Source organism: Scyliorhinus torazame, chromosome 10, assembly GCF_047496885.1.
Source record: "Scyliorhinus torazame isolate Kashiwa2021f chromosome 10, sScyTor2.1, whole genome shotgun sequence".
Lineage (NCBI taxonomy): Eukaryota > Metazoa > Chordata > Chondrichthyes > Carcharhiniformes > Scyliorhinidae > Scyliorhinus > Scyliorhinus torazame.
This window is the reverse complement of record NC_092716.1, coordinates 202,942,867-203,087,045: the sequence shown is the minus strand read 5'-3', so window position 1 is coordinate 203,087,045 and position 144,179 is coordinate 202,942,867. Positions and strand designations below refer to the sequence as shown.

Below are 144,179 nucleotides of genomic sequence, written 5' to 3'. Positions count from 1 at the left end.
TGTCTCTGGGTTGGCAGAGGGTGTTCAAGACAGCTGTGATTGGAAGTTTGTGTCATTCTTGCACTCGGGCTCCGGGGTGTCCTCGGTCTCGTGTCTATGGCTCGTGTCCGTGTTGGTCTCATCGTTGCTGCTTGGCACTTGTGGTGCTGGCTGTGGTTGGGGGCGGGAACCCCAGAAATGCCCGCCCCATCACCAGTAGGTCCTGCAAGACAAGACGCAGGATTAGGCCATGGGCAGGGGGGGTGGATGGTTTGGGAGGGGGGAGTAGGGGTGGTGGTGGGGTTTTGGGAGGGGGGTGAGTAGGGGTGGTGATGAGTGGGGGGGGAGTGGGTTGGTATGTGGGTGAGGGTGGTGTGGGGGTGAGAATGGTGTTGGGGGGCGTTTACACATGTGCCATGGGGAACCGCAACTCAGCGGGGTCTCACTTTCTCGCCCGATGTCGACCTTCACCGCGCGACTGCCCTTTCCTCAGGTCTGCTGACCATGTCCAGGGCCTCTGCTCTGCCTTCTCCTGGGGGAGAGGTGGGGGAACGGAAAAGGCACAGTGTTAGACAGTCCGATGCATGCAGCCCAGGGGGCAGGTAGCTGGTGTCTTCAGTGGCTCGGTCATGGTGGCCGGTGTGGGTGCTGGCATGTGGTGCAGGGTGGAGGTTTGCCTGCCTTCCAGGTGGGGAGGCGGTAGGGTTACGGGTGTGTGATATAGGCGTCGGTGCCAGGGACACAGTGCTGCCTCCTCACTCTGGCCGCCCTGAGGAGGTCATGCAGTTTCTTCTGGTACTGCTGGCCGATCCGATGGCGCTTACTGCGTCTGCCACCTGCGCCCAGGCACGGCGAACTGAGACAGTTGGCAGCCTCCTTCCCAGGCCAGGTCTCCTCCATGGCATCTAGCAGGGTCTCAAGCTCGGCATCCGTAAATTTTGTTGGCTGGGGTGGTGTGTGTGGGGAGTGAAGTGTGTATATGCGGCTGCAGCTTGTCAACCTCCTGAGTGTCAATCGCGATCCTGGTGAATCCCATATCATTTTTCATTGAAATCGAGTGCGTTCCATGTGGCACCGGTGCCAGCCCCTTAACAGTCGCTAAATCGGTCCGGGTGTGGCGCCAGTTTTGCTGTTGTGGAAGTCCGCAAATCCTGCCCCAGTGGCAACAATTAGTCTCAGGAACAGAGAATTCTGCTGACGATCTTGAGGGATCTTGACAGGGTGGATGTGGATAGATTCTTGGTTATCAAGTGGGTGAAAGGTTGTCAGGGGCAGGCGGAGTGCAGATTTGAGATTACTATCAGATCAGCCACGATCTTATTTAATGGGGATACAAGCTCGAGGGGCTGAATAGCCTACTCCTGCTCCTTATTCATATCTAAAGAATGGCAGTCCTCAGCTCACTAGACACTTTGAGGTGAGTGCAACAATACCTTTCAGCTATCGTGCACTGTTGCTCCTGATGCACTGTATGCCACTGTGCTGGGGGAGACCGTTTCCTGCCTTCCATCTTCATGGCGAGGTGGCCTTCATGGGTAGCACTGTGCTGCTGGACCCATGGACCCTCCTGTGTCACCAAGTCGGATCAGCACTGCACCTGGGGTTGGGGGTACAGGGGTCTCCTTCCCGGTACTACACACCAGTGCCTATCTGGATGGGATGGGTGCTGCAGGACTCATGCAGCCATCACAACAAAGGTTCGAATTTCAACCGTGAGATGAGATCAGTCGTGGGGGAGATGACCTGATGAAGTCAAGGGAGGGCAATGTGGAAGGAAGGCTGTGCAAGGACCGAGGGCGGCAGCGGCAAGAGCTCATGATGGCAAGAATGTGGATGAATAAGTCGAACAAAGAAAGACAGAGGGAAGACTGAAGGTAGGGCAACTGGACCGTGGTAAGGCTGCATTAAGTGCTCAAGGGGGGTCAAAGGGATACTACCGCATTTACAGCAAGGGGACTCCAGATGTGGGTAGAAGTTCATCTATGGTATGGGCTCCTTGCAGGTGATGGGCTCAGTGAGAGGCTGGTTGAATCAAGGAACAACATATTCTTGAGGCAGATAGCCTTTTTTCTCTGGCTTGTTGACATGCTGCATGGTCTAATGAATACAGGGGCTGGAGAGAGTGATAACGCTGAGCTGGACTGATATTTAAATATGGCACTGGGACCTTCAAACGCGCCAGCCAATGGAGTGCAGACAAATCAGCTACCGGCCAGCCAGGTGACTTGGAGGGGAATTCTCCTGTGTATAATGAGAGGTTCCAGGCGTAGAATCTGGCGCTTGATCCTCTCATTCTGGCTAGCAGGATAGGAGCCACCGGAACCACTCGCCACCACACTTAGTCCGTAAAATGGAGAATTCTGTCCATAGAGTGGTCTTAGCCCAGGACATTAGTTTGTTACTTCCTCAAAGAAGTCAGAGTATTTGGTCACAGGATCTACTCCTTCTGAAAGCAGTGTTAGCTGTGATTTACGAGTTATTTTATTTTGGAAAATTCCCAATCCCAATTTGTTTGCAGTCACTAGTATTAGGCTAATGTTTTTATTACCTTTAGTGAAAATAGGTGCTGCATTGGCTTGATTCCAATCCAGTGGGATCTCTTTGGTATTTATTGATTCCTTCATGATGATTGTCAGCACTTAATGGGTTTCATCTCCAGTCTCAATATTCTCTGAGGTCTACAGCATCATCCCCAGGGATAGATTGGTTTTGACTTTCCTCCAAAGCTCTGACTGTCATTTGTGACACGCATGAATGTAGATACGACATGATGTCAGCAAGAACCAGCTACAGCTGGTGCCACCTTTATGTTTATTTTTTGTTATCTGATTGCACATGTTAAGCTTCATCACTATCTTAAAGAGTGTATAGGATAACACAACCCCTTGGGAAGCAGTGATCCAGTCACAACAAGCTGCTTTTAATCACTTCCCACCAGCTGCAAGAAGAACAGAATCGGATGGGAGCTGCCCTCTCAGCCAGTGACATGATATGCCTCCTGGGGGAAATTTTTTTTTTTACAAAAGTCATTCAAATACTGTTTGCGTATATGTATAAATTTGTGTGAATTGTTCTAGTAAGTTTAAGCATGCAGGACTCTACTCCATTATCTATTTTTAGTAATTAAAACTAGTAATAAAAATACTGACATATATAGAGGAGGCAAAGCTATGAAAGGATTTTAAATATAGGATGTGATTTCAAATTTGGGAATCCAGGAACCAATGTAGGTCAGTGAAAACAGAGGTACTGGGTACTAGGTACTTGTTATGAATAGGATATGGCCAACAGATTTTTGGGTGAATTGTAGTTTACAGAGGATGAGAGGCCGGTGAGTAGAGCATTGGAATAATTGAGTCAGCAAGTGATAAACATATAGTTGAGAATTTCTGCCACTAATGGGCCAAATAAGAGTGGAGGTAGGCATTTGTAAAATTTGTTGACAGAATGTGGGTCTGGGTGGCAAGGGCAGCATTTTGTTACCCGCCTCTAATTGCCCCAGAGAAGGTAGTGAATCACTGCATCAGTAATAATAGCTTTGAAACAAAGGGGTGGCTTGATAAGTTGTTTCAGATGGCAATTAAGTCTCAACTGCATTTCTGTAGGTCTGGGGTCACATGGGAGGGTGACCAGCCAGAGGTCATGGTTCACATTGGTACCAATGACACAGTTAGAAAGAGGAACGAGGTCCTGAAGGCAGATTTTAGTGAGTAAAGCAGATTTTAGTGAGTAAAGTAAGACACTGGCCCATAGCTTCCTCTCCTGTCAGCGGTTCAAGTCGCTGGTCTGCCATACATGTGCAGCGTGATGATCCGTTGCGGACATAGGGGCATGCACACTGGAAGTGTGCAGCATTCAAACACCCGGCCGTTTCTCCCCCTTGCTTGAATCCCTGCACTGTGCTGGAGCTGCTCGATGAAAATAAAGGGACAGCGCTAATTTGGTCGACTTGCCCTGATGTTAGGTGAGTTTTTACATCTTTTTATTTGCACTTTTATTTTTTGGTCTAGCTGAGGCAGGAGACATCAGGAGATATTTTTTGGGTAGGTTAATGTTTTATATTATTAACTTTTAGTGTCTATAACTATGTTTAAAATACAAATAAAGTGAAAGGAAGATATATATATGTTTTTTAAACTTTGGTTTGTCATGAGGCTGTTAATTCCATTTTCAGGTTACTTTACTGTATAAAATGAGTTTGGAGTCAGAAAAAGTGAAAGAAAGAGTTTTTAAAAACTTTGGTTTGTCATGAGAATGTTATTCCATTAAATAAACAATAGAATGCGGTGATCACTCGCGAATGAGTATGATTGTCCACCTAAGATACTCCGTGTTACTGGTCATGGGTTCTGTGGGTCCTTGCTTGGCTGATAAACCCGATCCGATAGCCGCATCTTCAATTACTCACTTGGCAGAAGTTTCCAAAAGGAGGGATTGGTCCTTGGACGCTAAGTCGTGGGAATTCTTTCCTCAGGCTCCTTCTCCAGGCCTCTTGACGTCAAGTGTTCTTGAAGAATTGTGACCCTTCAAATCAGGAGGTTCCTCCAAGTAGGTCTCTTCTTTTTTTTAAAATTTTAGAGTACCCAATTCATTTTTTCCAATTAAGAGGCAATTTAGCGTGGCCAATCCACCTACCCTGCACATCTTTGGGTTGTGGGGCAAAACACACGCAAACACGGGGAGAATGTGCAAACTCCACACGGCAGTGACCCAGAGCCGGGATCGAATCTGGGACCTCGGCGCCATGAGGCTGCAATGCTAACCACTGCGCCACCGTGGTGCCCTTAAGTAGGTCTCTTCTGAGAAAAGGTCTCCCAGGCATTGATGTCTATGTCCCATTTCTTGAGGTACGCCTTCAAGGTGTCTTTGAAGAGATTCCTTTGTCCTTGTCTTGTTTGACATCCTTCCTTGAGCTGGGTGAAGAAGATTTGCTTTGGCAGTCGGGATTCTGACATCCTAAGCATATAGACGGTACAGCGGAGTTGGTTTTGGATGATCATGGCATCAATATGTGGTAGTGGGTATTAGAGGTATTACGGTACCCTGTAATACTGTAAGACCATTGGTGTAGGATGTACTGTTTTCATTGGTTAAGCCTGCCTGCTGGTTCCGCCCAGTAAGGCGGAGTATAAGAGCCCGTGTACCCCAGCAGCTGCCTTCTGTACCTGCGCTGCTGGGGGAAACATCTAGTGTAATAAAGCCTTCAATTGTCTCCAATCTCGCTTCTGGAGTTATTGATCGAGCATCAATTTAATAAGCTAGATTTAAAGATTGGAGCTCCGAATCAAGCCGGAGTGTCTGCAACTCAGCCCCCACACGGCAAACTCAGCGGCAACCTTCACACTGGCTGGCGTGTTTCAATGGATATCTCAGGACGGCCACAATTACACCTACGGAGGACTAGAAAATGCAAGTTCTGCACTCGAGGGTGAGCCCAGAGATCTACACTCTCATCGAGGTCGCGGACGATTTCGAGGCCACAATGAATCTGCTAAAAGGACACTATATTCACCCTGTACACCAGGTCTACGCCCGACATCTACTAGCAACGAGGCGACAAATCCCTGGGGAATCGCTGGAGGAGTTCTATCGTGCGCTCCTGGTGTTGGGGAGGAACTGTAACTGCCCACAAGTTTCGGCCAGTGACCACACAGAACTTTTGATCCGGGACGCATTTGTTGCAGGTATGCTGTCCTACGAAATCCACCAGCGATTGCTGGAGAAAGAGACACTAGGCCTCAAGGAGGCACGGGCTCTTGCTAGCTCCCTGGATGTGGCCTCCCGAAACGCCCGCGCATATGTCCCCAACCGCGCGGCAGCCCCTTGGGCAGCGTGGAACACCCCGCGACCGACTCCGATGCATCCCCCATCCCCCCACAAGCTTGTGCTGCGAGACTGCCAGGCAACCCCGGGGGGCCCCGCTGCTATTTTTGCGGGCAAGCCAAGCACCCCCGACAGCACTGTCCGGCCCGCTCATCCCTCTGCAAAGGATGCGGCAAAAAGGGCCACTTTGTGGCGGTATGCCAGGCCCGGGCAGTCGCTGCGGTCTCCGGAGGCGAATCGGGACTGCCACCACAACCCTCTCCACGGGCCACGTGTGGCCAGCGGGCGCCGCCATCTTCCTCCTTCAGGGCCACGTGTGGCCTCCGGGCGCCGCCATCTTGTCTCTCGGACACCACGTGTGATGGATGGGCGCCGACATCTTGTGCACCCCCAGCCATGTGCGACCAGTGGGCTCCGCCATCATGGCTGGATTCTTAGGACCCCGACTCGGATGACCACACACTGCCCGAGGAGAACATCCAACTTCTGCCACGACTAGCCTCGGTGACCCTGGACCAGTCTCGGCCCCGAACACTCTCGACTGCAACGACGACCGTGCTCATCAATGGGCATGAAACATCCCGTCTGATTGACTCTGGGAGCACGGAGAGCTTCATACACCCCAACACGGTAAGGCGCTGTTCTTTCCCCGTTCACCCAGTTAACCAAAAAATTGCCTTGGCCTCCGGGTCTCATTCAGTGGAGATCAAGGGGTTCTGCATAGCGAACTTCACGGTCCAGGGAAGGGAGTTAAAAAATTACCGGCTCTACGTCCTTCCCCACCTCTGCGCTGCCACACTCCTAGGTTTAGACTTCCAGTGTAATCTCCAAAGTCTAACCTTTAAATTCGGCGGCCCTATACCCCCCTCACTGTCTGCAGCCTTGCGACCCTCAGGGTCGATACGCCTTCCCTGTTTGCGAACTTCACCCCGGATTGCAAACCCGTCACCAGCAGGAGCAGACGTACAGTGCCCAGAACCAGACCTTTATTAGGTCGGATGTCCAGCGATTACTGAGGGAAGGTGTCATTGAGGCTAGCATCAGTCCCTGGAGAGCTCAAGTAATGGTTGTAAAGACCAGGGAGAAGCATAGGATGGTCATCGATTATAGCCAGACCATCAACAGGTATACGCAGCTTGACGCCTACCCTCTCCCCTGCATATCCGATCTGGTCAACAGGATCGCACAATACAAGGTCTTTTCCACGGTGGATCTAAAGTCCGCCTACCACCAGCTCCCCATCCTCCCTAGCGACCGCAAATACACTGCTTTCAAAGCAAATGGGCGGCTCTACCACTTCCTAAGGGTTCCCTTCGGTGTCACTAATGGAGTCTCGGTCTTCCAACGAGAGATGGACCGAATGGTTGACCGGTACGGTTTGTGTCCACGTTTCCGTACCTCGATAATGTCACCATCTGCGGTCACGACCAGCAGGACCTCGACACCAACCTCCGAAAATTCCTCCATACCGCAAAAATCCTTAATCTCACATATAACAAGGATAAATGAGTGTTCAGCACCGACCGCCTCGCCATCCTCGGCTACGTAGTGCATGATGGAGTTATAGGCCCAGACCCTGAATGCATGCGCCCCCTCATGGAGTTCCCCCTCCCTCACTGCTCCAAGGCCCTGAAACGCTGCCTGGGATTTTTCTCTTATTATGCCCAGTGGGTCCTGAGGCACGATTAGTTTGACTTAAAGACGAAAGTTGAATCGTAACTGAGGCTTTATTGGTATCAGATGTGTGGCCTCCGACAGCAGCTGGCAAAATGGCTGTGAGCTGGAGGACACGCATATTTATACCCCGCCTCCCGGGCAGAGCCAGCAGGCAGGGGCCACAGGCGAACCTGTAGTGCAGGTTCTACCATACAACCTCTAATATAAGTACAACAGTGGTTTACCACATTCACCCCCTGTTAAAATTGAGTCCGGCGGTGGTGGTGGATGACTATATACAATCATGATTTTAATATTTACAGAGCAAAACAAATGTCTCTTGGCGTCCGGTGGACCCGTCAGAGGTTCAGCCGGTCCGGGGCCTTGATGGTCCTTTGAGAGCGACGAAGTGGTGACGGCGATGTTGGTGCTGACCTGGTCGAAGGTGACTCCGGGAGCTTGCCGAAATCCTCTTCATCGACGGGCGTGGGCAGGGGGAGGACGGATGGTCCTGGGGGTGGTGGTGTTGCGAGTGACGGGGGAGGGGTGGGTGGCGCCGGGGGCGGTGTTGGGGTGGAGCCTGCTGGTGCCAGGTCCCTGAGGGAGACAGTATCCTGGCGGCCGTCGGGGAACGCCACGTAGGCGTACTGGGGGTTTGCGTGGAGCAAGTGTACCCTCTCCACCAACGGGTCCGCCTTGTGGAGTCACACATGTTTACGGAGAAGCACGGTTCCCGGAGCTGTGAGCCAAGTCGGGAGCGACACCCCAGATGTGGACTTCCTGGGGAAGGCAAAAAGACGTTCATGTGGTGTATTGTTAGTGGCAGTGCAGAGTAACGAGCGAATGGAATGTAGTGCATCAGGGAGGACCTCTTGCCAGCGGGCAGCCGGGAGATTTCTGGACCGTAGGGCCAGCTTGGACGGCCCTCCATACCGTCCCATTTTCTCTTTCTACCTGTCCGTTTCCCCGGGGTTTGTAGCTTGTCGTTCTGCTGGAGGCGATACCCCTGCTGAGCAGGAACTGACGCAGCTCATCGTTCATGAATGAGGATCCCCTGTCACTGTGGATGGTAGGTGGGGAAACCAAACAGAGTGTGGTGAACCTCTGTATTAGGAGATGTAAGGTAGGACCTGCACTACAGGTTCGCCGGTAGCTCCTGCCGGCTGGCTCCGCCCAGGGAGAACTGTGTAAATGTGCATGACCTCCAGTGCCCTGCCATTTCGCCAACTGCAGCAGGAGGCCACGCATCTGACTGTAATAAAGCCACAGTTGTACCCAACTTTAGTCTTTGTGCAATTGATCTGCATCAATTTATTACAGTCAGATTTTCCACAGAATGGATATCCGAATTAAGCCCGATCGCCTGCAGCTGGATCCGCACTCGCCCGATGCCAAGAAAGACTTTACTCACTGGCTAGCATGTTTCGAGGCTTACATCAATGCGGTGGACCCCGCGCCAACGGAGGCTCAGAAGATAAACATCCTGTACTCCAGACTGAGCTCCAGCGTGTTCCCGTTGATCCAAGACGCCACGAATTACGCAAAAGCAATGGAACTCCTCAAAGAACACTACACACAGAAGATGAACACGCTCTTCGCCAGGCATGTACTTGCCACCCGCTCGCAGCTACCTGGTGAGTCCATCGAAGACTTCTGGCGGGCCCTAATTCCACTCATCCGGGACTGTGACTGTCAGGCTGTCACGGCCGCCGAACACTCAAATCTCCTCATGCGCGATGCCTTCATGACGGGGATTGCGTCGGACCGCATCCGAGAACGATTACTGGAAGGGTCATGCTCGACCTGGTGGAGACGAAAACCTTGGCGCTCTCCATGACGGTCGCATCCCGTAATGTACAATCGTACCCCTCCCGCCACGCTGCCCACCCTTCTACTCCCTACCCCACCTGGACCCCGCCGCCGACCTCCTCAGCCGGGGCCCTGCCTTCGCAATACGCCTGCGCCGCACGCCGATCCGCGCACCCCGGGGATCCCCGCTGCTACTTCTGCGGTCAGCAGAAGCACCCCCGCCAACACTGCCCGGCCCGCACTGCTGTTTGTAATGCCTGCAGTAAAAAGGGCCACTTCGCGGTGGTGTGCCAGGCCCGCACAGTCGTTGCGATCGCGCCCGCTATCGCCCCCCCCCTCCCCCACGCCAGACGCACAATGGGAGCCGCCATCTTCTCCTCCCCGGTCCATGTGCGACCAATGGGCGCCGCCATCTTGTCCCGACCCCGCAATGTGCGCACCATGGGTGCCGCCATCTTGTCCCGACCCCGCAATGTGCGCACCATGGGTGCCGCCATCTAGTCCACCACAGGGTCACCGGACATCCCGACATCCGGACATCCCGACATCGGAACCGCGCACGCCCGCCACTTTCGCCTCTATGTCCTTCCTAATCTCTGCGCTGCTCACCTGTTGGGCCTGGACTTCCAGTGCAACCTCCAGAGCCTCACCCTCAAATTCGGCGGGCCCTTACCCCCCCCTTACCGTTTGCGGCCTTGCGACCCTCAAGGTCGATCCCCCCTCCCTTTTTGCCAATCTAACTGTGGATTGCAAGCCCGTTGCCACTAGGAGCAGACGGTACAGCACCCAGGACAAGACCTTCATCAGGTCCGAAGTCCAGCGGCTGCTTAAGGAGGGTATTATCGAGGCCAGCAACAGCCCCTGGAGAGCCCAAGTGGTAGTGGTTAAAACTGGGGAGAAACACAGGATGGTCGTGGACTACAGCCAGACCATCAATCAGTACACGCAGCTCGACGCATACCCACTCCCACGCATATCTGATATGGTCAATCAGATTGCACAGTACCGGGTCTTCTCAACAATTGACCTGAAATCCGCCTACCACCAGCTCCCCATCCGGGAGTCGGACCGGCGATACACTGCCTTCGAGGCGGACGGCCGCCTCTACCACTTCCTTAGGTTCCCTTTCGGTGTCACAAATGGGGTCTCGGTCTTCCAAAGAGAGATGGACCGAATGGTTGACCAGTACGGTTTACGGGCCACCTTTCCGTACTTAGATAATGTCACCATCTGCGGCCATGACCAGCAGGACCACGATGCCAACCTCGATAAAATCCTCCGCACTGCCACTCTTCTCAACCTGAGCTACAACAAAGAGAAGTGTGTGTTCAGCACGACCCGGTTAGCCATTCTCGGCTATGTAGTCCAAAATGGACATCTCGGGCCTGACCCCGAGCGCATGCGCCCCCTCATGGAACTTCCCCTCCCCCACTGCCCCAAGACCCTCAAACGCTGCCTGGGGTTCTTTTCCTACTACGCTCAGTGGGTCCCAAACTATGCGGACAAGGCCCGCCCACTCATTCAGTCCACCCAATTCCCCCTTGCGGCCGAGGCACAACATGCTTTCGCCCGCATCAGAGCAGACATCGCCAAGGCCGGGATGCGCGCAGTGGACGAGTCACTGCCTTTCCAAGCAGAAAGCGACGCTTCAGACGTCGCCCTTGCCGCCACTCTAAACCAGGCAGGCAGACCCGTGGCATTCTTTTCCCGCACCCTTCATGCCTCTGAAATTCGACACTCATCCGTCGAGAAGGAAGCCCAAGCTATCGTTGAAGCTGTGCGGCATTGGAAGCATTACCTGGCCGGTAAGAGATTCACTCTCCTTACGGACTAACGGTCAGTAGCCTTCATGTTCAATAACACACAGCGGGGCAAGATCAAAAATGATAAAATCTTGCGGTGGAGAATCAAGCTCTCCACCTATAATTACGAGATCTTGTATCGCCCCGGTACACTCGACGAGCCCCCAGACGCTCTCTCCCGAGGTACATGTGCCAGTGCACAAGTGGACCAACTCCGGGCCCTACACGACAGCCTTTGTCACCCGGGGGTCACTCGATTGTACCGTCTGGTCAAGGCTCGCAATCTGCCCTGCTCCGTCGAGGAAGTAAGGAAAGTCACCAGCGACTGCCAGGTCTGTGCGGAGTGCAAGCCGCACTTCTACCGGCCGGACGGTACGCGCCTGGTGAAGGCTTCCTGCCCCTTTGAACGCCTCAGCGCGGATTTCAAAGGGCCCCTCCCCTCCACCGACCATAACACGTACATTCTCAGTGTGGTCGATAAGTACTCCAGATTCCCCTTCGCCATCCCATGCCCCGATATGACGTCTGCCACCGTCATCAAGGCCCTCAGCACCATCTTCGCTCTGTTCAGTTTCCCCGCCTACATCCACAGTGACAGGGGATCCTCACTCATGAGCGATGAGCTGCGTCAGTTCCTGCTCAGCAGGGGTATAGCCTCCAGCAGGACGACCAGCTACAACCCCCGGGGAAACGGGCAACTAGAACGGGAGAATGGGACGGTTTGGAGGGCCATCCAGCTGGCCCTATGGTCCAGGAACCTCCCAGCCTCTCGCTGGCAGGTGGTCCTCCCTGACGTTCTGCACTCCATCCGGTCACTATTGTGCACCGCCACTAATAAACACCCCATGAACGTGTTTTTACCTTCCCCAGGAAGTCCACATCCGGGGTGTCGCTCCCGACTTGGCTCGCTGCTCCAGGACCCGTCCTTCTCCGTAGGCACGTCCGACTCCACAAGGCGGACCCCTTGGTTGACAGGGTTCACCTGCTCCATGCCAACCCTCAATATGCCTACGTTGAGTTCCCCAACAGCCGCCAAGATACTGTCTCACTCAGGGACATGGCACCGTCAGGTTCCACCCCAACACACACCCCCACCATGCACCCCCCCCCCCCACCTCCCACCGCGCCGCCAATATTGATCCCACCAGCCCCCCCCTCCCCTTTTCCGCACAAGAGGACGAAGAGGACTTCGGCACGCTCCCGGAGTTCCCCGATGACTGGCCAGCATCAGCACCGCCATCGGTGCCACCTCCACCACCGCCAGCACCGACTTCACCGCCACCGTTACGCCGCTCGCAACAAAGCACCAAAGCACCGGATCGGCTGAACCTTTGACGGACTCCGGACCATCAACATGGACCTTTCTTTCCCTACCACTGTACATAATTGCACTAATTGTATATAGTTTCACGTCACCCCCGCTAGACTCATTTTTAACAGGGGGTGAATGTGGTGATCCACTGTAATAGATGTAAGATAGGACCTGCACTACAGGTTCGCCGGTAGCTCCTGCCGGCTGGCTCCGCTCAGGGAGAACTGTATAAATATGCATGACCTCCAGTGCCCTGCCATTTCGCCAGCTGCAGCAGGAGGCCACACATCTGACTGTAATAAAGCCACAGTTGTACCCAACTTTAGTCTTTGTGCAATTGATCGTGCATCACAGAGTGTAGATCGAATTGAGGGCTTTAATGACGGTGGCAGACATCATGCCAGGGCAAGGGATGGCGAAGGGGAACTGGGAGTATTCATCGATCACACTGAGGAAATATGTATGACGATTGGTGGAGGGGAGGGGGCCTTTGAAGTCCATGCTGAGGCGTTCAAAGGGGCGGGAGGCCTTCACCAGGCAGGCGCGGTCCGGCCGTAGAAGTGTGGCTTGCACTCCGCACAGACCTGGCAGTCCCTTGTGATTGTCCGTACTTCCTCGACGGAGTAGGGCAAATTTTGTGCCTTAATGAAGTGGTACAACCGTGTGACCCCTGGGTGACAAAGGCTGTCGTGCAGGGTCCGGAGTCGGTCTACCTGTGCGCTGGCACATGTACCTTGGGATAGGGCGCCTGGGGGCTCGTTGAGTTTGCCAGGGCGATACCTAATCTTGTAATTATAGGTGGAGAGCTCGATTCTCCACCGCAAGATTTTATCATTTTTGATCTTGCCCCGCTGTGTGTTGAACATAAAGGCTACCGACCGTTGGTCAGTGAGGAGAGTGAATCTCCTGCCGGCCAGGTAATGCCTCCAGTGTCGCACAGCTTCCACAATGGCTTGGGCCTCCTTTTCGACGGATGAGTGCCGAATTTCAGAGGCATGAAGGGTGCGGGAAAAGAATGCCACGGGCCTGCCTGCCTGATTGAGGGTGGCGGCAAGGGCAACGCCTGATGCATCGCTTTCTACTTGGAAGGGCAGTGTTTCATCTACAGCATGCATTGTGGCCTTGGCAATATCAGCTCTGATCCAGGCGAAGGCCTGTTGGGCCTCGGCAGGCAGGGGAAACTGGGTGGACTGTATGAGTGGGCGGGCCTTGTCCGCATAGTTTGGGACCCACTGCGCGTAACATGAGAAGAACCCGAGGCAGCGTCTGAGGGCCTTGGGGCAGTGGGGGAGGGGGAGCTCCATGAGGGGGTGCATGCGGTCGGGATCGGGCCCCAGAACTCCGTTCTGGACCACGTAGCCGAGGATGGCTAAGCGGTTTGTATGGAACACACCCTCCTTGTACGTGAGGTTGGGGAGAGTGGCGGTGCGGAGAAATTTAGCGAGGTTGGCGTCGTGGTCCTGCTGATCATGGCCACAGATGGTGACATTGTCTAGGTATGGAAACGTGGCCCACAAAACATACCGGTCGACCATTCGGTCCATCTCCCTTTGGAAGACCGAGACCCCGTAAGTGACGCCAAAGGGGACCCTAAGGAAGTGATATAGACAGCCCTCTGCCTCGAAGGCGGTATATGGACGGTCTGATTTACGGATGGGGAGCAGGTGGTAGGCGGATTTCAGGTCCACCGTTGAGAAGACCCGGTACTGTGCAATTTGATTGACCATATCAGATATGTGTGGGAGGGGTTATGCATCGAGCTGCGTGTACCTGTTGATGGTCTGGCTGTAGTCCATGACCATTCGGTGTTTCTCACCAGATTTAACCACTACCACTTGAGCTCTCCAGGGGCTGTTGCTGGCCTCGATGATGCCTTCCCGAAGCAACCGCTGGACTTTGGACCTGATGAAGGTCTTATCCTGAGTGCTATACCGTCTGCTCCTGGTGGCGACGGGTTTGCAATCTGGAGTTAGATTAGCAAAGAGGGAAGGTGGGTCGACCTTTAGGGTCGCGAGACCGCACACAGTAAGGTGTGGTAAGGGTCCGTCGAATTTAAGGGTTAGGCTCTGGAGGTTGCACTGGAAATCCAGGCCGAGGATAAGTGCAGCACAGAGGTTAGGGAGAACGTAGAGGCCGAAGCCTTGGAATTCTACGCCCTGGACCGTTAGCGTGACCGTACAGTACCCCCGGATCGCTACGCAATGGGATCCGGAGGCCAGGGCGATTTTTTGATTGGCGGGTGTATCATGAGGGAGCAGCGCCTTACCGTATCCGGGTGTATGAAGGTCTCGGTGATCCTGGAGTCCAGCAGGCAAGAGGTCACATGGCTGTTGACTTTCACGCTGGTGGATGCGTTGGTCAGGTTATGCGGGCGAGACTGGTCACGTAATAAAAAATATTTTTTTAAAAAGCAAAAGGCATTGAAGAGGATGGTCAACTATCATCATACTGAATGGTGGAACATGCTAGAATGGGCTGAATGGCCTATTCCTTCTCTTATTTTCCTATTTGGGGACATGGGTTCAAATCTCACCATGGCAGCTAGTAGAATTTAAATTCAAGTAATAAATCTGGAATTAAAAGCTCGTCTAATAATGGTGACCATGAAATGATTGTTGTAAAAACATTAATTTCCTCTCAGGAAACCTGCTGTCCTACGTGTGACTCCAGATTGACTCTTAAATGCTCTCTGAAATGGCCTAGCACGCCACTCACTTGTACCAAACTGATAAGGAACCAATATTGGCCTAGATATCAGAAATGACAATGGCACAAGCAGCCTTGCTGTTCCTGCAGTCCTTCATACTAACATCTGGGGGCGGCTTGTGCAAAAATTGGGAGAGCTGTCCCACAGAGTAGTCATTAAAAACCTGATGTAACCATACACTCACCGAATCATACCTTACAGACAATGCCCCAGACACCATTATTACCATCCCACTGTCAGGACAGACCCACCAGAAGTGGCGGCATAGTAGAATACAGTCGGGAAGCAGTTATCCTGGGAGTCCTCAACATTGACTCCGGACCCCATGAAGATTCATTGCATCAGATCAAACATGGGCAAGGAAACCTTGAAATGAATGAAAATGAAAATTGCTTATTGTCACAAGTAGGCTTCAAATGAAGTTACTGTGAAAAGCCCCTGGTCACCATATTCCAGTGCCTGTTCGGGGAGGCTGGTACGGGAATTGAACCATGCTGCTGGCCTGCCTTGGTCTGCTTTAAAAGCCAGCAATTTAGCCCAGTGTGCTAAACCAGCCCCAGGTGCTGATTACCACTTACCGCCCCACTTATCTGATGAATCAGTACTCTCCATATTGAATACCACTTGGAGAAAGCACTGAAGGTGGCAGGGGAACCATCTCCCACTCTGGGTGGGGACTTCAATGTTCATCATCAAGATGGGCTAGGTAGCACCACTACTAGCCTAGCTGGCTGAGTCCTGAAGTCTATATTACGATAGGTCGGACAGCCAGTCTGCAGCTTTAGGTGGTGTTGCTGACTGCCAGCTGAGCAGGATTCTATGGCGGGCGATCAGGGAGGCAAAGGCAAGGGTGTTTGCCCTCCTCCCCATGAAGAGATCTGGCTGATATGATACCCCAAAAACCACCACTTTCGGGCATGGCTCCACCCTCATCCCCACCGCTTTGGACATTGACTCAAAGAAGGCTGTCCAGTACCCATCAAGTCTGGGGCAAGACCAGAACATGTGGGCGGGGTTGGCTGGGCCTCCTTGGCACTGTTCACATCTGTCCTCCACCTCCGGGAAGAACCTACTCATTCGGGTTCTTGTTAAGTGGGCTCTGTCAACCACTTTTAGTTGCTTTAGGTTGAGTCTTGCGCACGTGGAGGGGAGTTGACCCTATGCAATGTTTAGTTCCAGAGACCCCACTCTATTTTGAACCCCAAGACTTCCTCCCATTTCCTCCTCGTTGCGTCCAGTTCGGTGTCAGCCCTCTCTATCAGTCGTTCATACATGTCGCTCCAGTTCCCTCTGCCTAGAATGTCTGCATCCAGTAGTTCTTCTCGTAGCGCCGTTGTGGTAGTTGCGGGTATGTCCTTGTCTCCTTCCGGGGGAAGTTTTTAAGCTGCAGGTATCTGCGTTTGTTGCCCGTTGCTAGTTGGAATCTCTCCATCAGTTTGTTCAGTGTTGTGATCCTACCATCAGTGTATCGGTCCCTGACTGTCAATGTTTCCCCCTCGTCCTGTCTCCACCTTTTAAAGGTGGTGTCAGTGAGTGCTGGCGTGAACCTACGGTTGTTACAGAAGAGGGTTTTGTGAGACGTTTCAGTCAGACCGAATTGTTGCCGCAGATGGTTCCAGGTCTGGAGGATGGCTACCACCACTGGGCTGCTGGAGTGTTTTTTGGGTGGGGATGGGAGTGCTGCCGTGGTGACGGCCCAGTGCAAGGTCCCCCTGCAGCGCGCACACTCGGCTTCTGGCTCCTTTATTCATTCTATCACTCATTCTGCTGTCGCTGCCCAGTGGTAGTGCTGTAGGTTTGGGAGGGCTAGCCCCCTCCGGACTTTGTTTTCTGTATGATCTTCTGTGGGATCCTAACATTCTCTCCCCCCCCCCCCCCCCCCCCCTACAAACGGCATGATTAATTTGGACAATTAATTGAAACAGGCCTTGAGGATATAAATCGGGATGGATCTGAATAGGAAGAGGTACCTGGGCAGTACATTCATTTTGATCATCTGGACTATCCCCGCGAGGGAGAGTGGGAGTGTGTTCCATCTCTGCAGGTCCTTTTTTACTTCCTCTGTCACACTGGTCAGGTCCATTTGTGAACCTCTGTCCAGTCATGAGCGATTTGGATCCCCAGGTAACGGAATATGTGTCGGGCTTGTTTAAACAGCAGTCCCCCCAGTGCTGCCCCTCCCCTTTGTGGGTTCACCGGGAAAATCTCACTTTTGCTCATGTTGTGTTTGTAGCCCGAGAAGGCAGCGAACACTTTTAGGAGCGCGATGAATCATTCCATGCTGCTTCCATGTAGAGGAGCAGGTCATCCGCATAGAGCGAGACTCAGAGCTCTCTGCCTCCCCTTTGTATCCCTCTCCAGTTTTTTGCTGTTCTGAGTGTGATCGCTAGTGGTTCGATCGCTAGAGCGAAGAGCAGCGGGGACAACGGGCAACGCTGCCTGGTTCCCCTGTGCAGATAGAAGTACTGGGAACTGGTGATGTTTGTCCGTACGCTTGCCATTGGAGCGTTGTACAGGAACTTCACCCAGGTGGTGAACCCTCTTTCAAGCCCGAACCGCTCCAGTACCTCTATGAGGTACTTCCACTCAACTCTGTCGAAGGCCCTTTCTGCGTCCAGGGAGACGATCACCTTTGGTGTTCGCTCCTTAGGTGGGATCATGATCACGTTTAGCAGGTGGTTGATGTTCGATGTTAGCTGTCTACCTTTGACAAAGCCTGTTTGATCCTCTGCGACCAACGCTCTCCAGCCTTTTGGTCAATATTTTGGCGTCTACGTTTAGTAGTGAGATGGGTCTGTACGAACCACACTTCGTTGGGTCTTTGTCTTTCTTCCGTATTAGCGAGATTGAGAATTGTGCTAGCGTCGGTGGCAGTGTGCCCCTCGCCAGCGAGTCTGTGAACATCTCCCGCAGGTGCGGGGCCAGTGCTGTCACAAATTCTTTGTAGAAGTCCGCCGTGAACCCATCTGATCCCGGTGCCTTCCCCGCCTGCATGGAGCTAATACTCTCCATGATCTCTCCCAATTTTAGCGGTGCTTCCAGACCCCGTTTTCTGTCCTCCCCCACGACTGGCATGTCCAGTCCATTGAGGAACTGTTTCATCCCCGAGTCCCTTGGTGGGGCTCTGAGCTGTACAATCCCCGGTAAAAGGCCCCAAAGGTTTTATTAACCTTGTCTGGGTCTGTCACCCCCCTCCCTGCCTGGCGCTGTCCCTCCTGACGGGGGTGCATTGCGGCTTTTATCTACTGAATACTCCCGGTGTGGTGACCCTCCCTCCCGGGAGTTAGTGTCCCGTTTTTCTCTCGCCCGCTCTCTATAATTCCTGCCCGTTCTTTCCCCGTCTTACCCTGAACTCCTCTCGCTTGCCACTCCGCTTTCTCTTTTCCGCTGCTCTCGTTCTCTCGAACGAGGCCACGTTCTCCCGTGCGAAGCGGTCTTTCAGTTGGAGGCTTGCTACTTGTTGCTCAGGGTGTCATTCTTCTCCCCCCCCCCCATCTTGTGTCGGCTCGTTGTGCTGTCATTCCTTGCCATGGGCTCTTTATCGCTTCCCCTGTTGTCACTGCATCAATCCACATTCCACGGCGAACTTGTCTTCTTCAGCAGGGGCTGTGAAAAAGTGTTCTTTGCCTTGGTATGTGACCCTGAACTTTGCTGGGTACAGCATACCAAAGCGTTCTCCGTTCTTGTACAGTGCTGCCTTCGCCCTGTTAAATTCCGCCCAGCGCTTGGCCAGGTCAGCCCTAATGTCCTGGTATATTCTTATTTTGTGTCCATCCCAGCTGCAGTTCTTGGACTGCCTGGCCCAGCGTAGGATTCTTTCTCGGTCCTGGTACCGGTGCAGTTTGGCTACTACTGCCCTCGGTTGTTCCACGGCTTTGGGTTTCAGACGCAGTGACCGGTGTGCCCTGTCTATTTCTGGTGGGTTGGGAAAGTCTCCCTTTCCATCAGGTTTTCCAGCATCTGGGCCATGTAGTTTGTGGGGTCCCTGCCCTTGATTCCCCCCGATAGATCCACAATTCGCAGGTTTTGCCTCCTCGAGCAGTTCTCCTGATCCTCGATTTTGCCCCTCAGGCTGCCTTGCGTCGTGACCACCCTCACTCCAACGCCATGATCCGATCACTCTGGTCGGTTGCGGCTTTCTCCAAGTCCTTGATGGTTGCCTCTAGGGCTTTCAGTCTCTTTTCCGCTCTGCTCAGGTCAAGCTGTATTTGCGCCAGAGTTTTGGCCACCGTGTCCTTCACTGCTGCTTGAATGCCTGCTTTTATCTCCAGCTGGTGCTCCCTCACTGCCTCCGAGAAGGATGCCTTCCAGCCCCCCCCCCCCCCCCCCTTGCAGGAGGGATTTGTTCGTGGCTGCTCTGCCCTTCTCGCTCCAGCAAAACCTGCGCTCCACCACCTCCTGCGCTGGTCGGCTCATCCAACTTCCTGTCCCCTTCAACTCCTGGTCTCTGTTCGGCCCCTAGACTAGCTTTTTCCGAGCATTTTTTCCCCCTCTCGTTCTTCCTTCCCTCCTCTGACTGAGGTTTGGGTAATGAATTGATTGATTGACTAATATTTATTGTCACATGTACCAAAGTACAGTGAAAAGTATTTTTCTGCGGCCAAGGGAACGTACACAGTACGTATATAGTAGACAAAAGAATAATCAACAGAGTACATTGGCAGTGATGCATCAACAAATAGTGATTAGTTACAGTGCAGAACAAGGCCAAACAAGACCAGCATAGGGCGTTGTGAATAGTGTTCTTACAGGGAACAGATCAGTCCAAGGGAGAGTCATTGAGGAGTCTGGTAATAGTGGGGAAGAAGCTGTTCCTATGTCTGGATGTGCGGGTCTGAATTGCCGAGTTGTCTGGCGAGTTTTCGTTAAAAAGTGGCTATTTTTCGGATCCACTGGAGTAGAGCCAGCTGATGTGCAACTGCTCAGCACATCATCGTCACTGGAAGTCCCATTGTGACATTCCTGAACCATTGCATTCCATGTGGTGTAGATATACTTACAGTGCTATTACAGAGGGAATGCCATGACTTTAACCAGTGACAGTGAAGGAACAGCAATGGAGTTTCAAGTCAGAATGGTGTATGACTTGGAGGAGAACTTGCAGATGTTCCCATATGTTTGCTATCCTTGTTCTTCTATGTGATAGAGGTCATGCATTTGAAAGGTGGTCAAAGAAGCCTTGGTGAGTTGCTGCCACTGCGCTGGTGGTGCAGGGAGTGCAGATCAAGTGGACTCCTTTGTGTTGGATCGTGTCAAATGTCCTGAATGCTTTTGGAGCTGCACTCATCCAGGCAAATGGAGAGTATTGTTGAACCCAATTGACATGTGCCTTGTAGATAGTGGATAGGCTTTGGTGAGTCAGGTGATTAGACCTGCTGTTGTAGCTATGGCTGGTAAACCTACGTCTCTGGGCAATCACAACCCCTCAGGAAGTTAATGGTGAGGGATTCAGCATTGGCAATGCTGTTGAATGAGAAGAGGAAGTGGTTAGATTCTCTCTCATTGGAGATGGTTATTGCCTGGCACATGTGCTTATTGTCTAGCATTTGTGTGGCACAAATGTTTCTTGCTATTTATCAGCTCAAGCCTGGATGTTGGCCAGGTCTTGCTACATGTGGGCATGGATTGCTTCAATAAATCAGTTGGGAATGGTACAGAACACAATGCAATCTTATGATAGCAGATCATTGATGAAGCAGCTGAAGATGGTTGGGGCTGAGAAGCTACCTTAAGGAGCGCTTACAATGATGTCCATGGGCTTAGATGATTAGCCTCCAACAACCACAACTATATTTCTTTGTGCTAGATATGACTCCATCCAGCATAAAATTTTTCTTCTGATTACCACTGACTTCAAATTTGTAAGTGCTCCTTGATGCCAGATTCAGTCAAGTGCTGCTTTGATGTCCAGGGCAATAATCTAACCTCACCTCTGCATTCATCTCTTTAGTGCATGTTTGTACCAAGGCTGTAATGTCTACTCCTGTTCCTATTTCAATATTCTTAATGTTTGAGATGTCTGGAGCCAAGTGGCCTGCTCTTGTTCCTATTTCTATATTCTACAATGTTTGTTTCCATAAATATACCATAGAATTAATTAGACAGCTCTTTTGATGGGGACAGACTGGTGTAGTTGGTTGGTAACATAATTGGAACCTCTGGGACTGGGATTGAATCCAACCCAGAGTGAGGGAATGAAAATCTCCTTTCTATCTGGTAGCTATGCATCCATCAAGTCGACAGCGAATGAAGAAGACTTGCAAAATTTAATGGATACAATTGTAAAGGAAAAAGTGGTAGGTACTAGCTTATATTCAACTTCAAGAAAATGTATACTTATGTAAAGACAAAATAAAAGGACATACCATTTACTGTGATGTTGTATACACGCAAGTTGCAACATGTTAATCAATTCAACGATCTAGGAAGAACAGTAACATCTGGTGTCATAATCAGTACTGTAATCTGAAAGAGGACTGGACAAGCCAAAAGTGTTTATACAAAATTAAGCAACATTCTAAGAAACAGCAGTTTAAGTTTTGAAATGAAAATCCATATATAAAAATATGTTTGGTTAGTAATGAATGATGGATGTGAAGCTTGGAGCATTGGGAAAGAGGAACAAAAGAAAATCAGCAACTTTGAAATGTGGTGCTTAAGGAGGATCCTGCTGCTTAAAAAGGATCCTAAGGGTAAGCTGGGTGAAGAAAATAACTAATGAAGCATTGAAGAGAACTCCTAAATAATATTAAAGGACAAATAGTGTTCTTCAAACATGTTATCCATGCTCAAGGGCAAAGGTGCCAAATCACTAACACAGGGATTAACAGAAGAGCAAAAGAGCAATAGTGAAACAGCTAGGTTACATTAAAGACTGGTTTAACCAGAACTCCAAGAACAAGGTCATCCACTGTTACAACCAGAAGTTTGGAAGATCATGGTCCTTTACACCACTCAGCATGGCACTTGGATGATGATCTGCTGGCTGTAAAAAGCACCTTAAATCGCTGCAGGTTTCAGTCTCATTGTCCCAGTCGATTTGAAGTACACATAAAACATCCCCAACTTGGCATTAATTAGGCACTCACACTAAAAGAAGCCATAAATGGGAAATTGGCATGTCTCAGTCATGTGGTAACACGTACTTGAGTTTGGGGCTCAGGCAGATTAAAATGGTGGAAGCTTTATTTTGCACCTGACATGCAAATTGGTTAACTGAGAGGTACTTGATGCTGATACTGTACACTTGAAACTGCCCCATTTTTGGCACTTTATACATTAACTGTTTTAAAGAAAAACATTTATTCAGATAAACAGTTTAATTTATGTCTATATATAGGGTGCAGCACGGTGGCGTAGTGGGTTAACCCTGATGCTTCACGGCGCCGAGGTCCCAGGTTCGATCCCGGCTCTGGGTCACTGTCCGTGTGGAGTTTGCACATTCTCCCTGTGTTTGCGTGGGTTTTGCCCCAAAGATGTGCAGGCTAGGTGGACTGGCCATGCTAAATTGCCCCTTAATTGGAAAACAAATGAATTGGGTACACTAAATTTTTTTTTTTTTTTAAATGAAAAAAAAAAGTTTCCTTTATGTCTCAAAGAAAATTCACTGGGTGAAATTTTAAAAGGCAATTTTACATCAATCTAAACACAGGAAAATCCCGAGGTCAAATTATCTTCAAAATGCACAGCTGAGTGTGGTTAATGGTCAACAGGGTAGGAAGCTTTCTCAAAAGTAATGAAGCTGTTCACCACTTTGGGTCAAAACTCGCAGTCATATAAAAAAAGTTCCTGGGAATTGTTTTCTTTAATTGTTCAGTTCCTGTCCTTTTGCAACATCTAGAATAGAACCAGTATTATTTAATGTAAGTGTACAAAAAAACACATATCACCCAACAGTCCCGAGTTATCATAATTACCGGTGCTGATTTGCTTCAAGTCCAGCTTATTAAGACTAACATACACAGTTTCAAAGTTGGACGACCACCTGACGTCCATTCCCGGGCTTGGCCAGGGATTGCCGTTAATGGATACAGCCAGTGTTTACCCTGACTGTATTTGCCTCTCTTTTGCAGTCTTGCCTTTGCCTGGGTGACCCTGGAGAAGGAGCAAGGGGTGTCTGGCGTATGCCTGAGACCTTCCTTGAGTGGGCACTGCAGAACATAATTGAAAGTGGAAGCAATATTATTTAATTTGAATTTTCCTTGTTTATTAGTTTTGCTCCTCTAAAATTGGAAAACTTCTGTTAGATATTATTTGTTTGACAATACTGTGGCACTCCAGTGTCTCTTGAAGGGTTCAAGTAAAAGAGGTACAGAGATTCCTTTATTTCTCAAAGAAAATGCACTGAGTGTTATAATATCTGATCATTCAAAGCATGAAGATGCTAAATTCAGTCCCTGATCTGTACAGTGGAAGGTCATCTCAAAAGCAGAGAACAATTGTTTCAATTATCCAAATTAGGGAATAAAGTGCCAGCCAGTTTTCCACCTACTGGTTGTTAGGCTAGTAACCCCATACCATAAAGTGCATGTGTAGATGCAAATCAGGATGGAACCAGGTTGCACCCAATACAGGAGCAGCAAGCACCGCAGGGATCTCTTCCAAAAGATCATTATTTATCAGTGTAGCGCACAAAGACTCCGTGAGACGAATAGAGTGAAGTCGATGAGGCTTTATTAAGCGTGTCTGTTCCCCCGCAGCTCGATAGTAAACTGGCCTGCGGGGGAAGACTCCGGCTTCTTATACTCCGCCTTCAGGGCAGAGCTAGAGGTCAACGGCCAACCAGGACCCGGGATCTGTCAGCCAATGACATTAGGGCTTCCAGTCCCACATGACCCCCAATACATACTACCACATTCACCCCTTGTCAAAAATGAACCCGGCGGGGTGACGCTTCGTATGGTGGTAAGGGTTTACAGGGCTGGTCCTGGGAGGAAAAAAAACATTCACAAGGCAATACAGTATTGTACAATTTTGTCCTGTTGCAACTATTTACAGAGGGTATGGGAAGAAAAGCAAAATGTTCTTGTGAAAAGTCCATATTTAGTTTTAGATCGACGCCACGAGTCGGTCGGGTGGTCTGGTCGTCCGTGTCGATCGCCTCGGCCCCGGTGGTGGTGGTGCTTGTACCGGTGTTGTCGCCTCCAGGAGCCTTACGGTTTCAGCTTGGGCTTTATTCTTGGTCGGTGCTGAGGGGAGGGGAACCGATCCTCCTGGGAAGGGGGCGGTCGCGGGTGCGGTGGTGGCAGGAAGGGGGGGGTTGGGTTGATGGTGTCGGGGGGGTGTGCGGGTTGCCGGCGGGCGCCAGATCCCGCAGAGAGACCGTGTCCTGTCGGCCGTCGGGGTACTCCACGTAGGCGTACTGGGGGTTCGCGTGGAGGAGGTGAACCCTTTCGACCAACGGGTCTGCCTTATGTGCCCGCACATGCTTTCGGAGCAGGATGGGTCATGGGGCCGCCAGCCAGGTCGGCAGCGACGTTCCAGAAGAGGACCTCCTAGGGAAAACAAGGAGACGCTCATGAGGCGTTTGATTAGTGCTCGTACATAATAACGACCGGATGGAGTGGAGAGCGTCCGGGAGGACCTCCTGCCACCGTGAAACTGGGAGGTCCCTGGACCGTAGGGCCAGTAGGACGGCCTTCCAGACCGTGCCGTTCTCCCTCTCTACTTGCCCGTTCCCCCGAGGGTTGTAGCTGGTCGTCCTGCTTGAGGCTATGCCCTTGCTGAGCAGGAACTGGCGCAGCTCGTCACTCATGAAAGAGGACCCCCTGTCGCTGTGGACGTAAGCGGGGTAACCGAACAGTGTGAAGATGCTGTTCAGGGCTTTAATGACTGTGGCCGCGGTCATGTCAGAACAGGGAATGGCAAAAGGGAAGCGGGAGTATTCGTCCACCACATTAAGAAAATATGCGTTGCGGTCGGTGGAGGGGAGGGGCCCTTTGAAATCGAGACTGAGGCGTTCAAAGGGGCGGGAAGCCTTAATCAGGTGCGCTCCATCTGGCCTGAAAAAATGCGGCTTGCATTCCGCGCAGATGTGGCAGTCCCTTGTGACTGTACGGACCTCCTCTAAAGAGTATGGAAGATTGCGGGACTTGATGAAGTGGTAAAACCGAGTGACCCCCGGGTGGCAGAGGTCCTCGTGGAGGGTTTGGAGGCGGTTAATTTGTGCGTTGGCACATGTGCCGCGGGATAGGGCATCGGACGGCTCGTTCAGCTTTCCGAGACGATACAAAATCTCATAGTTGAAGGTGGGGAGCTCGATCCTCCACCTTAAGATCTTGTCGTTTTTGATTTTGCCCCGCTGTGCATTATCGAACATGAAGGCTACCGACCGTTGGTCCGTGAGGAGAGTGAATCTCCTGCCGGCCAGGTAATGCCTCCAATGTCGCACAGCTTCCACTATGGCTTGGGCTTCCTTTTCTACTGAAGAGTGGCGGATTTCTGAGGCGTGGAGGGTCCGGGAGAAAAAAGCCACGGGTCTGCCCGCTAGGTTAAGGGTGGCCGCTAGAGCTACGTCGGAGGCGTCGCTCTCGACCTGGAAGGGGAGGGACTCGTCGATGGCGCGCATCGTGGCCTTTGCGATATCCGCTTTGATGCGGCTGAAGGCCTGGCAAGCCTCTGTCGACAGAGGGAAGGTCGTGGTCTGTATTAGGGGGCGGGCCTTGTCTGCGTACTGGGGGACCCACTGGGCGTAGTATGAAAAGAACCCCAGGCAGCGTTTCAGGGCTTTTGGGCAGTGCGGGAGGGGAAATTCCATGAGTGCGCGCATACGTTCGGGGTCGGGGCCTATTATCCCATTGCGCACTACGTAGCCCAGAATGGCGAGCCGGTCGGTGCTAAAAACGCACTTGTCCTCGTTGTACGTGAGGTTCAAGGCTTTGGCGGTCTGGAGGAATTTTTGGAGGTTGGCATCGTGGTCCTGCTGATCGTGGCCGCAGATGGTTACATTGTCGAGATACGGGAACGTGGCCCGCAACCCATGTTGATAAACCATTCGGTCCATCTCCCGTTGGAAGACCGAGACCCCGTTTGTGACGCCAAAAGGGACCCGTAGGAAATGGTATAATCGCCCGTCTGCCTCGAAGGCTGTGTACTTGCGGTCACTTGGGCGGATGGGGAGCTGATGGTAGGCGGAACTGAGGTCCACGGTGGAGAAGACTTTATATTGGGCAATCCGGTTGACCATGTCGGATATGCGGGGGAGAGGGTACGCGTCTAGTTGTGTGTACCTGTTGATGGTCTGGCTATAGTCAATGACCATCCTTTGTTTCTCCCCTGTCTTCACTACTACCACCTGCGCTCTCCAGGGACTATTGCTGGCCTGGATTATTCCCTCCTTTAGTAGCCGCTGGACTTCGGACCGAATGAAGGTCCGGTCCTGGGCGCTGTACCGTCTGCTCCTAGTGGCGACGGGTTTGCAATCCGGGGTGAGGTTCGTAAACAAGGACGGGGGTTGCACCTTGAGGGTTGCGAGGCCGCAGATAGTGAGTGGGGGTATTGGGCCGCCGAATTTGAACGTTTCTGAACTCCCTCCCCTGCACTGTTAGGGTAACTATGCAGAATCCCTGGATCTGTACGGAGTGGGATCCTGCAGCTAGGGAAATCTTTTGTGCGCTGGGATAGGTGGTCAAGGAACAGCGTCTTACCGTGTCGGGGTGTATAAAGCTCTCCGTGCTCCCGGAGTCGACTAGGCATGGCGTCTCGTGGCCGTTTATTAGCACCGTTGTCGTCGTCGTCTGGAGTGTCCGGGGCCGAGCTTGATCGAGCATAATTGAAGCGAGACGTGGTTGTAGTAGTGGAGTGGGGTGCGTTGTTGCCGTCCAAGATGGCGTCGGGGATGGACAAAATGGCCGCCCCCATACATCGCACGTGGCTGGGGGGTCACAAGATGGCGGCGGGGGTGGACAAAATGGCCGCCCCACGCGTCGTACAGGTCTGGGGCGGTCCAAGATGGCGGCGCCCCTCCTCCCCTCGTGGTGGCCGGGACCCAAAATGGCGGCGTCTGCGGGTCGCACATGGTGCGCTGGGGGGGCTGGGGAGCGCTAGGACTGTGAGCGCTAGGACCGTGAGCGCTAGGACCGCGCAGAGCTCCCTCACCGGGGACAGCGGTGGTCGGGGCCCAAGTAGGTGGCGCCGGCGGGTCAGGCGTGGGGCGCGGGGTGGGGGTTAGGGTGGCGTTAGGGACGCGCAAAACTCCCTCCTCTCCGTGGAGTGTGTTGGCCGGGACCCAAAGCGGTAGCGCCGGCGGCGGGTCATACATGGGCTGCGGGGAGGGGGCTTGGGGAGCGTAAGCGGCGTGCAGAGCTCCCAGTTCTCCCGGGACCGCGGTGGTCGGGACCCAGAGCGGCTGCGCCTGCGGGTCGTACATGGCGTGCTGGGGGGGTTGGGGCGCGTAAACTGCTTGCAGGGCTCCCTGTGCTCCCGGGACAGCGGCGACCTCGCGGGACCGGCACACAACCGCATAATGGCCCTATTTCCCGCAGCTTTTGCAAATAGCTGCGCGGGCCGGGGAGCGCTGTCGGGGGTGTTTCGCCTGGCCGCAGAAATAACAGCGGGCGCCCCCGGTGCGACTCGGCGTTTGGACCATGCAAGCCTGTGGGGAGTCCGGGGGGGGGGGGGGTAGGGGGTTTGCTGCGACGGGTACGTACGGGGCCCAATGGGTTGCCGCGCGGTCGGGGCCGTAGGCGCGTGTATTACGCGCGGCCACGTCTAAGGAGGCTGCTAGGGCCCGTGCCTCTGAGAGTCCTAGCGACTCTTTTTCTAGAAGTCTTTGGCGGATTTGGGAGGATTGCATACCTGCCACAAAAGCATCGCGCATTAACATGTCCGTGTGTTCGTTTGCGTTCACCGACGGGCAGCTGCAGGCTCGTCCCAAAATCAGCAGCGCGGCGTAGAATTCGTCCATCGATTCTCCGGGAGCTTGCCGTCTCGTCGCGAGCTGGTAGCGAGCGTAGATTTGGTTAACTAGGCGGACATAGAGACTTTTCAGTGCTGCGAACGCCGTCTGGAAATCCTCCGAGTCTTCGATGAGGGAGAAAATCTCCGTGCTCACCCTCGAGTGCAGGACCTGCAGTTTCTGGTCTTCTGTGACCCGACTGGTGGTCGTTCTGAGGTAGGCCTCGAAGCAAGTCTGCCAGTGCTTGAAGGCTGCTGCCGCGTTCACTGCGTGGGGGCTGATCCTCAGGCATTCCGGAATGATCCTGAGCTCCATAGTCCTTTTTTTTTAGGCACGCTTAATAAATTGTAGCGCACAAAGACTCCGTGAGACGAATAGAGTGAAGTCGATGAGGCTTTATTAAGCGTGTCTGTTCCCCCGCAGCTCGATAGTAAACTGGCCTGCGGGGGAAGACTCCGGCTTCTTATACTCCGCCTTCAGGGCGGAGCTAGAGGTCAACGGCCAACCAGGACCCGGGATCTGTCAGCCAATGACATTAGGGCTTCCAGTCCCACATGACCCCCAATAAATACTACCACAATCAGGAGTGTGGATGAGAAACTCCAACAAGGTGTACCATAACTAAGAATAATTCCTCAAAGACTTTATTTTAGGAGGGTGAATGCATTGATATCAGGGTTTGTTTGGGCAGGTAAAGTCCTGCGGGATAAGAACATGCTGCTGGAGCGGCGTTGGGGCATGGGTGGGGGTCGGGGCAGGTTGGTTCTTCCAAACTTTTGTTAAAAATATTTTTATTCTCCTCCTTTTTCACGTTTTCTTCCAAATTTACACTCACCAACGAACAATAAACAGTAACGAATACAATGTCAATCCCCTGGTCAACAACAAGCCCATCCCCCCACCAAACAACAGCTCGCATGTTAACATTAGCAAAAATAAAACAAAAAGGAATCAGGAAACACCCATAGTCACCATTAACACATGTAGTTCCCCTCCCCCCAACCCTCCCAAACCCCTCCTAACGTTCGATGTAATCCAATTCTTGAAAGTGCATAATGAATAACGCCCATGAATTGTAGAACCCTTCCAATATTCCCCTCAGTTCAAACTTAACCTTCTCAAGAGTTAAGAATTCCAGCAGGTCCCCCCACCACGACAGGGTGGAGAGGTTGATCTCCACGCTAACAGGACCCAGCTCCGCACCTTCTCCACATTTGCCGCGAAGTAATAATACATCAGGTTCGGAAGTCCCAAACCTTCTGCCTGCCTTCCCCTCTGTAGCAGCACCTTTCTAATTCTGGCCACCTTGTCTCCCCATATGACTGAGGTAATCATTCCATCAATCACTCTAAAAAATGCCTTTGGCAGGAAAATCGACAGGCATTGGAAAATAAACAGAAATCGTGGCAACGCGTTCATTTTACCCACCTGTACCCAACCCGCCAGTGACAGAGGGAGACGATCCCACCTTGCCAGATCAGTTTTTGCCCTCCCCACCAAACTAGAAATATTGTGCCTAAGGAGCCCCCCCTCCCCCCTAATCCCAAGCAACCTGCACCCCCAGGTATCTAAAGTGAGTCCCTGCCCTACAGAATGGCAGCCCCCCCACCCTTGTCCCCACCATTGGCCGAGAAACCACAAAATACTCACTCTTGTCTAGATTTAACTTGTACCCTGAGAAAGATCCAAACACCCGAAGCAGCTCCAATATTCCCTCTATTGACACACTTGGTTCCAACATGTATAAAAACAGGTCATCGGCGTATAAGGACACCCAATGCTCTACACCCCCCCCCCCCCCGCACTATCCCTTTCCATACCCCTGAACTTAACGCGATGGCCAACGGCTCAATCGCGAGTGCAAACAGCAGGGAGGGACATAGGACATCCTTGCCTAGTCCCACGGTGGAGAGAAAATTATCTCGAGCTGATGTTATTTGTGCGGACACTCGCCCTCGGCTCCTTAGACAGTAGATTTACCCAGTCCACAAATCGTGGTCCAATCCCAAACCGCTCCAGAACTGCCATCAAGTACCCTCATTCTACGCAGTCAAACGCTTTCCAAATGCCACAACCACCTCAGTTTCCTTCCCCCCCTCTGGTGCCATAACCATGTTCAATACCCTCCTAATATTCGAAAAGAGCTGCCTCCTTCTCACAGATCCTGTCTGATCCTCACCTACCATCTTCGGAAGGCACTCCTCCAGCCTACCTGCCAGTAACTTCGGCAATACCTTTGTGTCCACGTTTAAAAGTGATATGGACCGATATAATAATAATAATCTTTTGTCACAAGTAGGCATACATTAACATTGCAATGAAGTTACAGTGGAAAGCCCCTAGTCGCCACATTCCGGTGCCTGTTCGGGTACACAGAGGAGGAATTCAGAATATCCAATTCACCTGACAGCACGTCTTTCGGGACTTGTGGGAGGAAACCGGAGCACCCAGAGGAAGCCCACGCAGAAACGGAGAGAACATGTAGACTCCACACAGGCAGTGACCCAAGCCAGGAATCGAACTTGGGACCCTGGAGCTGTGAAGCTACCACAGTGCTACCCACTGTGTTACCATGCTGCCCATATGCTCCATACATGTCGGATCCTTGTCTTCTTTAAGCAACAGGGAAATCAATGCCTGCCCCAAAGTTTGTGTTAACACCCACTTCCCTATCGCCTCCTCAAACATCCCCACCATCAGCGGTGTCAGCTTATCCTTAAATTTTTTATACTATTCCACTGGAAACCCATCCGGCCCTGCTACCTTCCCCGATTGCATCCTCCCAATCGCATCTTTTATCGCCTGCTCCACTATCGCCCCTTCTAATGCAACCCTGTCCCCTTCCCCTAACTTCGGGTACTCCAGCCCATCTAGAAATTCCTGCATCTCTCGATTTCCCCCAGGTGGCTCTGACCTGTCCAACCTCTCATAGAATTCCTTAAAGACCTTGTTAATCTGATCCGGAGTCACCACAAACTTCCCTGCCCTGTCCCACACTTGGACAATTTCCCTTGCCGCCGCCTCCCTCCGAAGCTGACCCGCTAACATACGCCCCACCTTCTCTCCATGCTCGTACACTGCACCCCTTGCTCGCCTCAACTGGCACACGGCCTTCCTGGTAGATAGTCGGTCAAAGCTCGCCTGTAGTTCTTTCCTCTTTTCCAACTTCACTTGGACCCCATCTTCTGCGTATCTCCTATCTACCTCCAACAATGCATCTATTACCCTCTGCCGCTCCAATCTCTCCTCTTTGTCCACCCTGGCCTTAAACAAGATCACTTCACCCCTCACCCACTGCCTTTAGAGCCTCCCAGACCACTGCCTTCGACACCTCACCTGTGCAGTTGAAACCGACATATTCCTCAATTATTTTCTTAAATTGTGTCACAGAACCCTTGGTACCCCAACAGTCCCACATCTGATTTCCACCCCGGTCTATGTGCTACCCCCTTCTCCAGTACCATATCCACCCAATGCGGAGCATGATCTGATATTGCAATTGTCGAGTACTCCGACCCCTTAACCCCAGCCAGCAAAGCCTTCCCTACCACAAAAAAGTCAATCCACGAGTAAACCTTATGGACTGCCGAGAAAAACGAGTATTCCTGCTCCCTCGGGTGCAGAAACCTCCAAGGGTCCACCCCTCCCATTTCCACCATTACCCCAGCCAACGCCTTCGCCCCCCTGATGGGACCAGTGAGCGCGGCTGTGACCTGTCCAACCTTGGCTCCTGTAACCAGATTCCAGTCCCCCCCCACTATCAGCTCGTGTGAGCCCAAGTCGGGGATGGCCCCACACAAATTCTTCACGAATCCCACATCATCCCAATTGGGATCCTATACACTTACCATCGCCACTAACCTCCCCTCCAGTGCCTCCGTCACATTCACATACCTATCCCGCTGATCTGCAGCCACCTTCTCTATCTGGAACCATACCCTTTTTGCTGGCCATTACCGTTACCCCTCGAGCACTTCCGTCAAATCCAGAGTGAAACACCTGGCTAATCCAGCCCTTTTTAAGTTTCACCTGGTCCTTCACCCTCAAGTGCGTCTCCTGCAGCTTTGCTACATTGGCCTTCAAGCTTTTAAGATGCGCAAGCACCTTTGACCTCTTGACTGGACCTCCCAACCCCCTCACGTTCCACCTTACTATCCTAACTGAGGGTCTCTCAACCCCCCCCCCCCCCCGCCTTCTTATCCACGATCATCATCATACCACTGGGCCCTGCCCTATGAGCCCACCTCGCCCCTATCCATTGTTAACATCGAACCCCCTCCCCCTCCCAGAATTCTCCCCTGTACTTCCTTTCGAAGAAATCTCACCCAGTATCGATCCCTTCCCCCACCGCTTGTCTCGTAGGCCCATTGAAACCTGCTAACCAGGCTTCAATGTCCACAGCACTCCCCCCACCTCACCTATTCACTAGCTGACTTTGGTTAGCTAGTGTGGGGGTGCCCCCCCCCCCCCCCAAAGGCATTCCATCCCCTCCCACCCAGTCCCAGAGGAAAAGAAAAACAATCCAACTCATACAACTCAATAAAATAACATATAACCATCACAACAAAGAATGCCAATCAAACCAAACAAAAACTTAAACTCTGTGAAGTCAAGTAAGTTACAATACAGGTCAATGAAAAGAAAGTTAGAACATTTATATATTTTCCAGCTTCCCAATCACAGTCCAGCTCCACTCCTTACTACTGCCGAAGTCTTCTGCCTTCACGAACGCCTCTGCCGCCTCCACCCTTTCAATATAAAAATCCTTGGTGTTGTACGTCACCCTCAGCTTCGCCGGGTACACCATACCAAATCGCACCCTCTTGTTGTACAGTGTTGCTTTAACCCGGCTCAACGCCGCTCGTCTCTTTGCCAACTCCACCGTCAAGTCTTGGTGTATCCGAACTCCAGCACCAGCCCACTGCACTTCCCGCTTCTGCCTCTCCTTCATGTGGTATTTATGGAAGCAGATAATTACTGCTCTTGGTGACTCATTTACTTTGGGTTTCGGTCTTAACGACGATGAGCTCGGTCCAGTTCATACCGGGAGGGGTCCTCACCCTCCCCCATCAACTCTGCCAACATCTTAGCGAAGTACTCTGCTGGCCTCAGGCCCTCTGCCCCTTCGGGCAAGCCCACAATTCTGATTGTGCTGCCTCGAGCGGGTCTTCAAATCTTCGAGCTTTGCTCGAAGCCCTCTGCTGGCTTCCACCACCATCCGCAGTTCGTCTGCCATCGAGGTGAGCTGGTCGCTGTGCTGCGACACGGCTTCCTCCACTCCCTTCATCTTCTCACCTTGCTCTCTCACCTCAGGCGATGCCTTTGCCACAGCTACCCTCACCAGGGCGATTGCTTCCTCCACCAATGATTTCAGTGCGGCCGCCATCTCCTTCCTCAAGGCCTCCATGTGTCTCGCAAACTGCTTCTTCAGCTCCACAGCCATCACCTCGGTTATCTTTTCCACCGTAAGCAGTGCGGCCCCACCATACGCTCCGACATCTTGCCAGCACTTTTGCTGGCTCTCTCACTCGATGGCGAAGCCTCCTTTCCTCCCTTCTTTCCAGATGCTCCTCGCAGACCCTTCTCGCATCCTTTAGCGGTTTACTATCTTTCCTTCTTCAATTCTCCAGAAATTACCTCCGCGACCGGACTTTAAACCTCTTAAAAATACATCTCAAGCGGGAGCCACCCAACGTGCGACTTCCCCTCTACATGCCGCCACTGGAAATCCCGGCTCTTCCAAACGTGAATATAGTGGGAAGTGGGGGCGGGGTCGGTATGAGAGAAGATGGAGGGAGCCTCTTGTAAGGACAATAGTTTAGGGGCATTGTTGATGGCGCCTCTACCATTCACGCCAGCCACCTACTCCACAAGCTCGGCAATGGTGGCGGAGACAGCACCCGAGGCTGGAGAGGGCCTCGATTTGGGCTCCGATCTGCGGGAACCATAGGTTTGCTCCGGAGGGGGCTGGACGGGGGATTTTGCCGTGGCAACAGACAGGGATTGAGAGGTTTGGGGACAGCTTCTTGAGCTTGGAGGGGTTGCTGGAGGAATTTAAGTTGCCCGCCGGGAATGGGTTCCGGTATTTACATGCGAGGGATTTTGTCAGGAAGCAGCCGCCTGCCTCACCTGCGGCCTTAGGGACTTCAGGACAAGATGGTGTCAAAAACAAGGGTAGGTGAGGGTAGAGTGTCGGAAATTTATAAAGAGTTAATGAGCTGGGAGGGGCCTTGATTGGGGTAGTGATGCGTAAGTGGGAGGAAGAGTTAAGGAGTGAGGTGGAGACTGGGCTGTGGGAGGAAGCTATGAGGAGGAAGCTATGAGGAGATGAATGCATCCTTTTTGTGTGCTAGGCTTAGCCTTATTTAGTTTAAAGTGGTTCACAGGGCACATGACTAGGATGAGCAGGTTTTTTGAGGGAGTGGAGGATAGGTGTGGGCGGTGCGCAGGTGGGCCTGTGAATCACGTCCTCATGTTTTGGGCCTGTGCGAAGCTGGGGGGATTCTGGCAGGGGTCTGCCAATGTTATGTCGAAGGTCTTGGGGGTGAAGATGGTCCCAAGTCCAGAAGTGGTGATCTTTGGATTGTCAGCAGACCCGGGAGGCCAAGGGGTGAAAGAGGCCAATGTCTTGGCCTTTGCCTCCCTGGTAGCCCAGAGATGGATCTTATTCGAGCGGCAGGACTCGGGGCCACAGAAACCGGGAGTTGGGATGAGCGACCTGACAGAGTTCCTCAGGCTGGAGAAGATAAAGTTCGCCCGTGGAGGGGTTTGCCCGGAGATGGCAGCCATTCATTGACTTCTTCGAAAATAGTTAAAATGTCAGCAGTGGGGGGAGGTGGGTGGTTTAAAAAAGGAGGTAGGGGAGTTGGGGAATGGAGGTGGGACGGTGGGGTGTTAGATATTTATTTGTTTTGATTATTTGCATTCCTGGTTGCTTGCTATTTATTAGATATAAATGCCCCAATAAAATATTTTAAAAAAAAACTAATTCCTGTCCTCAGCTGACATTCATGCTTATGTACTTCCAGTAAAAGGGTCCGGCAGCCCTCCTTTTCCCCTCTGTAATCCGAAAGCAACTTTTGTGATTGACCATCATCACACCTGAGATCAGAGAACTCTGTACACACCAAAAAGCTGGGATTTTCCTGTCATTTCTCTTCTACAACTACCTTGATTTTGTACCAAGTAAGCACTGTATAAGCCTGACTATAACATTTCAAATTTTTCTACTTTTTGTTCCACAATGCCATACAATTATATAAGCATCTGAAAAATAGACATAAGGGTTGCAATTAAAAGGCTGCGATGTGCTTGGGCTCAAGTGTGATGCGGCTCACGAGAGGTGCCAAAATTGGGAAATGCGTGGGCGGTGATCAATTTGCTAGCTAACCGGCCCGTCCCCTTGGGCAAGGACCAAATTCCGCCATGGCACGGCGAGAAACCAATAATCACCAATTAAAGCCAATCTCCATTCCATGTCCTATCTAGTGGGCAGCACGGTAGCATTGTGGATAGCACAATTGCTTCACAGCTCCAGGGTCCCAGGTTTGATTCCGGCTTGGGTCACTGTCTGTGCAGAGTCTGCATCCTCCCCGTGTGTGCGTGGGTTTCCTCCGGGTGCTCCGGTTTCCTCCCACAGTCCAAAGATGTGCAGGTTAGGTGGATTAGCCATGATAAATTGCCCTTGGTGTTGGGTGGGGTTACTGGGTTGTGGGGAAGGGGTGGAGGTGTTGACCTTGGGTGGGGTGCTCTTTCCAGGAGCTGGGGCAGACTCGATGGGCTGAATGGCCTCCTTCTGCACTGTAAATTCTATGATCTATGATAATGGCCTCACATGAACTAACCACCTCCCCATCAAGCTGTGGGCGCTGATTAGTTCACCTTTGTAAAAATGTGAAGCTGGCGGATTGGCTGCTGTGGGGATCCGAGGAGGTGAGTAGCCATCTTTGAAATTGGGCAGTGAGCCCAGGGGCCCTGGGTTTTCTGCCCCAGTGCTCAGGGGGTCGTGGGGGTGGGCCACCATTGGTGGGCGGGGCACCCATGAATCTGCCATGCCAGCCCCTGGACCCATAACATAGAACATAGAAAATACAGCACAGAACAGGCCCTTCGGCCCACGATGTTGTGCCGAACCTTTGTCCCAGATTAATCATAGATTATTATTGAATTTACAGTGCAGAAGGTTAACTCCAGCTCCTGCCTTTCTGTCCCACCAACCACCCATAACCTCCACTGACCGTGGTGGCCTCTGTCCGCCTGAAGGCTATTGCTACTTGGCAATCGTACTAAAGTGAGCACTTCAACCTTCCACCTGCATTCCTGTGGGGTAGGCGTGCCATGTCGCAGGTGGGAGTTATTGCCTAGCATCCCAATCAGACCATGAGGCCTGGACACTGTGACTGAACACTGGACACAGCAGCCAACATTCAAACATCTAGGGGCTGGGCCTCAGCACCGGGGACATTTCCGCCAGCAGAAGGTGGGTGTGTGCACCGGGGAGGGAACCAGCACACGGTCCAGGTAACACTACCAGCGAGTGTATGAGGTACAGGGTGAGGGACCGGTGCCCAAGGGCCCCTGCTGCGGCCTGGGGTCCATGACACCCTGAGAGATACAGGGGTGTATTGGATTTACTAATTATTTTGTGGATCCTTTAAGAAACAACGAAACCTATATTGGACAATAAAATGATTATTAAAACATAGTCCAACTTGTGTGCGACCAACTCATGAAGATCATGCACTTCTGTGCACGCTTCCCAGGGAGAGTCTGCAGAAGTATGATCGACTTATAAAAAAAGTGAGTGAACTATTAAAGCGTGACCATGACTATCTATAGATACTGACAATGTTTCAAAATATATGCTGTATAAGTACACTTAAAAGCGATACAAAGGCACATTCAGCAGATTTGCAACAATCTAGTAACAATAGTACAGCCAGGCCAGGCATGACGTAAAGATTTTAACCGCGGGATAGAATACATTGGAACGGTGCTGTGTCAGGGAAATAATAATTAATTTTGAGTAAGTAATTAATGTCTAATTATCCAATCATCTGTTAAGTGATTGACACTTTTCTGAACGAATCAGGAGGTCTCAGCTGAGAATTAGAACCAATAAGAGTAAATAAGGGGTTAAACCATAGATAAGGATTTCCTTAAGAATATGATCTTATGATTGATTATTAAGAGAATTCGAGCCTTCTGGAATTCTTGGACCATCTGTAGAAATTATTTCTTCAAGGTATTTTGTTTGAACTTTTCCTTATGTTAAAATTTCAAAGACTTTTCGCTGTAGTCTGACAAGTTTATCTATTATTTTGATCCAAGTTTTGATTGTTTTTTACTTGCATAAAAACAAAGAGTGCTTTGCACACCTCTTAAACAGGACGGAGTACCTTATTTTTGGAAGAAAAATAAAAAGATCTTACTGGATGTGAGGGGGGTGCGGAGGAGCCATGAGGGGCTGGAGGGTCCCGGGTGGAAGACACACTGGTTGTCAGTCTCTTATCCTCTCCAATTCCTTAGAGATATTACACAAGATGGATGATACCTCGGACCCCGTGGAAGCTCCCTCTTGGTGTTGCTGGCAGGTCAGAAGGCCAGACGCCGGAGAATGCAGCGGTAGCAGCGGCTTGAGACGCTGGCCCATGTGCAGGACTCCGCCCCACATTCGGAGGACTCGGCTACCCATCAGGCCAGGGAGGGACCCACAGAGAGAGGCCAGCGACGGCCCAGAATGTACAGGCATCGCTAGTCCTTTGAACAATGAGACGGTGCGACACCTGCACCATGTCCTTGTGGACTTGGCACCACGTGGAGGAGGAGGGTACCCGCTCCAGGTGGCCGTCAAGGTCACTGAAAGCCTGAACTTTTACGCCTCAGAATAATTCCAGGGGTTGAGCAGGACTTGAGTGACATTTCGCAAGCTACAGCCACAAGTGTATCTGTGAAGTCACGGATGTCCTGTTTGCTCGGGCAGCTAACTATATAAACTTTGATCTGGACCAGGCCCAACAAGATGCCTGGGCAGCAGGATTCTCCACCATCGCCAGAACCCCCAGGTCCAGGGGGTAATAGGCGTCACGCCTGTCGCCTTGCGTGCACCATGGTGTCAGGGAGTGTCCTGTATCAACAGGATTGGGTTCCACTCCCTGAATGTCCAACGTGTGTGCAACCAACACATGAAGATCATGCATGTGTGTGCACGCTTCCCAGGGAGAGTGCACGACAGCTACATCCTGGGCCAGTCAGAGATCCCTGCCTCTTCGAGGACCATCCCAAGATAGCCAATTGACTCCTGGGGGATGAGAGGTACCCGCTAAGGACCTGGCTAATGCCGCCAGTATGGAGGCCGGTGACCAATGCAGAGACCCGATATAATGAGGCCCATGCGGTCACCCGGGCTGTCATTGAGCAGTGCACTGGTCTACTCAAAATGTGGTTCCATTGCCTGAACCGCTCTGATGGTGCCCTCCAGAGCATCGCCCATTTTGTGGTGATCTGCTGTGCCCTCCACAAGCTGGCACAGCAACGGGACGACGTGCTGGAGGTGGATGGGGAGGAACATGTGGCCACCGAAGAGGATGAGGAGGCAGCGCCAGACCCGGAGAGGCTGGAGGACGAGCCAGAGGAGGATCTGCAGGACCATCCGGAGGATGGAGGACAGGCAGTAGCGGCGAGGGTCCGGCATGCTCGGAGGGTCAGGGAGGCACTCATCCTCGCCCGCTTCTCATAGGATATGGCTTTGTCTGTCATCTCATCCCCCAACACCCCAACCACCGCCGCCTCCCCCCCCCCACCCCACCCCGGTTAGTGGGACCTTAACTGATGAAAACTGACTCCTACATTTCCTATGTTATAACAATGCCAAGACTTCAAAGCACTTTAAGATGTCGTGAAAGCCACTAATTAAAAGTGCAAGTCTTTTTAAAAGGAAACTTCTATTAAACTGAGCAAATCAGAATATGGATTCTCTGGGTTTAATGATGGTTATTTACTGCAAAGACCACTGAGCTTAAGCTGTAATGGGTAGTTTTTGCAGCCTGCCAAATGGAGCTATCATCAGTGGACAGTATGTAGTTATATATTGTGCAGAACACTTCAGTTCCAGGATTAACGAGGCTGATTTTGTTTTTTGAAGAAAGTAGGTTTTATTTAGAATCAAAACATTTGAGTTATTGATCCATTGACAAAGATACAATGCATGAATGAAAAGTAAGATAAATCTACAGAGAGAAATTATTTAACTAGTGTATAGAATCCAGAATGTTAATCTCTAACACGCAAAATTTTAATGAGTGACTGGCTGAAAAGAGCGTCAAAGGAGAGGACAAAGAACAGGAGAACAAGAAACTAAATCTTCTGGGAAAAATATCTCTTCTCAAGGAAATGTTTATTCTGTGGGGTAGGAGTTGGGGGGCTGGTAAGATTTGGGGGGAAAGCACCGAGACACCAGTTTCATAAGGAGACCAAATTGCAACAAAACTTCATCAGAAGCCTTTAGCTGCATTGAAACCATTACTGCTTCTGATGGCAGAATTCAAAATAAATTTAGCAAATTCAGCTAAAAAAAAAAGTAGCTTTAGTCATAGTTAGCTAGATATCTGGCAACTTAAGCCTTTCACATTCCACAATAATTAGAGACTTAAAAACACAAAAGAATGGTTCACTTAGAGACTACCACCTGGACTTCATTCCCAGGGTTTTACTTTTTCACAAGATAATTAGTCATAGTCCACAAGGAGAATAGGCATTTTTCTCCATTCGAGAGGGAGAGAGAGAGAGAGAGAGAGATTAGCTTTTCAACTGAAATAGCTTCTCTGATTCCTCTTTGACTTACTGACTTGAAACCTTTACAAAATTTGCCAGGCTCTGCTCTCTTGAGGGAACACACTAGCCTTTCCACTTCTCCTCAGTTTAAAAAAAAATAACTTGCTAACTTCAGCAGGGATTAATCAGCCAGGAGAGGCACAGTTCTTCTGATCAATACCCAAAATATGGCAAGTGACAAGGCTAATTTGGAAGTTTTATACTTCAGTTTTCTCATCTCCTGAAGGCACCATCTCAGGGCAACAGCTTAATGAACTCAAGTCTGTTATATTATCCTCATCCAAGCAGCATTATTCATGCATGAGACTTGTGCAATAGAGTTGACAGGCTATCTAATTGCGACAGCATTACTTTAGCTTCGCAGAACTTCCAGGAGCAGTCTCTGACGAGTGATTGGAAGCACAAATTCTAACTAATTTTGTTTCTCTATCACAGAGACAGTGGGCGAGATTCTCCACTCCCGCGCCGTTTGGGAGAATCGCCTGGGCCGCCAAAATTTCCCGGGACACCGGTCCGACGCCCTCCCGCGATTCTCCCAAGCGGTGGGAACGGCCCGATCAAGTTCCGCGGGCCGGAGAATCGCCAGAGACACCCAAAATGGCGATTCTCCGGCACCCCCGCTATTCTCAGGCCCGGATGGGCCGAGCGGCCAGGCCAAAACGGCGGGTTCCCCCCGGCGCCGTCCACACCTAGTCACTGCCGTCGTGAACAGTGCGTGAACGCTGGGGGGGGGGGGGAATCCTGCACCGGGGGGTACCTCAAATGTGGGGTGGCCCGCAATCAGTGCCCACCGATCGTCGGGCCATCCTCTCTGAAGGAGGACCTCCTTCCTTCTGCGGCCCCGCAAGATCCGTCCCCCATCTACTTGCGGGGCGGACGTAGAGAGGACGGCAACCACGCATGCGCGGATGACGCCAGTTATGCGGCGCCGGCCGCATCATCTATGCGGCGCCGCCTTTACGCGGGCGACAAGGCCTAGCGCATGTAGATGACGCGGCCCCGATCCTAGCCCATTGTCAGGGTCTGAATCGTTCGGGATAGAGGCCGTTTCGCGCCGTCGTGAACCTCGATGGCGTTCACAACGGCGCGGCCACTTCGGCGTGGGAGTGGAGAATCCCGCCCAGTGACTTTACACCAGCCTAACAGATTAATTCAGCACAGACTTGGATTAAATCTGGAATATTTCCTGTTCATATAGTTCAGCTACTGAATGGTTACATCTGTTGAACAACTGGGCAACTTATTTCTCAAATAGGTGAAGAGAAACATTCTAAAGTACAGTTGAGTTGCTTTCATAGCAAGGTAACACTGGATCTCTACAGAGAGAAAATAAAAGAGGTTGGATATGATATGGAGTTATCACTCAAATTCAAATGCAGGTATATCCATAGCAGTACCATTGAATAAATGTTGGTTTTAAATAGCGACTAGAAATCTAATACACACCCTTTTCCTTATTCCTAACATTCCATGTGTCACAGGTAACTCTTTGCTTATTAGTTCATAGGAAGTTAGTCTAAGTATAAGACACAAGTTGCCAGTTGAAATATACTGATGATGGACACTACTAATCAAAAATCATTCTAAATTCAACCACCATCTGCTTAACCACTTCCTTACCTTGCAGGTCAGCTGTTCGGGAGAGAGAGGGAGCCGGGACCTTGGAAACAGCGCGGGAGCTGCGAGGCAGAGGGGACAGTTTAAAAGGTCGCGCCGTGGGTGAGGTAAGTACTGCTTAACCACTTCCTTACCTTGCAGGTCAGCTGTTCGGGAGAGAGAGGGAGCCGGGACCTTGGAAACAGCGCGGGAGTTTCAAAAAGCGCGGGAGCTGCGAGGCAGAGGGGACAGTTTAAAAGGTCGCGCCGTGGGTGAGGTAAGTACTGCTTAACCACTTCCTTACCTTGCAGGTCAGCTGTTCGGGAGAGAGAGGCAGCCGGGACCTTGGAAACAGCGCGGGAGTTTCAAAAAGCGCGGGAGCTGCGAAGCAGAGGGGACAGTTTAAAAGGTCGCGCCGTGGGTGAGGTAAGTACTGCTTAACCACTTCCTTACCTTGCAGGTCAGCTGTTCGGGAGAAAGATCAGTTTCAGGAGCAGGCCTATTGGCTGACTGTAAATCAGGAAGGATACAAAGGGTGTGGCTGAAGTGCCTATAGAAACAGAGTGCTGGAGGCAAACAGAGTGTATCTGAGTTTGGGTAAGGCTGAGTTCGGGTAAGAGGGGAGTGACAAAAAAATAAAAATCTAATTAAGTAAATTAATTAACTAGTTAAGGGAATTTGGTGCTCACCTTAAGGAGGTGCAGAGAAGCAGACCTGTGAGGGAGTCTCTGGAGCAATTACGTCACAGCCAGCAGGTAAGTGATTGGCTTGTAACTGGTAAGTGATTTCTCTCTCTGACTTTCTCTTAGCTGTGTAGTGTAGTTCAAATTTAACTTCAGGTTTAAGTCATGGCAGGAGAGCTCAGACCCGTGTCATGCTCCTCTTGTGAGATGTGGCAAGTCAGGGACCCTTCTGGTGTCCCTGACTCCTTCATCTGCAAGAAGTGTGTCCAACTGCAGCTCCTGTTAGACCGCTTGACGGCTCTGGAGCTGCGGATGGACTCACTTTGGAGCATCCGCGTTGCTGAGGAGGTTGTGGATAGCACATTCAGTGAGTTGGTCACACCGCAGATTAAAATTACTGAGGCAGATAGGGTGACCAACAGACAGAGGAAGAGTAGGAAGGCAGTGCAGGGATCCCCTGCGGTCATCTCCCTCCAAAACAGATTTACCGTTTTGGAAACTGTTGGGGGAGATGGCTCACCAGGGGAAGGTGGCAGCAGCCAGGTTCATGGCACCGTGGCTGGTTCTGCTGCACAGAAGGGCGGGAAAAAGAGTGGCAGAGCTATAGTGATAGGGGATTCAATTGTAAGGGGAATAGACAGGCGTTTCTGCGGACGCAAACGAGAATCCAGGTTGGTATGTTGCCTCCCTGGTGCAAGGGTCAAGGATGTCTCGGAGTGGCTGCAGGGCATTCTGGAGGGAGAGGGTGAACGGCCAGCTGTCGTGGTGCATATAGGCACCAACGATATAGGTAAAAAACGGGATGAGGTCCTACAAGCTGAATTTAGGGAGTTAGGAGTTAAACTAAAAAGTAGGACCTCAAAGGTAGTAATCTCAGGATTGCTACCAGTGCCACGTGATAGTCAGAGTAGGAATGACAGGATAGCTAGGATGAATACATGGCTTGAGAGATGGTGCAAGAGGGAGGGTTTCAAATTCCTGGGACATTGGGACCGGTTCTGGGGGAGGTGGGACCTGTACAAATCGGACGGTCTGCATCTGGGTGGGACCGGAACCAATGTTCTTGGGGGTGTGTTTGCTAGTGCAGTTGGGGAGGGTTTAAACTAATGTGCCAGGGGGATGGGAACCGATGTAGGAAGTCAGTGGGGACAGAAACAAAAGGCAGGAAGGGAGAGTGTGTAAAGCATGACCAGAGAAAGCAGGGCAGAGAGCAAGGAAGGTCTACATTAAACTGCATTTATTTCAATGCAAGGGGCCTGACGGGCAAAGCGGATGAACTCAGGGATGGACGGGCACATGGGACTGGGATATTATAGCTATGACTGAAACATGGCTAAGGGAGGGGCAGGACTGGCAGCTCAATGTTCCAGGGTACAGATGCTATAGAAAGGATAGAACAGGAGGTAAGAGAGGAGGGGGAGTGGCGTTTTTGATTAGGGAGAACATCACGGCAGTACTTAGAGGGGATATATCCGAGGGTTCGCCCACTGAGTCTATATGGGTGGAACTGAAAAATAAGAAGGGAGAGATCACCTTGGTAGGACTGTACTACAGGCCCCCAAATAGTCAGCGGGAAATTGAGGAGCAACTATGTAAGGAGATTAGATAGCTGCAAGAATAATAGGGTGGTAGTAGTAGGGGACTTTAACTTTCCCAACATTGACTGGGACAGCCATAGCATTAGGGGCTTGGATGGAGGGAAATTTGTTGTGTATTCAGGAGGAATTTCTCATTCAGTATGTGGATGGACCGACTAGAGAGGGGGCAAAACTTGACCTCGTCTTGGGAAATAAGGAAGGGCAAGTGACAGAAGTGCTAGTGAGGGATCACTTTGGGACAAGTGACCATAATTCCATTAGTTTTAAGATAGCTATGGAGAATGATAGGTCTGGCCCAAGAGTTAAAATTCTTAATTGGGGCAAGGCCAATTTTGATGGTATCAGACAGGAACTTGCAGAGGTAGATTGGGGGAGACTGTTGGCAGGCAAAGGGACGGCTGGTAAATGGGAGGCTTTTAAAAATATGTTAACCAGGGTGCAGGGTAAGGACATTCCCTTTAGAGTGAAGGGCAAGGCTGGTAGAAGTAGGGAACCCTGGATGACTCGAGATATTGAGACTCTGGTCAAAAAGAAGGAGGCATATGACGTACATAAGCAACTGGGATCAAGTGGATCCCTTGAAGAGTATAAAGATTGTCGAAATAGAGTTAAGAGGGAAATCAGGAGGGCAAAAAGGGGACATGGAATTGCTTTGGCAAATAATGCAAGGGAGAATCCAAAGAGATTCTACAGATACATAAAGGGGAAAAGACTAACTAGGGACAGAGTAGGGCCTCTTAAGGATCAACAAGGACATCTATGTGCAGAGCCACAAGAGTTGGGTGAGATCCTGAATGAATATTTCTCATCGGTATTCACGGTGGAGAAAGGCATGGATGTTAGGAAACTAAGGGAAATAAATAGTGATAGAACATAGAACAATACAGCGCAGTACAGGCCCTTCGGCCCACGATGTTGCACCGAAACAAAAGCCATCTAACCTACACTATACCATTATCATCCATATGTTTATCCAATAAACTTTTAAATGCCCTCAATGTTGGCGAGTTCACTACTGTAGCAGGTAGGGCATTCCACGGCCTCACTACTCTTTGCGTAAAGAACCTACCTCTGACCTCTGTCCTATATCTATTACCCCTCAGTTTAAGGCTATGTCCCCTCGTGCTAGCCATTTCCATCCGCGGGAGAAGGCTCTCACTGTCCACCCTATCTAACCCTCTGATCATTTTGTATGCCTCTATTAAGTCTCCTCTTAACCTTCTTCTCTCTAACGAAAACAACCTCAAGTCCATCAGCCTTTCCTCATAAGATTTTCCCTCCATACCAGGCAACATCCTGGTAAATCTCCTCTGCACCCGTTCCAAAGCCTCCACGTCCTTCCTATAATGCGGTGACCAGAACTGTACGCAATACTCCAAATGCGGCCGTACCAGAGTTCTGTACAGCTGCAACATGACCTCCTGACTCCAGAACTCAATCCCTCTACCAATAAAGGCCAACACTCCATAGGCCTTCTTCACCACCCTATCAACCTGGGTGGCAACTTTCAGGGATCTATGTACATGGACACCTAGATCCCTCTGCTCATCCACACTTCCAAGAACTTTACCATTAGCCAAATATTCCACATTCCTGTTATTCCTTCCAAAGTGAATCACCTCACACTTCTCTACATTAAACTCCATTTGCCACCTCTCAGCCCAGCTCTGCAGCTTATCTATATTCCTCTGTAACCTGCTACTTCCTTCCACACTATCGACAACACCACCGACTTTAGTATCGTCTGCAAATTTACTCACCCACCCTTCTGCGCCTTCCTCTAGGTCATTGATAAAAATGACAAACAGCAACGGCCCCAGAACAAATCCTTGTGGTACTCCACTTGTGACTGAACTCCATTCTGAAAATTTCCCATCAACCACCACCCTCTGTCTTCTTTCAGCTAGCCAATTTCTGATCCACATCTCTAAATCACCCTCAATCCCCAGCCTCCGTATTTTCTGCAATAGCCTACCGTGGGGAACCTTATCAAACGCTTTGCTGAAATCCATATACACCACATCAACTGCTCTACCCTCGTCTACCTGTTCAGTCACCTTCTCAAAGAACTCGATAAGGTTTGTGAGGCATGACCTACCCTTCACAAAGCCATGCTGACTATCCCTGATCATATTATTCCTATCTAGATGATTATAAATCTTGTCTCTTATAATCCCCTCCAAGACTTTACCCACTACAGACGTGAGGCTCACCGGTCTATAGTTGCCGGGGTTGTCTCTGCTCCCCTTTTTGAACAAAGGGACCACATTTGCTATCCTCCAGTCCTCTGGCACTATTCCTGTTGCCAATGATGACATAAAAATCAAAGCCAATGGTCCAGCAATCTCTTCCCTGGCCTCCCAGAGAATCCTAGGATAAATCCCATCAGGTCCCGGGGACTTATCTATTTTCAGCCTGTCCAGAATTGCCAACACCTCTTCCCTACGTACCTCAATGCCATCTAATCTATTTACCTGGAGCTCAGCATTCTCCTCCACAACATTATCTTTTTCCTGAGTGAATACTGACGAAAAATATTCATTTAGTATCTCGCCTATCTCTTCAGACTCTACACACAACTTCCCATCCCTGTCCTTGACTGGTCCTACTCTTTCCCTAGTCATTTGCTTATTCCTGACATACCTATAGAAAGCTTTTGGGTTTTCCTTGATCCTTCCTGCCAAATACTTCTCATGTCCCCTCCTTGCTCGTCTTAGCTCTCTCTTTAGATCCTTCCTCGCTACCTTGTAACTATCCATCGCCCCAACTGAAACTTCACACCTCATCTTCACATAGGCCTCCTTCTTCCTCTTAACAAGAGATTCCACTTCTTTGGTAAACCACGGTTCCCTCGCTCGGCACCTTCCTCCCTGCCTGACCGGTACATACTTATCAAGAACACGCAGTAGCTGATCCTTGAACAAGCTCCACTTATCCAGTGTGTCCAACACTTGCAGCCTACTTCTCCACCTTATCCCCCCCAAGTCACGTCTAATGGCATCATAATTTCCCTTCCCCCAGCTATAACTCTTGCCCTGCGGTGTATACTTATCCCTTTCCATCCTTAACGTAAACGTCACCGAATTGTGGTCACTGTCCCCAAAGTGCTCACCTACCTCCAAATCCAACACCTGGCCTGGTTCATTACCCAAAACCAAATCCAATGTGGCCTCGCCTCTTGTTGGCCTGTCAACAAACTGTGTCAGGAAACCCTCCTGCACACACTGTACAAAAAACAACCCATCTAATGTACTCGAACTATATCTTTTCCAGTCAATATTTGGAAAGTTAAAGTCTCCCATAATAACTACCCGGTTACTTTTGCTCTTATCCAGGATCATCCTCGCCATCCTTTCCTCTACATCCCTAGAACTATTTGGAGGCCTATAGAAGACTCCCAACAGTGTGACCTCTCCTTTCATGTTTCTAACTTCAGCCCATACTACCTCGGAAGAGGAGTCCCCATCTAGCATCCTCTCCGCCACCGTAATACTGCTCTTGACTAGCAGCGCCACACCTCCCCCTCTTTTGCCTCCTTCTCTGAGCTTACTAAAACACCTAAACCCCGGAACCTGCAACATCCATTCCTGTCCCTGCTCTATCCATGTCTCCGAAATGGCCACAACATCGAAGTCCCAGGTACCAACCCATGCTGCCAGTTCCCCTACCTTATTTCATATACTCCTGGCATTGAAGTAGACACACTTCAAACCACCTACCTGAACACTGGCCCCCTCCTGCGACGTCAAATCTGAGCTCCTGACCTCTATACTCTCATTCTCCCTTACCCTAAAACTACAATCCAGGTTCCCATGCTCCTGCTGCATTAGTTTAAACCCCCCCAAAGAGCACTAACAAATCTCCCCCCCCCAGGATGTCTTGAGAAGTGTGCATATTACAGAGGAGGAGGTGCTGGAAGTCTTAAAGCGCATCAAGGTAGATAAATCCCCGGGACCTGATGAAATGTATCCCAGGATGTTGTGGGAGGCTAGGGAGGAAATTGCGGGTCCCCTAACCGAGATATTTGAATCATCGGCAGCCACAGGTGAGGTGCCTGAAGATTGGAGAGTGGCGAATGTTGTGCCCTTGTTTAAGAAGGGCAGCAGGGAAAAGCCTGGGAACTACAGACCGGTGAGCCTAACGTCTGTAGTAGGTAAGTTGCTAGAAGGTATTCTGAGAGACAGGATCTACAAGCATTTAGAGAGGCAAGGACTGATTCGGGGCAGTCAGCATAGCTTTGTGCGTGGAAAATCATGTCTCACAAATTTGATTGAGTTTTTTGAGGGGGTGACCAAGAAGGTAGATGAGGGCAGTGCAGTAGACGTTGTCTACATGGACTTTAGCAAAGCCTTTGACAAGGTACCGCATGGTAGGTTGTTGCAGAAGGTTAAAGCTCACGGGATCCAGGGTGAGGTTGCCAATTGGATTCAAAATTGGCTGGACGACAGAAGGCAGAGGGTGGTTATAGAGGGTTGTTTTTCAAACTGGAGGCCTGTGACCAGTGGTGTGCCTCAGGGATTGGTGCTGGGTCCACTGTTATTTGTGATTTATATTAATGATTTGGATGAGAATTTAGGAGGCATGGTTAGTAAGTTTGCAGATGACACCAAGATTGGTGGCACAGTGGATAGTGAAGAAGGTTATCTAGGATTGCAACGGGATCTTGATCAATTAGGCCAGTGGGCCGACGAATGGCAGATGGAGTTTAATTTAGATAAATGTGAGGTGATGCATTTTGGCAGATCGAATCAGGCCAGGACCTACTCAGTAAATGGTATGGCGTTGGGGAGAGTTATAGAACAAAGAGATCTAGGAGTACAGGTTCATAGCTCCTTGAAGGTGGAGTCGCAGGTGGACAGGGTGGTGAAGAAGGCATTCGGCATGCTTGGTTTCATTGGTCAGAACATTGAATACAGGAGTTGGGACGTCTTGTTGAAGTTGTACAAGACATTGGTACGGCCACACTTGGAATACTGTGTGCAGTTCTGGTCACCCTATTATAGAAAGGATATTATTAAACTAGAAAGAGTGCAGAAAAGATTTACTAGGATGTTGCCAGGACTTGATGGTTTGAGTTATAAGGAGAGGCTGGATAGACTGGGACTTTTTTCCCTGGAGCGTAGGAGGCTTAGGGGTGATCTTATAGAGGTCTATAAAATAATGAGGGGCATAGATAAGGTAGATAGTCAACATCTTTTCCCAAAGGTAGGGGAGTCTAAAACTAGAGGGCATAGGTTTAAGGTGAGAGGGGAGAGTTTCAGAAGGGCCCAGAGGGGCAATTTCTTCACTCAGAGGGTAGTGAGTGTCTGGAATGGGCTGCCAGAGGTAGTAGTAGAGGCGAGTACAATTGTGTCTTTTAAAAAGCATTTAGATAGTTACATGGGTAAGATGGGTATAGAGGGTTATGGGCCAAGTGCGGGCAACTGGGACTAGCTTAATGGTAAAAACTGGGCGGCATGGACTGGTTGGGCCGAAGGGCCTGTTTCCATGCTGTAAACTTCTATGATTCTATGATCTCCCATGCCTAGATTCCTCACTATCCCAATAACCCATTGTCAAACTCCTTAATTCATCTTCTGGTATTCATCCATAAAATTTTCTAGATCGGATTTATGCAGAATGTCTATATATATTATTCCATCATCTATGCATTAAAGGGAAAGCTCTTGCATTCCATATTGGTACTTCCTACATTCAAAGCCACAAAGCTGAAGACTTTCTTAAGTTTACCTCAATCTCAACGAAAAAAACCTCCCATCACTGGAACATAAAGTGTTGAATAAATGGCATAAAGTGTGCATATACTATAAATAAACCACCTGATAGCACAATTTGAATGTTCTCATGTATTGAAAGTAATATATTCAGAACAGTTACTAACCGGACATTCCAGCTTCTCAATATGGTCATGAATTTCATAGATGTTGAGATAGTGATTGAACTCGAAACTGGACATAGACAGAATTATTCAAGTTATGTTCTTTTGATGGAAATACCAAGTTGTGAGCAGAGAAAGACAAAAAGCATCAATGAATTTATGGCTCACGGTTGTTGTAGGTGAAGAGCTTCTCAACTGCAATAGCAACTGGAAACATTGATGACTGGCATGAGGCACAGATTTACTATTTATCTAGGATGAGTGTCTGAGTCATGTATGCTTCGTTCCAACTGAATGGAGGATCTGCACTCAATGAAAAGGACATTTGATACAGATGACCAGACAATTCACTGATTAGAGCTATGAAATCCCTGGTGGCAGTGGTTCTTATTAAACAAGAAGTTTTAAAAGTGATGCTTTTGTATCTGGTGTCTGATACTGAATTGAGTTATTGAATTGCTCGACAGAATTTCAGATGACTTTGAGTAAACCTGACAATTATATAATTTCACCGTACTCATAATTGTTATTTAATAAACATCATGCTGGATTACTCCGTGATACTGAAGCCAAGCCCGATTTCGCAATATTTAACAATCTTTCAATCATTCTTGGAGTTGGAGAGTCCTGCAACTTGAAGTCAATCGCAGTCAATTGTACTTCCACCAAAAAAAGCATAAGAATCAATGGTTTGCAAGATTTAAATTTACATCATTTAAAATGCTGCACAAGTGTACCATGATTAAGAAAGTGTTAGAAAAAGATTAAACTATGAAAAAACAACAACATTTTTGTATAATTTCCTGATAATTTTACATCTCTATTAGTTATGTACAAATATCACATTTAAATACAAAGAATACTTAATTGAATATCATTTGTATAGTGCAGATTTCATTATTAAAAATACATTAAAATGTTTACTGTTAGTGCGAATATTTTATCAAACTAATTTGTTCGTTCATTATCGAGAGCGATGGGATTTCCAGGAACCAGAAGACGACCTGCGCAAACAATACAATTGTGAAAAAATGTTTTACAAAGTCTGCTATAAAATGTAAAATCTTCATGTCTGAATAGCTTCAGAAGGTTATCTTGTTGAAATTTAATCTCTAATTCTAATCAACCTTTTACTTAAAAAAAATATTCTGCATATCCTAAGTTGCAGTGACGACATGAAAGATGTGCAGTGGTTCAGTTGCAAGCATTCGGGGAGGCAGTGGCATAGTGGTATTGTCACTGGACTAGTAATCCAGAGGCCCAGGGTAATGCCCTGGTGACCTGGGTTCAAATCCCCAGTTGGTGGAATTTGAATTCAATAAAAATCTGGAAATTAAAAGTCTAATGATGACCATGACACCATTGTGTCAGGCACTGGACGGCCCTCCAGTTTCCGAGCACATTTTTGGGGTACCTTGCAGGTACACTGCCCTGGAGCATGGACACTACAGGCCAACGTAACTACCAGAGTCATAATTTCAATACACATTAAGTAGTTTTAAGTCATAACCTTGCTTTTAAATATTAAAAATATTTAAATTTAAAAATGATAATGGAGAATTAATCACACCAAATACTAGCAAATTTCTTTTAACAATAATAATAATCTTTCTTGTCACAAGTAGGCTCACATGAAATGAAATGAATGAAAATCGCTTATTGTCACAAGTAGGCTTCAAATGACACTGCAATGAAGTTACTGTGAAAAGCCCCCAGTCGCCACACTCCAGCACCTGTTCAGAGGGAGAATTCAGAATGTCCCAATTACCTAACAGCACATCTTTCGGGATTTGTGGGTGGAAACCGGAGCACCCGGAGGAAATCCACGCAGACACAGGGAGAACGTGCAAACTCCGAACAGATAGTGACCCAAGCAGGGAATCGCACCTGGGACCCTGGCACTGTGAAGCAACAGTGCTAACCACTGTGCTGCCCATAACATGCCATTTATTTACCATTTCTTTTTTTCTTTTTCTTTTTCATTAAAAAGACAATTTAGCATGGCCAAACCACATATCCTGCACATCTTTGTGTTATGGGGGTGAGAGCCATGCAGACAAGGGGAGAATGTGCAAACTCCACAAGACAGCAATCCGGGGCCAGGATCGAACCCGGGTCCTTGGCGCAGGGAGGCAGCAGTGCTAACCACTGCGCCACATGGCACCCTTATTTACAATTTCTTGGCATCTTGGTAACAAACCGCAGAGTCGTTGGCAATCACAAAGAGAAATCACACTTTTGAATCCTACCTAAGATAGAATATGATTGCCTGGGAAATCATTTTCCAGCCCAACCCCTGGCCAACCAGATTGAAAGATCTTTGGAAAGCAAAGATTTCATTCTCCATCCATCTTTTGTAAGTTTACTGCGAGAATGAACCTGAAAGGATTTCTAGTGGTGGCCATGGAGTGAGCCGTCGCACATTTGGATGTTTTTAAAAAAACTTTCCCTCTTCGTAGGGTGGAAGTTTGGATGGAAAAAAGTGTAGGAGTGCCAGGAGAAAGTGAGACTCCACTGGTATGGCTGGTGGATGGATCCAAAGGGCCAGAGGTGGGTTGAGAAGAAGGTAACTGTTGGAGCAGGAGAATCTTTGTGCATAATAGGTCAAGATGGTAGAGGGTAAAGGGCCTGTCCTGCCCTCCCAGGGGTCAATGGAGCAGCTGTTGGACTTCTTAAATGAGAAGTTCAACCAGCAGAGAAGGGAGCCCAGGAGGACCTAGCCAGGGTGGTAGAGCCACTTAAAGTGGGGATTGACCATGTGGAGCAGAGACTGGAGTTCCAGGGCCAGGTGATCCAGAAAGTGGAGGAGACAATGGGGGAGACAAGGAGCAGCTTGCCTCGTTGGTGCCCGAGATGGGAGTGATGAAGGAGACCCAAAAGCAGCTGAAGGAGAAGGTGAAGGATCTGGAGAACCGCTCCAGAAGACAAAACGTGGGAATGCCCGAAGGCATTGAAGGAGCAGATGCCGGCACATATGTGGACAAGATGTTGGAAACATTGAATGGGAAGGGGCCTTCGACCGGCCACTGTAGGTCGTCTGAACACACAGGGCGCTGATGACGGGGGTCACAGATAGGTAAGCTGCCGAGGGCAATGGTGGTGCGGTTGCACCGTTTCCTGGACAAGAAGGAGATTCTGCGATGGTGAAGCAGATGAGGAGGTGTACCTGGGAAGGGAATGCGCTGCGATGCAGAACTGGCGAAGGGGAGGGCCAGGTTTAACTGGGTCAAGGCTGCCTTCTTCAAGGGGGTGAAGTTTGGGGTCTTGTACCCAGCCTCCTTCTGGGTGACTTCCAGAATCAGGAACAGTATTTTGGTACGCCAGAATTTGAGGGACAATGGACTGGCAGGAGAAGGAGGACAATGAACTTTTGAGGAGGTGATTTCTTTTGATGGTTGTTGGAGAGCTTTTCTCCTTGAAATGCTTTGTTGGGCTTGGTGGCAGGGTGCTTGGGGAGCATCAAGGGTGAGTGCATGAGTGTACCTTTTTTCTGTTTCTTTGTTTCTTGAGGGAGTGCTGACAAGGGTGAGATTGTTTGGTGACGCGGGAAAAGGAGTGATGACGGTGGACATCAGAGGGTGGGCCTGGAGGGGTCGCGTGACACGGGCCGGGAGCTGGCCCAAAAAGGGATATGGTTGATCGGCATGGGAGGGAGAGAGAGAGAGAGAGAGAGAGAGAGAGAGAGAGAGAGAGAGAGAGAGAGAGAGAGAGAGAGAGAGAGAGAGAGAGAGAGAGAGAGAGAGAGAGAGAGAGAGAGAGAGAGAGAGAGAGAGAGAGAGAGAGAGAGAGAGAGAGAGAGAGAGAGAGAGAGAGAGAGAGAGGGGGGGGGAGGGGGGGTAGTCCCCCAACCAGGCTAGTCACGAGGAACCTGAGGGGGCTGAACGGGCCGGTCAAACAGTCACGTGTGTTCGTGTACCTGAGGAGTCTGAAGGGGATGTGGCCTTTTTTTTTTAAACAAGAGATGCATTTAAATATATAGAGGATCAGACAAGGCTGAGGAAAGGTTGGGAATTGCAGGTATTTCACTCGGGACTGGAAATGAAGACAAGGAGTGGAGTCCGGTGGTGGCCATGAAGTGGGAGTGGTCGCACATTTGGCAGCTCCCGCTCAAGGCATTTATTTTGGTCCTTTTCACCGTTTGCTGGGTGGATGTTTTGGTGGAAAAAGGTGTAGAAGTGGTTGAGGAAAGTTAAACTCCACTGGCGGTACTGGGGAATGGATCCACGGACCAAAAGTGGGTCGAGAAGAAGGGAGCTGTTGGAGAAGAAATTCTTTGTGCGCCACAAGTGAACGTGGCGGAGGGTAAAGGGTCAGCCCTGTCTGCACAATATTCAACAGAGCAGCTGATGGACTTCTTAAATGAGAAGTTCAGCCGGCAGAGGTGGGAAACCCAGGAAGACCCGGCCAAGGCGGTGGAACCACTAAAAGCTGGAACTGATCAGGTGAAACAGAAGCTGGAGTCCCAGGGCCAGGCTATTCGGAAGGTGAAGGAGACAGTGGGGGAACACGAGGAACAGCTGACCTCTTTCCAGCCGAGATTGGAATGATGTGGGAGACCCAGAAGCAGCTAATGGGGAAGGTGGAGGATCTGGAGTACCGCTCCCGGAGGCAAAACTTAAGAATTGAGGGATGCCCAAGGGCATCAAGGGAGCGGATGCTGGCTGATATGTAGCCAAGATGTTGGAGAAGCTGATGGGGAAGAGATCCTTCAACCGGCCCCTGGAGGTCAACTGGGCACAGATAAGGAAGCCACAGGCGAACGAGCCGCCGAGGGCGGTGGTGGTGCGACTCCACCGATTCCTTGACATGGAGAATATATTTCAGTGGGCAAGACAGACAAGGAGTTGCACCTGGGAAGGTAATGAACTCTGGGTGTACCAGGACTTTGGCGCGGAACTGGCGAATAAGAGAGCTGGGTTCAATCGAGTGAAAGCTGCCCTTTTTAAGAAGGGGGTGAAGTTTGCGACGCTGTACCCAGCCCGCCTCTGGGTGACTGACAACGGCCAAGAACATTATTTTGGGTCACCAGAGGAGACGATGGAGTTTTTAAAGAGACAATGGACTGACAGGAGAAGGTGGACATTGAACTGTGGAGCTTTTTGCCTGCCTTTTTAGTTTTTGTTGCCTTTTGTTTGTTGGTTATGGGAGAACCTCTCCTCTTTGAGAGGTTTTGTTGGGTTCCATGGCGGGATGTTGGGGAACATGGAGGGTGCGTGCAAGAAAAGCACTTGAAGATCGTGGATCAGACTAGGCCAAAGCAAGGGTGGGTAGGGCAAGTCTTTCATTCGGGATTAGATATGAAAATGCGGTGGGGGGGCTGTGCTGATAAATGAAAGGGTGATTGAGGTGGGGAATATTGTGGCAGATTCAGGAGGGAGGTTCGTGATGGTAAGTGGGAAGCTGGAGAGGATGCCAGTGATCTTGGTGAATGTCTATGTCCCAAACATGGGACAATGTGGAGTTCATGAGGCAGGTGCTGGGGAAGATCCCGGACCTGGACTCGCACTGGTTGAGCACGGGAGCGAATTTTATCACAGTCATTGAATCAAGTTTGGACTGGTCTAGCCCGAAGTCGGGAAGGGTGTCGGCAGTGGCGATGGAGCTGAGGGGGTTCATGGAGAGCATGGGTGGTGGGTGGAGTGGATCCGTGGAGGTTTGGGAAGCCAAGGACGTAGGAGTTCTCGTACTTCTCCCAGGGTGTACTCGCGGATTGATTATTTTGTGTTGGATAAGGCGCTGTTGGCGGGGGCTGTCAACTCGGGGTACTCGGCGATCATGGTTTCAGACCATGCGCCGCATTGGGTGGATTTACGAGTGGACCGGGTGTTTGTGGGGGGCACCCGTAGTGGAGGCTGGATTTGGGGTTGTTGCCGGATGTGGAGGTGTGCGAGCGGATGAGGGCTGCCACCCGGGGGTATGTGGAACTCAACGATATGGGGGTGGTTATGGCTGCCATGCTGCAGGAGGCACTCAAGGCGATGGTTAGGGGGGAGTTTATTTAGATTCGAGGGCACAGGAAAAAGGTGGAACGGGTAGAGATGACAAGGTTAGTGGAAGAGATTCTGAAGGTCGATAGAAGATACTCGGAGGCCCTGGGGGCAGGGTTGTTGAATGAGAGGCAGAGGCTCCAGATGGAGTTTGGGTTGGTGTCCACGGGGATGGCAGTGAGGCATTTGCAGAGGGCCAGAGGGGCAGTGTACGAGTATGGGGAGAAGGGGAGCAGGATACTGGCCCACCAACTTAGGAAGCTGGACACGGCGAGGGAGATTGGAAGAGTGAAAGACGGGACGGAAAGGGTGGTACTGGACCTGGTGGGGGTAAATGGGGTGTTCAAGGGGTTTTATAAAGAAGGTATTCCAGTCGGAGCCCCCGGCCCAGGGGGAGGGGGGAAATGCGGTGGTTTCTGGATGGGCTGGAGATTCCCCAAGGTGGACGAGGACTTGGTGAAGGGCCTGGGGGTCCCCATCAGGTTGAGGGAGGCGATGGTGTATTGGGGCGATGCAGGCAGGGAAGGTCCTGGGCTCGGATGGGTTCCCGGTGGAGTTTTATAAAAAAAGCTTTTGGGGGGGGGGTGTATCTTGGGCCGCTGCTGCTGAGGGAATATAACGAGGCTAGGGAGAAAGGGAAGCTCACCCTACACTATCGCAGGCATCCATCTCCCTGATACTGAAGGAAGATAAGGATCCGGAGCAGTGCGGATCCTACCTCCTATATCATTGTTAAATGAGGACACCAAGTTGCTGGTGAAGGTGTTGGCTTCACAAATAGAGGACTGTGTCCATGGAGTGATAGGTGAGGACCAAACGGGGTTTGTGAAGGAGAGGCAGTTGTCGGCAAATGTAAGGAGGTTACTTAACATGATTATGATGCGCGCAGAGGGGCAGGAAGTGGAGGTGGCAGTGGCAATGGATGCAGGGAAGGCTTCTGACTGGGTGGAGTTCTGTGGGAGGTGTTGGGATGGTTTGGGTTTGGGCAGGGGTTTGTGGATTGGGTCCGGTATAAGGTACAGGTTTGCAAGTGTGTGGACGAATCGGGCGAGCTCGGGATATTTCAGGTTGCATCGTGGGGCAAGGCAGGGGATCCGCTCTCCCCGTTGCTTTTTGCCCCGACGATAGAGCCATTGGAAATGGAGCTTAGAGCTTTGAGGGGTTGGAAAGTGATTGTGGGGGGAGTTGGGGAGCTGCCGGTCAAGGTGGTGGGGGCGAGTTTCAGGTACTTGGGTATTCAGATGGCGCAGGACTGGGCGAAGCTGCATAAGTCGAATTTGACCAGGTTGGTGGAGCAGATGAAGGACACTTTTAAGAGGTGGGGTGTGCAGCCATTGTCGATGGCGGGACGGGAATGGGTTAACATACTTCCAGGTCCAGGGTTTCGCGAGGAGGCAGGTGCCATAATTTTCCGGGTCGCCACCCATGGGGCTGCAGGATAAGGTGCTGTTGAGGGAGGGGGTAGGGGAGGGAGACATGTGGGGGACACGTGGGAAAAGGCCCTGCAAAGGGTAAATGCGTCCTCGTCGTGTGCAAGGCTCAACCGTATTCAGTTTAAAGTAGTTCACAGGGCGCATATGACAGTGGCCAGGATGAGTAGGTTCTTTGAGAGAGTAGAGGACAGGCGTGGTAGGTGCGCGGGGAAGTGTGTGAACCATGTCCACATGGTTTGAGCAAACCTGAATGGGTTCTGACAGGGGTTTGCGGATGCAATGTCCGAAATGCTGGGGGCAAAGTTTTGGTTGATGGGTTCGCCCGAAGGTGAAGCCGTTCATTGACTTCTTTAAGGGGGATTGAGGTGTCAGCAGAGGGGAATGGTGGACGGGGATTAAAATGGGGAAGGATAGGGGAGGGTGCTGGTTATTTATTATGCTGTACAATTGTTGTATTTGTAATTTATATAAATGCCTTAATAAAATATTTTTCTAAAAATAAGAGAATGAACCTGAAATGTATTTGGTGCCTTTCACAAACTCCCAAAGCAATTCACAGCTAATGAATCATGCTCGAGATATACTTAAGACATGGGATTTTTTGCCTTGTCCTGCCCCCCCAAGGCGGTTTTGCTACGGTGGAGGCGGCGTGTCATTGACCGGTGGCGGAATCTTCTGATCCTGCCTCGGTCAATGGGGATTCCCATTGTTTCACCCCCGCCGCTGGGGAACTCAGGGCAGGGCTTTGCAATCAGCAGGAATGGAAGATCCCGTTGGCAAAAGGCCAGAAAGGTCCAGCAATTGTATACAAGAAAGCCAAGAAATCATCTACTTCTATAACTAATACAATAACTACTGCATTAGTCTCGTCTTCCAAAAGACCATAGGTATTACCTACCCTGGGTAGGGGGGTGGCGGGGCATCATATTGTCCAGTTGCCACAAGCGCCTGTTCATAGGAAGGTAGTGCTGACTCCGGATCTGTAGTAAAGGGCACAGGATTCATGGAGGTTTCCTCAGTCCTCCTAACAAGACAAAGGGATTAATAAGCATTCTTAAGCAGACATAGTGGCTTCTCAGTTCACTGGTCCTGGTCCTATTTTCTACAAGAATGGAATTGTCACCGGATATACAGGAATGCGCAGTTTCAGACAAAAATTTAGGATGGAAAATACTGTAAAGACAGGAGGTATCAAGACCAAAAACATGGTTAAGACAATGAAAAATAATTAAATTCTGTACCTAACCCATGACCAACCAGACAGAAGCAAAGTAGGAAAGACTGAGCCTAAATTATTTCTGACTTTTAACTTACCACAGCGAATTAGGATTTGTTTTTATACAAAAAAATTGAACGGACATTTATAAAGGTGTAATATCAGTACACTGCACAACATTCAAGAAAACATTCAGGGGGTAGAGACAACCCCGGCAACTATAGACCGGTGAGCCTCACGTCTGTTGTGGGTAAAGTCTTGGAGGGGATTATAAGAGACAAGATTTATAATCATCTAGATAGGAATAATATGATTAGGGATAGTCAGCATGGCTTTGTGAAGGGTAAGGTCATGCCTCAAAAACCTTATCGAGTTCTTTGAGAAGGTGACTGAACAGGTAGACGAGGGTAGAGCAGTTGATGTGGTGTATATGGATTTCAGTAAAGCATTTGATAAGGTTCCCCACGGTAGCTATTGTAGAAAATACGGAGGCTGGGGATTGAGGGTGATTTAGAGATGTGGATCAGAAATTGGCTAGCTGAAAGAAGACAGAGGGTGGTGGTTGATGGGAAATGTTCAGAATGGAGTTCAGTTACAAGTGGCGTACCACAAGGATCTGTTCTGGGGCCGTTGCTGTTTGTCATTTTTATCAATGACCTAGAGGAGGGTGCAGAAGGGTGGGTGAGTAAATTTGCAGACGACACGAAAGTCGGTGGTGTTGTCGACAGTGCGGAAGGATGTAGCAGGTTACAGAGGGACATAGATAAGCTGCAGAGCTGGGCTGAGAGGTGGCAAATGGAGTTTAATGTAGAGAAGTGTGAGGTGATTCACTTTGGAAGGAATAACAGGAATGCGGAATATTTGGCTAATGGTAAAGTTCTTGGAAGTGTGGATGAGCAGAGGGATTTAGGTGTCCATGTACATAGATCCCTGAAAGTTGCCACCCAGGTTGATAAGGTTGTGAAGAAGGCCTATGGAGTGTTGGCCTTTATTGGTAGAGGGATTGAGTTCCGGAGTCACGAGGTCATGTTGCAGCTGTACAAAACTCTGGTACGGCCGCATTTGGAGCATTGCGTACAGTTCTGGTCACCGCATTATAGGAAGGACGTGGAAGCTTTGGAGCGGGTGCAGAGGAGATTTACCAGGATGTTGCCTGGTATGGAGGGAAAATCTTATGAGGAAAGGCTGATGGACTTGAGGTTGTTTTCGTTAGAGAGAAGAAGGTTAAGAGGAGACTTAATAGAGGCATACAAAATGATCAGGGGGTTAGATAGGGTGGACAGAGAGAGCCTTCTCCCGCGGATGGAAATGGCTAGCATGAGGGGACATAGCCTTAAACAGAGGGGTAATAGATATAGGACAGAGGTCAGAGGTAGGTTCTTTACGCAAAGAGTGGTGAGGCCGTGGAATGCCCTACCTGCAACAGTAGTGAACTTGCCAACATTGAGGGCATTTAAAAGTTTATTGGATAAGCATATGGATGATAATGGCATAGTGTAGGTTAGATGGCTTTTGTTTTTTGACTTCCCATGTCGGTGCAACATCGTGGGCCGAAGGGCCTGTACTGCGCTGTATCGTTCTATGTTCTATGTTCTAAAACAATCATGTGTACCATTGGACAATACACCACTAACATAATTCTAAACAAACAGCTTGACTAAACGTTGGCCTGGATTTTTACCATCAGCAGTGAAGCAGCAGCGTTCTCCTCGGACTGTCCAAAAAAAAAAAAAACCTGACTCCGGCGCTTCTGCAAAAAACGTCCCCCTCATGCTGCAACAGTGAATTACTGAAGGATAAAAAAGCAAGGTGTGGCACACTGGTTTTACAATTTTACCCAAATAATTGATTACAATCTTATTTGCCAGTTATTTTTCAAGCTTATGAATCTTTCCATTCAGCGGAGCACCTATTCTGGTCAGTTCAGTTATCTTTGTTTCAGAGTTCGCTGCAGAACCCTTCTATAAGTTTAACAGTTTCCGTTGGGCAATTTCTTTTGGAATCTTTCTTTCCTGGTGCAGAAGGAGGCCATTCGGCCCATCGAGTCTGCACAGGCCCTTGGAAAGAGCACCCTACTGAAGCCCATGTCTCCACCCTATCCCCGTAACCCAATAACCCCTCCTAACCTTTTTTGGTCACTAAGGGCAATTTATCATGGCCAATCCACCTAACCCGCACATCTTTGGACCGTGGGAGGAAACCAGAGCACCCGGAGGAAACCCACGCAGACACAGGGAGGACGTGCAGATTCCGCACAGACAGTGACCCAAGCTGGGAATCGAACCTGGGACCCTGGAGCTGTGAAGTATGTGCTAACCAATGTGCTACCGTGCTGCCCAGATCGTCAATCTGTTAAGATAATTTTCCTATCTATTTCAAAGTCTGGATTTGCTCTTCCATACTGTGCACATCCTGCATGTTGTTCAGATTGGATTGAGGTTCAAGAATTTTAGTTGTTAATTCTGCTTTCAAACAACTGTACAGATGCATCAGCAATTATTTCACCTGCTCCAGGCATTTTTCAATCCTCTCTAGAGACTTCTTTTGTTCATCAGGTTTTAACTGAAGATGTTGAATTTGTTCCAAGTCCTTTTGCAAGTCTTCTGCGCCCTGTGAGCGACAATCCAATGTTCTCATCAGTTCTTGTTTTTCCCTTATTAAACTCAGCATATGAAAGTTGGTTTTCTACACTGATCATTTTTTCTTAGCAGGATCTCCCAGTTCAACTATGCACCAGAAAAAAGGTTGCACTCTTTCAGTGACTCTCCCCTCATTACCAGTTAAAACTGGTTGGGAGAACCCAACCTTTGGTCATATCAAGACTAATCCTGAAACAAATTGCGTTTAATTAATTAGGAGGCAGCTAGTATAATGGCTGTCTCCAGCATAGATTTTCAAATTCAATGCACAGAATATTTCTGTGATCATTATTGGCTGTCCCACGATTCAAGGATGACGTCTACTCAGGGTTGCAAGTTGTGACTATGGATCTTCATGTGACTGAACAGGCTGATTCTCAACCCACAGATCGTTGAGCTGGCGCTGGGTAGGGTGTTACTGAGGTAGTTGAATCCGGATTGCTGGATTTGCTTCCTGTTCTTCTCTGCGGCTGCTCTGCTTCATGCTTTGGGACACATGATGCAACTTGATGGACAGGTTGTCACCATGCTGTATGTCATGCGTCAAGGAGAGCTTCTGAGCTCAGCTTAAAGCATTTTATTTACCCTCCCCAGAACGTTGGCCATTTGAGAGTTGGGAAAACAGTACCAGGTGGCGGAGGCTATTTTCAGCCATCAGGATCCAGTGCCCATCAAAGTCGATTTTACAAGTTTTTCCTGAATGCTTGTGGAATGGACTTGAAGAAAGGCAATAGCATTTGTTCAATGATCCTATCATTGAATCCAGTGGATGCAGTCGAAGACCATAAGAGAAGTGGGCCACTTGGCCCACCGAATCTGCTCCACCACTCAATGAGATCATGGCTGATCTGATAAAATCCTCAACTCCACTTACCTGCCTTATCCCCATAACCTTTAATTCCTTTACTGATTAAAAATCTGCCTATCTCAGCCTTGAACATACTTAACAACCCAATCTCTACAGCTCTCTGCGGTATAGGATTCCACAGGTTCACTACCCTCTGAAAGAAGACATTTCTCCTCACCTCTGTCTTAAATGGGTGACCCCCTTACTCTTTGATTATGACCTCTGGTCCTAGACTCTCCCACAAGAGGAAACATCCTCTCAGCATCTACCCTGAGAATCTTGTATGTCTCAATGAGGTCATCTCTCATTCTTCTAAACTCCAATGAGTACAGGCCCAATCTGCTCAACCTCTCCTCATAAGAAAATAATTGCATACCCAGGAACAACAACTGCTCTATACACGAGGCCTTCTGTTGACTTGGAGTTCTTTGTTGTTGAACACTCGCTGCCATAATTTGAGAAGGCGGAGCTGCTGCAGCTGATCTGGTGTTAAATCTCCTCATCAATGGTGGCTTTTGGGAAGACGTCGCTGCCAAGGTTGGGAATTCCAGAGTCTCTCCTTTAACATATAAGGGCGGTGGAATATTTGGTTGACCAGGTGTAGGTTGATACGAGTTTTGTTTTGGCAACATTCAAGGACAGGCCAAGTGAAAGAGATTGAGAGCGGTTTGTAATTCTGGTGCAGAGTGGGTAACGACACTAGTCATCCACAAACTATATAACATCGTAAGATCATATATATCTATAGTGTTCAGTTTTGGCACAGAGGAAACAGAGGTCAAACTATTTTCCACCTAGATGATATTTGGTAATGACACGAAAGGGCAATCGATCTTTGTGGAGGTGAACAGCCACAATCAAGTAGAGTGTAAATAGTATGGGAATTATCAGACGGCCTTGCTTCATTCCAGCGTCGATTCTCAAGGCATGGCTTTTCTCTGTGGATTGCCATCTTGAGGTGATGGAGAGGCTTGTCCATTCCAACAATCCTTTGAGTAGGGCAATCAGAAGCTCCTTGCCCTTGGTAGGCAAGGTCAGGGCGTGGGAGTGAGGTGCAATCTGTCGTCCAAAAGTTCTCAACAGCATAATAGATGAAGGAAGGAAGGAAGGCTCTGTTCTCACTGGCTGCAAAGGCAGAATCTCTCAGCAGTGTTAGATTACTGAACAAAAATTAATTTATTCTTTCAGGAGATGTGGGGGTAACTGGCAAGGTCAGCATTTGTTGCCTAGCCCTAATTTCCCCTCGAACTGAGTGGCTTGCTTGGCCATTTCAGAAGGCACTTTGCTGTGGGTCTGGACTCGCATGTAGGAATGGTAGATTTCCTTCTCTACAGAGCATCAATGATAGATTCATGGTCATCATTACTGAGACTACCTTTATATTCTATATATTTTTTTAATATCAAATTTAAATTCCATCAGTTGCCATGATGGAATTTGAACCCATGTTCTCCAGAGTACGAGCCTGGGCCTCTGGATTTGTATTCTAGTGATATTACCAATATCATAGAATTAATACAGCACAGAAAGAGGCCATTTGGCCAATCCTATCTGCACTGGCTGTCTGAATGAGCATTTTGCCTTGTGCCATTCTCCTGCCTTCTCTCCATACACTTGCACATTATTGGAAAAGAAAAAAATCACCTCATTCCCTCTTGAAAGCCTCAATTGAACCTACCTCCACCACATGCTCAGGAAATGCAGTCCAGACCCTAAGCAATTGCTGTGTGAATATTTTTTTTCCCTATATAGCTTTTTCTTCTTTTACCAATTGCCTTAACTCTGTGCCCTCTGGTTCTCAATCCTTCCACCAGTGGGAACAGTTTCTCCCCATCTACCCTGTCCTGGCCCCTCATGATTTTAAATATTTCTATCAAATCTCTTCTCAGCCTTCTTTTCCCAAGCAAATGAGTCCCAACTTCACCAATCTATCTTCATAACTGCAGTTTCTCATCCCTGGAATCATTCTCGTAAACCTCTTCTGCACTCTCTCCAATGTCTTCACAGCCTTCTGAAAATAAGGTCCCCTGAACTGAATGCAGTACTCCAGGCTGAGGTCTAACTAGTGTCTTATACAAACTCAACAGGACGTCCTTACTCTTTGTTTCTATTAATAAAGCCCAGAATACTATGCTTTATTTATGCTCTCTCAATTTGCCCTGTCTATATAATGAGTTATGCACGTATAACACACAGGTCCCTCTGCTCCTTCACCCTCTTTAGAATGATACCCTTTATTTCATACTGTCTCTTCATATCAAAATATATCACAGAATGTTCCTCTGCGTTAGAACTCCTATCTGTCCATTCCACCAATTTGTCTATGTCCTATTGAAGCCTCCTCAGTTTACAATGTTTCAAAGTTTTCCATCATCTGCAAATTTTGGAATTGTTCCCTGCACACCAAGGTCAAGGTCATTAATATACACCAGGAAGAGCAACGGTCCCAGTGCCGATCCCTGGGAAACTCCACTACAAACCTTCCTCCAGCCTGAAAAATATCCATTAACGATTACTCTGTTCCCGTCACAGAGCCAATTCCATATCCATGTTGCTACTGTCCTTTTTAATTTCATAAGCTAGAACTTTTCTCACAAGCCTGTTGTGTGAAACTGTATCAAATGTCTTTTAGAAGTCCATGTACACATTAACAGCATAGCCTTCCTCAACTCTGTGTTACCTCTTTGAAAAACTTCAGAAAGTTTGTGAAAGATTATTTTCCCATAAGAAATCCATGCTGGAAGTAATTTTTTTTATCCATTCAAGGGATGTGGGCATCGTCGGCTGGGCCTGTATTTATTGCCCATCTCTAATTGCCCTATGTTTCAATGCCGGTGTAAATTCAGACAATATATTACAGGTAATGTGCATTTGAATAATTTTTAGTTGCTGAATCATGATTGAAGATGTTATTATCAGTCCTCCTCCTGTTATCCCAAGGCACCATCTAGTGGTCACAGAGGGGTGTAATCATGAGCCTCAGTGAATTCATGTTGCTTTTAGGGGCTGATTTAGCACAGTGGGCTAAACAGCTGGCTTGTAATGCAGAACAATGCCAGCAGCGCGAGTTCAATTCCCGTACCGGCCTCTCCAAACAGGCACCGGAATGTGGCGACTAGGGGCTTTTCACAGTAACTTCATTGAAGCCTACTTGTGACAATAAGCGATTATTATCTTTGCTCGTCCTTCTTTCTCTATCTTTTGTTTAAAATTCTCCTTTACCAGTTCAGGTGAGCCTCGTCAGAATTAACATGCCTTTTCTTCTTTACTGATGTTGCCCACCTTGCCACGTATTTCTAGTATTTTCTGTTTACAACCTCATAAGAACGTTAGTAAGAGCAGAAGTGGGCCAGTTGGGCCCTCAAGTCTACTCTGCCGTTCAGTAAAATCATGGTCGATATGATTTTGGCCTCACTGTTACTTTCCTACCTGTTCCCCAATGACCCTCGACTCCCCAGTTTTTCCCGAATCAATTTATCTCCGCCTTGAATACATTCAGTGCCTCAGGATTTCATAGCTCTCTAGGGTAGAGAATTTCAAAGATTTACAACCCTCAGAAGAAACTCCTCCTCATTTGTCTTAAATAGGTGACCCCTTATTCTGAAGCAGTACCCCCACTAGATTCCCCCATGAGGGGAAACACTCTCCATTTAGATTTTGAATCAGTTACTCCTTCTTTGTAGCCTAGTTTCTTTTTATTAATTTACGAGTTGTGGGCCTCGCTGGCTAAGCCAGCATTTATTACCCACCCTAGTTGCCCTTGAGAAGGTGGTGGTGAGCTGCCTGCTTGAACCATTGCAGTCCCCGAGGTAGACCCATAGTGCTATTAGGGAGGGAGTTCCAGGATTTTTACCCAGTGACTGAAGTAATGGTGATATATTACCAAGTCAGGATGTTGAGTGACTTGGAGGAGAGCCTCCAGGTGGTGATGTTCCCAGGTATCTGCTGTCCTTGTCCTTCTGGATGTAGCGGTCATGGGCTTGGAAAGTGCTACCTCAGGAACCATCTTGTAGATGGTACACACTGCTGCCACTGTTCATCAGTGGTGGCAGGATTGAATGTTTGTGGAAGGGATAACAATCAAGCTGGCTGCTTTGTCCTGAATGGTGTTGATCCTCGAGTGTTGTTGGAGATGCACCCATCCAGGCAAGTGGAGAGCATTCCATTACACTGCTGACTTGCACCTTGTAGATGATGGGCAGGCTTTGTAGTTAGGAGGCGAATTGCTCACCACAGGATTCCTAGCCTTTGACCTGTTCTTGTAGCCACAGTATTTATATGACCAGTTCAATTTCTGGTCAATGATAATCTCCAGGAAGTTGATAGTGGGGGATTCAGCCACTGAATGTCAAGGGGCGAAAGCTAGATCCTTTCTTGTTAGAGATCGTCATTGCCTGGCACTTGTGTGCCATGAACGTTACTTATCACATGTCAATTCAAGCATAAATATTGTCCAGGTTTTGCTGCATTTGCACGTGGACTGCTCCAGTGTCTGAGGAGTTGCGAATGGTGCAGTCATCTATGAACATCCTCACTTCTGACCTTATGATGGAAGGGAGATCACTGATGAAGCAGCTGAAGATGGTTGGGCCTCCAACACTGTCGTGAGGAACTCCTGCAATGATGTCCTGGAACTGAGATGATTAACCTCCAACCACCACAACCATCTTCCTTTGTGCCACATGACTCTAATCAGCGCAGGGTTTGTGGAGGTGCTTATGCTGTGTGTAGTTACGACATCCAGACTTGGGCTGATAGATGAAAAGTAACATTCATGCCCCACATGGCAAGCAATGACCATTGCCAAAAAATAAAACCTAATCGCTTCCCCTGGATACTCAGTGGCATTACTGCAATAATGTGACTTACGGGTGGGAGATCTCTCTTAACCACTGTATAAAAGGTTGGCCAGTAAGGCACTGACCAGTGACGGAATCCGGTAGGGATCTACCAGGTAGTGTTCATTTTGTTATTGTAAACAAACCTAGTTTGTGTGGACTTCCCTTGTCCTTATTAAACTGGCAACGAGGAGTAAACTGGTTTTCTGTCGACATTGCAACCTAGTCGGCTGAACCACCTTCCTGATTATCTGGATGCAGGTTGGTGCCAATTATTTTGCCATGCCTCTGTTTGGGCGATTCGATGCATTTGACGCCAGTGATGAAGACTGTAACCAGTAAGCAGAAAGGATGTGTTACTTCTTCCAGGCCAACAACATCACAGAGAACGAACATCAGACGGTCATACTGTTGACGGTCTGCATGTTCGGGTGATACGGAGTTTCACACATCCGACTGCGCCAGATATGCATTCATTCAACCAACACATAACACTTGTTGTGCAACATTTTAACCTGATCCCATCAGTAATTGTTCTAAGGTATCGTTTTAATATGGCGGAGAGGTTGCCCGGTGAGTTGGTCACAGAGTTCATATCACGGCTACGGAAGATAGCTGAGTTTTGAGTTTAGAACTGCTTTATTGGATATGCTACACGATCGTTTGGTCTGCGGTATAATAATATGGAAACTCAGAAAAAAAATTGGAGCGAAATCTCCCTGGCCCTTCAACAGGCACTGCAGATCTCTTTTATGCCGAGGGAGTGTGGAACGTGGTGTCCAGAATATACAAGGGATGGAGATGAATGTTTTAGGACGTCACCCCATACGTGGTATCCCCTCGGCCTGGACCGACCGCCGCAACGACTCCGGCATCTGGGCGAAGAGCCAACTGTTGAGACATGGGACTCCCCTGGACTTGGCTGAAGGCGATTCTGACCTGTGTGCGACTTCTGGGCGTCAGTACAGGCGTAACCGCAGGCGGGAGGACTAGCGGTCAATGTGCGGTACTGAGCAAGTTCCAGGGTTTTCCAGCCTGGCTTGGGTACAATTAAAGGGGCTGTGGTCAAGATCCAGGTGGACTCACTAATTGCTTCTGCAAGGAATGAGCACTGGGCCTGGTAAGTGGCTGCTTACAAATACTCTTTCAATACGTTGAGCCGTCTTCATCTGCAGACTAAATCAGAAACCCCCCTACGGAAGACCAAGTGTTTGCTGTCCTGAATTTTATGGACTCTTTGCCCATCACTGCATCATGTATTTGTGGCTGGGCACAAACAGACCCCGTCCTTGCCAAGGTGTTGCATCTGGTGCTGTACAGCGGCCAGCATCGACAGTGCCAGGGGAGTTGAAGGCTTTTTCTTCAAAGTTCTCGGAGCTGACCGTGGAAGATGGTTTCTTCTTGTCAGGCACGAGGGCTGGAGATCCGGCAAAGGGCCAGGCAACCATGTTGATGGACCTTCACAACAGGCACCCTGGAATGTCCAAAATGAAGATGCTGGTGGGAAAATATGTCTGGTGGCCAGTTTGGACACATAGAGAAGTTGGTCCAACAATGCTCCATCTGTCAAGAGCACCAGAAGCTCCCTGCACCCTTTAGATTGGCCGGGGCGTCCGTGGGAACACAAATTTCGTCAGTCCAATTCAGGGTTTGATATTTCTCGTCTTGGTGGAGGCCCACTCCAAATTGCTGCAGGTGCACAAGGTGGCAAAAATCACCTCCCGAGCAACCGTTGAGCAATTGCACATTTATTTTTCCACGCATGGGATCCCCGAGGTGCTCGTAACGGATAACGGGGCCTCTTTTAAGGGGAAAGAATTTGGCGTTTTTGCGAAAAGTAACAGCATTCGTCATGTCTGCAGTGCCCCATACCATCCGACATCAAATGACTTGGCGGAGGGGGTCGTGCAGACGATTAAATGGGGGCTAACGAAACAAGGCTTGGAGTTCGATGGACACCAGGTTAGCACGTCGCATGCAGTAATTCAGGTGACCCCAGCTGAGATGTTAACGGGCCGTAGACTTATTACCTGACCGAGTCGGGGACTTCCGGGTGCGGCTATGCAGAGCTAGGTCGCATGTTCGGTAGCTCCCGCTTGGAACGGACTTTTGGGCTCTTTACAGGGCCCCCACGGCATTTGTTTGACATTTCCCGGTGTGGGAAGAAGACTGCAACATTCCCCCGACAGTGTCCCCCAGGAATGGTATGTCTCTTGGTTTCCAGACCCGGCAGAAACAGTAAAAGATTTGGCTGTACCTGCAGGATAAACAGAGCCTCTTCCAGCATGAGGGGCGGGGGAAGGGCAAGCTTAAAGCTGCAAGCTGACTTGAGGGCCTTTATTAAAGGTAAATTCTAGCAGCAGAGGGAACAACTGTGAAAAGATCTACCAAGGCCACTGAAGAAGCGGGGCCGAGGCTTCTGGTGGCGGCCATGGAGGAGTAGGTCGCGCATTCGGCAGCTCCCGTCTGGAACGGACTCTCAGACCTTTTTCAGGAGTTTCCAGACTTTTTGGGGCAGATTGGTGAAGTGAACCCTGCCAAAAGGATCCCCTCTCGAGACTTCCGGTTGCGGCTATGCGGAGCTAAGTCGCACATTCGGCGGCTCCCGCAAAAACTGACTTTTGGGCTCTTTTCAGTGCCCCCAACGGCACTTTTTCGACGTTTCCCGGTGTGGGAAGGAGTTAATAATAGCTCCCCGTCAGTATATGGCTTTAACTAGGAGCGGGGCGACAAAAAAGGTGGTGGTGGGCCAGAAGAAGGGTGGAGGCAGTGGGCGGAGGAGCAACAGGAGGGTATCCAGCGCTGCCTCAGAGAGATTAAAACGGACCTGCTAAAGCCGATAAGGGCTTCTATTGATAAGCTGCTGGAGACACAGACGGCCCAGGGGGTGGCGATCCGAGAGGCTCGACAAAAGATCTCTGACAATGAGGACGAGATCTTAGGCCTGGCGGTAAAGGTGGAGGCGCAGGGGGCGCTCCACAAGAAATGGCAGGAGCGGTTCGAGGAGATGGAGAATCGGTCGAGGCGGAAGAATCTGCGGATTCTGGGCCTCCCGGAGGGTTGGAGGGGCCGGACGTGGGGGCCTATGTGGTCACCATGTTGAACTCGCTGAAGGGAGCGGGGTCCTTCCAGGGGCCCCTGGAGCTGGAAGGGGCCCATAGAGTGTTGGCGAGGAGGTCCAAGGCTAACGAGCCTCCGCGGGCGGTGCCATTGGTTCGTCGATCGGGAGTGTGTGCTCAGGTGGGCCAAGAAGGAGAGGAGCAGCAGGTGGGAGAACGCGGAGGTTCGGATATATCAGAACTGGAGTGCGGAGGTGGCGAAGAGGAGGGCCGGGTACAATCGAGCGAAGGCGGTGCTGCACAGGAAGGGGGTGAAGCTTGGCATGTTGCAGCCGGCCGGACTGTGGGTTACCTACAAGGACCGGCACCATCATTTTGAGTCTCCGGAGGAGGCGTGGGCCTTTGTTCCGGCTCAGAAGCTGGACACAGACCGAGGGTCGGATTGGCGATTGGGGACTGCGGTGGATATGTTATGCGCCTTTGCATTGGTTTGGGTTTCTTTTTCTGTGTTTTTCTCTTTCGGGTTGGTGAGGGTGGATGGGGCGGGTTGGGCACTGTTTTGGTTGGTGGCGGGGCCTGGTAGGTGGAGAGCGCGGGCTTTTTTCCTGCGCCGAAGACTGGGGGGGGGGGGCGGGGAAGCGAGGATTGTTTCCCGCACTTAGAACGGAGGGGGAGAGGGAGAGCTTGTGGATGGGGAGCGGGAAAGGAGGGTGTGCCACACAATGGGAGGAGTCGAAGGGGAGGTGGGAGTGGCCAGGGTCAGCAGGGGGGGAGTGCAATGGGGGGAGTAAACCAGCTAGGATGGGTCCTAGCCGGGGGGGGGGGGGGGGGGGGGGTTTCATTCGGGGCTAGATGCCAAAAATCGAGGGGTGGCGATCTTGGTGGGAAAGGTGTCATTCGAGGCGTCGAGCATTGTGGCAGATAATGGCGGTAGGTACATAATGGTAAGTTGCAGGGAGAGAGGGTGGTACTGGTCAATGTGTATGCTCCGAACTGGGACGATGTGGGTTTTATGCGGCATATGTTGGGTCGGATCCCAGACTTGGAAGTGGGGGGCCTGATAATGGGGGGAGACTTTAACACGGTGTTGGATCCGGCACTGGATCGCTCCAGGTCTAGGACGGGTAGGAAGCCGGCGGCGGCGGCTGGTGTTGAGGGGATATATGGACCAAATGTGAGGGGTGGACTTTTGGAGATTTGCAAGGCCGGGGGCAAGGGAATTTTCATTCTTCTCACATGTCCATAAGGCTTATTCATGAATCGACTTTTTCATTTTGAGTAGGGCGCTGATAGCGAGAGTCGAGGATACCAAGTATTCAGCAATAGCCATTTCGGACCACGCCCCGCATTGGGTGGACTTGGAGATGGGGGAGGAGAGGGACCAGCGCTCGCTGTGGCGCTTGGAGGTGAGCGAGCGGGTCCAAGGAAGTATAGAGAGGTACTTGGAGACCAACGACAATGAGGGAGGTCCAAGTGGGGATGGTATGGGAGGCACTGAAGGCGGTGGTGAGGGGAGAGCTGATCTCCATTAGGGCCCACAAGGAGCGGAGGGAGCAGGGGGAGAGGGAGAGGCTGGTGGGGGAGATGGTGAGGGTAGACAGGAGGTATGCGGAAGAGCCTGAGGAAGGATTGTTGAGGAAGAGGCACAGCCCCCAGGCCGAATTCGACCTGGTGACCACCAGGAAGGCGGAGGTGTAGTGGAGGAAGGCCCATGGGGCGGTCTACGAGTATAGGGAAAGGCAAGCCGGATGCTGGCGCATCAGCTTCGGAAGTGGGACGCAGCTCAGGAGATCGGGGGAGTTAAGGACAGGGGAGGGAGCGTGGTGCGGAGTGGGGTTGGCATCAATGGGGTCTTCATGGACTTCTACGAGGAATTGTACCGATCCGAGCCTCCACGGGAAGAGGGAGGGATGGGCCGTTTCCTGGACCAATTGAGGTTTCCAAAGGTGGAAGAGGGACTGGTGGCGGGACTGGGGGCCCCGCTTGGGCTGGAGGAGCTGATCAAAGGGATAGGAAGCATGCAGGCGGGGAAGGCACCGGGGCCGGACGGTTTCCCGGTCGAGTTCTATAAAAAATATATGGACCTGTTGGGCCCGCTGTTAGTTAGTACCTTTAATGAGGCAAGGGAGGGGGGGGCTTTACCCCCGATGATGTCCGGGGCACTGATCGCCTTGATCCTGAAACGGGACAAGGATCCCCTGCAACGTGGGTCTTACAGACCGATTTCCTTGCTAAATGTAGATGCCATGGTGCTGGTGAAGGTCTTAGCCACGAGGATTGAGGATTGTGTGCCACAGATCATCCATGAAGACCAGACGGGGTTTGTGAAGGGGAGACAGTTGAACGCGAATGTGCGGAGGCTTTTGAACGTTATCATGATGCAAGTGAGGGAGGGGGAGGCGGAGATAGTGGTGGCGATGGACGCTGAGAAAGCCTTCGATAGGGTAGAGTGGGGGGACCTGTGGGAGGTGCTTTAGAGGTTCGGGTTTGGGGAGGGGTTTGTCAGGTGGATTAGGCTGTTGTACAAGGTCCCGATGGAGCGTGTGGCCACAAATAGGACGAGGTCAGAGTACTTTCGGTTGCACCGTGGGACGAGACAGGGGTGTCCCCTGTACCCCCTGCTCTTCGCACTGGCGATTGAACCCCTGGCTATGGCACTGAGAGAGTTGAGGAACTGGAGGGGGTTGGTGCGGGGTGGGGAGGAGCATAGGGTGTCGCTTTATGCAGACGACCTGCTGCTGTATGTGGCGGACCCGGTGGGAGGAATGCCAGAGGTAATGAGGATCCTTAGGGAATTCGGGGACTTTTCAGGGTACAAGCTCAATATGGGGAAGAGCGAGCTGTTCGTAGTTCAGCTAGGGGACCAGGAGAGGGGGATTGGTGAGCTCCCACTAAAAAGGGCGGAGAGGAGCTTCAGATATTTGGGGGTACAGGTGGCCAGGAGCTGGGGGGCCCTGCATAGGCTTAACTTTACAAGGCTGATGGAGCAAATGGAGGAGGAGTTCAAGAGGTGGGACGCGTTGCCGCTGTCCTTGGCGGGTAGGGCGCAGTCAATCAAAATGACGGTGCTCCCAAGGTTTTTGTTCCTGTTCCTCCCAGTGTTTATCCCGAAGGCTTTTTTCAGGCGGGTTAACAGGAGTATAATGGGGTTTGTGTGGGCGCGAGGGACTCAGAGGGTGAGAAGGGTGTTCCTGGAGCAGAGTAGAGATAGGGGGGGGCTGGCGCTGCCCAACCTCTGTGGGTACTACTGGGCCGCCAATGCGACAATGGTGCGCAAGTGGGTGATGGAGGGGGCTGCATGGAAGAGGCTGGAGACGGCGTCCTGTATGGGTACGAGTCTGGGGGCGCTGGTAACAGCACCGCTGCCGCTCCCTCCAAGGAGGTATACCACGAGCCCGGTGGTGGTGGCGGCCCTTAAAATTTGGGGGCAGTGGAGGCGGCATAGGGGGGAAGTTGGGGCCTCGGCGTGGACCCCATTACGGGGGAACCACCGGTTCGCCCCAGGAAGAACAGGTGGAGGGTTTTCGGGGTGGCACAGGGCAGGGATACGAAAGCTGGGGGGCCTGTTTGTGGATGGGAAGTTCGCGAGCTTGGGTGAGCTCGAGGAGAAGTACGGGCTCCCCCTGGGGAACACCTTCAGGTACTTACAGGTAAGGGCGTTTGCCAGACGGCAGGTGGTGGAATTCCTGCGGCTACTGCCACACACAGTACAGGACAGGGTGCCCTTGGGGGTGGGTGGGTGGGAGTGGGGAAGATCTCGGAAACTTACCAGGTGATCCAGGAGGAGGAGGAGGCCTCGGTGGTGGAGTTGAACGGTAAGTGGGAGGAGGAGTTGGGAGAGGAGATCGAAGAGGGGACGTGGGCAGATGCCCTAGGGAGGGTGAATTCTTCCTCTTCGTGCGAGGCTCAGCCTCATACAGTTTAAGGTGCTGCAGGGGCTGTTTAGCACAGGGCTAAATCGCTGGCTTTGAAAGCAGACCAAGGCAGGCCAGCAGCACGGTTCAATTCCCGTACCAGCCTCCCCGAACAGTTGCCGGAATGTGGTGACCAGGGGCTTTTCACAGTAACTTCATTTGAAGCCTACTTGTGACAATAAGCGATTTTCATTTCATTTCACAGGGCACACATGACCGGGACAAGGATGAACCGGTTCTTTGGGGGGTGAGGACAGGTGTGTTAGGTGCTCAGGGAGTCCAGCAAATCACACCCATATGTTCTGGGCATGCCCAGCGCTGGAGGAATTTTGGAAGGGCGTAGCGAGGACGGTGTCGAGGGTGGTAGGATCCAGGGTCAGACCGGGCTGGGGGCTCGCAATATTTGGGGTGGCAGAGGAGCCGGGAGTGCAGGAGGCGAAAGAGGCCGGAATTCTGGCCTTTGCGTCCCTGGTAGCCCGGCGAAGGATTCTCCTTCAGTGGAAAGATACGAGGCCCCCAAGCGTAGAATCCTGGATCAACAATATGGCAGGGTTCATTAAATTGGAGAGGGTGAAATTCGCCTTGAGAGGGTCGGTACAAGGGTTCTTTAGGCAGTGGCAACCGTTCTTAGACTTCCTGGCAGAACGATAGACATTAGTCAACGGCAGCAGCAGCTCGGGGGGGGTTACTTTATTTTTGTTTACGTTATTTACACTGGAGGGTCTGAGGGGGTGTATACACCTGTTATGTTAAGTCGGGGTATTAATGTTAATTTATTATTTATGTACAGGGGGGAGGGGTTTGGGGGGGGTTGCTTTTTTAGATTGTGTTTTGTACTTAACCCTGTTGGGTTCTTTTTTCTTTCTCATTTTGTTATTGATATTTTATGAAAACCTTTAATAAAAATTATTATTTTTTAAAAAATCTGACCGAGTCTGATTCTCCCGAACATCGGCGCGACATAACCAAGATTTGCATGGTCGTTGTCCAGTTCGACATCGTTGAAGTTATGAATGAACACTGTGACTCCAGGTGCGAAGTCTCGGAGAGGCCGACGTCGAACCACTTGGACACTTCGCACCTGACGACGTAGTGTTCATTCATAACTTCAACAAACCGGTATTCGCCGACTCTCTGGGATTGTCGTCCGTCAAACAGAATCGATCTCTTATCAAGTTAGAGGGCAACTCATGAGATGCCATTCGCTGATGGCGGTTGCTCTCTCTCTCTCTCTCTCTCTCTCTCTCTCGAGTCCTCGGAAGAAACCGGTCCTGGATACTGACTCCATTGCTGAACCAGCCTTTTATAATGCCCCAGTGTATCTCGACGCTGACCTGCCCAACGTTGTATCTCAGATTCTGAAATGGAGACGCAGATGTCCGAGGTCTCGGATGCCGATTCAACAGTCCAGCCTATCTCCTATCAATCATCCACCATGACGTTCCTGCCATAGGCAACGTTCACCAGCGAGGTATATGCCGACTGATCCAGCTGATCAGGTAGACGATGATTTTCTGGAACCAAGGAGAGTCAGATGTTCTCCACCTGCCCTCCTCCTCATCATGATGAGTCGTCAAGGGCATCTTCGGAATTTAGGGGGATGAATGTAATATCTCACATGGGACTTACAGGGTGGAAATGATTATCTTCCCCGTGGTCCTCATGGAATATAAGATCCCCGCTAAGGGGTGGGGAACTCTAGTAACCATTGTCTAAAAGGTCGGCCAATAAGGCACCGACCAGAGAAGGAACCCGGGAAGGATCTACCGGGTAGTGTATCTGGTGGAACACTTCAGAGGTTCAATATTCTTATCATAAAATGATGACCACAGAAAATAGGCACTTTATCATGATGGTTGTGTGTAGATTATGGTGCACTCCTAGATTTTGCTTCAACATACTAATATTTTGTTTTGAGAAGGAAGAATGGAGAAGCTGGATAGTTGAGAATTAGAGGCAGTCTTGGCCACCATTCATTTATCTGAGCATTAACATTTCACATTTCATACTGGGTTCACCCATTAGAACACTTCAATGTTCTGAAACATGTATGGGTATCGCATCTACACCAAGATAGTCATAAAATCTAAAATTTTTCCCCTTTTTTGGTTTTCAAATAGACATTGCACATCCACACAAAAGTTAAAGAACAATGTAGTGTGGAAACTTACCTGGTGTTACTTCGATCTTTGTATCTCCGCTGCTTGCAGTAATACCAGATAAAGAACACCAACAGAATTAAAAATAACACAGTGCCAAAGAATGCTGTCAGAATTGTAGTTATATCGGTTGTAATGCCTGAAAAGAAAGGAGGGGTAGATGGACAATATTAGCAATATCACGTCTTATTTCATCTTTTCTCTCTATTTTTCAAAACTACTGTACAAGATCACCATTGTGTCACTTGAGCTCCTCTCTTGGTGTTCTCCAGTGGCCAATACAAATTGTGATTCCTTTATCCTTACAATAACAATCCCAGGTTCCCGAAAGCCCTCATCCCTGGTAACATTTTAGTAAATATCCTCCACACTCTCTCCAAGACTTTGATATCATTCCAATATACGGTGCTCATAACTGGTCACTATACTCGACCTGAAGCCTAATGGGTGAAATATAAAGCTTTTAGCAGACTTCCTTGCTTTTCTACCCTCTTTCTGAAGCCAAGGATTCCACAGGTGTTTTTCAACAGCCTTCTCAACTTGCCCTGCCATCTTCAAAAAATTGTTAAGTTTCTCTTTTCCTGTACCTCCTCTAAAATTGTACAAGCTAGTTTATATTGCCTCTTCTCATTCTTAACAAAAAGATATAATTTCACACTTCCCCATATATACATTACTCATTCCACATATATATATGTTAATCACACTGCCCTCATCAAATCTGTTACTTCAAAGAATTTGACTGTTAACAAATACTAACTTTCATTCAAGAGCCTATACTTTTCCAAATGCCAGTTGATTTTATCCTGGATTATTGTCTCAAAGTTTCTCCATCACTAACATTCAGCTTACTGGTCTGTAGTTTCCAGGTATATCCCTCTCTACTTTGTTGAAAAGGGGGTGCTACATTTACAATCCTCTGGCACCACCCCCATACCCAGTGGCGATTGCAAGATTATAGCCAGAGCCTCTGAAATTTCTGTCCTTACTTCCTTCAGCAACCTAGGATGAATCGGATCTAGACCAGACAAATTGTAAATTAGGAAGACTGACAAGCTTTGAAGTACCCCCTCTTTTTCACTAGTTTTATCCTATTCGATATTGCTTCTGCCTCCTCCTTTACTGCTATATTGGCACCCTTCTTTAGTGAAGATGGAGGCAAACTGGGAGAAAATGTTTCCACTGACAGAGGATTGATAACCAGAGGACAGATTTAAGTAATTTGATGATCTAGAATACATTGTATGAAGCCAGTGAAACCATGAGGCAATATTTTGGGAGCCGAGGTGAAGGGGGCAGGGTAGAAATTAAATTGAGCTATTCATGAAACAATATCAGGGATGAGAAATTTCCACCAAATGGCAGATTTCTGATCCTGCGATTTCAGTACTCTGTCACTGGTATCTTCCTCTCTTACTTTCAGATTCAAAAGACCAACTTCAGCCTGATGCAGTGGGCCACTAGGTACTTGGAGCAGCCCCTCTTGTTAATATTGCAGCAACTCTCCAGGGGGATCAAGTTTTTAAAAATTAATTTACAGCATGTTGGCGACACTGGTTAGGCCAGCATTTATTGCCTATTCCTAGTTGCCCTTCAGAAGGTTATGGTGAGTTGACTTCTTGAACTGTTGCAGTTCTTGAAGTGGTACGTATATCCACTGTGCTGTTAGGAAGGAAGTTTCAGGATTTTACCCCAGCAACAGTGAAGGAGCGGCGATATATTCCCAAGTCCAGGTGGTGGGGTTCCCAGATATCTGCTGCTCTTGTCCTTCTAGATGGTAGTGGTTGTGGGTTTGGAAGGTGCTGTCTAAGGAACCTTGGTGAGTTACTGCAATGCATTTTTAGATGGTACACACGGCTGCCACTGTTTGTCGGTGCTGGAGGGTTTGAATGTTTGTGGGAGGAGGAGCAATCAAGCGGGCTGCTTTGTCCTGGATGGTGTTGAGTTTGAGTGTTGTTGGAGCTGCACTCATCCAGGCAAGTGGGCAGTGTTCCATTACCCATTACACCCCTGACTTGTGCCTTGTAGATGCTGGACAGGCTTTTGGGGTGGGGGGGGGGGGGGGGGGGGGAGTCAGTGCTTGAGGGTGCCTTTGTGCCTCCATTTGTAACTTTGGTCATGATTCTCATTAATATTTAGATTTCAGTTTCCTCTCTGTTCTGTTAATAGTGGTAAGAAATCTGGTTTACAAGTGAGAGTAAAACTGAAGGCATTATCCACATAAGGTGTGTTTAAACCACTTTTACAATCTGCCAATACCACCACCCCAGAGGATCTGCATGTTGGGAGTTGGCAGCACTAACAATGGCCTCAAAATATGAATCTATAAACATGCTCCACTTAGTTTCAAGTGACGTTTTTAAAAAAAATATTTTTATTCTCCTCCTTTTTTGCTTTTTCTAAATGACGTTTAATAGCTTATTGAATCAATATTCCTTGTGCTTTGCAATGATAGTCAGTGATTGCAATGATGGTCAGTGATTACCTTTATTGTGTGGATTTGTTTCATAAAATCATTCTGAAGGAAATTATAGTTCCTAATTGCAGATGCAGCATGAAAATGAAATGAAAATCGCTTATTGTCACAAGTAGGCTTCAATGAAGTTACTGTGAAAAGCCCCTAATCGCCACATTCCGGCGCCTGTTCGGGGAGGCTGTTACGGGAATTGAACCGTGCTGCTGGCACGGTCATGATCGGTGTTTTTGTTATTAAAGGGAACCCCGGAGGACTTCCGGGTGCGGCGATGACCAGCTGAGTCGCACGTTTCGGCAGCTCCCTGTGAAACGGACTTTTGGGCTCTTGATAGGAGCCCCAACGGCAATTTTGACGGCTAAAAACACTGTGCGGTAAACCAGAAGGGAATCCCCCCTGGATACGGATGGAAAAAGGAGGAGAGAGTGGCCAGATTGCAGTGGATCCTTTAGAACAGCGGCAAGGAAGGCAAGCAAAAACCAAGATGGCGTCGGAAGGTGGCAGTTTAACATGGGGCCCTGAACAACAAGAGTTCTTGAAATGCTGTGTGGAAGAGATCAAAAAGGAAATGAAGAAAGAGCTGTTGGCCCCGATACTACAGGCGATCGAAGGGCTAAAGGAGGAACAAAAGACCCAGGAGCGGGAGCTTCGGGTCGTGAAGGCAAAGGCAGCCGAGAATGAGGACGATATACAGGGCCTGGTGGTGAAGACGGAGACGCAGGAGGCACATCAGAAACGATGTGTGGAAAGGTTGGAGGCACTGGAAAACAACGCAAGGAGGAACAACCTGAGGATTCTTGGTCTTCCTGAAGGTGTGGAGGGAGCGGACGTCGGGGCATATGTGAGCACGATGCTGCACTCGTTAATGGGAGCGGAGGCCCCGGCGGGTCCGTTGGAGGTGGAGGGAGCATACCGAGTGATGGCGCGAGGACCGAGAGCAGGAGAAATTCCCAGAGCCATAGTGGTGAGATTCCTCCGTTTTAAGGATAGAGAAATGGTCCTTAGATGGGCGAAGAAAACTCGGAGCAGTAAATGGGAGAACGCGGTGATCCGCGTTTATCAAGACTGGAGTGCGGAGGTGGCGAGAAGGAGGGCGAGCTTTAATCGGGCCAAGGCGGTGCTTCATAAAAAGAAGATAAAATTTGGAATGCTGCAACCGGCAAGACTGTGGGTCACATATCGAGGGAGGCACCACTACTTTGAGACAGCGGATGAAGCGTGACTTTTATTGTGGAAGAAAAACTGGAATGAGCGGGTTATTAAAAAGAACGTTCGAACAAAGTGGTGGGGCGAATGTGGGGGGCAAAGAGGGGTTTTATGTACTAATCCTGCGATGTGGTAACTTTTCTCTCTCCCACAGGTGGTGATGGGGGGAGGAGGGGAGGTGGAGGAGATGGGGCGTTGGCCATTGGGGGCGGGGCCAAGGGAGAAGCGCGGGCTTGGTTCCCGCGCTATGATAATCATGGCGGGAATAGAGAAGCAGGAAGGAGGGGGCGTCGCACGGTGCGAGCCGAGGTCACGGGGGGAAGCTGAGGTCAGCCAGAGTTTGCTGACTTCTGGGAGCAACATGGGGGGAGTAATTACGCTAGCGGGGGATCTAGCAGGGGGGGGGGTGGGAGGGGGGAATTACTGGGTTGCTGCTGCTGGGGAGAGGGGGGAGCTGGTATGAGAGAGGATGGGCGGGGGGGCACCGCCTGGGGGAGATACAGCTGCGTGGGAACCGGGTGAGGAGCTGGAAAAAGGTGATGGCTAATCGACAAGGGGGGGGGGGGTAGGAAGCCCCCCAACTCGGCTGATCACATGGAACGTGAGAGGGCTGAACGGGCCGATAAAGAGGGCACGGGTACTCGCACACCTTAAGAAACTTAAGGCAGATGTGGTTATGTTGCAGGAAACGCACCTGAAACTGATAAACCAGGTTAGGCTACGCAAAGGATGGGTGGGGCAGGTGTTCCATTCGGGGCTAGATGCGAAAAACAGGGGGGTGGCTATATTAGTGGGGAAGCGGGTAATGTTCGAGGCAAAGACTATAGTGGCGGATAACGGGGGCAGATACGTGATGGTGAGTGGCAAACTACAGGGGGAGACGGTGGTTTTGGTAAACGTATATGCCCCGAACTGGGATGATGCCAATTTTATGAGGCGGATGCTAGGACGCATTCCGGACCTAGAGATGGGAAAGCTGATAATGGGGGGAGATTTTAATACGGTGTTGGAACCAGGGCTGGATAGGTCGAAGTCCAGGACTGGAAGGAGGCCGGCAGCAGCCAAGGTACTTAAAGATTTTATGGAGCAGATGGGAGGTGTAGACCCGTGGAGATTTAGCAGACCTAGGAGTAAGGAGTTCTCGTTTTTCTCCTATGTCCATAAAGTCTACTCGCGAATAGACTTTTTTGTGCTGGGTAGGGCATTGATCCCGAAGGTGAGGGGAACGGAGTATACGGCTATAGCCATTTCGGATCACGCTCCACACTGGGTGGACTTGGAGATAGGGGAGGAAACAGGAGGGCGCCCACCCTGGAGAATGGACATGGGACTAATGGCAGATGAGGGGGTGTGTCTAAGGGTGAGGGGGTGCATTGAAAAGTACTTGGAACTCAATGATAATGGGGAGGTCCAGGTGGGAGTGATCTGGGAGGCGTTGAAGGCGGTGGTTAGAGTGGAGCTGATATCAATAAGGGCACATAAAGGGAAGCAGGAGAGTAAGGAACGGGAGCGGTTGCTGCAAGAACTTTTGAGGGTGGACAGACAATATGCGGAAGCACCGGAGGAGGGACTGTACAGGGAAAGGCAAAGGCTACATGTAGAATTTGACTTGCTGACTACAGGCACTGCAGAGGCACAATGGAGGAAGGCACAGGGTGTACAGTACGAATATGGGGAGAAGGCGAGCAGGTTGCTGGCACACCAATTGAGGAAAAGGGGAGCAGCGAGGGAAATAGGGGGAGTGAGGGATGAGGAAGGAGAGATGGAGCGGGGAGCGGAGAGAGTGAATGGAGTGTTCAAGACATTTTATAAAAAATTATATCAAGCTCAACCCCCGGATGGGAGGGAGAGAATGATGGGCTTCTTGGATCGGCTGGAATTTCCCAAGGTGGAAGAGCAGGAAAGGGTGGGACTGGGAGCACAGATCGAGGTTGAAGAAGTGGTGAAAGGAATTAGGAGCATGCAGGCGGGAAAGGCCCCGGGACCGGATGGATTCCCAGTCGAATTCTATAGAAAATATGTGGACTTGCTCGCCCCGGTACTGACGAGGACCTTTAATGAGGCAAAGGAAAGGGGACAACTGCCCCCGACTATGTCTGAAGCAACGATATCGCTTCTCTTAAAGAAGGAAAAGGACCCGCTACAATGCGGGTCCTATAGACCTATTTCCCTCCTAAATGTAGATGCCAAGGTCCTGGCCAAGGTAATGGCAATGAGAATAGAGGAATGTGTCCCGGGGGTGCCACGAGGACCAAACTGGGTTTGTGAAGGGGAGACAGCTGAACACGAATATACGGAGGTTGTTAGGGGTAATGATGATGGCCCCACCAGAGGGAGAAACGGAGAAAGTAGTGGCGATGGATGCCGAGAAAGCATTTGATAGAGTGGAGTGGGATTATTTGTGGGAGGTGTTGAGGAGATTTGGTTTTGGAGAGGGGTATGTTAGATGGGTGCAGCTGTTGTATAGGGCCCCAGTGGCGAGCGTGGTCACGAATGGACGGGGATCTGCATATTTTCGGCTCCATAGAGGGACAAGGCAGGGATGCCCTCTGTCCCCATTATTGTTTGCACTGGCGATTGAGCCCCTGGCGATAGCATTGAGGGGTTCCAAGAAGTGGAGGGGAGCACTTAGGGGAGGAGAAGAGCACTGGGTATCTTTGTATGCGGACGATTTGCTACTATACGTGGCGGACCCGGCGGAGGGGATGCCAGAAATAATGCGGATACTTGGGGAGTTTGGGGATTTTTCAGGGTATAAATTGAACATGGGGAAAAGTGAGTTGTTTGTGGTGCATCCAGGGGAGCAGAGTAGAGAAATAGAGGACCTACCGTTGAGGAAGGTAACAAGGGACTTTCGTTACCTGGGGATCCAGATAGCTAAGAATTGGGGCACATTGCATAGGTTAAATTTAACGCGGTTGGTGGAACAGATGGAGGAGGATTTCAAGAGATGGGATATGGTATCCCTGTCAATGGCAGGGAGGGTGCAGGCGGTTAAGATGGTGGTCCTCCCGAGATTCCTCTTTGTGTTTCAGTGCCTCCCGGTGGTGATCACGAAGGCTTTTTTTAAAAAGGATTGAAAAGAGCATCATGGGTTTTGTGTGGGCCGGGAAGACCCCGAGAGTGAGGAAGGGATTCTTACAGCGTAGCAGGGATAGGGGGGGGCTGGCACTACCGAGCCTAAGTGAGTATTATTGGGCCGCTAATATTTCAATGGTGAGTAAGTGGATGGGAGAGGAGGAGGGAGCGGCGTGGAAGAGATTAGAGAGGGCGTCCTGTAGGGGGACTAGCCTACAGGCTATGGTGACAGCCCCATTGCCGTTCTCACCGAGGAACTACACCACAAGCCCGGTGGTGGTGGCTACACTGAAGATTTGGGGACAGTGGAGACGGCATAGGGGAAAGACTGGAGCCTTGGGGGGGGTCCCCGATAAGAAACAACCATAGGTTTGCCCCGGGGGGAATGGATGGGGGATATGGAACGTGGCAAAGAGCAGGAATAACGCAACTGAAAGATCTGTTTGTGGATGGGAAGTTCGCGAGTCTGGGAGCGCTGACCGAGAAATATGGGTTGCCCCAAGGGAATGCATTCAGGTATATGCAACTGAGGGCTTTTGCGAGGCAACAGGTGAGGGAATTCCCACAGCTCCCGACACAAGAGGTGCAGGACAGAGTGATCTCAAAGACATGGGTGGGGGATGGTAAGGTGTCAGATATATATAGGGAAATGAGGGACGAAGGGGAGACTATGGTAGATGAACTAAAAGGGAAATGGGAAGAAGAGCTGGGGGAGGAGATCGAGGAGGGGCTGTGGGCAGATGCCCTAAGCAGGGTAAACTCGTCGTCCTCGTGTGCCAGGCTAAGCCTGATTCAGTTTAAGGTATTACACAGGGCACATATGACTGGAGCACGGCTCAGTAAATTTTTTGGGGTGGAGGATAGGTGTGCGAGGTGCTCGAGAAGCCCAGCGAATCATACCCATATGTTTTGGTCATGCCCGGCACTACAGGGGTTTTGGATGGGGGTGACAAAGGTGCTTTCAAAAGTAGTAGGAGTCCGGGTCGAACCAAGCTGGGGGTTGGCTATATTTGGGGTTGCACAAGAGCCGGGAGTGCAGGAGGCGAGAGAGGCCGATGTTTTGGCCTTTGCGTCCCTAGTAGCCCGGCGCAGGATATTGCTAATGTGGAAAGAAGCCAAGCCCCCGGGGGTGGAGACCTGGATAAATGACATGGCGGGGTTTATAAAGCTAGAGCGGATTAAGTTCGTCCTAAGGGGGTCGGCTCAAGGGTTCACCAGGCAGTGGCAACCGTTCGTCGAATACCTCGCAGAAAGATAGACGGAATGGGAAAAAGAAGGCAGCAGCAGCAGCCCAGGATCGGGGGGGGGGGGGGGGGGGGGGGAGAAGGAGGAACCAGAAGGACTCTCAGGGTTGTTAATATATACTGTATAGTATGTATAGGTCGTTGCTACAGATAATTATATATTGGACTGTTAAATTATATTTTTGGAGAGTGTTACTTGTGACAAGGCAGTTGCCAATTAGGGCTAGTTTTCATTTTTGTTATTTATTATTTATTCATTTTTTGTTTATAAAATAGGTCATTGTTATTTGTGTTGTTATAATATTGTGTAAAGGATGCACAATGTACTGTGTTGGTTGACCAAAAATTTTCAATAAAATATTTAATAAAAAAAAAAATTAAAGGGAACCCCATACATGTGTGTGCATGCTTTATTCTGGTTTGTTAATGAAAAGTTGCTAACATCGATTTAGTCAAATTTTCACCTGACATCTTCAAAAATATAATTTTGCTTCGTCAGCAAAATGTTTTTGATCAGAAAAATCTCTGTAAAAATAATTTCTATCCACTAATATTGTTGGTTGGAAACCAAGTATGCTGTTTAATAGGCATAATTGTATTTCTAAAATTATCTGAATTAATTGAGGACATAACTTTAATTTGAAGGAGGTGTTTTAATTTAAGGCATGGTGACTGCATGCAACAGTTCTCTTTGTGTGATTGTATTGGATCCTCACAGTAGTTATCTCTTTTTCTCTCTTTATCTTTCCCTCCAGCTCTCCCCCACACCCCCACTTTCATAATTTCCAAGTGTGGATTAAGCTTTTCTCCACGATGACATTTGCACATGGTGAAGTCGAGACATCCTGAGTGAGAGGCAGCCAGAGTAGGGATTGGAACTTGGTAATTTGGTGCAGTGAGGTAATTCGGTGCAGAGTGGGAGGAGGTGCTTTTTCCCCTATCGTTTTTTTTTCCTTCTGGCTTGTGACTGTTAATCTGCAGGGAGAGATCCAGAGAGCATCCCAGGAAGGTAAGTGATTTTATTACCTTTTCAAATTGTGTGGAGGGGGGAAAGCTGAAGTGACATCACAGTAAAGCTGTGACCTGATTGGCTGGTTGGGAATCTGTTAAATTGAGGAAAAAAATGATCTTGCAAAACAAATCTAATTGATTAACTAGATAGTGGAGTAACTAAACCGGAGGGCAGAGATCGGTATTTAGCATTTAATTTTACAGTAAAAACCTAGCGTCAGGGCCATATAGTTAATTGTAACTCAATCTAATAATAATTTAAGTGTTTATTTCAAATTAATTAACTAGTGCTTAAATGTCACTCAGCGGGGTGCAGTGCTCCAACTGTGAGATGTGGCAGATCTGGAACGCTTCCAGCGTTCCGGTCGACTACATCTGCAGCAAGTGTAACCAATGGCAGCTACTCCCAGACCGCGTGGTTCGGTTGGAGCAGCAATTGGATGCACTTAGGTGCATGCAGGTGGCGGAAAGTGTCATAGATAGGAGTTATAGAGATGTGGTCACACCCAAGGTGCAGGCAGAGAGATGGGTGACCACCAGAAGGGGCAGGCAGTCAGTGCAGGAATCCCCTGTGGTTTTCTCCCTCCAAACAGATATACCGCTTTGGATACTGTTGGGGGGAATAGCCTATCAGGGGAAAACAGCAGCAGCCAGAGCAGTAGCACCACGGCTGGCTCTGATGTTCAGCAGGGAGGGTCAAAGTGCAGAAGAGCAATAGTCATAGGGGACTCTATAGTCAGGGGCACAGATAGGCGTTTCAGTGGACGTGAAAGAGACTCCAGGATGGTATGTTGCCTCCCTGGTGCCAGGATCCAGGATGTCTCAGAACGGTAGCGGGCATCCAGAAGGGGGAGGGCACACAGGCAGAGGTCGTTGTACATATTGGTACTAACAACATAGGCAGGAAGGGGGATGAGGTCCTGCAGCAGGAGTTCAGGGAGCTAGGCAGAAAGTTAAAAGACAGGACCTCTGGGGTTGTAATCTCGAGATTACTCCCTGTACCATGTGCCAGTGAGGCCAGAAATAGGAAGATAGAGCAGCTAAACACGTGGCTAAACAGCTGGTGTAGGAGGGAGGGTTTCAGTTATCTGGACCACTGGGAGCTCTTCCGGGGCAGGTGTGACCTGTATAAGAAGGACGGGTTGCATCTAAACTGGAGAGGCAAAAATATCCTGGCCGCGAGGTATGCAAGGGTCACACGGGAGGGTTTAAACTAATATGGCGGGGGGTGGGTACCGGATTATAGGTCAGAAGGTGAAAAAATTGAGGAAGAACGAGGGAATAGGGCCAGTATGGCTCTGAGGAAGAGCAGACAGGGAGATGTTGCTGAAAATAGCGAGTCTGGTGGCCTGAAGTGCATATGTTTTAATGCAAGAAGTATGACAGGTAAGGCAGATGAACTTAGAGCTTGGATTCGTACATGGAACTATGATGTTGTTGCCATTACAGAGACCTGGTTGAAGGAAGGACAGGATTGGCAGCTAAATATTTCAGGATTTAGATGTTTCAGGCGGGATAGAGGGAGATGTAAACGGGGTGGAGGAGTTGCGCTACTGGTAAGGGAGAATATCACAGCTGTACTGTGGGAGGACACCTCAGGGGGCAGCGAGGCTATATGGGTAGAGATCAGGAATAAGAAGGGTGCAGTCACAATGTTGAGGGTTTACTATAGGCCACCGATCAGCCAGCGGGAGATAGAGGAGCAGATAGGTAAACAGATTTTGGAAAGGAGTAAAAGCAACAGGGTTGTTGTGATGGGAGACTTTAACTTCCACAATATTGACTGGGACTCACTTAGTGCTAGGAGCATGGATGGGGCAGAGTTTGTAAGGAGCATCCAGGAGGGCTTCTTAAAACAATATGTAGATAGTCCAACTAGGGAAGGGGCTGTTCTGGACCTGGTATTGGGGAATGAGCCCGGCCAGGTGGTAGAAGTTTCAGTAGGGGAGCATTTTGGGAATAATGACCACAATTCAGTAAATATTAAAGTGCTGGTGGACAAGGATAAGAGTGGTCCTAGGGTAAATGTGCTAAATTAGGGGGAAGGCTAATTATAACAATATTAGGCGGGAACTGAAGAACATAGATTGGGGGCGGGTGTTTGAGGGTAAATCAACATCTGACATGCGAGAGGCTTTCAAATGTCAGTTGAAAGGAATTCAGGACTGGCATGTTCCGGTGAGGAAGAAGGATAAATACGGCAAATTTCAGGAACCTTGGATAACGAGAGATATTGTAGGCCTCGTCAAAAAGAAAAAGGAGGCATTTGTCAGGGCTCGAAGGCTGGGAACAGACAAAGCCTGTGCGGAATAGAAGGAAAGTAGGAAGGAACTTCAGCAAGGAGTCAGGAGGGCTAGAAAGGGGTCACAAAAAGTCATTGGCAAATAGGGTGAAGGAAAATCCCACGGCTTTTTACGTGTACATAAAAAGCAAGACTGTAGCCAGGGAAAGGGTTGGCCCACTGAAGACAGGGGAGAGAATCTATGTGTGGAGCCAGGGGAAATGGGCATGGTACTAAATTAATACTTTGCATCAGTATTCATCAAAGAGAAGGAATTGGTGGATGTTGAGTCTGGAGAAGGGTGTGTAGATAGCCTGAGTCACATTGAGATCCAAAAAGACAAGGTGTTGGGTGTCTTGAAAAATATGAAGGTGATAAGTCCCCAGACCTGATGGGATCTACCCCAGAATACTGAAGGAAGCAAGAGAGGAAATTGCTGAGACCTTGACAGAAATCTTTGGATCCTCACTGTCTTCAGCTAATGTCCCGGAGGACTGGAGAATAGCCAATGTTGTTCCTTTGTTTAAGAAGGGTAGCAAGGATAATCCAGGGAACTACAGGCCGATGAGCCTTACGTCAGTGGTAGGGAAATTACTGGAGAGAATTCTTCGAGACAGGATCTACTCCCATTTGGAAGAAAGTGGACGTATTAGCGAGAGGCAGCACGGTTTTGTGAAGGGGAGGTCATGTCTCACTAACTTGATAGAGTTTTTTGAGGACGTCACAAAAATGATTGATGCAGGTAGAGCAGTGGATGTTGGCTATATGGACTTCAGTAAGGACTTTGACAAGGTCCCTCATGGTAGACTGGTACAAAAGGTGAAGTCACACGGGATCAGAGGTGAGCTGGCAAGATAGATACAGAACTGGCTAGGTCATAGAAGTCAGAGAGTAGCAATGGAAGGGTGCTTTTCTGATTGGAGGGCTGTGACTAGTGGTGTTCTGCAGGGATCAGTGGTGGGACCTTTGCTGTTTGTAGTATATATAAATGATTTGGAGGAAAATGTAACTGGTCTGATTAGTAAGTTTGCGGACAACACAAAGGTTGGTGGAATTGCGGATAGCGATGAGGACGATCAGAGGATACAGCAGGATTTAGATCGTTTGGAGACTTGGATGGAGAGATGGCAGATGGGGTTTAATTTGGACGAATGTGAGGTAATGCATTTTGGAAGGTCTAATACAGGTAGGGAATATACAGTGAATGGTAGAACCCTCAAGAGTATTGACAGTCAGAGAGATCTAAGTGTACAGGTCCACAGGTCACTGAAAGGGGCAACACAGGTGGAGAAGGTAGTCAAGAAGGCATACAGCATGCTTGCCTTCATTGGCCGGGGCATTGAGTATAAAAATTGGCAAGTCATGTTGCTGCTGTATAGAACCTTAGTTAGGCCACACTTGGAGTATAGTGTTCAATTCTGGTCGCCACACTACCAGAAGGATGTGGAGGCTTTAGAGAGGGTGCAGAAGAAATTAACCAGGATGTTGCCTGGTATGGAGGGCATTAGCTATGAGGAGAGGTTGAATAAACTCAGTTTGTTCTCACTGGAACAACGGAGGTTGAGGGGCGACATGATAGAGGTCTACAAAAATATGAGGGGCATAGACAGGGTGATAGTCAGAGACTTTTTCCCAGAGTGGAGGGGTCAATTACTAGGGGGCATAGGTTTAAGGTGCGAGGAGAAAAGTTTAGAGGAGATGAACGAAGCAAGTTTTTTTTACACAGAGGGTAGTGGGTGCCTGGAACTCGCTGCCAGAGAAGGTGGTGGAAGCAGGGACGATAGTGACGTTTAAGGTGCATCTTGACAAATACATGAATAGGATGGGAATAGAGGGATACGGACCCGGAAGTGTAGAAGATTTTAGTTCAGACGGGCAGCATGGTCGGCGCAGGCTTGGAGGGCCGAAGGGCCTGTTCCTGTGCTGTACTTTTCTTTGTTCTTTGTTCCAGTTAAGGAGATCATCCTCCCAGATTTGGGTGTGGAGCTGGCCAAACAAAGGATCAGGTTTGACAGGGTTAAAGCAGCTCTGTACCAGGAAAATGTGAAATTTGGGGTATTGTACTCGGCTCGTCTGTGGGTCACGTACCAAAACCAGGAGTTCTATATGGACACGCCGGAAGAGGCGAGCAAGTTTTTATGGGACCGCAAGATTGGAGACTTTGGACTGAGTTGATGCCAATATGGTTGATATTCCTTCTCTACTTTCTAATGTTGGGAGACGTATGTTTTGTTTTTGGATTTGCACGGGAGGAGAGGTGTGGGAGGGGAGGTGGGGATATGACGCTTCAGGTACGAGGGTCTCAAGGTGAGACAGGGAACGTGAGGACATGGGTGGGGGCCACTATACTAGCGGAGAGGCTAATTAACGGAAAAGAAGTGGGGGTAAAATGGCAATGGGGCGGGAAGGGGGTGTGGCTGCAGTTCTGTTTTATCTATGGCTTGATTGGGTGGGAAAATTGGGGAGGGGGGATGATTGGGAGGGAAGGGGGCTGACGAGGAGGAAGCTGGTGTGGCGCAAATGCACGAAGAGTGATGGAGATGGATACCTTGTGGGGGCCTGGGTGGTGCGAAACGACCTCAGTGAGTTGGTTAAAAAATAAGTATGGCTAATTCGGGGGGGGGGGGGGGGAGGGGGGGGCCAACCCGGTTGATGACCTGGAAAGTTTGGGGACTAAATAGGCCTGTTAAGTGTTCGCACGTATTCCCACGTTTAAAGGAGTCTAAGGTGGATGTAGTATTTCTGCAAGAGACCCATCTGGTGAATCAAACGAGGCTGCGGAAAGGCTGGGTGGGCCAGGTCTTCCTCTCAGGGCTAGACATGAAAACAAGAGTGGCAGTGCTGATCCATAAGAGAGTTGCCTTTGCGGTGGGGAAGATTGTGGTGGACCCGGGGGGGGGGATACATTTGTGATAAGCGGAAGGCTAGAGAGTGACCCAGTGTTGTTGGACAATATTTATGTCCAAACTGGGACGAAGTGGAGTTCATGAGGCAGGTTCTGGCTAAGATCCTGGAGCCGGACAAGCACTGGTTGATCCTGGAATGGAACTACAATATGGAGCTGGATCCCAAGGTGAACCGGTCATGTCCCAGACCCAGGAGGGTATCAGCAATGGCTAGGGAGCTGTTGGGAATATGGAGAAAATGGGTGGGGCGGACCCATGGTGGTTCAGAAGGCCTAGGGCGAGAGACTTCTCATTTCTCTCACGTACATAAGGGGTATTATCGGATTGACCATTCTTGTCATGGACAAGGTGCTATTGATGGGACTGATCAGGTCATAATATTCAGCGATCATGGTCAGGCCACATGCCGCACTGAGTGGATTTGCGGATGGAGAAGGTGGACCCCCAGAGACCCCAGTGGAGGACGGACGAGGGGCTATTGGCTGATAAAGGAGTCTGCGAGAGGATAGAGAGGGCCATTCGGAGCTATGTGGACCAGAACAATATGGGGGAGGCCTCCACTGGCATGTATGGGAGGCACTGAAGCCTGTCATCGGGGGGTGGGGGGGGGGGGGGGGGTGTTAAAATTTTGATCCGGGCGCACAAGGAGAAGGGCTGAGGGGTGGATGCTGATGGAGGCCATTTTGGTGGTAGATCAGAAGTACTCAGCGGCGCCCAAGGAGGTGCTGCTTAAGGTGTGACAGAGGCTCCAAATGGAGTTTGGACTTATGTCAACAGCGACGGTGGTGAGGCAACTGCACATAGCTAGGGCAGCAATATACGAATAGGAGAGAAATGCTAGTAGGATGCTTGCGCTCCTGCTGAGGAAGCAGGCAGCGGTGAGGGAGATTAGACAAATGAGGGGGACAAAGCGGTAACGGAGCTGAAGGAATTAAACAAGGTACTTGAGGCCTTCTACCGGAAACTATACCGGTCGGAACCTCCTGCAGGGGACGAGAGTAGAAGGTGTTCTTTTGAGAAACCAGAGTTCCTGAAGGTGAAGCAGAGGAGAGTGGAAGGGCTGCGGGCCCCATTGGGGTTACAAGAGGTGATGGATTGTGTGGTGTTGATGCAGTCCGGGAAGGCTCCGGGTCCAGATGGGTTCCCAGCTGATGGGGATGCATAGCGAGGCGCTAGAGAAGGGAGAGTCCCACCCACCCCCGTTATCACAGGCATCTATCTCACCTAAAGAAGGATAAAGACCCTGAGCAATGTGGGTCATATCGGCCGATGTTGTTACTGAATGTCAACACAAAACTTTTGGCAAAGGTGCTGGTGATGCGGTTAGAGGGCTGTATGCCAGGGGATGATTGGGGGAAGACCAGACGGGGTTTGTAAAGGGCAGACAGCTGTCGGCGAATGTACAGAGGCAATTGGATATGATCATGATGTCTGCAGGGGGACGTGAGGTTGAAGTGGTGGTGTCCATGGATCCAGAGAAGGCGTAGAGTGTACGTACTTGTTCGATGTGATGGAGCGGTTCGGGTTTGGGCAGGGGTTTGTAGACTGGGTCAGATTACTGTATAAATCCCGAAGGCGAGTGTCTGAACCAATGGTGTCAGTTCGGAGTACTTTGGGTTGCAGCGTGGGAGAAGCCAGAGGTGCCCGCTCTCCCCATTGCTCTTTGCACTGGCAAACAAGTCATTGGTGATGGCCCTTGGGGCTGCAAGGGAATGGAGGGGTGTTGAGCCGGGGAGGGGGTAGGAGCACTAGGTCTCCCTATATGCGAACGTCCTCCTATTATACATAGCGAATGCAGTGGAATGCTTCGGATCCTGAGGGAATTGAGGGACTTCAGTACCTTCTCGGATATAAACTTATACTCAACATGGGGAAAAGTGAGGTGTTCCCAATAAACACTCGGGGCCAGGAGAGAAGTCTGAGGAAGCTACCGTTTTGGTTACTGGGGACGAGTTACTGCTACCTGGGGATACACGTGGCACGAAACTGGGTTCAGCTGCACAAACTAAACTTGATGGGATTTATGGATGGAACGAGGGAGGACTTTAAGAGATGGGATATGCTGCCATTGTCATTGGTGGGAAGGGCTCAGACAGTGAAAATGTCGGTCTTGCCTATTCATGTTTCAAACCCAATTTTCTTGCCCAAGTCGCTTTTTAGGAAAGTGAACAAGATGATTCTGAGCTTTGTATGGGAGGACTACCCGGACCAGGAGGGTCTTGCCAGAGAGAGGTAGACGGGGAGAGGTCTGGCGCTACCAAACCTGCAAAACTACTGTTGGGCGGCAAACATGGTTCGAAAGTGGGTGGTGGAACAGGAGACTGGGGACAGGTGGAGGAGGCCTCGTGTAAGGGAACCACCTTTGAGGGCATTAGTGTTGGTGCCTCTGACTAGATACTCGAGTCCGGTGGTAATTGTGGTGTTGAGGGTATGGAACCAATGCCGGCAGCATGGGGGCACCAATTTGTAGCAACCACAGATTTGCCCCAACGGGGCTGGATGCGAGGTTCCAGGGAGAGTGAGGGAGTGAGAGTTTGCGGATTACTGAGGTACCTACTGAGCTCAGTAAAAGAGAGGCAGCCCCAGTTGAGGAAATTCGGCAAAAGTGGGAAGAGGAGTTGGGAAGGGTGATGCATGGTGGGGTTTGGAGTGCAGCCGTGCGCAGGATCAATGCATCCTCTTCATGTGCAAGATTAAACCTATTACAGACACTTCCAGTGACGGCCATGATGTGAGCGGTTGCACATTTGTTTGTTTTTTCAGATCTTCTCCTCGTTTTGGAGGGTGGATGTGTGGCTGATAAGGATGTGGAGCTAGCCAGTGGGAAGTCTGATTCCGCTGGTGGGTCAATCCACGGACCGGAAATGGGTCAAGAAGAAGGGAGCAGCTGGAGCAGGAGAATCTTCATGTGGCACAGCTTAAGACGGCGGAGGGTACAGGGCCTGTGCTGCCTACCCAATGGTCGATGGACCAACTGGGGGACGACTTAAATGAAACATTCAGCCAGCAGAGGAGAGTGCCCCATGAGGACCTAGCCAAGGCTATAGACCTGTTGAAGTCGGAAATCAACCGAGTGGAGCAGAGGCTGGAGTCCCAAGGCCAGGCTAACCGGAAAATGGAGGTGGTGGGGAGCAGTTGGCTTCGCTGATGGCCGAGGTGAGAGTAATGCGAGAGACCCAGAAGTGGCTCCAGGAGAAGATAGAGAACCTTGAGAATCGCTCCAGGAGGCAGAGCTTGAGAATTGTAGGGATGCCTGAAGGCATCGAGCGGACCCTGCCATGTTTGTGGCCAGAATGCTGGAAACGCTGATGGGATAGGGGGCCTTTGGCAGGCCCCTGGAGGTTGACCGAGCGCACAGGGTGCTAATGAGGAGGCCGCAGGTGAACGAGCCACCGAGGGCAATGGTGGTACGTCTTCACCAGTTCCTAGATAAGGAAAAGATCTTGAGATGGGCGAGGCAGACGAGGAAATGCACCTGGGAGGGGAGCGAGCTGCGTGTGTATCAGAACCTGGGCCGATATTCTGGCCTTTGCCTCCCTGGTAGCCCGGAGACGGATCCCGTTGGGGTGAAAGGACTCAGGGCCACCAAAACCGGGGGTGTGGGTGAGCAACCTCGCGGATTTCCTCAGGCTGGAGAAAATGAAGTTCACCTTAAGAGGGTCGGTGGAGGGATTCGCCCAGAGATGGAAGCCGTTCATTGACTTCTTCCAGGACAGCTAAGTCAACAGGGAGTTGGTGTGTGTGTGTGTGTGTGTGTGTGGGGGGGGGGGGGGGGGGGGGGGGGGGGGGGAGGATAAGAAAAGGTGGGGCATGGTAGGGAGGGCGGGCTGTGGTTGGTGGTTACTTATTTAGTTACGATGTGATCTCCTGTTTATCTTTTTGTTATCGTTTTGATCATGGTTGTGGTTGATGTTTATTGAAATGCCTTAATAAAAATATTTTTTTAAAAGCCCATTACAGATTAAGGTAGTACACAGGGCACACATGGCAATGTCCAGAGTGAGTCGGTTTTTCCGACCTCCAGGATGAGTCGTTTTTCCCAGGGGCGGACAATAGATGTGGACAGTGTGCCGGCGGACTGGCGAACCATACCCACATGTTTTGGGCGTGCCCAAGGTTGGAGGGGTTCTGGAAAGGGGTTGCGGAAATACTGTCAAAGATTCTGGGAGCTGAGGTAGCACTGAGCCCACATGTGGCAATATTTGGGGTGTCGGAAACCCCGGGAATACAGGTGGGGAGAGAGGCTGAGGTAGTGGTCTTTGCCTCCCTGTTAGCCCAGAGGAGGATCTTGTTGAGCTGGCAGAATTCGGAGCCACCAAAGGTGGGGACATGGGTAGGTGACCTGGCAGACTTTTAGAGAAGATGAAGTTCGCCATTAGGAGGATGGACGAGGGGTTTTCCACGAGGCGGAAGCTGTTCATCAACTTTTTTTTTATTTTATAAAAGGTGTACTAAATCGTCAGCAGGGGAAGGGGTCAGGGGGAGGTTCTTCTCTTTTCCTTTCTTCTCTTTGCTTGGGGCGGGGGGGGGGGCTGGGAAAAAAAGAGGGAGGTAGGAGGTTCTGGGTAAAAAGTGCGTTGGATATGTTACTATACGGTTGATGGTTTGTTATGGTTCTGTGTGTGTCTTGTTCTGTACACATTTGAAAATACCTTCACTAAAAAATTTTTTTTAAATGCGATCATCCTTGAATATGACATTTATTGCTGAAATTTCCAAATTTCTAATGATTCTAAACTTGTCAAAATATGGCATTAGTAACTGTCATATCACTGTATTTTTTACAATACCACCTGTTTGCAGCATTTGGATTTCACCATAGGTGATAAAAGGTGCTATAGTCTTCCAACCCTGCACACTGTAGTGATTTTGTGCTAATGTGCAGGATTCCTTTTCACAAGAACATTTCAGAACTTTGCCATCATCAGCCACTCCCAATCCTGATGAGTAAACAAAATCATGTGGCGTCATTGGTTGGGGGAGGTGAAGGTGGGTCAAGTGGCCTATGGCCTTCTTTTGTGCTGCATGATTACATTACAAGCCCCTTAAAGTGAAAGTGAGTGGGGGCGGGGTTGGTGGAGGATATTTTTGGGAGCTTGCAGTGTGCAAATGGGTTTTGGTGTTTCCCAAATTTTAAGTGACTACACTTGAAATTATGATGTAGAATGCAATTTGAAGTGGAAAAGCAAACAATCTAAGAGTATATCAGATGCAAAGCAAAGTGCAACCTGAGGACAACTGGGCGATCTCCACCCGCTCCCTCAAAGGGCTGATGTTGAAAAAGTTAAAATAGTTTGGAATTCACGGAGACTATAGTATAGTAGAAATCCAGCAGCTCCTTGTATCCCTGTTCTATACAGAAAAGTAGAATCATAACTTTAATACATGAATAGAAAACCTTTGATTCTTTGTTAATAAACTTAAGCAATTGAAATTCAAGTGAATACCACCTTTTTAAAGTACTATTTTGCATGCATTCCTCAAACAGTCTTTAAAGTTTTCATACAAATGTAGTAGTCTAAATGCACTAAATCTAGGGCCATCAGTACAAAATAGTCGCTAATAAATCCAATAGGGAATTCGGGAGAAACTTCTTTATCCAGCGAATACTTAGAAAGTGGAACACAGTACCACAAGGAATAGCTGAGGCAAATGGCATAGATGCATTTAGGGAGAAACAAAATAGGTATATGGGGAGAGAAGAGAAGAAACATAAAACTATGTAATCCTATGATTAAAATGAAACAGAACAGATTTAGGGCACTTCACCGTGATCCAATTAGGCCAGGACTTTTAAGTTCAACACCAAAATAGCTTCATATCAGCTCATCAAAAATATCTTTATTGTAGTGACAAACTTGGGACTTCACTGTACAGCTCCTTCTTTTTCACAACTACTTGGATCACCACACCTGTACCAAATCATATTTGTAACAAAAAAAAAAATCAAGTCTTACCTGGCTTGGCATAAGGGCCCTTTGTTGTGTAACTTTTCCAAAAGATATTCTGAAAGAAAAATATTTTAGAAAATAAAGTGCTTCTTTTCTCTGTGTAACAGGAGATGCAATCATAATTACCATTAACAACTTTCCAGCTGGCTCAGTAAAATGTATCTTACTCAACCCTATCGACCAAGAAAGATCCAAGTGTAAACCCTTTTTGGTGTTGAGTTTGACAACCAGATCAATGCTGCAGTTTCCAAATGATTCATTTTGTCCTTTGACAGAAATTGCAATATGTGGATGATGAATGAGAGCTTCATTGGATGTAAGTTGTTATTCACATAGTTAAATGCTCTGTTGACATTGCTATGTTGACACTCTTACTAATATTTAGGCAGAGTGTTGGAGAGCAGCCAACAACTTAGTGCTGTATCCTGGCACAAGTTCTGTTCAGTTGGTGGGCAGGGAGAAAATGTTTTAAAAAGTAATGAGTTGTGTTAAATCAGTCATTCTTTTACCAAGTTTTGAAATGATCAATTAAATGCTATTCCTTTTGTATGATGGTAAATAATTTATACTGCTGTGATACATGTAGAAGAGTGAAATACTCAACTGTCTTTCTATCATCTTCAAAAACTTCTCGTGCCTCTTCAAAGCTACATATTTCTTCAAAACACTCTCGTTCAAGATTTCCTTGAGTAAATATTTCAAAATCCCATCGATTGTACAGAAGTCGTCGTCCCAGGAAACTGCGAGCTTCGTTTCCCTGAATAAACGCTGTCAGTCATAAAGTAAAACCATCAGTATAAACAGAGACAAGCTAGTACAAACACAGCAACGATAGATACTTACAGCACAGTAGGCAGTAATTTGGCCCATCATACCGTGCCAGCCCCTTGTTAAGAATAATCCGAAACAAATGCAAATGCCCTGCCCTCTGGCATTGCAGGTTCCTCTGCTTAACTATTTATCTAATTTTCCCTGAATAAAACACGATGCACTCTCCTTCAACCAGTCCCTGTCTGAAAGTATTCATGTTTCAACAACTCTCAATTTGAGTATTGTAGAAAAAAGACAGGTTGTCAGAACTTTTCACCTTGCACTCAACGGAACAAGCACAAGAATGACAATGCCCTTGTTTTTTGGATAAATACACAACGAAAAGGTTCAACAAAATATATTGTTTCAAAGCGATACTCCAGTTCTGTACTACCAAACAACTATTTGGAACTCTCAATTTTTCCTGCCCTCTCAGTCATGGTCTTAAATGGATGACTTCTCAGTCTTAACTTCCCAAACAGATTATTTCCTCTTCTCTCGGTTCATCTCAACATTATTGTGCCAACCTTTCTGAGGAAGGGACGTTGAATGACCCAATTAAAACATTTTCAAGATTATAGAAAGAAACTGAGAAAGCCAATCCAAGCAAATTGTTCACTCCGCCTAGGAATTCAAATATCAGGCAGCACTTTTGAAATTAGGAAGCTAGGAATCAGAAGGGGGTGCACAAAACATTCACCCAAAAAAATAATAGGCCATTGCAGCATTAACAAGGCAATTCTAAAAACAGGAGGAACTGAAACGTAAATTACAAATGGCTTATTTCTGTTCCTAAAAATACATGTTGTATCTGTTCAGGGTCTCAAGTCTCCACTCTATTTCTTCACTACAAAAATGGAGCATCTGAATATACGGTGTACTATGGTTTATACCTCCAAATCCCGATATCTTAATTTCCAAATTTCAGCTGTTCGAGAGCAACAAACATGTGCAATGCTGCAACTACAGGAAGTAATCAATAGCAACAGAAGTGGACGCCTGCAATGGTGACACAGTAAACATAGAACATAGAACAATACAGCGCAGTACAGGCCCTTCGGCCCACGATGTTGCACCGAAACAAAAGCCATCTAACCTACACTATGCCATTATCATCCATATGTTTATCCAATAAACTTTTAAATGCCCTCAATGTTGGCGAGTTCACTACTGTAGCAGGTAGGGCATTCCATGGCCTCACTACTCTTTGCGTAAAAAACCTACCTCTGACCTCTGTCCTATATCTATTACCCCTCAGTTTAAAGCTATGTCCCCTCGTGCCAGCCATTTCCATCCGCGGGAGAAGGCTCTCACTGTCCACCCTATCTAACCCCCTGATCATTTTGTATGCCTCTATTAAGTCTCCTCTTAACCTTCTTCTCTCCAACGAAAACAACCTCAAGTCCATCAGCCTTTCCTCATAAGATTTTCCCTCCATACCAGGCAACATCCTGGTAAATCTCCTCTGCACCCGCTCCAAAGCCTCCACGTCCTTCCTATAATGCGGTGACCAGAACTGTACGCAATACTCCAAATGCGGCCGAACCAGAGTTCTGTACAGCTGCAACATGACCTCCCGATTCCGGAACTCAATCCCTCTACCAATAAAGGCCAACACTCCATAGGCCTTCTTCACAACCCTATCAACCTGGGTGGCAACTTTCAGGGATCTATGTACATGGACACCTAGATCCCTCTGCTCATCCACACTTTCAAGAACTTTACCATTAGCCAAATATTCCGCATTCCTGTTATTCCTTCCAAAGTGAATCACCTCACACTTCTCTACATTAAACTCCATTTGCCACCTCTCAGCCCAGCTCTGCAGCTTATCTATATCCCTCTGTAACCTGCTACATCCTTCCACACTATTGACAACACCACCGACTTTAGTATCGTCTGCAAATTTACTCACCCACCCTTCTGCACCCTCCTCTAGGTCATTGATAAAAATGACAAACAGCAACGGCCCCAGAACAGATCCTTGTGGTACTCCACTTGTGACTGTACTCCATTCTGAACATTTCCCATCAACCACCACCCTCTGTCTTCTTTCAGCTAGCCAATTTCTGATCCACATCTCTAAATCACCCTCAATCCCCAGCCTCCGTATTTTCTGCAATAGCCTACCGTGGGGAACCTTATCAAACGCTTTGCTGAAGTCCATATACACCACATCAACTGCTCTACCCTCATCTACCTGTTCAGTCACCTTCTCAAAGAACTCAATAAGGTTTGTGAGGCATGACCTACCCTTCACAAAGCCATGCTGACTATCCCTGATCATATTATTCCTATCTAGATGATTATAAATCTTGTCTCTTATAATCCCCTCCAAGACTTTACCCACTACAGACGTGAGGCTCACCGGTCTATAGTTGCCGGGGTTGTCTCTGCTCCCCTTTTTGAACAAAGGGACCACATTCGCTGTCCTCCAGTCCTCTGGCACTATTCCTGTAGCCAATGATGACATAAAAATCAAAGCCAAAGGTCCAGCAATCTCTTCCCTGGCCTCCCAGAGAATCCTAGGATAAATCCCATCAGGTCCCGGGGACTTATCTATTTTCAGCCTGTCCAGAATTGCCAACACCTCTTCCCTACGCACCTCAATGCCATCTATTCTATTAGCCTGCGGCTCAGCATTCTCCTCCACAACATTATCTTTTTCCTGAGTGAATACTGACGAAAAATATTCATTTAGTATCTCGCCTATCTCTTCAGACTCCACACACAATTTCCCATCCCTGTCCTTGACTGGTCCTACTCTTTCCCTAGTCATTCGCTTATTCCTGACATACCTATAGAAAGCTTTTGGGTTTTCCTTGATCCTTCCTGCCAAATACTTCTCATGTCCCCTCCTTGCTCGTCTTAGCTCTCTCTTTAGATCCTTCCTCGCTACCTTGTAACTATCCATCGCCCCAACTGAAACTTCACACCTCATCTTCACATAGGCCTCCTTCTTCCTCTTAACAAGAGATTCCACGACTTCCGGGTGCGGCGATGACCAGCTGAGTCGCACGTTTCGGCAGCTCCCTGTGAAACGGACTTTTGGGCTCTTGATAGGAGCCCCAACGGCAATTTTGACGGCTAAAAACACTGTGCGGTAAACCAGAAGGGAATCCCCCCTGGATACGGATGGAAAAAGGAGAGAGTGGCCAGATTGCAGTGGATCCTTTAGAACAGCGGCAAGGAAGGCAAGCAAAAACCAAGATGGCGTCGGAAGGTGGCAGTTTAACATGGGGCCCTGAACAACAAGAGTTCTTGAAATGCTGTGTGGAAGAGATCAAAAAGGAAATGAAGAAAGAGCTGTTGGCCCCGATACTACAGGCGATCGAAGGGCTAAAGGAGGAACAAAAGACCCAGGAGCGGGAGCTTCGGGTCGTGAAGGCAAAGGCAGCCGAGAATGAGGACGATATACAGGGCCTGGTGGTGAAGACGGAGACGCAGGAGGCACATCAGAAACGATGTGTGGAAAGGTTGGAGGCACTGGAAAACAACGCAAGGAGGAACAACCTGAGGATTCTTGGTCTTCCTGAAGGTGTGGAGGGAGCGGACGTCGGGGCATATGTGAGCACGATGCTGCACTCGTTAATGGGAGCGGAGGCCCCGGCGGGTCCGTTGGAGGTGGAGGGAGCATACCGAGTGATGGCGCGAGGACCGAGAGCAGGAGAAATTCCCAGAGCCATAGTGGTGAGATTCCTCCGTTTTAAGGATAGAGAAATGGTCCTTAGATGGGCGAAGAAAACTCGAAGCAGTAAATGGGAGAACGCGGTGATCCGCGTTTATCAAGACTGGAGTGCGGAGGTGGCGAGAAGGAGGGCGAGCTTTAATCGGGCCAAGGCGGTGCTTCATAAAAAGATGATAAAATTTGGAATGCTGCAACCGGCAAGACTGTGGGTCACATATCGAGGGAGGCACCACTACTTTGAGACGGCGGATGAAGCGTGGACTTTTATTGTGGAAGAAAAACTGGAATGAGCGGGTTATTAAAAAGAACGTTCGAACAAAGTGGTGGGGCGAATGTGGGGGGCAAAGAGGGGTTTTATGTACTAATCCTGCGATGTGGTAACTTTTCTCTCTCCCACAGGTGGTGATGGGGGGAGGAGGGGAGGTGGAGGAGATGGGGCATTGGCCATTGGGGGCGGGGCCAAGGGAGAAGCGCGGGCTTGGTTCCCACGCTATGATAATCATGGCGGGAATAGAGAAGCAGGAAGGAGGGGGCGTCGCACGGTGCGAGCCGAGGTCACGGGGGGAAGCCGAGGTCAGCCAGAGTTTGCTGACTTCTGGGAGCAACATGGGGGGAGTAATTACGCTAGCGGGGGATCTAGCGGGGGGGGTATTACTGGGTTGCTGCTGCTGGGGAGAGGGGGGAGCTGGTATGGGAGAGGATGGGCGGGGGGGCACCGCCTGGGGGAGATACAGCTGCGTGGGAACCGGGTGAGGGGCTGGAAAAAGGTGATGGCTAATCGACAAGGGGGGGGGGGGGGGGGGGGGGGGGGGGGGGGTAGGAAGCCCCCCAACTCGGCTGATCACGTGGAACGTGAGAGGGCTGAACGGGCCGATAAAGAGGGCACGGGTACTCGCACACCTTAAGAAACTTAAGGCAGATGTGGTTATGTTACAGGAAACGCACCTGAAACTGATAAACCAGGTTAGGCTACGCAAAGGATGGGTGGGGCAGGTGTTCCATTCGGGGCTAGATGCGAAAAACAGGGGGGTGGCTATATTAGTGGGGAAGCGGGTAATGTTCGAGGCAAAGACTATAGTGGCGGATAACGGGGGCAGATACGTGATGGTGAGTGGCAAACTACAGGGGGAGACGGTGGTTTTGGTAAACGTATATGCCCCGAACTGGGATGATGCCAATTTTATGAGGCGGATGCTAGGACGCATTCCGGACCTAGAGATGGGAAAGCTGATAATGGGGGGAGATTTTAATACGGTGTTGGAACCAGGGCTGGATAGGTCGAAGTCCAGGACTGGAAGGAGGCCGGCAGCAGCCAAGGTACTTAAAGATTTTATGGAGCAGATGGGAGGTGTAGACCCGTGGAGATTTAGCAGACCTAGGAGTAAGGAGTTCTCGTTTTTCTCCTATGTCCATAAAGTCTACTCGCGAATAGACTTTTTTGTGCTGGGAAGGGCGTTGATCCCGAAGGTGAGGGGAACGGAGTATACGGCTATAGCCATTTCGGATCACGCTCCACACTGGGTGGACTTGGAGATAGGGGAGGAAACAGGAGGGCGCCCACCCTGGAGAATGGACATGGGACTAATGGCAGATGAGGGGGTGTGTCTAAGGGTGAGGGGGTGCATTGAAAAGTACTTGGAACTCAATGATAATGGGGAGGTCCAGGTGGGAGTGGTCTGGGAGGCGTTGAAGGCGGTGGTTAGAGGGGAGCTGATATCAATAAGGGCACATAAAGGGAAGCAGGAGAGTAAGGAACGGGAGCGGTTGCTGCAAGAACTTTTGAGGGTGGACAGACAATATGCGGAAGCGCCGGAGGAGGGACTGTACAGGGAAAGGCAAAGGCTACATGTAGAATTTGACTTGCTGACTACAGGCACTGCAGAGGCACAATGGAGGAAGGCACAGGGTGTACAGTACGAATATGGGGAGAAGGCGAGCAGGTTGCTGGCACACCAATTGAGGAAAAGGAGAGCAGCGAGGGAAATAGGGGGAGTGAGGGATGAGGAAGGAGAGATGGAGCGGGGAGCGGAGAGAGTGAATGGAGTGTTCAAGACATTTTATAAAAAATTATATCAAGCTCAACCCCCGGATGGGAGGGAGAGAATGATGGGCTTCTTGGATCGGCTGGAATTTCCCACGGTGGAAGAGCAGGAAAGGGTGGGACTGGGAGCACAGATCGAGGTAGAAGAAGTGGTGAAAGGAATTAGGAGCATGCAGGCGGGAAAGGCCCCGGGACCGGATGGATTCCCAGTCGAATTCTATAGAAAATATGTGGACTTGCTCGCCCCGGTACTGACGAGGACCTTTAATGAGGCAAAGGAAAGGGGACAACTGCCCCCGACTATGTCTGAAGCAACGATATCGCTTCTCTTAAAGAAGGAAAAGGACCCGCTACAATGCGGGTCCTATAGACCTATTTCCCTCCTAAATGTAGATGCCAAGGTCCTGGCCAAGGTAATGGCAATGAGAATAGAGGAATGTGTCCCGGGGGTGGTCCACGAGGACCAAACTGGGTTTGTGAAGGGGAGACAGCTGAACACGAATATACGGAGGTTGTTAGGGGTAATGATGATGGCCCCACCAGAGGGAGAAACGGAGATAGTAGTGGCGATGGATGCCGAGAAAGCATTTGATAGAGTGGAGTGGGATTATTTGTGGGAGGTGTTGAGGAGATTTGGTTTTGGAGAGGGGTATGTTAGATGGGTGCAGCTGTTGTATAGGGCCCCAGTGGCGAGCGTGGTCACGAATGGACGGGGATCTGCATATTTTCAGCTCCATAGAGGGACAAGGCAGGGATGCCCTCTGTCCCCATTATTGTTTGCACTGGCGATTGAGCCCCTGGCGATAGCGTTGAGGGGTTCCAAGAAGTGGAGGGGAGTACTTAGGGGAGGAGAAGAGCACCGGGTATCTTTGTATGCGGACGATTTGCTACTATACGTGGCGGACCCGGCGGAGGGGATGCCAGAAATAATGCGGATACTTGGGGAGTTTGGGGATTTTTCAGGGTATAAATTGAACATGGGGAAAAGTGAGTTGTTTGTGGTGCATCCAGGGGAGCAGAGTAGAGAAATAGAGGACCTACCGTTGAGGAAGGTAACAAGGGACTTTCGTTACCTGGGGATCCAGATAGCTAAGAATTGGGGCACATTGCATAGGTTAAATTTAACGCGGTTGGTGGAACAGATGGAGGAGGATTTCAAGAGATGGGATTATGGTATCCCTGTCAATGGCAGGGAGGGTGCAGGCGGTTAAGATGGTGGTCCTCCCGAGATTCCTCTTTGTGTTTCAGTGCCTCCCGGTGGTGATCACGAAGGCTTTTTTTAAAAGGATTGAAAAGAGCATCATGGGTTTTGTGTGGGCCGGGAAGACCCCGAGAGTGAGGAAGGGATTCTTACAGCGTAGCAGGGATAGGGGGGTGCTGGCACTACCGAGCCTAAGTGAGTATTATTGGGCCGCTAATATTTCAATGGTGAGTAAGTGATGGGAGAGGAGGAGGGAGCGGCGTGGAAGAGATTAGAGAGGGCGTCCTGTAGGGGGACTAGCCTACAGGCTATGGTGACAGCCCCATTGCCGTTCTCACCGAGGAACTACACCACAAGCCCGGTGATGGTGGCTACACTGAAGATTTGGGGACAGTGGAGACGGCATAGGGGAAAGACTGGAGCCTTGGGGGGGTCCCCGATAAGAAACAACCATAGGTTTGCCCCGAGGGGAATGGATGGGGGATATGGAATGTGGCAAAGAGCAGGAATAACGCAACTGAAAGATCTGTTTGTGGATGGGAAGTTCGCGAGTCTGGGAGCGCTGACCGAGAAATATGGGTTGCCCCAAGGGAATGCATTCAGGTATATGCAACTGAGGGCTTTTGCGAGGCAACAGGTGAGGGAATTCCCGCAGCTCCCGACACAAGAGGTGCAGGACAGAGTGATCTCAAAGACATGGGTGGGGGATGGTAAGGTGTCAAATATATATAGGGAAATGAGGGACGAAGGGGAGACTATGGTAGATGAACTAAAAGGGAAATGGGAAGAAGAGCTGGGGGAGGAGATCGAGGAGGGGCTGTGGGCAGATGCCCTAAGCAGGGTAAACTCGTCGTCCTCGTGTGCCAGGCTAAGCCTGATTCAGTTTAAGGTATTACACAGGGCACATATGACTGGAGCACGGCTCAGTAAATTTTTTGGGGTGGAGGATAGGTGTGCGAGGTGCTCGAGAAGCCCAGCGAATCATACCCATATGTTTTGGTCATGCCCGGCACTACAGGGGTTTTGGATGGGGGTGACAAAGGTGCTTTCAAAAGTAGTAGGAGTCCGGGTCGAACCAAGCTGGGGGTTGGCTATATTTGGGGTTGCACAAGAGCCGGGAGTGCAGGAGGCGAGAGAGGCCGATGTTTTGGCCTTTGCGTCCCTAGTAGCCCGGCGCAGGATATTGCTAATGTGGAAAGAAGCCAAGCCCCCGGGGGTGGAGACCTGGATAAATGACATGGCGGGGTTTATAAAGCTAGAGCGGATTAAGTTCGTCCTAAGGGGGTCGGCTCAAGGGTTCACCAGGCGGTGGCAACCGTTCGTCGAATACCTCGCAGAAAGATACTCTCAGGGTTGTTAATATATACTGTATAGTATGTATAGGTCGTTGCTACAGATAATTATATATTGGACTGTTAAATTATATTTTTGGAGAGTGTTACTTGTGACAAGGCAGTTGTCAATTAGGGCTAGTTTTCATTTTTGTTATTTATTATTTATTCATTTTTTGTTTATAAAATAGGTCATTGTTATTTGTGTTGTTATAATATTGTGTAAAGGATGCACAATGTACTGTGTTGGTTGACCAAAAATTTTCAATAAAATATTTAATAAAAAAAAAACAAGAGATTCCACTTCCTTGGTAAACCACGGTTCCCTCGCTCGACGCCTTCCTCCCTGCCTGACCGGTACATACTTATCAAGAACACGCAAGTAAACAAGGAGCAATGGTATAAAGTAGAAGTGGAGAGGTGGGGAGAGAGGCAAGAGGAAGGAAAGAAAAACATGTGGGTGTAAGTGGAGGAAGGGAAGGTAGGAAAAGGTGAGGGGAAGAAGTGGAGAAGATGGAGCAAGGAGGTGGGTCTCTCTGACAATGCAGCTCCTGCAGTTGCAGACCTCAGGTCAGTGGTGCAGAGCCAGTTCCAGCTGCACAGTAGATGCATGGTTGGCCAAAATGCCAATTTTTTAACCCGGGGAAGTTCCTACATATGCATCAAACTCTGTCCCATACCCGTTAAATAATTGAGGTATTGGTAATGCAGCTGGCAGTATATGTATTGTCCAACTGCAGGTAGATCTCTGAATTCAAGGACGTTTGGAAGAATTTGTTTCCCTTGGCTTTTTCCAAATGGCAGGTGGTGAGAAGTGGGGTATGGAAGGGATCTGTGCTAGGACCCCAGCTATTCACAATATACATTAATGATTTAGATAAGGGAACTAAATATATCTCCACATTTTCAGATGACATAAAGCTGGGTGGGAGGGTGAGCTGTGAGTAGGATGCAGAGATGCTTCAGTGTGTGATTTGGACAAGCTGGGTGAGTGGAAAATGCATGGCAGATGCAATATAATGTGGATAAATGGGAGATTATCCACTTGGTAGCAAAAACAGAAAGGCAGGTGATCTGAATGGTTATAGATTAGAGAGTGGAATGTGCAATGAGGCCTGGATGTCCTTGTATATGCAGGAAGGATATTCCCGATCCAGAACCAGGGGTCACAGTGAAACGATATGGGATAAACTGTTTAGGACGGAGATGAGCAGAGATTTCTTCAGCCAGAGAGTGGTGAGCCAGTGGAATTCACTACTACAGAAAGCAGTTGAGGCCAAAACATTGTCAGCGGGATTCTCCGTCTGTGGGATGCTCCGCTTCGCCGGCAGCGCACTCAAGTCCATGGATTTCCTGATGGCGTGAGGGTGCCCATAATGGAAAACCCCATTGGCTGGCTGCCAGGATGGAGGAGCCCGCTGCCGGCGGGGGCACCAGGAAACGGGTGTGGCAGGTTGGAGAATACCATCTTGTATGTTTTCAAGGAGCTAGATACAGCTCTTTGGGCCAAAGGGATCAAAGATAATGGGGGGGAAAGCGGGAACAGGCTATTGAGTTGGATGATCAGCCATGATCATAATGAATGGCGGAGCAGGCTAGAAGGGTCGAATAGCCTACTTCTGTTCCTATTTTCTACATTGGTCTAATAGTTCATAGTGCTGGTCACATCTGCTTTGACACCAATTATGTTCCACACAAAGTGGTGTGAGATCCTCCTGCATGGGAGCTTCCCACCAATGTATACAGATTTTGACTGCAACTAAAGTGCCCAGTTCGCACAAACACTGAAGTTCAGTAAAGTGCCTGGAGCTGCTCTACCACAGGTCTTGGATGTCAGGCATGGCTCAGTTGGTAGCATTCTCATTTCCGAAGGGCTTGGGATTGCTCCCCAGGGCCCTGATTATTAATAAATTTTTTGCTTGAGATAAATTAATTTTAAAAATCTGGTCATCAGCTCAACAGTGTTTGAGAGATCTTGCTGTGTATAAATTATCTGCCACAATTCCTGTACATACAACAGTAACTACACTTGAAAAGCATTGTATTGGCTGTGAAGAATGATGGTATGTCCTGAAGCTGTGAAAGGCATTGTATAAATGTATCTAGAAGAGTCTTCCCAAATATCTGTCCAAAACCTCGACCAGGAATTAGAGGGCCAGAGATCTTAATTTAATCTCTAGAATTACAAACAAGGAATGAAGATAACCGTGCAAGAGTCTGGCGTACCAGTTACCGATGCTATTCAGTACTTTGATAACCAACTTGTGATGCAACAGTCATAAAAAGTGATGGAACTGAAAAGCTTCCTTGGAACTAGAATTATTAGTGCCCTACTGCACAGGAATAAAAATGGACAAAAACAGCTGCCTTTAAAAAAAAAAAAATTTTTTTAAATTAAATTTAGAGTACCCAAGTCTTTTGTTTTTCTAATTAAGGGGCAATTTAGCATGGCCAATTTCTCAGGGGAGAGGGTCAGCGATAACCCCCCGTTTCTTAGGTTCTTAGTCTGGAAGACCCTCCGTCCCAACCGCTGTCTTCGGGCACCTCTGCCACCATCCCAAACCTGTTTCCGGAGTTATTTTCGGGACCTTCCGGTGACCAGGCGGAAGGGGTGGAGCGGGCATCTGCACCACCACCTCCCACTGGCACGGGGCTCCCTGGAGGAGCCTGAGGAGATGCTGCCTGTCAATGATCCTGGTGGCAGGATCAAGGCAGCCCCTGGGTTGGTTGGTGGGCCCGGCGCCCCACTCAGTGCGGTGGAGGATTTGGGCCCGGAGGGCGACAGTCCGAAGGCTGTCAGCCGCCCAGTGTCGGGAGCGCAGGGTGCACGAGGCGCTCTGTAGCGGGGTGCAGAGTTCACTCGTGCCTGACACTTGTGTTGCCCCTCACCCCCTCTGGGAGAATCCCGGAATCTGGCACACCATAATTGAAGGTTCTTTTAATTTTCTGCCTCCGTAGATAGTTCAGGCAGTGCCCTATTAGGCCCCCCTCCACCAACACCGCAACTCCATCCCTCCCCACCACCCTCCTTTCCCGGGCGAGGGAGACAGAGCGGGCGAGGGAGACAGAGCGGGCGAGGGAGACAGAGCGGGCGAGGGAGACAGAGAGCGCGAGGGAGACAGAGAGCGCGAGGGAGACAGAGAGCGCGAGGGAGACACACACACACACATAATGAAAGTTTCATGTCAATGACCTTTCATTAGAATCTTAAAAAGAAAATTACAGATATAACCGGTTTTATACAGGATCGTGGGGATCAACAAAAATGGACCATCTGGTGATAGGATGGAAGGCAAGAGAGCTTAATTAACAAAATGGAATGGTGGTGCAAGGCAAAAGTAAATAGTAAGGGAACAAGTAAAGAAACAAAAGATGGGTCTAGAGGAAGTGAAATAAGAGAATGGCTGAATCATTACCATTGACTGCCATCCACAGAGTTCATGACCTCGAATCTCCTTCCCTTCCCCTTTCAACATTCCAGAGACTGTTCTCTCCACAACACTTTTAAAAAAAAACTCATTTTATTCAACCTTGTATCAAAGTAGGTTACAGCAAATAAACACACCGGGTCATTAAACATCCCCAACAGATGTGGTGCCAGGTCCGGCGCAAATTCCTCATAAAATATTGCTGGGTACCGATCCGGGGAAATTCCAGCTCGTCCAGAAACCACCCAATGTCCCCCTCCTCTCCTCCTGGGTCTGCCTCATAAAGTCCCTGGTAATACTCTCTAAATGCCTCATTTATCTTCCCTGGCTCTGACACCACTTCCCCAGCCCGGATCTTCAATATGTCCCTGGACGCAGCCTGCCTCCGCAGCTGGTGCGCCAGCATGCGGCTCGCCTTCTCCCCATACTCGTATTGCACCCCTCTTGCCCTACGCAGTTGCCCTACCGCCCTCCCCGTTGTCAGCCTGTCAAATTGCCCCTGCAACTTTTTCCTCCTAGTCAATCCCTCCACGGTGGGCACCCTCGAATATTCCCTGTCCACCTCCACTATCTCGCTCACTAGACGGTCATGTTCCACCCTCCTTTCCTTATTCGCACGAACCGTAAATGAGATAATTTCTCCCCGGACCACTGCCTTCAGTGCTTCCCCAAAAATGCCTGCCGACACCTCCCCATTCTGATTGAACTCCACATAATCCCTAATCGCCAACCACACCTTATCACAAAAACCTCCACCCGCCAACAACCCCGAGTCAAACCTCCACCCCGGCCTCTGCTCTCGTCCCGTACTGAACCGAATATCCAGCCAGTGGGGTGCATGGTCCGAGATAACTATCCCCGCATCCTCTGCCCCCTTCACCCCAACCAAAATCTCCCGACTCACTACAAAGTAATCAATCCTCGAATACACCTTATAGACGTGTGAAAAGAAGGAATACTCCCTACCCCCTGGGTTCTGGAAGCGCCATGGATCCACCAAATCCATCCTCTCCATAAACCCCCCCCAGCTCCCTTGCCATTCGTACCCGACCCATCGACCTGGGAATCGATCTGTCCACCCTCGGCTCCAGGACACAGTCAAAATCTCCTCCCATGATCACCTGGTATGTGGCCAAATCCGGGATTGCTGCCAGCAATCCCCTCATAAAACCCACATCATCCCAATTTGGGGCATACACATTTACCAAAACTACCGGTGCCCTTCCAATACCCCACTCACAATCACATATCTCCCACCTGGATCCCTCACTTCCTTCGCCCTCACGAATCCCATTTTTTTGCTCATTAAAATCGCCACACCCCTCGATTTCGAATCAAACCCGGAGTAAAAAAACCTGCCCAACCCACCCCTTCCTTAACCTAACCTGGTCCTTGATGCACGATCAATGACCACTAAAACGAGGTTGTAGTCCAACTGAAGGCTTTAATAAGCTAGATGTTTCCCCCAGCAGCTCAGGTACAGAAAGAAGGCTGCTGGGACGGCACGGTCTCTTATACCCCGCCTTGCAGGGCGGAGCTACCATACAGCTTGACCAATAGGAAACATACAATATCTACCAATGGTGTTCCAGCATAACCAGGTACTGTAATACCTCTACACAGACTACCACATTCACCTCCTGTTAAAAAAAAAAAAAGAGTCCGGCGGGGGTGGTGGCTTGATATTACAAAATGGTAACGTGGTAGAAATGATAGTTACGGAGGTACCATAATACCTCCGTACAGTGTTTTTGTCTTATTGTCGTACTATTTACAGATTCACAATTAACTATATAAACTTTTAAATGAAGCAATCAGTCGATCGGGGGCCTTTGTCGTCCTCTGTGATCGTCGAACCTCTGGTGGCGACGCCGGTGGAGGCTCAGGCGTCTGTGGCTCCGGGAGCGTGGCCTCGATCTCTGTGGCAGCTTCGACACCCCTAGATGGGGCTGGTGGGGAAAACGGTTGACCTGGGAAGAGAGCGTCTGCGGGGTGCGTCGGTGGGCCTAGACTGGGCCGGCGGAAGGACCGATCCTCCTGGGAAGGAGGCGGCTGTAAGGTGCACCAGTGGGAGGGAGGGTGGGACTGATGGCTGGGGTGTGCGTGGGGATCCGGCGGGCGCGAGGTCTCGTAGGGAGACCGTATCTTGCCGGCCGTCGGGGTATGCCACGTAGGCGTACTGGGGGTTAGCGTGGAGAAGATGGACCCTCTCGACCAACGGGTCTGACTTGTGCGCCCGCACGTGTTTTCGGAGCATGATGGGTCCGGGAGCTGCCAGCCAGGTTGGGAACGAGGTCCCAGAGGAGGACTTCCTGGGGAAGACAAGGAGACGTTTGTGAGGTGTTTGGTTGGTCGTGGTACACAGCAGTGACCGGATGGAGTGGAGGGCATCCAGGAGGACTTCCTGCCAGCGGGAGACTGGGAGATTCCTGGACCGTAGAGCCAGTAGGACGGTCTTCCAGACCGTTCCGTTCTCCCTCTCTACCTGTCCGTTACCCCAGGGGTTGTAACTGGTCGTCCTGCTCGAGGCGATGCCCTTGCTGAGCAGGAATTGACGCAGTTCGTCGCTCATAAAAGAGGACCCCCTGTCACTACGTATGTAAGCGGGGACCCCGAACAGCGTAAAGATGCTATGGATGGCCTTGATGTCGGTGGTTGCGGTCATGTCGGGGCATGAATGGGAACCGGGAGTATTCGTCAATCACGTTCAGGAAGTAAGTGTTGTGTCGGTGAAGGGGAGAGGGCCTATGAAGTCCATACTGAGGCGTTCAAAGGGACGGGAAGCCTTTATCAGGTGCGCATTCTCTGGCCTGTAGAAGTGCGGTTTGCACTCCGCGCAGATTTGGCAATTCCTGGTGGCTGTCCTGACCTCCTCGATGGAGTAGGGCAGGTTGCAGGTCTTGATAAAGTGGAAGAAGCGAGTGACCCCCGCGTGGCAGAGGTCCTCGTGGAGGGCTCGGAGGTGGTCCACTTGTGCGTTGGCACATGTGCCGCGGGACAGGGCATCAGGAGGCTCGTTTAGCTTCCCGGGACGATACAAGATCTCGTAGTTATAGGTGGAGAGTTCGATCCTCCACCGCAAGATCTTGCCCTGCTGTGCATTATCGAACATGAAAGCTACCGACCGTTGGTCAGTGAGGAGAGTGAATCTCCTGCCGGCCAGGTAATGCCTCCAATGTCGCACAGCTTCTACTATGGCCTGGGCCTCCTTTTCGACTGAGTAGTGGCGGATTTCGGAAGCATGGAGGGTACTGAGAAGAAGGCCACGGGTCTGCCCGCTTGGTTGAGGGTGGCCGCCAGAGCTACGTCAGACTCGTCGCTCTCGACCTGGAAGGTGAGGGACTCGTCGATGGCATGCATCGTGGCCTTTGTAATGTCTGCTTTGATGCAGCTGAAGGCCTGGCGGACCTCTATCGACAGGGGAAAAATTGTGGATTGGATCAGGGGACGGGCCTTGTCCGCATAGTTGGGGATCCACTGGGCATAGTAAGAGAAAAACCCTAAGCAACGCTTCACGGCCTTGGAGCAGTGAGGGAGGGGGAACTCCATAAGGGGGCGCATGCGTTCAACCCCATTTCGCACTACGTAGCCGAGGATGGCTAGGCGGTCGGTGCGAAACACACATTTATCCTTGTTATACGCAAGGTTAAGAATATTTGCGGTCTGGAGGAATTTTCGGAGGTTGGTGTCGTGGTGCTGCTGGTTGTGGCCGCAGATGGTGACATTATCGAGATACGGGAACGTTGCCCGTAAACCGTACCGGTCAATCATTTGGTCCATCTCGCGCTGGAAGACCGAGACCCCGTTAGAGACACCGAAGGGAACCCTTAAGAAGTGATAGAGCCGCCCATCTGCCTCGAAGGCAGTGTACTTGCGGTCACTAGTGCGGATGGGGAGCTGGTAGTAGGCGGACTTAAGAGCGATGGAGAAGACCTTGTAATGCGCGATCCGGTTTACCAGGTCGGATATGCGGGGGAGAGGGTACGCGTCCAGCTGCATAAACCTGTTGCTGGTCTGACTGTAGTCGATGACCATCCTATGCTTCTCCCCAGTCTTTACCACCACTACTTGAGCTCTCCAGGGACTGTTGCTAGCTTCAATGACTCCTTCCCTCAGTAGCCTTTGGACCTCGGACCTAATAAAGATCTGATCCTGGACACTGTACCGTCTGCTCCTGGTGGCGACGGGTTTGCAATCCGGGGTGAGGTTCGCAAACAAGGGAGGCGGATCGACCTTGAGGGTCGCGAGGCTGCAGACAGTGAGAGGGGGTATAGGGCCGCCGAATTTGAAAGTTAGGCTTTGGAGATTGCACTGGAAGTCTAAACCTAGGAGTGTGGCCGCGCAGAGGTGGGGAAGGACGTAGAGCCGGTAATTTTTAAACTCCCTTCCCTGGACCGTGAGGTTCGCTACACAAAACCCCTTTATCTCTACTAAGTGGGAACCGGAGGCCAGGGAGATTTTTTGATTAACGGTGTGGACGAGGAGAGAACAGCGCCTTACCATGTCGGGGTGTATGAAGCTCTCCGTGCTCCCAGAGTCGATTAAGCAGGACGTCTCGTGCCCGTTGATTAGTACCGTTGTTGCAGCAGTTGAGAGTATTCGAGGCCGGGACTGGTCCAGGGTCACCGAGGCTAATCGCAGCAGTTGAGTCTTCTCTTCGGGCGGTGTGCGGTCAGTCGAGCTGGGGTCCTGGGAGTCCATCCAAGATGGCAGCTCCCATTGGTCGCACATGGCTGGGGGTGCACAAATGGAGGCGCCCATCCATCGCATGTGGCGTCCGCGGGACAAGATGGCGGCGCCCGGGGGCCGCAAGTGGCCCTGGTGGAGGAAGATTCGCCCGCTGGCCACACGGGGACCGTGGAGAGGGTTGTGGTGGTGGTCCGCATTCACCACTGGAGACCGCACGGGCCTGGCATACCACCACGAAATGGCCCTTTATACCGCATCCCTTGCAGGTGGATGCGCGGGCCGGGCAGCGCTGGCGGGGGTGCTTGGCCTGCCCACAAAAGTAGCAGCGGGGCCCCCCGTGGTTGCCAGGCCGCCTTGCAGCACAAGCTTGTGGGGGGATGGGAGATGTCTCGGGTCGGCTGCGGAGGGGTTCCTCGCTGCCCAGGGGGCGGCCGCGCGGTCGGGAACGTAAGCGTGGGCGTTTCGGGAGGCCACATCCAGGGAGCCTGCAAGGGCCCGTGCCTCTTTGAGGCCTAGGGTGTCTTTTTCCAGCAATCGCTGGTGGATTTGGGAGGACAGCATACCTGCCACGAAAGCGTCCCGGATCAAAAGTTCTGTGTGGTCGCTCGCGAAACTTGCGGGCATCTGCAGTTTCTCCCCAACACCAGGAGCGCACGGTAGAATTCTTCCAGCGATTCCCCAGGGATTTGTTGCCTCGTTGCTAGCAGATGTCGTGCGTAGACCTGGTTTACCGGGCGAATATAATGTCCTTTTAGCAGCTCCATTGCTGCATCGAAGTCGTCCGCGTCCTCGATGAGGGTGTAAATTTCCGGGCTCACCCTCGAGTGCAGGACATGCAATTTCTGTTCTCCCGTGGGTGTGTTTTCGGCCGTTCAGAGATATCCTTTAAAACATGCCAGCCAGTGCGTGAAGGTTGCCGCTGAGTTCGCCGCGTGGGGCGACACTCAGCTTGATTTGGAGCTCCATCCTTTTAAATCTAGCTTATTAAATTGATGCACGATCAATGACCACTAAAGCGAGGTTGTAGTCCGTCTGAAGGCTTTAATAAGATAGATGGTTCCCCCAGCAGCTCAGAAAGGCGGCTGCTGGGGCAGCACGGGCTCTTATACCCTGCCTTGCAGGGCGGAGCAACCATACAGCTTGACCAACAGGAAACATACAATATCTACCAATGGTGTTCCAGCATTACCAGGTACCGTAATACCTCTACACAGACTACCACAGTCCTTCACACGGAGGCGTGTCTCCTGCAAAAAGACCACCCCCACTTTCAAGCTCCTGAGATGCGCAAACACCCACAACCTTTTAACCGACCCATTCAGTCCCCGGACGTTCCACGTTACCACCCTTATCGGAGGCTTGCACCTCCAATCCCCTCTACCGTCCGTCATCTTCCCTTTAATTCCACTCTGTACCTAGCCCATCCCAGATGGCCCCTTTCTTCGCCCTTGACCATGTCATCTCTCACCCCCTGCCGCGTCGCAAACCACCACCCCCTGCTTTTCCTCTTCCCCTTCTTCCCCCCCCCCCACTTCCTCTTTCCCCCCTCTTTCTTGTTGAAACCGGCCCGCCGTTTTGCCAACTCGGCTCCGATGTCCTGATAAATCTGGACGTTATTTCCCTCCCAGTCGCAGCTACGCTTCTCCCTGGCTCACCGTAGAATTTTCTCTTTCTCTACAAACTCCACGACTCTGGAGCCTCACGATCACCCCCCGCGGCGGCTCCCCAGCTCTAGACTTCTGGCTGAGACCTATGCGCTCGGTCCACTTCAGGTGCCTTATCCAGCACCTCTTCTGCCACCAGCTCCGCCAGCATCCTCGAGACATACCTCATGGCACTCATACCTTCCACTCCTTCAGGCAGGCCCACTATTCGCAGGTTCTGTCTTCTCGATGTATTTTCCTGCTCCTCCACCTTTGCCCTCAACGTTTTACAAAGGTCTCCTAGGAGCCCCACCTCTGCCTCCAGAGCCACCACACGATCACTGTGGTCCGAGATCACTCCTTTGATCTTCTGAATCTGTGACCCCTGCACCTCCAAACACCTCTCCATCCGCTCCAAAGTACTCTTCAGGGGTGCCACAGCTTCTGCAATGACCTTTGCATGATACTCACGCATTTCTTTCCTTTGCTTATGGAATTCCTCCTTGATAAAAGTCATCAGTTCCTGTATCTGGGGCCTTACAGCTTGCCCCTCCCCCACCTGCATGCTGGAAGAGACTGTTGCTGCAGCACCAGACTGTTTCAACTTTCCAGCCAAATCTCTCATTGCTTTCTGCCGGATCTGGCGATCAGGAGACATACCATTCCAGGGGTAAACTACTCCTCTAACATTCACCTACGCCTTTCCATCAAAATTCCACCCGGATCTGTGTGAAAAGAGCCCTTTTCTGTGACTTTAAGCAGGAACAGCCCTGTATGTGACCACTCACTCCATGGTCACAACCGGAGGTCCTCTCCACAACACTTGTCCATCCGTCAGTCAGCCACATCACACCCTTCTCATCTCACACAAACACAGGTAAGGTTCCCTTTTATTTCCTCTTTTCCCACTATCGAGGGCTCCAAACACTCCATCCAGGAGAAAAAGCAATTTACTTGTAACTTATTTCCATTTAGTTTTCTCACGGTTCATGACACGCTCCCTCTACACTGGGGAGACCAAACACATATTTAGTGACCACTTTTGAAGAACTCCATCAGTCCACAAGCATGACCGTAAGCTTTCAGTCACCTATCATTTTAATTCTCTGCCCCAATCTCACTCTGGCCTCGGCCAATTACATTATTTCAATGGACTCAATCTAAGCTCAAAGGGCAGCATCTTATCTTTTGATTAGGCACTTTACAGCCTACCAGACTCTACATTCCAGTCAACTATTTCAGGTCATAACCACTGTCTCCACTTTTCAGATGGCGGTTGATGGTTCTGCTTTTAGCCCCATTTTGGAAGCCGATGGACCCATATTTTATACTTATTTGTTAGTTCTTGGGATTTAATCATCACTGCATTTATTGTCCTGCCCTTGTGCAAATGTTGGTGAGCTACCTTCTTGAACCACTGTAGTCCACAGTGCTGGTAGGAAGGATTTTAACCCAGCCACAGAGAAGTAATGGAGCTATAGTTCAAAGGTAGGATGGCATGTGACTTGGAGGTGGTGGTGTTCGCATATATCTGGTGTCCTTGTTCCTCTAGGTGGTAGAGGTCTAGGGTTTGGAAGGTGCTGTCAAAAGAGCCTTGACAAGTTACTGCAGTGCATCTTGTAGCCACTGTGGAGGAAGTGAATGCATAAGATGGTGGATGGGGTGCCAATCAAGCAGGCACCTTTGTCCTGGATGGTGTCAGCCTTTCTGAGTGTTGGTGAACCTACAATCATCCAGGCCAGTGGGAATTATTCAATCACACTCCTGACTTATATCTTGTTGATAGTGGATAAGCTTTGGGTGGTCAGGAGTAGAGCTACTTGACACAGAATTCCCAGTCTCTGACCTGCTCTTGCAGCCACAGTATTTATATGGCCATTCTAATCAATAATAGCTCACAGAATGTGGCCCCATTAACATCTCCTTTTTCCCTTGTACCATCATCCCTTTCGTCAATGAATCTCTCCTGCCTTCCACCCTATTACAGACCTTCCCATTTGTTCTTGCACAAACCACCCCTAACCTTTCGGTGTCTCTCAACCTGCTAAAAAAGTGATATTCCTAATTACTCTGCTTCTCACTCCACAGACACTGCCTGGACTGCTGAGCATTTCAAGCACATTTTGTTTATGTAGTCCTGGCATGGGACATCAAATTAGAAAATGTCAGAATACACAGCAGGTCCACAAGGTTCATGCATTGTTAAGATTTACCTCAATACCAGGGCAAGAACATTAATCACAGTAGGTCTGACAGCATCTGTGGAGAGAGAAGGGAGCTAACATTGAGTCTGGATGACTCTTTGTCAAAGCTGGAGAGAAATCGAAATAGGGTCAGATTCACACTGTCATGGGGGAGCGTGGAGCGGTGAGGCTGGTTAGGGGGTCAGTGATAGGTGGATATTGACAAAGATGTTGAGGACAGGAAAGACAAAAGGAATGTAAATGACGGTGATTAATACTAAGAAAGGTGCTGATAGTGGAACATAAAGAGGGTTGAATGTGTGAGTGGCAGAACAAAGATGAGCAGTGTGTCAAAGGGCAACTGGGAGAGTTGGCCAGAGAGGGAACAACAGTGAGAGAAAAACAGATTAATGGAAGAAGTGAAAATAAATTGAAGGAAATAAAAAAAGGGGTGAAGGTGAAGGAGAGCATTCACAGGGTGAAGTTGTTGAACTCAAATGTTAAGTCCAGAAGGCTGTAGGGTGCCTAATCAGGAGATGAGGTGCTGTTCCTCCAGTTTGTGCTGGGCTTCACTGGAACATTGCAGCAGGCCAAGGATGGACATGAGGATGAGAGAGCAGGACAGCGAGTTGCAATGGCAAGCGACAAGGAGGTGTGGGTCCTGCTTGCGGATGGACCGGAGGTGTTCTGCAAAGCAGTCACCCAGTCTGTGTTTAGTCTCTCCAATGTAGATAGACTGCATTGGGAGCAGAAAATGCAATAGATCAGATTGAAGGTACTGCCCTCACTGGAAAGGGTGTTTAGGCCCTGGGATGGTGAGCAGGGGGGAGGTAAATGGCCAGGTGTTACATCGTCTGCAATTGCATGGGAAGGTGCCATGGGAAGAGGGCGAGGTGTTGGGGGCGATGGAAGAATGGACACAGGTATCCTGGAGGGAACAGTCCCTGCAGAATGCTGACAGGGGGACTGAGGGGAAGATGTGTTTAGTGGTGGAATCATGCTGGAGTTGGCAGAACTGGTGGACGATAATTCATTGCATGCGGTGGCTGGTGGGGTGAAAAGTGAGGACAAGTGGGACCCTATCCTGGTTCTGGGACGGAGGGGGTGAGAGCAGAGGTGCGGGAGATGGGTCGGACATGGTTGAGAGCTCTGTTGATCATTGTGGGTTGGAAACCACAATTGAGGAAGAATGAAGTTCATTTCGATAACTGTTTCATGACTGACTGTAGAAAGAAAAGGAAAAGAGACATAAAGAACTTGCATTTATGTAGCAAAGAACAACAAAGAACAATACAGCACAGGAACAGGTCCTTCAGCCCTCCAAGCCTGTACCGGCTATGTTAGCAACCTTGGCCAAAACCCTCAGCACTTCCTGGTGCCGTACCCCTCTATACCCATCCTATCCATGTATTTGTCAAGATGCGTTTTGAATGCCGTTGATGTACCTGCTTCCACAACCTCCCCTGGCAACGTATTCCAGGCACCCACCGCGAAAGATCACAAAGCACTTTACAGCCAATGATGTACTTTTGCAGTCTCTGTTCTGATGTGGGAAATGTGGCACACAGCAAGATCCCACAAACAGTGTGACATTAATCAGATAATCGGTTTACTGTGAAGTTGCGGGATACCGGGAGTAAATTCCCTGCTCTGCTTTGAAATTGTACTGTTGAACTTTTATATTCACACGAGGGGGAGGTCAGAGCTTCCACTTAAAAGCTTAATCCAAAGGGGGCACCTCCAGCAGAATAGCTTCACTTGAGTACTTCACTGGCGTGTCAGCCTTGATCTTTCTGCTGAAGTTGCGGAGTTGGACTTGAACACACAAACTTCTGACTCGAGAAGCGAGTGTTACCAACTGAGCCACAACTGAAACAGTAATCAGTGGAGCCAACGCAGGTAAATGAAGTTTAAATGCAGGGTGATGGCATGGAAATTCACCAATTTATAGTGTGTGGTAATTTCACCGGATGAGTAATCCACAGGTCTAGGCTAATCCTCCTGGGGACATAGATTCAAATCTCAGCTTCGCAATTGGTGGAACTGAAATTCAAATATTGGCTAGTCTCAGTAATCATGACCATGAAGCGATCATGGATTGTTGTAAAGACCCATCTGCCATCCTTACCCGGTCTGGCCTACATGTGACTTTAGACTCACATTTTGCTCGAGTACTTCGCTGGAGTGTCAGCCTTGATTGTGCTGAAGTTGTGGAGTGGGATTTATTCACACAAACTGGCCTGCAACCCACTCAGTTCAAGGGGCAATTAGGGATGGACAACAAATGCTGGCCTTCCCAGCAACTCCCACAGTGTGAAAGAATAAGAAAAAGCAGTCATAGATGGATTATCGGTGGTTAACATTTTTACATTGGCTGAGAGTCTGCATCAGTTGAATGATTTGTGCTGGATGAGGGAGAATGGTCATTACAATCATATTAGTAATAAAAATTTACCTTTTCTTTGTGCTTTTGGAGTATAACTGGTTTGTGCTTCTGGTATGTCAGGACACCGTGATAATCCACCAGTAAGAATAGGCAGCTGAACGATGAGCAGAAGTAGATGGAACATGACTGTAGTTCTGCTAACAGAAGGAACAGTATTAACATAAAAACCTGATTTTATATAAACAATTCCATAGCTACATTTCAGTGTCACTACCCCATTGTTCTCAGGATAATACTAGCCAGATTTTTAAAAACTCCACAGGAACGCAAGTAGATCATGGGGGGGCTCCGTAGCTATAATATTACTAGTTTAGTGGGGAGGGTGAAAGCGGATTTGGCAAGGTGGGATGGTCTTCCTCTGTCGCTAGCAGGTCGGGTACAGGCAATTAAGATGAATGTGTTGCTGCGGTTTCTGTTCATCTTTCAGTGCCTGCCGATCTTTTTGCCAAAGGCGTTTTTTAAGGAAATAGAAAATATGATTACTGTGTTTATTTGGGGGCGCGGGGGCTAGGATTAGGAAGGTGCTGTTGCAGAGGGGATGGCAGTCAGGGAGGTTGGGTCTCCCGATTTTACTGTATTGTTACTGGGCAACGAATGCTGAGAAGGTGAGGATCTGGGTTGTGGGGGGGCGTGGAGAGAGAGAGAGAGAGACAGAGAGAGAGAGAGACAGAGAGAGAGTCAGAGAGACAGAGAGAGAGAGACAGAGAGAGAGAGAGAGTGACAGAGAGAGTGACAGAGAGAGTGACAGAGAGAGTGACAGAGAGAGTGACAGAGAGAGTGACAGAGAGTGTGACAGAGAGAGTGACAGAGAGAGTGACAGAGAGAGTGACAGAGAGTGTGACAGAGAGTGTGACAGAGAGTGTGACAGAGAGTGTGACAGAGAGTGTGACAGAGAGAGTGACAGAGAGAGTGACAGAGAGAGAGAGACACAGAGAGAGACACAGAGAGAGACACAGAGAGAGAGAGAGAGAGAGAGAGACAGAGAGAGACAGAGAGAGAGAGAGACAGACAGAGAGAGAGAGAGAGAGAGACAGAGAGAGAGAGAGAGAGAGAGACAGAGAGAGAGACAGAGAAAGAGAAAAAGAGAAATAGAGACTCCCAGCGAGTCAGAATGGAGTAAAGACTACTCAAGGGGTTGGGGTTGAGGGCGTTGGTAACAGCGTCGCTCTCGAAGGCCCCGGGGAAATATTCGGGGAGTCCGGTGGTGATTGTGACGTTGAAGATCTGGAGGCAGTTGCGTCAGCACTTTAGGTTGTGGGCGGGGTGAAGGGAAATGCCGATTCGGGGGAATCATAGATTTGAGCCAGAGAAGTGGGATGGGAGTTTTCGGAGATGGGAGGAGAGGGGAGTTAGGGTATTAAAGGACTTGTTTCTGGGGGCCGGTTTGCGAAGCTGGGGGAGAAATATGGGTTGGGGCAGTGCGAGATGTTTAGATATATGCAGGTCCGAGATTTCGCTAGGAAGGAGATACAGAGCTTTCCGGTGGCAACAGCCCTCACACTGTTGGAAGAGGTACTGACGACATGGGGAATGGAGAAAGTGGTGGTGTCGGCGATTTATGGGGTGATTCTGGGGAAGATAAGGTATCGCCGGAGGGAATTTAGATGGAGTGGGAGGAAGAGTTGAGGGAGGGTATGGAGAACGGGTTGTGGTGTGAGGTGCTCCGGAAGGCGAATGTCTCATCTTTGTGCGCGAGGTTGGGGTTGATACAGTTGAAGGTGGGGTATAGGGTGCACCTCACAAGGGCGAGCCGACTCTTTGAGGGGGTAGAGGATATTTGTGAACGCTGCGGGGGGGGGCCCCGCAAATCATGTTCATATGTTTTTTTTAAGATGAAGTTGTTTCATTCATGATTCCCTCCATGGAGGGGTATTGGAGGGAGGTCTTCAGGGTAATCCCGAAGATGGTGCACATGAGATTCGAACCAGGTCCCCCAGAAGCCATATTCGGGGTGTTGGGTCAGCCAGGGCTGGAAACGGGTTCTGAGGCAGATGTCTTAGCATTCGCCTCGCTGATCGCCCAAAGGTCAATCCTGTTGGGATGGAGGTCAGCTTCTCCGCCCCGTGCCTCGGCGCGGCAGGGGGGCCTGCTGGAGTTCCTGACGCTCGAGAAAGTGAAGTTCGAGTTGAGGGGAAGGTGGAAGGGCTCTACAACTCATGGGCTTAGTTTAGCATGCATTTTCAAGAATTGGATGACATAGAACATGAGGGAGGGGGGTTGGAATGTATAAATTATTGGTGATTATGGATGGGTTGATGGTGGATTCCTGATTCTTTTCCTTGGGTGTTTTGCATTTAAAATGTTGGGGGCTGTTTGGGGGTGGGTGGGATAAAGGGATTGTTGGCCAGGGGATTGCCATTTTATTTGTTATTGTTGATTATTTGTTGGTGGGTATGAATTTGATGAAAATGTGAAAAAGGAGAATAAAAATATTTTTAAAAAGGAACACAAGTAGGACATTCAGTCCCTCTGCCACCAACCATTTAGATTCTGATCACGGTTAAAAGGATTTGATTTTGTATATACAGAGAACATGAATGATGGACGGGGATCATGAATGAAACAACTTAATCTTAAAAAAAACATTTGAGTGAAATCAGACACGCGCACATGCACACCCAGTGGAAATCTGGTATTCACTCCATTAGGAGGTAGTGAAAGCTAGATTAATTGATACTTTCAAGACTGAGATTGATAGATTTTTTTTGGTAAGTGAAGATAGAATCATAGAATCCCTACAGTGCAGAAGGAAGCCATTCAGCTCATTGGGTCTGCACCTTCGAATGTGCACTCTACCCATGTCCAGCCTGCCCTATCCTCATAACCCCGTAACCTAATCTGCACATCCCTGGACACTAAGGGTCAATTTAGCAGCCCCAATCCACCTAACCTACACATCTTTGGACTGTGGGAGGAAACCGGAACACCCGGAGGAAATCCATACAGACACAGGGAGAATGTACAAACTCCACACAGATACTGGCCAAAGGCCGGAATTGAACCCAGGTCCCTAGCGTTGTGAGGCAGCAATGCTAACCACTCTGCCTCCGTGCCACTCCGGCAAGATACTAAGGAATAGTGAGCTAAGGCAGGTAAATGGAGTTCAGATACAGATTTACCATGAGTAATGGGAATGCACCAATTAGACATGAATATATAGTCATGAATATATTGGTGTGTAGAGTGGGAATGTTTCTAATAAAATATTTTGCCAATTTTTCAATAAAATATTGGGAAGCAGAACTAGAAACATGTATAGATGTTTTTAATGGAAAGCTCAGGTTAAATTTTAGAGCTCAAATTATTTTAAAACTCTTCTGTGACAGTGTGTGCTTGCTAGACACGTCAACATATTAAAGACAACTTGTACAACTCAATGTACAAAATCGATTAGAAACCTGTTCCCGACAACCTTTCATCTCACCAATTCCATCACCTAGACCGTTCCCTCAAGATGTATCCAATTGACCACGCCATTTGTGAAGATAGTATTATATTTAATATTTTGGGCGTTATGGTGTTATTCTGTGAAGCAGGCATGTAAGTGTGTGAGAATATAATTCAATTAAGCTAGGGACCCAAGTCTACAAGGTTTAGGACAACAAAGGAATGTATATGTTAACGGCATACATTTGAAGTAAGGGTGGCAAGTTAATTTTCCACAAGTAAATAAGCAGGGAGTAGAAATTCGCATTCGGACACGAGAGAGTTTGGATTTTTAGCTGTAAAATTTCAACAGTGCGTAAAAGGGATTACAACTTGGAAAAGATCCTAAATAATTTATTTTTTAAATTTAAAGTACCCAATTTATTTTTTTGCCAATTAAGGAGCAATTTAGCGGGGCCAATTCATCTACCTGGCACATCTTTAGGTAGAATTTGGGGAGAATGTGAAAATTCTACACAGACAGTGACCTGGGGCTGGAATCGGACCCAGATCCTTGGCGCCGTGGGACAGCAGTTCTAACCACAACTCCACCGCACCACCTGATCATAAAAAAATATGGTACGGTTATTAAATTTTATTTGACCCAAAAGTGGGGTTAATAGGGAGAACATGGAAGATCTATATATCCTGGGAAGGTTAAGTTTCAAATAGGTGCCAAGGAAAATGGAAAAAGAAAGAGAAAAGAGATACTTAAGGACAGATGTTGAGAGCTGCACTTGGGGAGTGGCCATGTGAGACCACCTGGGGTTGGCAGCGTGACAGCAGAGTGGAAGTAAGGAGTGAGAGCTCATGTGGCCTGCCTTTGCGGATATATTACAGGGTTTTTATAATTAAATACCTATAACGGATTGGTGCCCAGAAGGGTATTTATTTGTGAGCCTGACCAAATAGGAAGTCTTGGGGGGGGGGGGGGGGAACGGGACGGGGGGGGGGGGGGGGGGGACACACTTTGTTTGACTGATTTTAACTATGCAAGTGTAGTCTTGTGTAAGTTTTCTTTTGTTAATGTGGGGGTTGCACTGTAGTTAGCACTGTTGCTTCACAGCGCAGGTCCCGGGTTTGATTCCCACTTGGGTCACTATATGTGCGGAGTCTGCACGTTCTCCCTGTGTCTGCATGGGTTTCCTCCGGGTGCTCCGGTTTCCTCCCACCTGTCCCGAAAGACATGCTGTTAGGTTAATTGGATATACTGAATTCTCCCTCAGTGTACCTGAATAGTGTTAATGTAAGCCTACTTGTGACAATAGTAAAGATTATTTGTTTAAAAATCCCAAAATGTTACTGGAATTTATAGCTTCAGAATTCAGTAAACTTATCTTCTCATGGTCAGAAAACCAAAAAAAGAGTTGTGATAATTGGGTCAAGTTTCCCTTTGGGATTTGGTTCACAAGCAGTTAACATCAGTCGGATCATAACATAGATCTCCCTACTACCCAGAAACCATTCAATGGGACATTTTAGTAAATTAAAGGCATTATAATCATAGAATAATATAGCACAGATGGAGACCATTCAGTCCATTGTGTATGTGTCAACTCTTTGAAAGTGATCCAGTTAGCTCCACTTCCCTGCTCTCTGTATAACCCTACATTTTTCCCTTTTATTTTTTAAAATAAATTTAGAGTACCCAATTAGTTTTTCCCAATTAAGGGCAATTTAGCGTGGCCAATCCACCTAACCACATCTTTGGGTTGTGGGGGTGAAACCCACGCAGACACAGGGAGAATTTGCAAACTCTACACGGACAGTGACATGGGGCCGGGATCAAATGCGGGTCCTCAGCGCCGTGGGCAGCAGTGCTAACCACTGCACCACCATGCTAACCACTGCACCACCGTGCCGCCACATTTTTCCCTTGTAAGTGTATTTCCACTACCCAGATACAAAATTAAAGCTTTTTAACCCATTTGTAGTTTTACACTGTGAAAAAAATGGTTAAATCTTGTGATAAAGTAAATGGTTATGATGTTGCAAGAAAGTATAACTATACCCAACTACACTAGCTCACAGCAGAGTTTTTATAAAAAGCTGCCCCTGATACGGACTCTGAAAGCTCCCTGATACAGTGGTTACACTGTTCTGGAGACAATACCAATTTATTATTTAATTTGAACCACTGTGTGTTGTTTTGGCAACTCCTTTCCAGTTCCAGTAATTCAACATATCCAGATGTTACTCAACTCAGTACTGTATTCATGCACAAGGGTATTTACTCTTTGATAGCCTGGTCAACATTTATCCCTTAAACAGCACCTAAAAACAAATGTCTTGAACATGTATCTGTTTACGGGAGCTTTATGGGTATTGCTGCATTCTATCAATGACTACATTTCAAAAAGTACTAAATTTAATTATTTTTCAACCCTACCATGCAATGACTTCCAGACTAAGTGCTATTGTACCCATAACCACTGCCATCTAGAAGGACAAGGGTACCAGATACACTGGAACATGACCACCTGAAGTTCCCCTCCAGGAGCCACTCATTGAGAAACAGAGAAAATATTGGTGAATTCAGAATTATAAATGTTTTCAGTATTGAATGTAAGCCCTGATGTGCTTCTGTTTAAAGGTTTGTTAAGTCTTTTGGGTGTTAAAAGGACAGCATACAGATTACTTAGTGTTGTATTCTTTGGGGGGTGCATTTGAATTGATGGTTGCTAAGATGTTCACGGTTTGCTTTAGAAAGGATAACTTGAGTTCATAGAATAAACATTGTTTTGTTTTTAAAAATACTGGTCCATTTCTGCTGTACCACACCTGTAGAGTGAGCCGTGTGCTCCCCATACCACAATCTATTAAAAGTTGTGGGTCAGGTGAACTCCATGATACACTTTGGGATTCTCTAAACACTGACCCATAACAATTGTGGGCTCGAGGGGGATAAAAGTCTATTGGATTGGCTTAGTGAACGTAAAGACACTTTACGTGAGGGGTGAGCATATTGTGGTTGCTTTTCAGGTGTGGTATTTTAGTTTAAGTGGGGAGTGTGTTGTGGACAATGGCTCTTTCAGAGGCTCAGAAGTTTTTGGGGGTGGAGACGGTCACACACAGTACCTTACGGACAGAGACTAAAAGCAGACTGTTAGATTTGGAAAAAACATTGCAGTTAACATTACCTGATAAAATGCGAAAAGATGAGGTAATTATGACGGTGGTTAAGCATTTAAAGTTGCCTGAGATACATTTTGACTCATTGGAAATGGCAAAAATTCAGTTACAAATTAAACAAATGGAACATGAGAAAGAATTAAAGCAGCTTGAATACGAAAAAGAGGAAAAAGAAAAAGAGAGAGAGACAGAGAGGACAAAGAAAAGGAGAGAGAAGAAAGGAGGAAAGAAAGAATAGCCCTAGCAGAACAAAAAGAAAAAGAAAGGGAGATACAGATCAGGGAAACAGATAAAGAGAGAGTTTGAACTTCAGAAAATGGCCATGAAACACGACAGTCAGTTAAAATTGGCAGACGTTCCGGGTCGAGCCAGGCTGGGGGTTGGCGATATTTGGGGTTGCGGACGAGCCGGGAGTGCAGGAGGCGAGAGAGGCTGATGTTCTAGCCTTTGCGTCCCTAGTAGCCCAGCAAAGGATATTACTTACGTGGAAAGAAGCTAAACCCCCAGGCGTGGAGGCCTGGATAAACGACATGGCGGGGTTTATAAAATTGGAGCGGATAAAATACGCACTAAGAGGTTTGGCTCAAGGTTTCACCAGGCGGTGGCAACCGTTCCTCGACTATCTCGCAGAACGATAAGGGAAATGGGAAAGGTAGCAGCAGCAACCCGGGGGGGGGGGGGGCATCCGGGCCCTCAGGGGTTTTGTACAGGTGTTTGTATGAGTTATTTATATTGGTTTTTGTGACTTTATTATTTTGGATATTGGCTAGTTTTTATTTTTGTTGCTGGCAGTTGCCATCTAGTTAATATATTATTTATTCTTTTAAAAAAAAACGGTCATCATTATTATTTATATTGTTTTAAAGTTGCAAAAGGGGAAAATTTTGTACTGTTTTTGTTTGACCGAAAAATTTGAATAAAATATATAATTTTTTTTTTAAAAATTGGCAGACGTAAAGGGAAACGTACAGTTGGATGATAGTGATGAGGATAGGGAGAAGGAGCGTCATAGTCGAAGGCGTGGTGGGGATCTCTTTAAATATGTCCAAGCATTGCCAAGGTTTGACGAGAAGGAGGTAGAAGCCTTTTTCATTTCATTTGAGAACATAGCTAAACAAATGAAATGGCCACAGGATATGTGGGTATTACTGATTCAAACAAAGCTGGTAGGTAGGGCTAGTGAAGTGTTTGCATCACTACCGGAGGAGGTATCTGGGACGTATGAGGAGGTGAAAAAATCCATCTTAGGTGCATATGAACTACTGCCTGAAGCTTATGGACAAAGGTTTAGAAATTTAAGGAAATAATTTGGTCAAACATACTTGGAGTTTGGAAGGCTCAAACAGAGTAATTTTGATAGGTGGATAAGGGCTTTGAAAATAGACCAAACGTATGAAGTTCTCAGAGCAATTATACTTTTGGAGGAGTTTAAAAATTCAATTCCTGATGTAGTGAGAACTCATATGGAAGAGCAGAGGGTTAAAACTGCGAGATTAGCAGCAGAAATGGCAGATGATTATGAATTAGTTCATAATTCAAAGCTTGGTTTCTGACATCAGTTTCAGCCTATGAGGGATAGAAACTGGGGATATGAGAAATACTCAAGTGGTAAAGGTAAAGGTGATCTGATGGGAGATAATGAGAGTGTACCTCAGATTTTTTTTTAAATCCAGGAGGGTGGAAAAGAAATGAAAAGTTTCAAATGTTTTCACTGTAATAAACTAGGCCATGTAAAGTCACAGTATTGGTGGCTGAAGAAAAGCATTGGGAAGGCTGATGTGGTAAAACAGGATAAGACAGTGGGGTTTGTTAGAGTGGTAAAGGAAAGCCCAAGGGAAGCGAAGGAGATGCAAACAATTGTACAGCCTGTTCAAGAAGTAATTGTTAAGAAGGTGCCAGATGTCTTTAAAGAATTTACTTGTGTGGGTAAAGTTTACTCATGCGTATCAGGAGGAGCAGGTCAAGAAGTCACAATTTTAAGAGATACAGGGGCTAGTCAATCTTTAATGGTAAGAGATGAGGAATTATGTAGTTTGGGAAGAATGTTGCCAGAAAAGGTGGTAATATGTGGAATTCAGGGTGAGGGGAGTAGTGTTCCATTATATAAGGTAAGGTTGGAAAATCCAGTGAAGAGTGGTGAAGTGGTAGTAGGAGTAATAGAGAAACTATCTTGTCCAGGAATACAGTTTATCTTGGGTAATGATATAGCTGGATCGCAAGTGGGAGTGATGCCTATTGTGGTTGATAAGCCAATGGAAAATTAGACAACTGAAGTGTTGAAGGACGAATTTCCTGGGATTTTTCCAGATTGTGCAGTAACAAGGTCGCAAAGTCACAGGTTAAGACAAGAGGAGAAATCAAAGAGTGAAGATGAAGTTGAAGTGCAATTATCAGAAACGATTTTTGATCAGATGGTTGAAAAAGAACAAGAACCGGTGGAGGATGAGGCGGATATTTTTAGTTCAGGAAAATTGGCGGAGTTACAACAGAAAGATATAAAAATAAAACGGATGTATCCGAAAGCATATACGGAAGAGGAATCTGCGTGTATACCAGTGTTATTACCGTAAAAGTGATGTCTTGATGAGAAAATTGAGATCTTTACATATGCAGACGGATGAAAAGTGGGCAGATGTTCATCAAGTAGTACTGCCGGTAGGGTATAGAAAGGAGGTGTTGCGAGTTCCACACGAAGTACCAGTAGGAGGTCATTTGGGGACAAGGAAAACTCAAGCTAAAATCCAGAAACATTTTTATTGGCCTGGACTACATAAAGATGTAGTTACATTTTGTCAATCATGTCACACATGTCAAGTGATAGGGAAACCTCAAGCAGTGATAAAACCAGCACCCTTAATACCAATTCCAGCATTTGAGGAACCTTTTACAAGGGTCCTAATTGATTGCATAGGACCACTTCCTAAAACAAAAAGTGGGAATCAATATCTTTTGACTGTAATGGATGTGTCTACTAGGTTTCCAGAGGCTATTCCAGTACGTACTATTACAGCTAAAAAGATTAATACAATCGGATCAAGGATCAAATTTTACCTCAAAGTTATTCAAAGAAGTTATGGATAGCTTAGGAATAAAACAATTTAAATCAAATGCGTACCATCCAGAATTGCAGGGAGCGTTAGAAAGGTGGCATCAGACATTAAAGACAATGTTGAGGGCTTATTGTCAAGATTATCCAGAGGATTGGGATAAAGGAATTCCATTCGTACTGTTTGCAATTAGGGATGCACCTAATGAGTCAACCAAATTTAGTCCTTTTGAACTAATTTTTGGTCATGAAGTAAGAGGACCACTTAAATTGATTAAGGAAAAATTGGTGGGTGAGAAATCGGAAATTACATTATTGGATTACGTGTGAAATTTCTCCTCTCGTCTTAACCTGCATTGGATTACATGTCAAATTTTAGGGAACGATTAAATAGAGCAGGTGAATTGGCTAGACAACATTTGAAAGTTGCACAAAATGTGATGAAACGGGTCGAGGGCAAGAAATCCAAAGTTCGTAGTTTTGCCAGTGGAGATAAAGTTTTAGTGTTGTTACCAGTGGTAGGTGAATCTTTAAAAGCTAGGTTTTGTGGAGCTTATCAGATTGAAAGGAAATTAAGTGAGGTGAATTATATGATAAAAACACCAGATAGAAGGAAGACTCACCGAGTGTGTCATGTGAATATGCTTAAAAGGTACTTTGAAAGGGAAGGAGAGAAAAAGGTTTTAATGATTCTAACTCAAAGTGACGAACCAAATCCAGATGACTGTGAATTTGACATACCTCAAATTAAATTGGAAAACGAGGATGTTCTTAAAAATTGGGATAAATTGTTGAGTTCTCTTTCAGAGGCAAAATGAACTGAACTGAGAGTTATTGATATCACATGGGCAAGTTTGTGGAGATAAATTGGGAAGTACTAAAATGGCTATACATGATGTAGATGTGGGAAATGCTGTTCCAATAAAATAACATCCATATAGACTTAATCCTTTAAAATTGGCACAGGTTAACAAAGAGATTGAAAGTATGCTTAAAAATGGCATAATTGAAGTGGGTTGCAGCCAATGGAGCTCACCCATAGTGATGGCACCAAAACCAGACGGTACCCGACAGTTGTGTGTGGACTATAGAAAGTTTAATGCAGTTACAAGAATGGACTCTTATCCTATCCCACGTTTGGAGGATTGCATTGAGAAAGTGGGACAGTCCACTTTTATTTCCAAATTGGATTTACTTAAAAAGGTTATTGGCAGGTACCTTTATCCAAAAGGATGAAGGAGACTTCAGCTTGTGTGACTCCAGATGGTATATACCAATTCAAAGTTATGCCATTTGGCATGAAAAACGCCCCAGCCACATTCCAACAATTACCTAACAACGTTGTTTCAGGATTACCCAATTGTATACATTGACGATCTGGTGATTTTCAGCCAGACATGGATAGAACATTTAAAACATCTGATGGAGTTATTCGATCAATATCAGGAGGCGGGTTTGGTGATAAACCTAGCCAAAAGTGAATTTGGAAAAGCCAAGTCACTTTCCTTGAGGAGTTTTCGATACCCTCGAGACAAAGGGGAAAATGCGATTTCTTGGCATGAGTGGATTTGATCGAACATTTGTGCAAAAGTTTTGTGGCGTGATTGCTCCACTGATGGACTTGCTGAAGAAGCGTCGAAAATTTCAATGGACATGTGTTGGAGAATTACAAGGGACTCTGTGATCAGATTGAACTAAAGTATCTGACTTTAAAGAGCAATGCCGAGGCGTAGAGAAATGGACGGATCGTGCAGAACCTTGTTCAAAGAGACTGTCAATCATGAAGGATTTCAGTTGGAGGAAGAAAAACAGGGGGGAAAAAAATGGACTATATTATTATACCTGTTTATGTGTTGTTTTTTGAAACGATAAAGCATATTTACTGTGTGCATTTCTTAAAGGATGGTGAAAAGGTGAAAAATGAAACCATCTTGAAGTTGATGATTTATTTATTTTTTCTTGGGGGGGGGGGGGAGGTGTCATGAGAATGTTGGTTTAAGAAATGTTTGGCTGCTCATGTTACTGCAGTGATGTCAGAGTGTGGGTGGAGCTGAGCTCTGGTTCTGCTTTTTAGTTTCACTTTGAGAAAAAGCTTGGGTGTGGCTGGGTTTTCAGTGTGTTGCAGCTGAAGTCAGACAAAGCAGCTGTACTGGTGATCTCTCTGCCATGAAGGACTATCTCTTAAGCATTTGGTGAATTCAGAATTATAAATGTTTTCAGTATTGAATGTAAACCCTGATGTGCTTCTGTTTAAAGGTTAACGGGTGTTAAAAGGACAGCATACAGATTATTTAGTGTTGTATTCTTTGGGGGTGTATTTTAATTGATGGTTGCTAAGATGTTCACTGTTTGTTTTAGAAAGATTAACTTGAGTTCATAGGATAAACATTGTTTTGTTTTTAAAAATACTGGTCCATTTCTGCTGTACCACACCTGTAGAGTGAGCCGTGTGCTCCCCATACCACAATCTATTAAAAGTCGTGGGTCAGGTGAACTCCATGATACACTTTGGAATTCTCTAAACCCTGACCCATAACATTAAATACATCCAGTAATTTGGTCTCCACAGCCTTATGTGGTAGAGAATTCCACAGGTTCACCACCCTTTGAGTGAAGACATTTCTCCTCATCTTGGTCCGAAATGGCCGAACCCATATCCTGACACCGTGACCCTTGTTCGAAACTCCCAGCCAAGGATAAATATCATTTCTGCATCGAATCTGTCCAGACCTGTCAGTAGTTTATGAATTTCAATGAGATCACCACTCATTCCTCTATGTGAATACAGGCCAATTGATCCAATCTCTCTTCTTACGACAATCCCAGAAACCAGTCTATTGAGCCTTTGCTGCATTCCCTCTGGGGCAAGTTCATATTTTCTGCGATATGGAGACCAAAACTGCACACAATACTCAAAATGTGGTCTCACCAAGGCTCTGTACAGGTACAGAAACATCCTTCTTCCTGTACTCAAGTCCTCTTGCAATGTAAGCCAACATACCATTTGCCTTCCTAACAGTTTGCTGCACCTGCATCTTTCCTTTCAGTGACTAGTGTACAAGGACAACTTTGTACATCAACATTTACCGTAAAACTCTGCCATTCTGGGATCCTACTAAAGTGGATAACTTCATACTTATCCACGTTATACTGCATCTACCGTGTATTTGTCCACTCACAACTTGTCTAAATCACCTTGAAGCCTCTTTACTTCCTCCTCATCACTCACAATTCAACCTAGTTTGGTGCCATGAGCAAACTTGGAAATATTACATTTCATTCCCTCATCCGAATCATTGATATATATATTGTGAATACACTGATCCCTGTAGTACCTAATTAGTCACCGCGTTCCACACTAAAAAAGATCCATTTATTCTTTACTTTCTGTTTCCTGCCTGTTAACCAATTCTCAATCTATAAGCAACATATTACCCTCAATCCCATGCGCTTTAATTTTGAACACTAACCTCTTCTGTGAGATGCTATCAAATGCTTTCTGAAATCCAAATACACCACATCCACTGGTCAGCCTCATCTATTCTACTAGTTACATTCTCAAAAAAAATCCCAATAGGTTTGCCAAACATGATTTCCCTTTCATAAACCCATGTTGATTTTTTCTAATCCAACTGATTTTTGTTTTACGAGTCCTGTTATCACATCCTTTATAATAGACTCTAGCATTTTACCTACTACTGATGTTCGGCTAACCGATCTGTAATTCTCTCTTTTCGCCCTCTCCTTTTTTAACTAGTGGGGTTACATTTATCTCTCCAATCTGCTGGAACTGTTCCAGAAGCTACAGAATTTTGGAAGATAACAACCAATGTATCCACAAATTTCACGGCTACTTCATGTAGTACCCTGAGCTGTAGATTATCAGCCTTGGGTATTTATCAGCTTTCATCCTGACTTGGGAAAGTATCACTGTTCCTTCACTATTATGGAGTCAAAATCCAGGGGCTGGTTTAGCACCAGGCTAAATCGCTGGCTTTAAATGCAGACCAAGGCAGGCCAACAGCACGGTTCAATTCCTGTACCAGCCTTCCCGAACAGGCGCCGGAATGTGGCGACTTAGGGGCTTTTCACAGTAACTTCATTTGAAGCCTACTTGTGACAATAAGTCATTTTCAAATCCTGGAAATCCCTCCCCAAGAGCACTGTGGATGTACTTACACCATCGGGACTGCAGCAGTTCAAGAAAGCAGCTCACAACCATCTTCTCAAGGGCAATTAGGGATACGTAATGCTGGTCTAACCAGAGACCCCCACATTCCATGAATACATTTTAAAAATAGATTCAGTTAAGAAGGGACCTCCTTATTTTCATATTGTGATGATGAGGGGGTGCAGGGTTGAGAAGGTACCTGCTGCCATTTAGCATTACAAAGGGAATCTCCAGGACAAACCTCTGCCGATAATGTTGTGGATTGGGATCAAAAAGCAGAGTTATTCTTAGAAATGCCACTAACGCTCACAATGTGTGAACAGGTTTCACTTGTGTGAATACGGTGACTGGAAGTGAAAGTATAGTCTGAACTGGAGTCAGACAGCGGAACAAACAAGTGTGTGACTCGCAGAACAGTCTAATCGCACTTGGACGTGATTTCGGGCCTGAGAGACGGATTTAACATGATTTTAACATTCAAGTGAAATCGCTTTACATCAGATGCCAAGTTCCGAACTGGAAATGCATTCCCAAATCCCCATCCGGAGTTTTACTAAATAATCCCGACCTTGTACCTCACTTAGGCGCTCAGCACTTTCTAAAAATACCAGCTTTCTCTTTCACTACATTTACACGGCGTTGTTAAGGAAACCAATCAAATTACAGCCTAGATGTTCGCCATTGCCCCTGTACATTACATGGCTGAGGTGAGTGAGGGGGATCCAAGGAGGTCCCACTGATTTTCGAACCTCTTTGAAGTGTTTATTTGCACCACCTGGGCATAGAACAAACCAGTTGTTAATTTTTTTTTTAAATGAGCTGAAGGGCGGTTGCGAGCCCGCTTCCGGAATTCCCCCGACTCTTTGTTCCCTTGAATGAGGAGTTAGTAAATGCGACACACCCGCCTGGGTTGGGTACCGCTCCTCCCGCCGGTGCAAATCTCCACACTCACCTGATCTATTAACCCCCAGGCGGAGAGGATGCGCGAGCGCTGACGGCAACTGGTTAATTAGTCTGTCGTCCCTGTTTTTGCAGCTGGGCGGATTCCGGTTTCATTGGATGGCGGAACCAACGGGCTCGCACAGCCTTCAAAACGCTGGCGCTGGGCGGGGAAGGCTTCGGACACAACGGCTGAGCCGCTGACCAGTGAGCGGGGCGCGCAGCACGAGCGGCCGCTGCTCGATGTCACGCGCTCCGTCCTCGCGCGCCTTCCCTTTGTTTCAATTCCGTCTGGGTCGGAGACAATGTATCGAGCGGCGATTGGTTTCGCCTTCGGATTCACTGCGCATGTGCGGGAGTGGGGCTTCATCAGTAACCATGGGACGCTTTTGGAGAGAAGCAGACGCCCTTGTAGCGTCCACAATGGGAAAATATAACTGGGGCAAGCTGCCGTCGTCACCCTTCCTCCTTAAATTCCAGCCTTAACCCCTCGTGTCCCTGCAAGCGACCGTCCCACCTGCAACCGCCCTCTTTCCTCTCCAAGGTTCTGAAACGTGTGTTTTGCACCCTGTCGAAGTGCAAGTTGTTGTGACTGGAAGCTGCAGGAAATGCGAATAAATTAGGTGCGCGACCCTTCATGTTCCTTGATCCTGGATGAGAATTATTTGAGAAAGATTGATAGGTCCTTTAACATGATGTGGAAACGTTGAACTAAATTAACGTGTATCTATCTCACTTACATTTTTGGACATCGTACTGAAGTGGAAACACCAGTGTTGCAGGTCTAAGTTATGAGGAAAGAATAGATCCACGTTAACTTCTCAGCTTTGAACCCATATATCTGAAAGGTGAGCGTATAAAGTTAGATTTATCTGTCACGTGCTCCTTCTTGGGGACCATCAGTATGTCATATGTGTAGGTGGTCTTGGGATAGGATTTTTAATTCTAAAACTGCGTGCGCTTGCAGCTGCACTCTGAGTGTTGTGGTGGAAATCTCGGGGTCGATTCTCCGAGCCCCGGGCCGGAGAATCGCCGCAACCGCGCCACGACACCGGTGCGCGATTCTCCAAGGTGCGGAGAATCGGCGCCATTTGCACCGGCGTGTTTGACGCGCCGCGGGCCGTGAGCCGCTGTAATCGGCGGGGCCACCGATTCTCTGGCCCGGATGGGCCGAGCGGCCACGACAGAGTCCCGCCGGCACCGTTCACCCCTGGTTGCTGTCGGCGGGAATTCTGCGCGAAGGGTTGGGGGCGGCCTGTGGGGCGGGGAAAAGCGCGCCTTCAGTGGGGGGTGGGGGGCCTCCGATGGGGTCTGGCCCGCGATCGGTGCCCACCAATCGGCGGGCTGGCCTCTTTCCTCCCCCCCATACTTTGTTGCGCGGCCAGCTCCTGAATCTCCACGCCAAGTTGCGTCGGGGCCGTCGCGCCGAAGGTCCCCCGCGCATGCGCAGGATGGCGCAGGGGTGCCGGGAAGGGAGGCTGGAGCGGCGTGAACCGCTCCAGCGCCGTGCTGGCCCCCTGTGGGGGACAGAATCGGTCGTCCCCGTGCCCGTTTTGCGCCGTCCACTTCGTCTTCATTTTGCAGAATCGCCCCCCTTATCTCTGAGTTAGAATACTTTTGTGAGGGCCACGAAGAATCCAGCACGAGGTTCAAGGATACAAAGAAATAACATTTATTTACAATAACATATATACACACAACAGCAGCAACATCGCTTGCTGCTTACTCCTTCCTGCTGGTTCCAAACTGGCCAGCTTTATTTATACAGGGAGTCTGCTAATGATTTCTCCGCCCCCCTCATTGGGGAAGCTCATACTCCCACAGGATTGTGGGATTGTCATTAGTCCCCAGCCAATGGTAAGCAGGCAGGTTATAACAAATACTGTAGGTTAAATTCCCTCCAGAGACTTCGAAAGGGACAGGCATAATAGATCTTGTGTAACTGTTAAAAGGAGGGCAGTCAGTGCTCCAGAGACCAGTCCCAAGAATGCATGCTGAGATGAACATTAACTACTGATGGAGAACTGTCAACTTGATGAAAGATGCTCTTTAGTTTGCCCGAAACATGCTGGTCTTCTGAAGCAAAGAGATGTTGACAATAAAGCATTGCATGTAGGCATATTCTAATGTGCTGAGGGATGAGCTAAAGCTTGAGGGAGCTGCCACAGAGATTCAATGGGGAAAGGTCACTGTATAATGCCCTCAAAATATAATACATTGAGGGGCTGGAACCTGTGTGAAAATCCCTCGGGCCATATGCACCAGGGAGCATTTGACATGAAATGTAAATGTACACTGCAAACATAATTTTTAACGTCAAGTGTATTGAAGTACCTCATGTACTGTTTTGAAATAAATTGATCTGGATTGCACTTTACATAATGTCAAATTTGGATTGGATTGGATTTGTTTATTGTCACATGTATCGAGGTATAGTGAAAAGTATTGCTCTGCGTAGAGTCCAGACAGATCATTCCATACATGGAAAAAAAACATAGGGCATACATAAATACGCAATGTAAATACATAGACATCAGGTGAAGCATACAGGAATGCATTACTACTCAGTAGAGAAGATGTGTGCAGAGATCAGATCAGTCCATGAGAGGATCATTTAGGAGTCTGGTAACAGTGGGGCAGAAGCTGTTTTTGAATCTGTTAGTGCGTGTTCTCAGACTTTTGTATCTCCTGCCTGATGGAAGAAGTTGGGAGAGTGGATAAGCCGAGTGGGAGGGGTCTTTGATTATGCTGTCTGCTTTTCCAAGGCAGCGGGAGGTGTAGACAGTGTCAATGGATGGGAGGCGGGTTCGCGTGATGGACGACTGTGTTCACGACTCTCTGTAGTTTCTTACGGTCTTGTGCCGAGAGGTTGCCATACCAGGCTGTGATGCAGCCAGAGAGGATGCTTTCTATGGTGCATTTGTAAAAGTTGGTAAGAGTCAATGTGGATATGCTGAATTTCCTTAGTTTCCTGAGAAAGTATAGGCGCAGTTGTGCTTTCTTGGTTGTAGCATCAACGTGGGTGGACCAGGACAGATTTGAACTGATATGTAATGTACTTTGACAAATTTTATGAAAAAAGTATATTTTGGGGAAAAAGTAATGTTCTCCCAAGTTAATACAAATGTCCAATCGCAAATTCACATCTAATGTTGGACACTATGTTTTGAGTTTTGTAAGCATGGGGTAGTTGGGTATGGTCAGTACTTTGCCTGTTGCAAATAGCTGAAGGTATGCACTGTTTGATAGGATCTGCCAGTTGTTGGGATGTATGGCATACATTTCTGGCATCACACCAGTACTGAAATTAATATATCACATTACTTATCTGTATGATAAATAGAATATCTTTTTTGCTTGAAAGCAGCATCCTGTTACCCTCGTATTGCTACTGCATAGTAACAGCATGAAACAGCTATCTCACCTGTTAATATTTTTGAGACACCTAACCCTTCCAAGCTAATCTAAAGTAAACTGTGCACTTTTCAGCACTGAAAATGGCAGCTTTAGGCCCATTCTAAAGTTTGCATGATATGCAACAAGCACTGATCTTATCAGGGTAGCCATTATCCTGCAGGATTGCCCTGATGCATTCTATTTCAGCATCATACATGGTGAGCAAATGGCTCGGGCCTGTTTACAAGGTCACCAATAAGACCAATCTTATACCAAATGGAACTGTAGGAATCCCAACATGTATATTGACCAGAGAAGATAAGTTTGCATAGACAGTAGCAGAGAAACCATTGGCAGATTTCCCAAGCAACACATTGAGGAACGGGAGCTTTTTTGGCTTCTCTATTTCAAAGGTGAATTTGAGCGTAGGATAAAGCCCATTAAGGTGTGTGAGGAGGTTCTTACGTTGAACTGCAAATCCAAATATAGCAAAAGTATCATCTACATCTCAAGAATATGCAAGAAGTAGGAAGTTAGGTGTCATTCCATTTTTCTCGTAGAAACTGACAAAGATATTTGCGGGAGCTAGACCTAGAGGGGTTCCCATGGCAACAACATGTATTTCGGCATACATGGTATCATTAAAACTGAACTCAACCTCACAAGCTCATAAGCTCAAAGAATACAGATTCAGACAATGGCAGTGCATCTAGATCACCATGATGCAATCACATGGTTTTCTTGAGTAGTACATTGGTGAATAGGCTGGCAATGTTGAACAAGCAAAGGGACAATGAATTGAAATCAATACGTAAGTCCTGTGTGGTCTTCGCAAAGGTGAAGGATTCCTTCACTCTGTATGTGCAAACTCTGATCAGAGTTTATTGCAACTCGCCCAACCATTTGACCAATTCATCTTGTGCAGAACCAGTCATAGATAAGATAGGACGTAAAAGGGCATTACTTTTGTTTTTCTTGGGCAGCCCATACAGACATGGATGCAGTGAGACGTGAGGATGAATCCTCTCATATATACCATTGGCAGCTCATTAATGTTAGACAGGCCCAACAAGCATTTTTGTAATTTGCTCTTGAGCAGAGGTGATGCTCAGCAGCAGGTCCAATGGATATGAATATAGATCTGTCATTAAGAATGGCATGCATTTTGTTGATATAAATGCAGTAGCAACATGAATGGTATTGTCTGCAAATAGGATTCTGCCGTCAAACGAAAAAGACATTCTGCCAATCACACAAATGAGTAATGCCAATATGAATATCAGTGCTGGTGGAATGTCAGGTAAGATGCCAAGGACATGGTGATCGTATCAAACAACACGTACCTTTGGTTGTTCGCACAGGAAAAGTGCTGACTGTAGTCAACCAGCCCATGCTTGCAAAACTCAAGCGTCTTAACGTTAGATGTCATTTTGCAACTGAATAACGCTTGCTAAACATTCCTGATTAGCTAAGAATCACACTGAAAACCTATTTAAGATTATGAGTTGGGCTCATAGCGTGACTCATTTATGCATGCTAGAAGCCACATCTATTCACAATACAGGGTTCTGTTCTTTGTAGACAGAAGCAGCATGTCCAAGCATTACACCTTTTTCAACTAACAACAGCTTGGAAGCAGCCATTCCCTGGTTCATTTAACAGGGTAATGCCTTTATCAATCCGAGTTGACCTGTCTGGTTTGAATTTGAAAAAAAGCTTGGCAGTTAACTATTCCCTGCTGCACTCTTTGTGGCAACACCTCTACCAGTCAGAGTTCACCTGCCAACCAAAAGCACTCTCTTCGCATGCGGACAGGCGCTGGAATGTGGCGACTAGGGGCTTTTCACAGTAACTTCATTGCAGTGTTAATATAAGCCTACTTGTGACAATCATAAAGATTATTATTATAAATTATTGTTCCTTTTACTGTTTTGATTTTGTGATTTTTCCTTATGAGTGCAAGATGAAAAGCTTAGACAGCATGTCTCTTTTTTCAGCAAATTAAAACTACATAATTAGTCTAATTACTTGTTGTGTCCTGTGTGAAATACAGTATTAAAATTGAAGGTTTTTTAAACTAGTAAATAGAGCTTTAATGACTTCCGATGACGGGGATGTGCTGATCAGTGGCACATCTGGTGGCTCTCCTCCAGAACACAGTAAAATAATTACTTTTGGATGAATTTAGCCTGAAAATTCGGACTCATTTTACCCGTAAACAGAAAAGGAAGAGGAAATGAGCAACATGCCAGTAAGTGGGAGCTCAAGGGGCCGCAGGGAAGGCAGAAGCGGTGGAAAAGGACAGGAACAGCAAATTAACAAGTTGGCGGACCCACGAGGCGAGGGGTCCCCGGCCACCCCAGACCCACACCAGAGTGCAGGAGTGCATCCACCAGGTAAGTATGGTTGATCCCATAGAAAGGGGGGAACAGAAACCCCCCACTAGGATAGTCATCTGGAATGTTAGGGGACTTAACGGCCCAGTGAAAAGATCCAGAGCCTTCGCCCATCTGAGATGTTTCAAAGCTGACATAGTCTTCCTCCAAGAGACACACCTGAAGGAGAAGGGCCGACTGCGGTTAAGGAAGGGCTGGGTGGGACAGACCTACCATTCCTGCTATGGGACGAGGGCATAAACAAGTGGATGGTTTTTGGCGGTGACAAAGTGGTTACGGACCAAGGGGGTATGGTACGTCATGGTCAGCAGTGTCCTAGACAGGGCACCGGTAGTCCTGGTAAACGTGTACGCACCCAAATGGGACAACACGGATTTTATAAAGAAGACCATGGTGGAAATCCCGACATAGCTATGCATTGACTGATCATTGTGGGTGCTTTAACTGCGTACAGGACCCATGGGTGGACTGATCAAACCCCAGAACGGAGAAAACTACAGGCATGGCTAGGGAACTGGGAACATTTATGGAACAGATCAGGGCAATGATCCATTGGCGGTTCCTTCACCTGGGTGAGAAGGAATTTTCGTTCTTCTCACCAGTACACAAGATCTACACCCACATCGATTTCTTTGTAGTGAGGAAATCGGTGCTTCCAGAAATAGTCAGAGAGGACTTCCGGAGGCATTTGCAAGCAGAGTGGCCGCGTAAGGAGAGGCTCCCGCCAGTCCGCGATATCGCGGTCTTTTTCTTGGGGTTCCCCGTTTTAAAAAAAAATTAGATCCCTTTGAAGTCGGTTCTGCCTCCCTCGCCCTGTTCAAGTGTCAAAGCTCCGTTCCACGGAGCTGGAGATTTAAAAGGGCGAGAGGTGAGAAACTGGTCCCGGTGAGTTCAGCGGAGCGGTTGCACATGGAGGAGGACTGGGGATCGCAACTTTGTTCCCTAAGAAACAAATTTAAAGTCGGAGGGCTCAAAGAGCACGGAGAGGATAATTTTTTTTTCTCTTTCCTGAAAGTTTAAAATAAATTTTTGGTTTAAAAAAAAATGTTTTCCCCACCAAAACCCAGCAAAAGGTGAAAGGCATATAAAAAGAATATGCCTGCAAATAATAAATTGGGGGGACAGCGAGATGTAAGGAGCAACAGTAAAGGCAAAGGAAAAGGGCAGGTGATGTGAGCGGGCAGGCAGACGACCCCACGAGGCGGGAAGGAGGTTCAGGCGAACCAGGAAGGGGAAAAGCTGGCGAACCGAACAGCGGAGCAGGAACAGGACAGGGCGACCATCCCCCACAGGGGGAAGAATGGATAAGCATGCTGAAAAAGGAGCTAAACGCCATAAAGGAGGCGATCAGGATGGAGCTCTACATGATGATGAAGGAGGTGCTGTCGGAGACGACAGACAAAATGCAGCGAACCATCGAAGGCCTGGGAAGAAGGGTGCAGGCGCAGGAGAAAACAATCCTGGAGTTGGAAAAGGCCGCCTCGGACCAGAGCGACAGGATTGTAGCTCTGGAAACCGAGATGAGAAGGTTGGTAACGACCCAGGGTAGCCCAAGAGGGAAAGTCGAGGACCAGGAAAACAGGTCCAGACGGCAGAACGGCAGAATAGTGGGTCTGCCAGAGGGGATGGAGGGCAGAGACCTAACGGGCTACATCGCCTGAATGCTGGGCAAGCTATTGGGGAGGCAGAGCTTTCCAAATCCCCCAGAAATAGACAGGGCCCACAGGTCGCTTTGACCCAGGCCCAAAGCCGGGGAGCAGCCCAGAGCGATTATCGTGAAGCTGCACCGGTTCCAGGATCGGGAAAAAAATCCTAAAGTGGGCCCGGCAGACAAAATCGTGCACATGGGAAGGGAATAATATAAGGGTGTATCAGGACATTGGAGTGGAGCTGGTAAAAAAGAGGGCCAAGTAAAACAGATCAAAATCAGCACTCTACAAAAGTGGGGTGCGATTTGGGATGTGATTCCCGGCAGACTCTGGGTAACGTTCAAGGGAAAGGAACTGTGGGGGCGATTCTCCCAAATGGAGCCCAAGTGTTCGCGCCATCGTGAGCGCCGTCGCGTTTCACAACGGCGCGAAGCAGGCCCGGGTACGACTGGGGGCCAGCATGGCGCTGGAGCGGTTCACGCCGCTCCAGCCTCCTTTCCCAGTGCCAAATGGGCGCCACACCAACCCGCGCTTGCGCAGTTGGGCAGCGGCAACCTGCGCATGCGCGGGGGACTTTAGCGCAGGGAAGTCGGCCCGGGTGTGGGAGAGGCCGGCCAGCCGATCGGTGGGCCACGATCGCGGGCCAGACCCCATCGGAGGCCCCCCCCCACAAGCCGTCCCCCGACCGTTCGCGCAGATTCCCGCCGGCAGCGACCAGGGGTGAACGGTGCCGGCGGGACTCTGTCGTATCCGCGCGGCCGCTTGGCCCATCCGTGCCGGAGAATCGACGGCCCTGCCGATTCCAGCGGCCTGCGGCCAGTGTCGCGCCAAACGCGCCAGCGCAAATGGCGCCGATTCTCCGCACCTCGGAGAATTGCATGCCGGCGTCGGAGTGGCTGCACCTCGGAGAGGCCGGCCCTGCGCGGGGCTCGGAGAATCGCCCCCTGTATTTCAACACCCCAGCAGAGGCTGACCAGTTTGTTAAATCAAACAAATTGGGGAGGAACAGCTGCAACCACAAGGAAAGCCGCAGGGGCGAGAAAAAAAAAGAATCAGAACAAAGAGCGGAGGACAGACCGCAAACAGAGACAATAAGATCATGAACTGTACTCGTTTGGTTTGAGTTTTACGCAGGACTGTGCTTTCTCATTTTTGGGCTCGTCTCTGCCCTCAATGTGAGGAGGGGGAGCAGAGCAAGGTGAGCGAGGGTGAGAAAAGCGACAAGAGGGCGAGACAAGGGGTGTAAGGAGGAAGGTAAAGCAGGGCCAGAGCTCGACAAGTACTGGGAGGGGTGACACCGTACTAGTGAGGAGGGCCATCACGGGAGGGCAGAAAGAAAGGAGATCCGCGGCGCACCTCTCAGGGGAGAGGGAGCGCCTAGCACAAAGAGGGGACGGGGACGGGGCAGAGGGGGGGGAAATACACAGTGGGGGGACAGAGGGACAGGGATTGGGGTGGCGAGGGGGAGGAGCACAGAACAGAAAAGAAGCAAAGAGAAGGTTGACCATGTTGGGTGCCCCCTGGACAAAGGGAAACCCAGGAGCGCTGGGGCCCGACCTCATGGTGAGAGCAGCAACTGCGACCATTTTGGACAGCCCCCTAACAAAGGGAAACCGCGGAGTGCAGGGGCGCGTCCACCAGGTAAGTATGGATTGGGGTTCAGAAACCCCCCACAGGATTGTCACCTGGAACGTAAGGGGACTCAACGGCCCAGTGAAAAGATCCAGAATCTTCGCCTAAAGAAGCTTAAAAGCAGACATAATTCTACTTACAAGAGACGCACCTGAGGGAGAAGGACAACTGCTGGTGAGGAAGGGCTGGGTGGGACAGACATACCACTCATGTTACAGGATGAAGGCTAGGGGGTTAGCAATATTAATTAACAAGACAGAAACCAAGACAGTTATGGACACAGGGGGATGAAACGTCATGGTCAGCAGTGTCCTGGAAGGGGCACCATTCGTACTGGTAAATGTGCACGCTTCCAACTGGAACGACACAGAATTCACAAAGAAGACCATGGCGGAAATCCCCGACATTGACACACACCGACTGATTATGGGGGGCGATTTTAACTGCATGCTGGACCCACTGGCCGACTGGTCAAACCCCACAACAGGGAAAAAGACTGGCATGGCTAGGGAACTAGGAGCCTTTATGGAGCGGGTGGGGGGAGGGGGGGCCCATGGAGGTTCCTGCACCCGGGAGAAAAGGAATCCTCATACTTTTCACAAGTGCACAATGTGTACACCCGTATCGACTTCTTTGCAGTGGGGAAATTGGTGCTTCCAGGTATCACGGGCGGAATACTCCACGATTGTTATATCCGACCACGCTCCACACTACATGGGTGTGGAGGCTGGTCATGGACCTCCTGGCCCACAAGGTTTTCTGCCAAAAAAATTGCGGGCCATAGGCAACTACATAAGTAACAACCAAAACGGGGAAATCTCACCCTCCACATTTTGGGAGGCACTGAAGGCCATGATTAGAGGAGAGATCATAGCCTACAAGGCAAGTAGAGATAGGGAAGAGAGGATGGCCAGGCAACAACTGGTGGACTCCATTCTGGAAGTCGACAGAAAATACTCCGAGGCTGCGACTGTAGAGCTGCTGGCGGACAGGAAAAAGCTGCAAATGGACTTTAACTTGCTATCCACCAGGAAAGCACTGTACCAACTCCGCCAGACACGGGGGACCTGCTACAAACACGCAGACAAGGCTGGCTGCCTATTGGCTCACCAGCTGAGAA

At 48.9% G+C, this 144,179-nt stretch overlaps 1 protein-coding gene across 2 annotated transcripts; it reads right to left on the bottom strand.

The window, feature by feature from the left end:
• Positions 1-50,068: 50,068 nt before the first annotated feature.
• prrg4 (proline rich Gla (G-carboxyglutamic acid) 4 (transmembrane)) lies at positions 50,069-134,354 on the bottom strand. 2 transcript variants are annotated; one of them, XM_072466266.1, is made up of 7 exons: positions 134,000-134,354; positions 119,282-119,409; positions 96,417-96,580; positions 95,819-95,867; positions 75,675-75,801; positions 57,889-58,014; positions 50,069-50,574 (listed from the first exon to the last, which is right to left on the bottom strand). In XM_072466266.1, the coding sequence occupies exons 2-7, from the start codon at positions 119,394-119,396 to the stop codon at positions 50,535-50,537; spliced, it is 621 nt and encodes a 206-aa protein (XP_072322367.1). In that variant the 5' UTR covers positions 119,397-119,409; positions 134,000-134,354; the 3' UTR covers positions 50,069-50,534. The 2 variants fall into 2 exon arrangements, with proteins under 2 accessions (XP_072322367.1, XP_072322366.1); XM_072466265.1 differs by having other exon boundaries at positions 119,282-119,406; positions 134,000-134,351.
• Between the last annotated feature and the right edge of the window lie 9,825 nt (positions 134,355-144,179).

Bases quoted from the DNA above. Each gene is read 5' to 3' on its own strand.
- prrg4 (XM_072466266.1), bottom strand. From the start codon at position 119,396: ATGTTCCATCTACTTCTGCTCATCGTTCAGCTGCCTATTCTTACTGGT. The intron at 95,868-96,416 runs GTTGAGTATTTC...TTTTTCTTTCAG, and splicing joins TTGAAGATGATAGAAAGACA to AATATCTTTTGGAAAAGTTA. The intron at 58,015-75,674 runs GTAAGTTTCCAC...TTGTCTTGTTAG, and splicing joins AAAGATCGAAGTAACACCAG to GAGGACTGAGGAAACCTCCA.